This window comes from Pseudorca crassidens, chromosome 15 (assembly GCF_039906515.1).
Source record: "Pseudorca crassidens isolate mPseCra1 chromosome 15, mPseCra1.hap1, whole genome shotgun sequence".
Lineage (NCBI taxonomy): Eukaryota > Metazoa > Chordata > Mammalia > Artiodactyla > Delphinidae > Pseudorca > Pseudorca crassidens.
This window is the reverse complement of record NC_090310.1, coordinates 55,940,174-56,079,567: the sequence shown is the minus strand read 5'-3', so window position 1 is coordinate 56,079,567 and position 139,394 is coordinate 55,940,174. Positions and strand designations below refer to the sequence as shown.

The window sequence follows — 139,394 nt, the reverse complement described above, 5'->3', positions numbered from 1 at the left end:
AGCAACCTGAAAATTAATTAATGCCAAGTTTAAAAAATGGTACAGAATAGCATGTGTGCTATGAATACAATTACGTACAAAAATATGTTCCAGTGACAAAAACTGGAATCAAATACGAAACATGTGGGATTGTGTTAAGGGAAAGGGCTGAGGGTAATTTTTCTTTTTTTTTTTCAGCTGCACTGCGCAGCTTGCAGAATCTTAGTTTCCCAACCAGGGATTGAACCTAGGACCTTGGCAGTGAAAGCACTGAGTCCTAATCACTGGACTGCCAGGGAATTCCCTGAGGGTAATTATTTTTATGCATAATTTTTTAATGTTACATTATTCTTCAATAACAATTTAAAAGCAAAAGGGAAAAAGAAGAAAGAAAATTAAACATTGAAATTTAAAAATCTGGCTCACCCAAGAAGGAGCCGTGGCCTGCCTTGATGCTGCCTCTTATGTGTCTCAAGACCCAGGATTCACTAAGTTTGGCCTCTAAGTTCACTGGAGCAACTTTAGCATGGTGACGGGCAGACTCTGGCCACGTGGAGGTTTTCTGAGTCCTTCTGTAGGAAACCATGCCAAAAAGTAAACACAAGAAAGCTTTGACTCATTCATGCTCTTGTTCCTCCATTTTAGGGGGTTTGACTGGCCTACATTTGGGCTGCACAAAGCCAGCAGACCTTGACCTTCTGTGGTCTGTGTTGGGACCATCTACATGCCCAGAATAGCCCTTGGACCACCCATCCTTGTGGACCTTTGTGATACTTTCAAGGGCAGCTTAACCTCTCCCAAGGCCCAGGAATCAGGGTCAGGGATGTCAATAATAGGGATGCCCACAGAGACAGAGCTGTGAATGGAGCTGAGGCTAAGAAACAGTGGGAGAAACAGTACCTAGACGTGCCGAACTGCAGACCTGGGGTCACCTTAATTCCAGAAGATAGAAGCTTATCGTCTGAGGACATTCTTAAGGGGCTGTGGCTCTACCCGCTGAATTGCACTGCCTTGTCTTCAAGGTCCCTCCTAACCTGCCAAATCTGCTAGAGGGTACAGAGAAACATTTGGGCCTGGTACCATGTGAACTTGGTTGGCTACAAAAGTGACTTTCATTTACTTTGTACATCCTCTTCCCATCTCCAGTTTGTCACACCTACTACCATGAAATAATCTTGCTAAAATACAAATATACTTATATCACTTCCCTGATCAAAAACCTTCAAGGACTCCTCAGTGCCTGCTGGATAGTCTAATTATTTTCCTAGTCTGTCATCATCTGACACTAACCAACTCTGCATGTACTTGACTTCAGTTAAATCAATCTGGTCAGCACCCCATTGAGGTAGATGCCCTTTCCTCCCTACCTTTGGGACTGTGTGCACAGATCTCTCCACCTCTCCAAAGCTGACCCAGTTTGGGGCCTACACAAAAGTTTTAGTAGAAACAAACTGAAAAGTGACCATACGTATAGTAGTTATCTTTGTTAATGTAGGAGTTACAATGGAAAAATGTCAATTAGAGAGCCGGAGAAAAAGATGACCCTTTTTGAAGATAATATTTTCCAACTGGTTTCCTGAAAACACTCCTCATGGAGATGTCAGTAAGTGTGAATGCAATCTGTGTCCTCCCGGGTGTGTCATAGTGTCCATGAGGGCATCACAGAAGTCATGTGATTAAAACAACAACAACAAGAAGAACCCCTAGCATTTAGCCCATCATTTCCCAAATGAATTTGATCATGGAACTCTGATTCCCTGTCACACCTATTAGCATGCCTTAGAAGAAGCATTTTGTAAGATGTGACTGAGAAATATTACTTTAAGTTGGTCCTTTTTCACTGTGGCTTATCAACCAATTTTTTTGAATCCCAGTAGTCTTTTCCCTAAATGCCCATAAATATAATATTTGGAAATAGTCTTGGAGACGAGTTGTCTCCCAATATTTCTTCCCTCTTCCTTCCAGAATAACAATTTTTAGTTGGGCACATGGCTGCCAAGAATAAAGTCAGCTCTGCCCAGCTTCCTTTGCAGCTAGATGGGGCCATGGGACTCAGTGCTGGATTGTGCTCATAAAGAGGAGTATACTCTCCCCCTCTTCTTTCCCCCTTCCTCCACTACAGTGATGGAATGCAGAGGGCTGGGGAGCCATATTGAATCATGTGGTCAAAAGCAACACAGAGCAGGAAGGGCAGAGCAAGAAGTGAGAAGGAGCCAGAGCTTCTGGCAACATGATAGAGCTGAGATGTTATACCATCTTGGACCTTTTCATGAGAGAAAAAAAACCATTTCTATCTGTTTAAGGTGGTATTATTTTTGGTCTCTGTCACTTGCAGCCAAGCCTATATTCTCACAGGTGCAGTTACCATTTATTGTTTTGTCTGGCCAGAACAGCTCCACTGTCATTTAGGAAATGCTTCCCTACTTTCTAACTATGTAGTTCTTGGGGAGTTTGCAAAACCCCATTTTCCTGTCCATGGTGATGGTTGCAGGGATGGAGACATGATCCACAGTGGCCAAGCAGAACACTCTCTGGGATTTTTCTACCTGAAGCTGGCAGGGAAGAGCCTTTTACTTTTCTGGTCATGAGGCTGTACGAGCATGAGCTGGAGCTTCCTAAAGATCTAGCTCTGAAACAGGAGCGAAGAGGGCAGGGAACAACTTTTAAAAGAATGACATAGCCTTGGGACATGACATAAATGTTTAGAACCAACTAGGTCCAAGATGGCGGACGAGACTTCCACTAGAACTTAAGCCTCAGTAAACACTCCTTGTAACACATCAGCATGCTAAATGACACACCCACAGGCGCCATGACTGTTCCAAGGCCGACCATAAGATGTCAACAAATGGGCGGAGGCCCAATTTCTGGAAATCCCCATCCCTTCCCCAAAATAGCTGGAATACTCCTCCCACTCATTAGCCTATGAAATTACCCACCGCTATAAAAACTGACAACCCCATACCCTAGTGCCTCTCTCGCTTTCTGAGATGGCCCACACTCTATGGAGTGTGTTTCTCTCTAAATAAATCCACTTCTTACCTATCATTTTGTCTCTCACTGAATTCTTTCTGTAACTAGACATCAAGAACCTGAGCTTCATTAAGTCCTGAGACCAGGTGTGTGGTCTCAATCAAAAGACCATGGGTTCAAGCCCCAATCTGAGTTGCACAGTTCCAGCCTCCTTGTGGGGTTGATGCACCAAGGTGAGGGAAACTGGAAAAGGGCTCCCTCGTCCCCCTTGCTCTTGACTGTCCCTCTCGACACCACATTTTGCTCTTCTCTGTTCCACAACTACATTCTTTTTAAAAAATATTTATTTATTTATTTTTGGCTGAGTTGGGTCTTCCTTGCTGCGCGGGCTTTCTCAAGTTGCGGTGAGCAGGGGCTGCTCTTCGTTGCAGTGCGTGGGCTTCTCATTGCGGTGGCTTCTCTTGTTGCAGAGCGTGGGCTCTAGGCACATGGGCTTCAGAAGTTGTGGCACATGGGCTCAGTAGTTGTGGCTCCCGGGCTCTAGAGCACAGGCTCAGTAGTTGTGGTGCCCAGGCTTAGTTGCTCCACAGCATGTGGGATCTTCCCAGACCAGGGATCAAACCCGTGTCCCCTGCATTGGCAGGCGGATTCTTAACCATTGTGCCACCAGGGAAGTCCCCAAGTCCTTGGAATTTTTAATTTCAAATGTCTACCAGATTTAGAAAAGCATATGTGGAGGTGACCAAGCCTTTGAATCAAGTTACTGATTGTGGCCTCTGGACCATGGCTGGTCCATGAGTTGTTTGTCACTGGCCCATGATGAGTTAAGTACAGATATCAAGAGCAAGCATTTATAACCCTTTACAGCAATTTGTTGCTGCCACAACATCCAAATGCATGATTGGCAGACTCATCTCATTGAACAGTGGTATAAACCAAAATTATTAACTCACGACAATTGGAAGTTAAACTAAAGGTTACTCACTACAAATTATTTGATGTTTAGATGAATGTGCTTTAGTTTAGTGTTTCTTTAGATTAAATAAAAGGCTCTGGATTCAGAGAAAAGAGAAGAGTTAGAGGGAAGCAACTGGGTTCAAAACTTCAATGTGTCCCTGCATCCATCCTGTCCCCCTCTCCCAGAAGCCCAAGCATTGACATAAATGGAGGGCGGGGGGTGGAAGGGAAGAGCTGCCAGCAGGAGAACAAGAGGTATCCTTGATAGACTGGGAAATTGGAATCAGAAGGGATCCATGCCCTTTCTCTAGGTAGAGCCTGGAAAGCAGCATATCTGTATCATTTCTTTGAGAAATGAAAAGGCTATGGGCAGAGCTGGGCAACTGGACTGGAGAAAGCCCACACAATTCCCATGCACCCCAGCATGGGGGTTGGAGCAGCAGAATAATTTGACGTGTGTCCAGAAGGAGCCCAAAGGCAGTGACGAACCTGAGACACTCCCACAATGGAGGCACAAGGGTCACCTAACGTTCTCAGGTGCCCAAATGGGGTGCAGAAGGAGCTGAGAGACAGAACTTAAGAAACTGTGCAGCTGAGAACAAGCAACAACACCACAGCTACATGTATGGACCAACATCTGAGGTTTAGACAAAACAAAGTTCATCACAGCAAATGCCACTGTGGATACACATGGGCCAGATGCTTCCTTTCCCTGGTATTGGATACCTCCCCACTCCAACTGAGATGGCAAATCTGGCAGGAAGGGGAACTCTCATAATGACCAAGAGTAAATTTCGATCATCTGGTATATATAACAGTGACTCATGATTGAAATTCAATGAAATTATTTAAAAAGCAGAAAAAAAAAACTGGAACACCTAACTTCTTGCATACTTGAGTCTATGAGCTGAGATTTATGCCTGCTTTTGCTTTAACCAGAATAACAGGTGTTAGTGAGCACCTTGACCTTATTTCTGATTTTAATTAGAATGCACCTGGTATTTTACACTATAGCATTTGCTGTTGATTTTTCATATTCTTTATGATGCTAAGGTCTACCTCTTTGAAGCTGAGCAGAGAGTTTTAATTCCTTTTGTTACTAAATCAGGAATACATGTTGAATTTTATCTAATGCCTTTTGGCATCTATCAACAGGGTTATATGATTTTTTTCCTTTAATGTAATGAAGTACATCACAGATTTTTTAACATCTTTATTAGAGTATAACTGCTTTAAAATAGTGTGTTAGTTTCTGCTTTATAACAAAGTGAATCAGTTATACACATACATATGTTCCCATATCTCTTCCCCCTTATATCTCCCTCCCTCCCACCCTATCTATCCCACCCCTCTAGGTGGTCACAAACTACCCAGCTAATCTCCCTGTGCTATGCGGCTGCTTCCCACTAGCTAACTATTTTATATTTGGTAGTGTATATATGTCCTTGCTACTCTCGCACTTTGTCACAGCTTACCCTTACCCCTCCCCATATGAAGTCCCTTCCCTAGTAGGTCTGTGTCTTTATTCCTGGCTTGCCCCTAGGTTCTTCATGAACTTTATTTTTTTTCTTAGATTCCATATATATGTGTTAGCATACGGTATTTGTTTTTCTCTTTCTGACTTAATTCACTCTGTATGACAGATTCTAGGTCCATCCACCTCACTACAAAAAACTCAATTTTGTTTCTTTTTATGACTGAGTAATATTCCATTGTATATATGTGCCACATCTTCTTTATCCATTCATCTGTCGATGGACATTTAGGTTGTTTCCATCTCCTGGCTATTGTAAATAGAGCTGCAATGAACATTTTGGAATATAACTCTTTTTGAATTATGGTTTTCTCAGGGTATATGCCCAGTAGATGGATTGCTGGGTCATATGGTAGTTCTATTTGTAGTTTCTTAAGGAAACTCCATACTGTTCTCCATAGTGGCTGTATCAATTTACATTCCCACCAACAGTGCAAGAGTGTTCCCTTTTCACCACACCCTCTCCAGTAGTTATTGTTTCTAGATTTTTTGATGATGGCTGTTCTGACCGGTGTGAGATGATATCTCATTGTAGTTTTGATTTGCATTTCTCTAATGACTAATGATGCTGAGCATTTGTTCATGTGTTTGTTGGAAATCTGTATATCTTCTTTGGAGAAACGTCTATTTAGGTCTTCTGTCCAGTTTTGAATTGGGTTGTTTGTTTTTCCTGATACTGAGCTGCATGAGCCGCTTGTATATTTTGGAGATTAATCTTTTGTCAGTTGTTTCATTAGCAAATATTTTCTCCCATTCTAAGGGTTGTCTTTTGGTCTTGTTTATGGTTTCCTTTGCTGTGCAAAAGCTTTGAAGTTTCATTAGGTCCCATTTGTTTATTTTTGTTTTTATTTCCATTTCTCTAGGAGGTGGGTCAAAAAGGATCTTGCTGTGATTTATGTCATAGAGTGTTCTGCCTATGTTTTCCTCTAAGAGTTTGATAGTTTCTGGCCTTACATTTAGGTCTATATTCCATTTTGAGTTTATTTTTGTGTATGGTGTTAGGGAGTGTTCTAATTTCATACTTTTACATGTACCTGTCCAGTTTTCCCAGAACCACTTACTAAAGAGGCTATCTTTTCTCCACTGTATATTCTTGCCTCCTTTATCAAAGGTAAGGTGACCATATGTGCGTGGGTTTATCTCTGGGCTTTCTATCCTGTTCCATTGAGCTATCTTCTGTTTATGTGCCAGTACCATACTGACTTGATTACTGTAGCTTTGTAGTACAGTCTGAGTCAGGGAGCCTGATTCCTCCAGCTCCATTTTTCTTTCTCAAGATTGCTTTTGCTATTTGGGGTCTTTTGTGTTTTTATATAAATTGTGAAATTATTTTGTTCTACTTCTGTGAAAAATTCCAGTGGTAGTTTGATAGGGATTGCATTAAATCTGTAGATTCCTTTGGGTAGTAGAGTCATTTTCACAGTGTTGATTCTTCCAATCCAAGAACATGGTATATCTCTCCATCTATTTGTATCATCTTTAATTTTTTCATCAGTGTTTTATAATTTTCTGCATACAGGCCTTTTGACTCCTTAGGTAGGTTTATTCCTAGATATTTTATTCTTCTTGTTGCAGTGGTAAATGGGAGTGTTTTATAATTTCACTTTCAGATTTTTCATCATTAGTGTATAGGAATGCAAGAGATTTCTCTGCATTAATTTTGTATCCTGCTACTATACCAAATTCATTAATTAGCTCTAGTAGTTTTCTGGTAGCATCTTTAGGATTCTCTATGTATAGTATCATGTCATCTGCAAACAGTGACAAGTTTATTTCTTCTTTTGCAATTTGGATTCCTTTTATTTCTTTTTCTTCTCTGATTGCTGTGGCTAAAACTTCCAAAACTATGTTGAATAAGAGTGGTGAGAGTGGGCAACCTTGTCTTGTTCCTGATCTTAGTGTAAATGGTTTCAGTTTTTCATCATTGAGAACAATGTTGACTGTGGGTTTGTCGTATATGGCCTTTATTATGTTGGGAAAGTTCCCTCTATGCCTACTTTCTGGAGGGTTTTTATCATAAATGGGTGTTGAATTTGTGAAAAGCTTTCTCTGCCTCTATTCAGATGATTATATGGTTGTTCTCCTTCAATTTGTTTATATGGTGTATCACATTGATTGATTTGCATATATTGAAGACCCCTTGCATTCATGTAATAAACCCCACCTGATCATGGTGTATGATCATTTTAATGTGCTGTTGGATTCTGTTTGCTTTGGGGTTTTTTTGTTCTTCTTTCTCTAATTGCTTTAGGCGCAAGGTTAGGTTGTTCATTCGAGATGTTTCCTGTTTCTTAAGGTAGGATTGTGTTGCTATAAACTTTCCTCTTAGAACTGCTTTTGCTGCATTCCATAGGTTTTGGGTCGTTTTGTCTCCATTGTCATTTGTTTCTAGGTATTTGTTGATTTCTACTTTGATTTCTTCACTGATCACTTCGTTATTAAGTAGTGTATTGTTTAGCCTCCATGTGTTTGTATGTTTTACAGATCTTTTCCTGTAATTGATATCTAGTCTCATAGCGTTGTGGTCGGAAAAGATACTTGATACAACTTAAATTTTCTTAAATTTACCAAGGCTTCATTTGTGACCCAAGATATGATCTATCCTGGAGAATGTTCCATGAGTATTTGAGAAGAATGTGTATTCTGTTGTTTTTGGATGGAATGTCCTATAAATATCAATTAACTCCATCTTGTTGAATGTATCGTTTAAAGCTTTTGTTTCCTTATTTATTTTCGGTTTGGATGATCTGTCCATTGGTGAAAGTGGGGTGTTAAAGTCCCCTACTATGAATGTGTTACTGTCGATTTCCCCTTTTATGGCTGTTAGTATTTGCCTTATGTATTGAGGTGCTCCTATGTTGGGTGCATAAATATTTACAATTGTTGTATCTTCTTCTTGGATCGATCCCTTGATCATTATGTAGTGTCCTTCTTTGTCTCTTGTAATAGTCTTTATTTTAAAGTCTATTTTGTCTGATATGAGAATTGCTACTCCAGCTTTCTTCTGATTTCCATTTGCATGGAATATCTTTTTCCACCCCCTCACTTTCAGTCTGTATGTGTCCCTAGGTCTGAACTGGGTCTCTTGAAGACAGCATATATACGGGTCTTGTTTCTGTATCCATTCAGTGAGTCTGTGTCTTTTGGTGGGAGTATTTAATCCCTTTACATTTAAGGTAATTATTCATATGTATGTTCCTATTCCCATTTTCTTAATTGTTTTGGGTTTGTTATTGTAGGTCTTTTCCTTCTCTTGTGTTTCTTGCCTATAGAAGATCCTGTAGCATTTGTTGTAAAGCTGGTTTGGTGGTGCTGAACTCTCTCAGCTTTTGCTTGTCTGTAAAGATTTTAATTTCTCCATTAAATCTGAATGAGATCCTTGCTGGGTAATCTTCGTTGTAGTTTTTTCTCCTTCATCACTTTAAATATGTCCTGCCAGTCCCTTTTGGCTTGCAGAGTTTCTGCTGAAAGATCAGCTGTTAACCTTATGGGGATTCCATTGTGTGTTATTTGTTGTTTTTCCCTTGCTGCTTTTAATATGTTTTCTTTGTATTTAATATTTGATAGTTTGATTAGTATGTGTCTTGGTGTGTTTCTCTTTGGATTTACCCTGTATGGGACTGTTTGTGCTTCCTGGACTTGATTAACTATTTCCTTTCCCATATTAGGGAAGTTTTCAACTATAATCTCTTCAAATATTTTCTCAGTCCCTTTCTTTTTCTCTTTTTCTTCTGGGACCCCTATAATTCGAATGCTGGTGTGTTTAATGTTGTCCCAGAGGTCTCTGAGACTGTCCTCAGTTCTTTTCATTCATTTTCTTTATTCTGTTCTGCAGTAGTTATTTCCACTATTTTATCTTCCAGGTCACTTATCCGTTCTTCTGCCTCAGTTATTCTGCTGTTGATCCCTTCTATAGAATTTTTAATTTCATTTGTTTTGTTGTTCATCATTGATTGTTTGCTCTTTAGTTCTTCTAGGTCATTGTTCAACTTTTCCTGTATTTTCTCTATTTTATTTCCAAGATTTTGGATCATCTTTACTATCATTATTCTGAATTCTTTTTCAGGTAGACTGACTATTTCCTCTTCATTTATTAGGTCTGGTGAGTTTTTACCTTGCTCCTTCATCTGTTGTGTGTTTTTCTGTCTTTCATTTTGCTTAACTCACTGTTTGGGGTATCCTTTTCGCAGGCTGCAGGGTTGCAGTTCCCATTGTTTTTGGTGTCTGTCCCCAGTGTCTAAGGTTGGTTCAGTGGGTTGTGTAGGCTTGCTGGTGGAGGGGACTACTGCCTGTATTCTGGTGGATAAGCCTGAATCTTGTCCTTCTGTTGGGCAGGTTCATGTCTGGTTGTGTGTTTTGGGGTGTCTGTGGCCTTATTATTACTTTAGGCAGCCTCTGTGCTAATGGATGGGGTTATGTTCCTGTCTTGCTAGTTGTTTGGCATATGGTGTCCTGCACTGTAGCTTGCTGGTCATTGAGTGGAGCTGGGTCTGGGCATTGAGATGGAGATCTCTGGGCGATTTTCGCCGTTTGTTATGACATGGAGTTGGGAGGTCTCTTGTGGACCAGTGTCCTGAACTTGGCTCTCCCACCTCAGTGGCACAGCCCTGACGCCTGGCTAGAGCACCAAGAGCCTGTCCTCCACATGGCTCAGAATAAAAGAGAGGAAAAAACAGAAAGAAGAAGGTAAAATAAAATAATATAAAGTAAAGTAAAATAGTTATTAAAATAAAAATTAAAAAATTATTAAGAAAAAACATTTTAAGTAATAAAAAAAAACGGACAGATGGAACCCTAGGATAAATGGTAAAAGCAAAGCTATACAGACAAAATCACACACAGAAGCATACACATACACACTCACAAAAAGAGAAAAAGGGGAAAAAATATATATATCTTTGCTCCCAAAGTTCACCTCCTCGATTTGGGATGATTTGTCTTCTATTCAGGTATTCCAAAGATGCAGGGTACATCAAGTTGATTGTGGAGATTTAATCCGCTGCTCCTGAGGCTGCTGGGAGAAATTTCCCTTTCTCTTCTTTATTCGCACAGCTTCCAGGGTTCAGCTTTAGATTTGGACCCGCCTCTGCATGTAGGTCGCCTGAGGGCCTCTGTTCTTCACTCAGATAGGACGGGTTTAAAGGAGCAGCTGATCTGGGGTCTCTGGCTCACTCAATCCACGGGGAGGGAGGGGTATGGAAGCAGGGCGAGCCTGTGGCTGCAGAGGCCGGCATGACGTTGCACCAGCCTGAAGAGCACCATGCGTTCTCCTGGGAAAGTTGTCCCTGAATCACTGGACCCTGGCAGTGGCGAGCTGCACAGGCTCCCGGGAGGGGAGATGTGGATAGTGACCTGTGCTTGCATACAGGCTTATTGGTGGCGGCAGCAGCAGCCTTAGCGTCTCATGCCTGTCTCTGGGGTCCACGCTGATAGCCGCGGCTTGCGCCCGTCTCTGGAGCTCCTTCAAGCAGCGCTCTTAATCCCCTCTCCTCACGCACCAGGAAACAAAGAGGGAAGAAAAAGTCCCTTGCCTCTTCGGCAGTTCCAGACCTTTTCCCGGACTCCCTCCCGGCTAGCTGTGGCGCACTAGCCTCCTTCAGGCTGTGTTCATGCCGCCAACCCCAGTCCTCTCCCTGGGATCCGACCGAAGCCCAAGCCTCAGCTCCCAGCCCCCCTCCGCCCTGGCGGGTGAGCAGACAAGCCTCTCGGGCTGGTGAGTGCTGCTCGTCACCGGTCCTCTGTGCGGGAATCTCACCGCTTTGCCCTCCGCACCCGTGTTGCTGCGCTCTCCTCCGCGGCTCTGCAGCTCCCCCCTCCACCACCCGCAGTCTCTGCCCACGAAGGGGCTTCCTAGTGTATGGAAACCTTTCCTCCTTCACAGCTGCCTCCCACTGGTGCAGGTCCCGTCCCTATTCTTTGTCTGTTTTTTCATTTTACTTTTGCCCTACCCAGGTACGTGGGGAGCTTCTTGCCTTTTGGGAGGTCTGAGGTCTTCTGCCAGTGTTCAGTGGGTGTTCTATAGGAGCATTTTCCACATGTAGATGTATTTCTGATGTATCTGTGGGGAGGAAGGTGATCTCCGCGTCTTACTCTTCCGCCATCTTGAAGCTGCCCCTCGGATTTTGTTAATATAAATTTGACTTTGCTTATTTGTTTTAATCCACAGCTGGATTTGGTCTTATAATTTATTTACAATTTAAAAATCAATATTCATAAGTGAGATTGATGTATACTTTTTAAAAATATTCATTTGGGGCTTCCCTGGTGGCGCAGTGGTTGAGAGTCCGCCTGCCGATGCAGGGGACATGGGTTTGTTCCCTGGTCTGGGAAGATCCCACGTGCCGCGGAGCGGCTAGGCCCGTGAGCCATGGCTGCTGAGCCTGCGAGTCCGGAGCCTGTGCTCCGCAACGGGAGAGGCCACAACAGTGAGAGGCCCACGTACCTCCAAAAAAAAAAAGAAAATTCATTTGGACAAGCTTTGATATTGGGGTTATACTAGGGTTATAAAATGAATAGTGATGCTTCTAAATTTTTCTCATGCTGTAGATTCTATAACGTAAAATTTATCTTTCTTGAGTGGATAGAGAAGATGCAGTACATGTATACAATGGAATACTACTCAGCCATAAAAAAGAATGAAATAACGCCATTTGTAGCAACGTGGGTGGACCTAGAGATTATCATATCAAGTGAAGTCAGTCAGAGAGACAAATACCATATGGTACCACTTATATGTGGAATCTAAAATATGACACAAGTGAACCTGTCCATGAAACAGAAACAGACTCATAGACATAGAGAACAGACTTGTGGTTGCCAAGGGGGAGTGGGGTGGGGGAAGGGATGGAGTGGGAGTTTGGGGTTTGCCGATGCAAACTAGTATATATAGAATGAGTAAACTATAAGGTCCTACTGATTAGCACAGGGAACTATATTCAGTATCCTGTGATAAACCATAATGAAAAAGAATATGAAAAAGAATGTATATATGTGTATAACTGAATCACTTTGCTGTACAGCAGAAATTAACACAACCTTGTAAATCAACTATATTTCAATAAAATAAATTTTTAAAAAAGAATGAGGAGGACTTCCCTGGTGGTCCAGTGATTAGGACTCTGCGCTTCCACTGCAGGGGCCATGGGTTCAATCCCTGGTCAGGGAACTAAGATCCCTCATGCCACATGGGGTGGCCAAAAAAAAAAAAGAATGAACAAGAAATCACTTTCATGACAAAAATTGTAACTAAAAGGGAAAAAATAATAAAATATGCCTGGGGAAAAATTTTTTTTAATTACCTTTCTTGAAGATTTTGCCAAAAATTTTCCATACTATTGTCCAACCTGAAAATTTGGGCAGCTAAAACCTTTGAGGACCCTTTTCCTATCCTCTAGAGTTAGTGGGTCTATTCAGATTTTCTATTTCTTCCTGAGTCAATTTTAGTAATTTATATTTTTAATAATACATTTCATTTCCATTTATAAACTCTCACATAAAATCGTACCTAATATTCTCTTCTCTGAGTGTCTACCTCTGAATCCTGAGATTCACCTGAAAGTACAATTATGAATCTTCCTTTTGTACAAGTTTCCCCTGTTACTGGAAGCCTCTCTCCTCCACTTCTGATCCATTTTCTTTTGTGTTCTTGAATCTTTTCATGAGCCAAGTGCCTCTTCTCATCTTTTACCCAAAGGAGTCTGTTTTTGTCCAGTGTCAGAGGAGTTTGATGAGCTTGATCAAAAAATGAGGTTTCCTGTTCTAATCTTCTAGTCTCAGACACAGAAGAAAAGTCATACTTTCTCTAGTATGACCTGAGAGTGAAGAGAAGGGCTGGATCCCCAGCTGGGATAGGGGACAGTAAGCTAGACTCTCTCCCATGGCACAGAGAGCTCTCCAAGATCTCACCTGCCTGAATCCTCTCCCAAGGCCTCTCCTATTACAACCTACCAGCCATAAAGAAGCCTGGTAGTTCTCAGGCCATGACTGCTTTGTTGCTTCTTACCATGCTGCCTGTGCTGGTCCATCTCTCTGGGATGCCCATGTCGTGCTTCTTGACCTGGAAGGTACTTCCTCGAGTTTTCACTTTTATGATAAAAATTTAAGCCATACATTTATGTTTTGTGCACTTTTCTTTTTTAAAATTTAATTTAATTATCATTATTTTTTAACATCTTTATTGGAGTATAATTGCTTTACAGTGGTGTATTAAGTTTCTGCTGTATAACAAAGTTAATCAGATATACATATACATATATCCCCATATGGCCTCCCTCTTGCATCTCTCTCCCACCCCACTTTTCTGTATATGTATTATATTTCACAATGAAAAGAGTTTAAAAAGTATCTGTATATAGTTTTATATTTGAATTTTTTTGGAAGAATACAAGGGCATACTGTTTATAAAGGAGGTCTTTACTCTTTTATTTAATATAATTCCACATTTAAATAAATTATTAATTTTCAAAGCCTGAAAATTGGCCAGGTAGTAGGAAAACCCTGGGCTGAACCCTGGTGACCAGAAATACTACCACAGTCTTGGCTGTGTCCAGAGAGATTTTAACATGGAGCTGGTTCCTTCAAGATTTTGCTCAAATTGCATATTCTCAGTAAGACCTTCCCTGGCCTCTCTGTTTAATACTGCAGCCTACTCACATTTCCATCACATCCATCCCTAGCATCAGCATTCCTCATCTCCCTTCTGCTCAACTCTTCTTCCGTAGCAATTGTCACTTTCTAACTCACTGTCACTTTTTTCTGCATTCTAGGCAGAAGGAACCGCTAAAGCCAAGGCTCTAAGTTGGGAGCAGGCTCAGAGAAGTCAAGGAGCACTGAGAAGGCTGGTGTGGCTGAAGCAGAGTGAACAAGAGGTAGAGCAGCCGATGACAGGGAGGTGAGGGGGAGACCGTGTTGGGCCCCATCGCATTGCAGGGATGCAGGCTTTTCCTGTGAGTCAGATGTGGAGCTGCTGTGGAATTTTAAGAGAAATGACATGATGTGACATATTTTAAAAGGGTCACTCTGACTACTGTGCTGATAAGTGAAGACTTTATGTTGATAGGAGAACATATTGAGATAAGAAAAGATGTTACAGCCACAAAATAAAAATTGCTTGCTACAAAAATAACACCCAGAATGTAAAAGAGTCCTTAGACCTCAAAACCATGATAGCAAAAAAATAAAAAGTATAGCAGAAGAGCTGGAACATAAAGCTGAGGAAATCTTCCATAAAGGAGATCAAAAAGATAAAATATGGAAAAAAGACAAAAATATGGAAAATAGGAGAGAAAAAATAAAGACTAACTTTTAAGGAAACAATTCCAGAAATAGGAAACAGAGACATCTGAGTGAATGAAATTATAGGATGAATTGATTTCAGAAAACTCCTTTACACTGAAAGACAGGAGTTCCTAGACTGAAAGTATCTGGAACACCTGGTGTAATGGATAATGGGTGCTGGATAAAAAATGGACCAACAATAAGACACATCATCGTGAGATTTCAGTACAGTGAAAACAATCCTATAAGCATCTAGAAAGAAAAATAATAGCAAAATAAAGAACCTAGAATCAGAGTGTTACCAGACATCTCCACATATGTCACACAGGACGCCCAAAGGAACTGCAGTCACATCCTCACCTGTGAAGTAGCATGAGCAGGTGGAGAACAGGGCAGCAGGCTCTGGACAGAGCTCTTCAAGATGAAATAGACGAAATACTAGGAGATATATACAAATGGTAACAATTTGAATTAGTGATAGATACATAGAAAATTATGCAAACAAACAAAGCAAGATTGTTAATTCCAGGAAAAACTAAAGTTGTGTCAGAAAGGAGAAGTAAGTCATAAGTATCTGTCCTAGCTTAGTTGCAAATAAGGTCTATGTATTCTTGGTAATATCAACATTTAATATTGATCCAACCAAAATGACACAATTATATGGAGAAAATGGAGGGCCTGGAAGTATGTGAGTATCATGGGAGACGATGAGGGAACAGAGCAAAATCTCCACCTCCCACTGGATAAAATCAATTGATTAGGCCTAATACTGAAATATTGTTAAGTGGTAATATATTTCATGTGGAGATAGTGAAGTCAATACAAAAAGTTTCAGCTGGAAGAATTGAAGGTGATTATTTCTTGGGGAGCAAGGGAAGAGGGGTTGCAGAGTACTACTGATTTTCATGACAAGCCTGGTGGAATCATTTGACTTTTTAAAGTATGTGCATTGATAATTTTGAGAAAAATAAAACGAAATTTAAAAAGAAAGCTATCAAAGTTCCTCATTCCTTAGCTGGTCACAACCTAGTTCTGTGTCACTCTGGCAACCTTAATCCCCAGCTCTCCCAATGCCCAGCCTGGGCACCCAGACCACAGTACCCATTACCAGTTTGGGACCAGGCCAAGTTTCCCTCCCACCTGCCTGTGGTCTAGCTTGAGCCTTGTCTCAGCCAGATGCTTTTCAGAGCCTGCTAAGCCTCCTTTCCTCTCCAATCCACTTAGCAGAGAAAAAACTTTCTAAATTACTCATTTATTAATATTACTTATTGCATTTGTTTAGCTAGTTCACGTATGGACCTCTTTCTCTCTAAGTATGTTGCGAACTTCTGGAGGAAGTGGACATTCCTTTTTGAGGCCTAGCAAATGTTCATAGTGGGTGCCCCAAATATTTCATGGATAAACTTAAAAGTAGAATTCAAGGTGAATTAATAGGCAAATTTAAATCAAAGTCTGGAGATAAAACAAAGGTTAAAGCTGTGACCAATAAGACACATGGAAGATCTAACTGTATCAAGATAGACTTGGGAATACCCTGGCGGTCCAGTGGTTAGGCCTTGGCACTTTCACTGCTGTGGCCCAGGTTCAATCCCTGGTTGGGGAACTAAGATCCTACAAGCCGCGTGGTACAATCAAAAACAAACAAACAAACAAACAAAAAGATAGACTTGTTTTCAAAGCTTGTGGTCTACTTTTTTGGTTAATGTTTGAGATGTTTTAATAAAGAGATATTTTGCCCCCAAAGTCCTCTCAAGGTTCAAGTTTTGGTGACTGAGGCTTGGTAGGTAAATGTGGATCCACTCTGCCAACACTGCACGTGACTTCATAGACTTTGTGCCTACCTTGCTTTTCTAGACTGCAAAATCTGAATCTTTGCAACTTGAGAAGTTAACTTCTTTTACTTCCATTAATATGAAATGAGACTGGAGGAGAGAGAAGACTCCCTGGCTCCTTCCTGGAGGCAGGATGCAAACAGCTGAGAGAGCAACACAATGGAATGCCACCTTGAGTCAATGCTCAGAATGAGCAGGAGTCCTTGATCTGGGGCCAGCATCATTCCATGGCTCTTTTGGTCTCACTGTGGTTTCAGACTCCATTAAATGGGGAAAAGACTTGGCAATACCTGACATCCCCAAGAAGCAGAAACTTAGAGCTCTCAGCAAGTCTCCTGTCAGTAACCTCTTAAGTTAAAATGTTCAGATCACAGTCCAGGGGCAGGAGCCGGGAGCTATGTCCACAAAGATCTGACTTTCCCCAGCTCCTCAAGGTCATTCCTCCCACCTGCGACAAGTCATCTTCTTAACTCTGCCAGGCCACAAACCCTCCGAGGCTGTGTTGGTGATTCTGCTGCTGCCATCTTTTTAGTTGTAGGGGGATAGTGGTCCTGTGGGTGGTGATCTCAGAGCAAACTCGGCAGCCATCAATCCGAGAGAAAACCCTTTCAAAGGATTAGCATCTTGGCCAAGAACCTTTATCTCCCAGACTGGAGCATTTTCTAGTGGCTCTTCCCAAGTTAGTGAGAGGAATGAAATACTGGAGGCATTAGAGACCCATGGAGACAGGGAGGAAAGCCAGCACTTCAGTGTTCAGGGTAAATTCCTGAGCCACCAGGTCTGCCTCCCCCAGAAACCGAGACAAAACATCCTGTCTCTCATTGGGTCATAAAGTACACTTTGTCCCTTCCCCTGGCCTTCAGAGCACCAAAGCATGCTTCCACTCCTGCCACAGACCTTCCCCATCTGTGGGACTTCTCTTTTGATTTCTCACTGCTCACAAAAATGGATCTTCACAAAGCTTTCCTGCATTGTTTCTGTGCCATTTCTATGAAGCTTCCCCAAGACACTGGTGGTTACTGTTTTAGCTGGAGAATAATGGTGGATGGAGGAGGAGGGACTAACCTTCTAGGTGCCCCTACTCCTAGCCATTGGCACTACCAGAGGAGGTCCAGTCCTAAAGGGAGGGAATGGACTGAGGCACGGGATACCCCAGATCAGTGCTTCTCAGACACTGACAGGTAATGGTCCCCCAGAGGTCTTGTTGGAATGCAGGTTCTGGTTTAGCAGTCTGGGGCAGGCCCAAGATTCTGCCTACCCAACGAGCTCCAGGATGCTGTTGATGCTGCTGGTCCGCAGACCACACTTTGTATAGCAAGGGGCAAGACTGAGAAGGGGAAGTGCAGGAAGAGAAGAGGTGCAAACAGGGTCCATGGGAGAAAGGGGAGGGAAGAACAAGCTCCAGGGAGAGGTGGTCTGACCATACTCCAGCTGCATCATCTCATCTGCACAGCCTTCCCTGCAGGGCCTCTGGTGGCCCACGTGTTGGCTACAGTGGGATGCTTTGGTCCTCCCCTTCCTCTCTTGTTCAACCAGAGAAGGACTGGAGAAGCTGCATGCTGGAGAAGGGCAGGGTCTAGAGACCTCCTCACCCCCTCCCACAGGCAGCTGTCAGGGAAGGGAGCCCTGCCTTGGTGGGACTGACTGCTGTGCTGGCTCTGGCCCCTGGCTTCGGGGTCGCTCCGCCATGGAACAGCAGGTTCTTCAGGTTGGCATCAGGGATAACAGATGGGCTCTCTCCTCCCCTCCTCAGCTTCACCCCAGGCACTACTCCCTGAAGCCAAAGGAGTGAACGTCTTCACTCTCAAACAGCAGCTTCCACTTACTGAGTGCTAGGCTCTGTGCAAAGCACCTTCCCACGTTGTTTTATTTACTCCTCACAATTACCCTACGGGGTAGGAACTGGTTTATCCCCACATTACAAGGTAACTGAGGCTCCAGAAGTAATTTGTGCAATACCTTGTGGCAAATAAGACTCAGTCTATGCCCTTCCCACCCTGGCACTAAGCCATAACTGACCACACATGTGAGGCCAGGAGCCTCGGGATGGGAAATTAGATGACAGAGCAAGGCAAATAAGGTGAGTTGATTTGGTTTATGGCCCTTTGAAGCTCAGCAGAAAATCAAGGCTGTTCTTGTCCCTTTACCAGCTTCCCTCACTGCACCAGTAACGGATGCTCCTCTGTGCCAGCCAGCAGGGACACTGCATGACCCTGGAGGAGGGGACTTGCAGGTGGTTGTGAACTGGGCTCAATGGCCTGAGCAGAGGGTGCCATGAAGAGAGTTGTCTCACCAGGGAGCACCAAATCTGTCTACAGAGTAGCTGCCCTCCCAGGCAGCTGACATAGGGTCATTTAGGAAAGTCTGAATCAAATGGTACCAGCCCATCTGTCGGTACCTCAAAGGAACACTGTGTCCTGGGACAGAAACACACTCTTGACTTTGATTCTTCATTCAATAAACCTAAATCCCCACAAGCACTGTGCTAGACTTTGTGGGACTGTAAGACCCACTCTTTGCCCTTAATGAAGAAAACTAGAAGGTTTGGTACAAAAGTAACCAAGCAGTGGTGGGGCCTGCAGTGAACTAGAGAACTCTGCTCAAAGCTGCTTCACTACTACTTTGCTCCAGTTGGTTGCCTCTCAGCAAGAAAAATCTATTGATTTTCCAGAAAAAGCCCCAAATCAAGATCAGGTGAACTTTACCATTTTTAAAACAATTCTGGCCAACATCTGTGGCCACTAGTTTGCAACCTCTGCTCCTCACCGACCAAGTCTTATCCTTTCCTATTGTACCCTCAGCACCTAAAATTCTGGGCAGAAAGGAAGCAATCAATATGCTTCTGGCACACTGACCAGGTGAATCTTATCCAGAAGAAATGGGTCTGAAACTGCCATCATATGTAGAATAGCTGATGCAACTGGGGAGGACTTAGCTTTGGAAATGACTAATGAGAGACATAATTATTGTTGCAAATAAGAAAATCCTTATATTGGACTTCCCTGGTGGCACAGTGATTAAGAATCAATGCAGGGGACACGGGTTTGAGCCTTGGTCCAGGAAGATCCCACATGCTGCAGAGCAACTGAACCCATACGCCACAACTACTGAGTCTGTGCTCTAGAGCCCGCGAGCCACAACTGCTGAGCCCCCGTGCCACAACTACTGAAGCCCGTGTGCCTAGAGCCCATGCTCTGCAATGAAGAGAAGCCACCACAATGAGAAGCCCATGCACCGCAATGGAGAGTAGCCCCTGCTCAACATAACTAAAGAAAGCCCGCGCACAGCAACGAAGACCCAGTGCAGCCAATAAATAAATAGAAAATCTTTATAAAGCTAGGGCACATGGTTTGGCCAACGCTTTAGAAGGAGCAGGAAGGCTGCTTTTAGATAAAATATACATTTGACAATTGACCTTGGTTCCCGTTGATCCTACCCATCCCTCTGCCCTCCATTCCTTTACTTGTCCAGTCCCTAAAGGTATTTGGCTTTCATACTTGGTAAGGGAAACTCAGGCTTTGCTTAAATGTGAGTCCCAAATATCAACTTACTACCTAAGAATCTTACCCAACTCAGGGCTTTTCCAAGTATTAAAATCAAATAGAGGGACATCCCTGGTGGTCCAGTGGGTAAGACTCTGCATTCCCAAGGCAGGGGGCCTGGGTTCAATCCCTGGTCGGGGAACTAAGATCCCACAAGCCACATGATGCAGCCAAAAAAAAAAAAAAAAAAGATATGGCTGACCTCTGTGGATATGGCAAGATACACAAAATAGAGTAAGTGGGAAACAATGGAGCTATACAATGGGAGTCCGAGTTTTTGTTTTTGTTTTATGAAAGAAGGATATGTGCTTAGAACATTTCTAGAAGGGTATACAAGAAGCTTAATTAGACAACCTTGGGAATGGACTGTTTACCGCCCCCCCCACCGTTCCATTTTGATTTTTTCTCCCCTTTACTAGCAGCATCATTACCCTTATAAAAAGGACCAAATAGCGGCTTCCCTAGTGGCGCAGTGGTTGAGAGTCCACCTGCCGATGCAGGGGACACGGCTTCGTGTCCCGGTCCGGGAAGATCCCACATGCCGCGAAGCGGCTAGGCACGTGAGCTATGGCCGCTGAGCCTGCACGTCCGGAGCCTGGGCTCCGTAACGTGAGAGGCCACAACAGTGAGAGGCGCGCGTACCGCAAAAAAAAAAAAAAAAAAAAAAAAAGGACCAAATAATTTAGTTTGGCCAAAACCTTCTGGTCTTAGCTTTGCTTTGCAAACACTGGCCAGGATAAAGCTTTATATATTTCCTCACATCTTCACTGTCAAGGCCCAAGAACTTTAATTAGACTACCGGACTCCCCAGCCAACCCTCCCATTACCAAATGTACCTATCCTTGAAGGCTGCTTCCGATCACCCTCTCTTTGTCTCTCACTTCCTGAGTCCTAGCCTAGCTTTTTTTCCCATTTGTACTCACTCCGTGGGTAATCTCATCCAGCCCCACAGCCCTTAGATATTGCCCCAACACTGACTCCCAAATTTCTAACTATAGCATAGACTCCCTTCCTGAACTCCAAACTGCACATTGCAATTGCCTACTCAACATCTCCACTTGGATGTCAAGTAGACATCTAAATTTAATACATCCAAAGTTGAAGTCATCTTCCCCAATAACCTTGCTCTACCCACGGCCCTCCAAATCTCAGCTAATGGCACTTGCAGGCTTCTAATCAACCAAGTCCATAACTTCAGAGTAAAAGAATGACTGGAAAACAGTCTAATGCACAATGCCAGTTATCTAAAAATGAAGGTAGTCCTAGGTATTGGGATCAAAGATATCATATAATCACTAAAATGTTTTCTAAAATAGGTTTAAAGTTATCTTTTAAGTCTAGGATTTAGATTTTGACATTTTAATTTCTTTTGAATACAAGCCACTTTTTGCAAGCTAGGAAACAGAATCAAACTAAGGCAGTCTTGTCCTCTACAGATCCAGGCCAGTTCTTACAATCTTCAGCAGAATGACATCATAATACGAGGTGCTAACAACAGGGTTAAAAACTATAAATAATAACCACTTATCTACATTTTTTCCTTAGGAAACAGCCAAAAGTCTCGTCCTTAAAGGTATGATATACAGAACATCTAGATTTACAAAGGACAGAATGATCCAAATTATATGCTGGCCAACCTGTCAGTGAACCAGATCAGAGCTGGCCAAGGACTGGTGAACAGAGAATGTGTTTACAGTTTGAAAATTTGCTGAGGTTTAAAAAATTCCTAGTTGCTGTTAATAAGAAAGCAAGTAAAAAATATTAGAGATGCACCACACTGATACTTGATTTTACCACGGTTTTACACTAGAACACAAAGTTAGAGTATGGGGATAAGACACTTACGTATTTTCAAAATAAATTACTTAGTAATAAGAAATCTGACATACTGCGTTCTTCCATTTGCCACAAGAACATATTAACAATGAGGACTATTTAAAAGAATGCTCAACTCTAAAAAGGGTGGTGGCAGCAACACATTCCACTACAGAATAACCTCCCACTTTCCCATACAATTAACATTGCTACTTTTCATGATACATATTCATGTGGAAAAACTTGTCAGGAGCTTTTGCCAGGGCCAGGAGATGAAAAATAGAGACTGTCCTGATGACATGGATAGCTATAAGCTCAGTTAACATCTTTAGGATGGACCCATAAAATCTGGCCACTGTTTTGTTAAACATCTGCAAATCGCAGAAGTCCTTAGCCCTTAGCCATAGTATCTGCTCAATGTCTTAAAGCTGGGCTCAGTCCCATCTATCACTCTTTTCTTCAGGGCTGAGGTGTGTGCTAGTCATCAAAGTCTGGAATGTCATCGTAGGAGTATCCCCGGTAGCCTTTGGATGCGTAGTAGGCGATGCGCAGGTGGTAAAATCCTGGCAGGAACACCAGGATGCCAATGATCAGGACGGGAACGGCCCGGTCTGCCCCCTGGTGGCAGAAGGAGGCAAACACATCAGTACCATGCAAGTTATAAATTTTAAAATAAAATAAAGCCATGGGTCCAATCCATGGATCAGTTATCATATACTTTTCAGAGCACTTTATTTTGGTAATACACTACCAAGGCAAAAGATTTACATCTCTTTGCCTCCTTATCAATTGCAGAAAAACTACAAAGTACTAAAAATTATAAAGAAATTATCCATGTTCAACCATAGATATCTACTTCCCATAAAGAAACCAGAGCTCCTTAGAGAAATTGCTGTTTATGAGTTGAGGGGGCAGGGAATGTACAGATGGGCCTGGGATAACTTGCTGAGCCAGAAAACAAGAAAGCTATCAAAGGCTCACCCAGGTCAGCTTTAAAAGACAGGAGTAGGGGGCTTCCCTGGTGGCAGAGTGGTTAACACTCCACGCTCCTAATGCAGGGGACCTGGGTTTGATCCCTGGTCAGGGAACTAGATCCCACATGCATGATGCAATGAACTGCCACAACTAAGGAGCCCACCTGCCACAACTAAGACCCAGCACAACCAAATAAAGAAAGAAAGAAAGATTTTTTTAAAAAAAAGGAAAAAAGACAGGAGTAACCTGCAGAGGCTCCTATTGACCAAATATGGGACAATTTATATGTTAAAAAGAATATAGACTACAGTTGACTGAAGCACAAATATGTAAAAAGATGATACGCTTACAGTGATACTAACAATTCTTTGGTTACCTTTTGAGGTTGCTAGGTGTATTTTTATAAAAATTTGATAATTAAAGAGAAATAATCAAACATTTTTCCTACCTTCACTATACTATTGTATTTCAGGGTAACCAAATAATGGTTTTGAGAAAGTTCCAGAAGAATTTTCGCTGACAAACGTGGAAAATGATACAGCTGGATTCCTTAGTGAAAAGGGTAATTCATTTTATAATAAATGAATTAGGCTGAAGACACTTGAACCCAGTAATCAATCTTAATATCAACTAAAAATTAGGACAACCATTTTGTGCCTCCTAATGTAATGCTACAGCAATGGTTCTCAAAATGTGGCCATGGAACACCAGCATCACCGGGGAACTTGTTAGAAATGCAAATTCTCACACCTCACCCTAGACCTACAAAACTGGAATCTCTGGGAGCAGGGTCAAGGAACCTGTGTGTTAACAAGTCTGCCAAGTGATTCTGATAGATGCTGAAGTTTGAGAACCCATGTGCAATAGCAAATACACAACACCCCTATGAAATATTCTTTCTGAAACAAAGCTAAAGTAGAACTAAATCTAAGCAAGTCCCTAAATCTAACAGCATGCAAGAAATATGAGGAATAGAAAAACAGGTAAATGGTATCAAGACAACACCCCTAGATTAATGTAAAAACTGTTAGAGATGCACACTTACAGATTTACAAGCAAATGTAAATCTGGTATTTGCTTTAGTATACAGGAAAAAAAGTTGGGGATAGATGAAACAAAACATTCATAAATGTTGATGCCTAGTTGTGGATACACGGTGGGGGTTCATATTATTCCATCTACTTCTGTTTTGTTTGAAATGTCTGCAATAATAGTGAAAAAAACCCCAAACTAAAAACCAAAACAATCTATGGGTGATTTTCTTAATTAACACCTTTATCCTTATTTATAAAGTAGTCTTTTACAAACCACACAAGGTGAAGTGATATTTGTTGCATGTGGATCTCACCTCCACTCTAAATTTTCACATCATTAATAGAACCTTGACTATACCCCTGGGATTAACAATGCATGCTGCAATGAAAGTTAACTGAAGGCACAGTCCTGAAGTTAGATGTTCAAATTTAGATGGCACCAAGTATGCCTCTGGTGGCCACATAATAGTTTAGGACTTGAGGCAACTTGGATACAGGTCTCAAAAGCCAAATGTAGCCATTTTATTGTGACAGTGTTTAATATTCCCAGTTCCAAGGATAATGCCCAGAGTTTTAGCTCTTGGCTTTGTTCCTTCTGTAGACCAATGTGACCATCATCCCCTGGCCTGGTGTGTGTTGAAGAACAGATGTGAACTATGGTCAGTATTACTTTAGAACAATTTAGACGCTGTGTATAAGCATCTGTATACAATCCAAAAGAAAGAACCACCAAAAACTACTTTAGGTTACTAAGGTATCACACTGAAGCTCAATAGGAACTCCAACCAAATCCAATTTAAGAAAGATCTGATCCATGAGCCAAAAGTCCTGGCTTGGTCAGTGGCCCCAGACCTATATAAGCCTCACTGCTTCTCCCCAAACACTAAGTACAGCAGTATAACTGCAAAGTCATAATAACAGCATTCTACTCCAGTTATAGCCTTTATCAGTCAGAAATCCTCAACGCTAGGCTCAGTTTTGCTGTTCCAAACTAAGATGGTGGGAAAACTGCCCAACATCTCAGAGGGAAAATTTGCCTACCTGCTACACCCACCTCATAGGAACTGTGGGAGAAGTTTGTTTGAAGCTCAAAGGAAGAAATAAGTCTTGTTATCTGAGAACAAAATCTAAAAAAAGAAACCCTTTTCTCCTTTCTGCTGGAATATACTGAATATAAAAATGTGAGTCCTGGCTCACATTTTAAACATCTCATGGCAATCCCACAAGCCCCTCAGCTTACCCCTTTGCTGATATAGCCTGCCAGCAGGAGGGAGCCTATGATAATGAGGAAGGCGCCAATCAAAAACAGCACCGTAGCAAGCGCAATGGCCTTATATGGAATCTTAGGAGGGCTTTTCTTAAACTGAAAGAGAAACAAAAACAGACAAGGAAGAGCATTATGAATACACCAGGGCTCAGACACTTTAAAGCAGAGAGGATAAGAGGAAGCAATCTTGGTGTGTCCTGAAGTAAGTCCTACTACCCAATGCAGCTCTGGGAGAGAAAGGAAAAAGGACTGGCAGGAGATGAAGGTCTAGTTATTGCTCTAACAGTAAGTTGAGGGAGGGAGTCCCAGAATGTTATTCTTTCTCGTTTTAGTCTCATTCCACAGACCATTCACTGTACCGTAAAAAAATTATTTTCTTACAAAAACAAAAGATACTTTACGGTCATTCATTGATTAGACATGTTTTTAATAAACATGTCTTGGCACATGGAAGGCTGTACTAATCTACAGGGATTAAGAGTGTACATCATGCTCTGGAAAATAAGAAAGAAAATAAGTGATTTCTGGCATTCAAAGTTAAGCTGGCATATAGTCAAAGGTTTAAAAAAAAACTTTTTCGGGCTTCCCTGGTGGTGCCGTGGTTGAGAGTCCGCCTACCAATGCAGGGGACACGGGTTCGTGCCCCGGTCTGGTAAGATCCCACATGCCGCAGAGCTGCTGGGCCCGTGAGCCATGGCCGCTGAGCCTGCGCGTCCAGAGCCTGTGCTCCGCGACAGGAGAGGCCACAACAGTGAGAGGCCCGCGTACCGCAAAAAATTAAAAAAAAAAAAAAAAAAACAACTATTCCTAAAGCATTAGTTGCCTGCCCCACAAGGCAAATAACCTGCCTTATTAACAAGTTCAATTCAAGGTTAAGATTCAGAAACAAATTCCTAAGGTTTGGCTCATGGTTGTGTCTGACCTAACCGACTGGAAGCTTTCCAGACGCACTTAAAAACAAAACAAAAAAACCCCCAAAACTCTCTCCTTCAAGTGTGGGTCCAAAAAGTACAAAGAATAATTGATTTGTTTATATTTAAAAGGATGGGTTCCTGCCACTTCCTCTTCGGTCCTGGTTCCACCTAAAGGGAGGTGGGTAAAAGGAGATGCTACACCATTAACTATTTTATAAACAATGATCAGGGTAGGACACAAACTTAATAAATATTCTCTGTTTTACTTATTGTTTGTCACAAAGAATATCTTTAATAAATTGGATCTCATGACATCAGGAAAGAAGGAAGATTCCCACAATCTGTTGGCTTTAGCAGTTAGTTTCTCCCTTAAAAGATGAACTGGTCTTGGGCTTCCCTGGTGGCGCAGTGGTTGAGAGTCCGCCTGCCGATGCAGGGGACAGGAGTTCGTGCCCCGGTCCGGGAGGATCCCACGTGCCGCGGAGCGGCTGGGCCCGTGAGCCATGGCCGCTGGGCCTGTGCGTCCGGAGCCTGTGCTCCGCAACGGGAGAGGCCACAGCAGTGAGAGGCCCGCGTACCACAAAAAAAAAAAAAAAAAAAAAAAAAAAGATGAACTGGTCTTGACTGAAGTGTAAACAAACTGATTCTACTTAACAAAAGACAATCTGATTATTTCCAGATTAACTAAATAGAATTTGCAACTACTGAACTCTGGCATTACAACTAAAATTTCTTAGACAATATTTATATTGGTTCGAAACTGCTCTGCCAAGGTCCTTCCTTCTGCAGGCTATGGCTGAAAATCTCAGAGCAGAGTTTCTTTCCTGCTGCTCCCTCTAATATCTAGGGACAGTGAGCAAAACCTCTACCTGGAAGGTTTCCCTGCTAACTCAGCAGAAACAGAGCCAGCCAATCTCATCAGGTCCCTTCTGCATTTACCTGAAGGTCTATGTAGCCATCGTCTGTACTGGAGAGCCTTGAGTATTTCACTTTACTACTGGGGATTCCAGTAGCCAGGTTGGTACGAGACGGCATCATAACACGCTGACACAGCTACAGTCTGAAAACAAAGAAAAGTATTATTGTCTGCAGGCTACAACAATGTGTTTGTTATACGTATTGGAGTTCTGGGCTGCAATGTCATACTAGCAACTGGCAATTTAGGCTCCATTGCTCTTAGAACCTGATATTCCTTTGACAAGTGAAAGCATTCTCATTATGCATCTACTATGGTTTGTCCTGGTAGAATAAGAATCAAGACATTTGCCAAGAACCAGACCTCATGTTTATGTTGCCACCAATGTTTCTCTGCCTCCTAATTTTTCCAAAGTCACACGGCGAGTAGGTGAAAGGGTGGTGACTTAAATCCAAGTCCATCTGACATTTCAACCATTCTGCTATAGTATAGTATTGCCTGTCCTCCGTCCCTGCTTCCAGAAAAAGCAAGAGGAGCATATACTCAAGGATTCTCTTATTTGTCAGGGAGAGAGGAGAGAGGGTGGGAAATGGAATACATTCACATCAGCATTTTGCCTATTTCCCTCTGATAGATATCATCCTTTTAATACAAAAGATCTGTAAAACTTCTTGTTGTAAATTTGGATAAGCTACTGGCTACCAGTGTTGTACCAGTGTCCTCTGATTTGCCTGCCTCTCTGCTCCACCCCAAGCACTGAAAGCAGCGATTGCACTTTCCAGGTTACTTCTACAGCTACATTAAAAACAAATTTTAAAAAACCCTGAATAAATACCTGGTTTTTGTTCAAAATAGTCAAAGCTGACTATAGTAATGAGATCACGGTTATTATGTCACCAGTTTAAACACAGTAGATAAGATTTAAAAACAATGACATTTAAATTGAAAAAACATTTGTAATTTGTGTACTTTTCCTCCATAAAATCACAAAGTTATGCGAATGAAACAAGTAAATCTATTTTAATCATGAAACTATTTGATTTCTAAAAGTGAAACATATCTTTAAAAAAAGAAAATTAAGTATTTCAATAGGGCAACATAAAAAAAAAAAAAACATAAAGACCGGCCTTCCTCTGGTATGACATTTTGCAAATAATCATCATCATTATAATGGCAGTTAACAATTACCTAGTATTAAGTGACGGGTACTGTTTTAAGTGCTTTATATATACTTAATACTGAATATTAATGAGCTGTTTTAAGTGGCCCACAGTCAACCTAAACTAACTAGCATTATAAAGGAATTGGTGCTAAATGTTCATGTCCCTTTTTAGTAATTATATACTGGAGCAGAAATCAAGTATTAAAAAAATAAGAGTATGCTTACTTACATGCTTTTCTAAAAGGGTTAGATCAAATTCCGTCAAATACTATGTTTGTAGGTGTTGCGATCCCGACTACACGATAATCTAAATTTAATTCTATAAAACTTAAAGTCCAAACTACCAATAATGGGCGGTTTGAGAGCATTTAATCACCTCTGATTTGTATTAGTCTTAAAAAAATAGTTTACATACTCTGACATTAACTTCATACACCGCATCAAAACATAAAAAAGCGCACGGCGTGCAGGAGAGGGGAGACGAATGCTTATTGGTAGCAAAGAGCAATAATTCTAAAAGAGGGGAAAGGAAAAACGTAAATCAATGTTTTCCGGGTACCAGCCCAAGTTCCCAACAGGCTTTTTTACCAGCCTCACCGCAACCCCAAAATATCCTCAGCACTTGAATGTTGCAAGAATTTTGAAAGCATCAGCAAAGCACTTAGCACAGTGCCTTGCACTACGAGCCTCTACACACTACTTCCCTGCCCGCCTCCAGAGCGAGCCAACAAGAGAAATAAGGACCAACATGATTTTAGAAGGAAAACAAAGTCCAGTTTCTGGAGAAAGGCCAGCCGTGCCCCGGGAGGACGAACGCTCCACACCGAGGACTCGGGGCTTGATTTCGGCAGATAGCGCAGTCTGGGCCGCGCCGCGAACGTGAGTCGAGCTCTTCCGCTCCCGCCCCGCCGCACGAACGCCTTACCGGAGCCCGGGCCCGGCAGCCCTTGCGCAGACAGCTAGCTCACGGTTCGCAGCTGGTGAGCCAGAGACCTCACAGTACGCCCCACCACTGCGTCCCCGCCCCAGACCAGCTGGGAGCCGGAAATGGCGTGTCGCAAGGCAGCGCGCCGGACGTGGCGTCACCGGGAGCGACGCCTCCTCGTTCCACTCTCCGTCCGGTTTCGGGCGTGTGCCCGGTGTGCTAGGGCCCCGTGGGGTTTCGGGAGGCGCTGTGGGCTGGGCTGGCTGCCGACCACCTCCGCCGCGGCGGGCGAGTGCCTAGCTAACCGGGCTGCGTGGGTCACAGGTCCAGGGCTAGCCGGCTACGTGTTTCTTTCCGGCCCCTAGGGTAGTGTAGGGAGTTCAGTGGCGCCTCGAGAGGCGGAAGCCGAGCCGGCGAAGCTCCCTGAAGGTCGAGGCTGTCACGTCTCCCTATGCCCAGGGAAGGCTGCCTTCCCGGGCCGCGCCGCAGTCTCTGCCGCCCTGTACCCCACCCGCAACTCTCGAGTAGCCCCCCATTCTTGCGCTTCAGTTTCCCCGCTCCTCGTCTTCAGGCCTTACCCCGGCAAGAGGTCTGGCCACAAGGGACATTTTGCAACACGTGAAACTTTTTAAAATGTCGAGCTTTATTAAGTATAATTTACATATGATAAAGTACAATTGGATTAGTTTTGACAGATACATATAGTCTTGGAGCCATCATCACAATGTAGATAAAATATTTTCATCACTCCAGAAATTTCCATCAGGCCCCTTTGCAGCCAATATCCTTCCCCAACCCCAGGCACACAGAAAGGTAATGAATAGTGACCTACGGGATACAGTGAGTTCTACCGTCACTGCAAGTACGACAGAAATCTGTCATTTAATCCACCAAACACAAAATACACCGGAAAAAGAGGACTACAATAAAGGAATTCTCAATATGCAGCATGCCAACTTGTGACCTTGTAGCACAATTACTGCTGGGCCTTTTTCACTTTCTTGGTTGAATCCAACATCCATGGAATTAAGCCACCTTCATCCTTTAAGGGAATAAGTCCCCACAAAAGGCTACTTACGCTAGAGAAATTATTTTTGCACAAACATACTCCTTGGGACCTATCAGATCTACTAAAACTTCCAAGACTCCTGTACAAGGCTCCCTAGGCTAATGAAACACTGCCCTGTAACAATGCTAGTCTTATAAAGCTGACAGAACTCTGGGTACATTAAGCTTCTGTAAATGCAAGCAAAAATGACAAAATATTATATATTTGTTCTACTCTCCCCTTTTCATTTCTTGAGCTCAAGTCAGAATACCAAGTTTGGCAAATAAATCCCCCAAAATACTTTGTCACCTGCTGTATCTGGAATACTTTTTATCACTGTATCTAATGTCATATCAACCTGCTCTAGACTGAAACAATAAGCTCATTTACATGAGCTGCTTGAATTGTGAATTCTCTAGGATACTTGCAACCATCGTGGTCCAAATGAAGGCACTGTCCTGTGATGTTTGAAATTCAAATGACTTTTATTTAAATTGAAAACAATACTTAAAACTGCATTTAGAGTCAAAACCCTTTTGTTTATAAAAATTATAAGGAGTATTCCTAGGTAAGGCAAAGTTGTTACTCAGTTAACAAGACCAGATTTGACTTTGGACTTTACTTTTTGAACAAACTGTAGAGAATGGAGAAAAGAAAAAGTTATTTACAGAAAACAATATCTACATATGTACTCAGAGGTACAAAGACAAAACAGACTTAAGTATGTGCTAGCATCTCAGAAGCAGTTCTCAAAGAGCTTAGTTTTATTTCCTTGAATTTTAAGAATGTCTAAGATCCTTCTTCATCCTCGATCTTGGGAGCCAAATAGTACTTTAAATGTCCCATATCAGCAATTTTATACTCTACGACTGAAAGAAAACAGGAATATAATTAATTACTGAGAAGTACCACATACACTACCTACAAAACAAGATTCAACAAGTTTATTATCTTACCAAGGGGTACATCTGCAGACATACTGAGTGTTACTGTAGGAGAGAGTGGAGTGGCTTTTGTAAAGAAGTTCAGGTACCTCAGTGCAAAAGTTAGCTGAACTGGTTCATTCATGTCTATGGTAACCTTAGGGAGAAAACAAAAAGAGTCATCATACTGAAAAACATCAAGAAAGCTGCAACTCATTCATTTCTAATATACATTGACAAATGACTTAGTTTCTTCAACAAATAAAATTGTAATAGAGGGAAAACGAAATTGAAGAGAGAACCAATGGACTAAAAGAAATTTAAGGAGCGTATCTCAATGAACTGTAATGTACGGACCTTATTAAAATCTTGATTCAAACAAACTGAAATAACCAAGGAAGTAGGAACACTGAAAAATTCCTTAATATAATTTTCTTAGATGTCATAAAATGTTTACACTACGAATAAATTAAAATATTTATGAGTGAATTTTTTCTTTTTTTAAAAGTTTCTAGCTGCACGGCTTTAGGGATGTTAGTTCCCTGATGAGGGATCGAACCCACACCCTTGTCAGTGAAAGTGCGGAGTCCTAACCACTGGACCGCCAGAAAATTCCCTATGGGTTAAGTAACATTTGAGAGAAGAACAAAAATCAAGATTGGCAGGGGAGTGAAATGTAGTTTAGGAGAAAAGAATCAGCCCCTGGAGTTTTGTTACTAATATATATTTGTTACTAATATATGTATTTTTAAACTGTTTATTTAAAAGTTAATATAAGGATTACACAACAGCTAGATTTTACCCCCAACTAGATCCTACTGGGTTGCTCAATTATTTGGTAAAAACATAGTAAGTACCTCCAGAAAGCTAAAGCTAGCCTCCCAAGCCTATCCTTAAGAGTATGTGTGGGTTTGATACACAAACACATTGTTCTACAGTTTATAAAGGTTGCACTAAATTTGCATTCCCTTCTCACAAATTTAAGTTAGATGGCATCTATAAGATCACTTGCAGATTTCAAAAGTTTCAATTCTCACATATTAGTTACTTGGAAATGCAAATTCTGTCTGTTTTTCTTTAGAGCTTTCTTTAATTTTAGCAATTACCTTGCTAAAGACTGAATGTTTGTGGCCCCCCCACCACCCCAATTCACGTTAAAGCCAAATTCACAATATGGTGGTATTGGAGGTGGGGCCTTTGGGAGGTGCTTAGTGTTAGGAAGGCAGAGCCCTCATGAATGGGATTAATGCCCTTATAAAAGAGACCCCAGAGAACTCCCTTTCCCTTTCCACCAGGTAAGAAGGCTGCTGTCTGTGAACCAAGAAGCAGGCCCTCGTCAGACAACAAATCTGCCAGCTTCTGAGTCTCCAAAACTGTGAATAATAAACTTCCGTTGTTTAGAAGCCACTCAGTCTATGGTATTTTGTTATAGAAGCCTTAGCAGACTAAGATATAACCTAATATTCTTCTTCAAGGTATTTTGTTTACTTAAAAACTACTTACAGCCTCCTCTTCTTTATCAACATTACTCGTTTGTGACAACTTAATATTTCCATTTCCAAGTTCTCCACTTGCAGAAAATTTCACTCCATCTTTTGCACAGGAAATTACAACAGCATCTCCAATATGACTGAGATCTCGGCATATACGTGCAAATTCACCAGAAGGCATCTTTACTACACAGCTGTACTCTTGTTCCTGTAAAACAAAGAATTTTTTTTTTTTTTTTTTTGCGGTACGCGGGCCTCTCACTGCTGTGGCCCCTCCCGCTGCGGAGCACAGGCTCCAGATGTGCAGGCTCAGCGGCTGTGGCTCACAGGCCCAGCCGCTCCGCGGCATGCGGGATCCTCCCGGACCGGGGCACGAACCCACGTCCCCTGCATAGGCAGGCAGACTCTGAACCACTGCGCCACCAGGGAAGCCCCAAAACAGAGAAATTTAAATGTCATGGAAATAAAAGATTTGGCACCCTCACTTTCTGAAGACTCAGCATCTAAACAAGAACTCAGAATTCAAGATTTTCTGATTACTTTGAAATATCACTCATTGTGTAATTTCTTAACACTCTAACCACTCAAAAAATAAATGCAGATATAAAACAAGTATGCTGTAAGAATAACCATACTAAAAAAACAAATTAGAGCTTAAACTTTTAACAGTAAATGCACTATCCCGGGAACAAGAGCCTCCACCTAATCACCCTACAGTAGGGCTAAATCAAGAGGCCATTAGGGTATGGCATACAGTGATGATGGCGCAAACAGGTCTGCTTTCCAAAACAAGAGAATATGATGTTAGGCATTTTAAACATCCGAACACCTCCTCTCGCTTTTGATGTTGATAAACCTAACCATAATGAATTTCTGCTAAAATGGCTTTAAGATCTTCTCTCAATAAAAATCAAGCACTCGGGTTTCTCTGGTGGCACAGTGGTTAAGATCTGCCTGCCAATGCAGGGGACACAGGTTCAAGCCCTGGTCCGGGAAGATCCCACATGCCGTGGAGCAACTAAGCCCGTGCACCACAACTACTGAGCCTGCACTCTAGAGCCCATGAGCCACAACTACTGAACCCGAGTACCACAACTAGTGAAGCCTGCACACCTAGAGCCCATGCTCCACAAGAGAAGCCGCCTCAATGAGAAGCCTGCGCACCGCAATGAAGAGTAGCGCCCCCCTCCCCAGCTAGAGAAAAGCCCACATGCAGCAATGAAGACCCAACACAGCCAAAAATAAATTAAAAAAATAAAGATCTACAAAAAAACCAAAAAAAAATCAAGCACTCTAGGAATAATAATTTAAAAAAAGATGCAGAGGTTAATGTAAATATTCACTCGGCAGAAATAAATTCAAACCAATGAGCCACTGTAGAACTCCATAACTTAATAAAATGACAAATATGTCAGTCTTAAACACCCGACTCTGGAACATGCATGAGCAGATATACAGAAAAAGTTCTGTTAGGAAATAGGCTTTAAATTATTATATTAATATATCTTATGTAACTTTCAAGACTGTACAGTATGCTCAATCAGAAACTTTGATACTCACTGGAATTCCAAGTTGTTCAACATCTAAATCCATTAACTTCATTTCATAGTCTGAAACCTTTTCTTGATCTACCAAAAGAAACCAAATGTTGAAGAAGAACATGTAAGTTTACAGATGTCAGGTATATTTTACAGCCATCACAAACATTATCTTAAATTTCTCTCAGCCTTGGGAAATACTGACACTACATTTTAATTTCTTCTAGCATAAGTCAGTAGAAGGGTGCGACTTACTTGGAGCTTCAAATACAAGTGCCAAGGTGTCTGCATTATCTTCAGCCCTTAGTGTAATGATGTCTTCATTGCCAGCACATTTCAGTATTTTGGACATGCTAGAACACAGAAGAACAAAGCGTTTAAAATCAACAAATTAAAACCAGGAGGTACCACTTTTAACCATTAGACCATCTGCCGAATTGGTGAGTTAGGATGTGTAAGCCGGTCCAGCCATTTGGAATGCAATCTGGTAGTATTTATACTTAAACTAAACAGCCCCCCCCACCAAGAGCAATTTCACTTCTGGATATAAATAAAACAGCAGTATTTTATGAACTGCAAATCCCTTTGGTGGGTGAAGTTAATTATTGGGACAACGATCTTTAAAAACGATTTAATAAACCAGTTAAAACACGCTGTATGTAGTAGGGGTAAATATTTCTCACAAGCTTTAAGATTTAAACATGTGTATGTACTAGACAGGTAGTGGTCAAAAGTTGAAAGCATTGCCCTGGGATAAATTTTCCTCAAACCGGGATCTTGGGGTGCTCAGCGCAACTCTGTAGTAAAAGAAATACTCTTGTCGCTCGTTAGGGCGAATGAACTAGGACACATTATAAAGCAGTTAAAGTCAATCAGGACCAAGGTTTCTCATCCAAGGCCGCCTGCCCTTAATGACCAAAGAGCTCTGCAACAGTCTTTTCCTGGCACCGCAAAGAAGTCCGTCATTTTCCCGCCACCACCCGCTTTGTGACTTTGGCGCGGAAAGAGCCGGTTCGCGCTGCAGCTAGCGCGGGCTTTCCGAACCGCGCGTTTCGCTTGGGTCCCGCCCCACTAGTGCCGCAGGCCAATAGAAGGCGCAGATGGCCCACTCCAGCCAATGAGGGCCCGGCCCGGAGGCGCTCCCGCCAAGAGCCAGAGGAGGTGGATCAGGGCCCGGCTATCCGCTGCTTAGGGGCTCACCTAGTGAGGTTCACGCCCATGGCCAAGTTGCGGTCGCAGCGGTACGTGTCGAAGCCCTCGGAGCGCAGGGTGAGCTGCACCAAAGAGACATGGGACGAGTCCATGCTCTGCAGGTTCACGCCGCTCGAGCTGATGTCCCAGCAGGCCTCGTTGATGAGGTCCTTAAGCGCCTCAAGCACCTTCTTCAAGATGGAGCCCTGGACCAGGCGCGCCTCGAACATGGTGGCGGAGTCGCAACGACACGGCTGCTGGCGGAAGAAAGGAGGAAGGTATAGCCGGCTTAGGCTTCAGAAGATGAGAGCGAGCGACGGAAACAACTCACGAACGGTTGAGACGGAGGAAGCCCACAACCAGCCCGCCGCGCCTGCAGCAGTTTAATACTGCCGCGTCTGCGAGCGCGCGCTACGACCCCGCGCCCCTCGCGGAGACGTCACCACGCTGCCCCGCCTGCTGCCTGGGCGGAGAGACTACAGAGCCAATCGTGTACCCGCTCCGCACGAAGTCCGCCCCACCCCTAACATCTATTGGAGGGTGCGGACTGGGGACGGGGCGTGAGCGCTGCGCCTTCTGAGGGCCGGCTGATAGGCGACCGGCGGGAATCCCCGCCTTTTTGTCACGTTCCGGAACCGGACGTTAGAAAAGTCCGGCCGACTGTGAAGGTCAGGCCTATAGTGGGGGTGGGGGGGGTCGTTGAACTGCGTCTTTGTGGTGCTTCATCTCCCTCTTGAGGGGTAGGGAATTTCCGGCCTCGAAAGTGAAACGCAAATCCAGCCTGCTAGGAGAAAGAGCCACCTTGTACCCTAAAGAGTTGTCTTGACCACCAGCTCTTAAACCTCCTCCGCCACATACACACCAAACTCGTATCATTTACCGTATGCAACTTTCTAAGCTTTTTTATTTTCTCTACAAATATACTTTTTTTAAAAAAACAAATGACTTTATACCGTAGACCCTTTTGCAAAGTACTTAATAAAGCATGTGTAATTTTATGCCAGGTACATGTTTTCTATATCAGCACCTCTTAAAAAGATGGCATAATATCCTACGTATGTAACTAACTTAAAAAGTGCTTGTAATTTGGGCAACTCCTTGAAGTATTGCTGGATCGAAGAGCATACACATTAAAATTTTGATTAATGTTACTAAATTGACTTCTAAAAGATTGCAATTTACATTTCAGCCAAAACTACGAGCATGCTCATTTCGCCTAATTTTTCTTTCTATAGATATTAGCAATCTCGTTTTTAAATCTGTGCTCATATGGAAATTTCAGTTTGTGTATTAAAAGATTGGCGCAAGTTGGATATCGTTCATATAGTTCTTGACCACTGTCTTATTGATTAAAGGAGCACTTCATATATTAATAATCTTATTATTATAAATATCCCTCCTTTGTTTCTTTTTTGCTTTGTTTACAGCATTTCTCTTTAGTTGCTTCTAATATTTTACCTTGGTCTGTAGAATTCTTTAGTTTTTCTACCGTGTATCTTGGTGTGGATTTAGTTTTATTTTTCCTGTTCAGGAAATTTTGTATTCCTCAATCAGAAGATTCATGTATTTCATCAAGTCTAGAATATTGTCAACCATTATGGCTTCAAAAATTGCCTTTCTCTACTCTATTCTCTCCCTCTAGAACTTTCTTTTTTTTTTTTAATTTTATTTTTTTGCAGTACGCGGGCCTCTCACCGTTGTGGCCTCTCCCTTTGCGGAGCACAGGCTCTGGACACGCAGGCCCAGCAGCCATGGCTCACGGGCCTAGCCGCTCCGCGGCATGTGGGATCTTCCTGGATCCGGGCACGAACCCGTGTTTCCTGCATCGGTAGGCGGACTCTCAACCACTGCGCTACCAGGGAAGCCCCTCCCTCTAGCCCTTTTATTAGGTGTATCTATGCACTGAATTTAAGGTACCTTCAATTGTAAGATGCCCCATTTTATGTAGCACAAGAAAATAAAATGTCAAACTATCATATGATTTATCATTTAGAATGTCTATTTTGTAATTATCAAAAGAACTTTTAGACTTTTAAAAACATTTGTATCATATATCATTCATGTGCGTAATATGTACACACTATATATATATTGGTTAAAGCACTTGTAATATATCTTCACATTCAGTTTCTCACTCAGTTACTGATACTGCTGTTTTTCCATATATCATACTCTGTCGTCAAGGGTGTGGATGATGCAGCATTCTTAAGGGTGCTCCTCTATTGTCTCTGGAATTTCTTCCAAGTCTCTGCCACCCATTCGTAAATTTTGATACTAGCACTTCCTTTATGTATAATCAACTATCCTTTTGCATACATCTTTATATCAAAACACAACGGTTTCATCTATTTGTAGGTATTTTCCTTTCCAGGTCCTTTTATTTATTTTAAAAAATATTTATTTATTTATTCATTTATTTATGGCTGCGTTGGGTCTTCGTTGCCGCTCATGGGCTTTCTCTAGTTGTGGTGAGCTGGACTACTCTTCATTGCGGTGCTCAGGCTTCTCATTGCAGTGGCTTCTCTTGTTGCAGAGCATGGACTCTAGGCATGCGGGCTTCAGTAGTTGTGACGCACAGGCTCAGTAGTTGTGGCACACGGGCTTAGCTGCTCTGCAGCATGTGGGATCATCCCAGACCAGGGGTCGAACCCATGTCCCCTGCATTGGCAGGCAGATTCTTAACCACTGCACCACCAGGGAAGTCCCTCCAGGTCCTTTTAGTGTCTCAGTTCCTTTGCAAAATGTGGAATGTATTCATTCCTCCAGTGAGAAACATTTGCTTCACTAATAACGAATGTATACTCTACTACTCTGTTTCTGTGCTTTCTGCTTACATAATAACATTTTGGTTTAATGCCAAATCGAAGTGTTGATTTGAAGGTATTTTAAATGGCAATTAAACTCCACCCATGACTTAAGAATGGCTATGACCTGTCGTCAGGGAAGGCCTTCTGCGGAGGTAGCAGGTTACCAGAGAAACTCGCTGTTTGGAGAGTGGGAGAAAGTATTCTAGGCTGAAAGAATAACATGTTTTAAAAGGACAGCATGCTTAGAAAGTGTTCAGATAGTAGTTTGTTTTAAAATTCAAAGCTTTTTTTATAAGTATTTTTCCCCAGTTTTATTGAGATGTAATTGACATACAATAGGACTCAAAGACTGATGTGTCCAGAACACACTGAACAATGGGGAGAGTGGTGCAAGGTGAGGTTGCAAAGAGAGTCAGGGCTGAGATCTTATAGCCCTTTACAAACCCTCTATAAGTGAAAAGGAAAGTTATCAAAGGGTCTTTGGCATGAGACAATTTCTGTTTTGTTTTTTTAAAAATTAATTAATTAATTAATTTATTTATGGCTGTGTTGGGTCTTTGTTGCTGCTCACGGACTTTCTCTAGTTGCGGAGAGTGGGGGCTACTCTTCATTGCCGTGCGCGGGCTGCTCATCACAGTGGCTTCTCTTGTTGCGGAGCACGGGCTCTAGGCGAGCAGACTTCAGTAGTTGTGGCATGCAGGCTCAGTAGTTGTGGCGTGCGGGCTTAGTTGCTCCGCGGCATGTGAGATCTTCCCCCGCCAGGGATCGAACCCGTGTCCCCTGCATTGGCAGGTGGATTCTTAACCACTGCGCCACTAGGGAAGTCCCCAATTTCGGTTTTAAGAGGATTACTCTAACAACTAGTAAAGGTGCTATTTCAATCAGTGAGAAAAAGAATGAATTAAATTATGACCAAACAATTCGTTAAACTTCTAGGAAAAAGTAAAGCTATAGACTCTTCCTAATAACTGTTTACTGAAATAATTTCCAGATAGATTAAATAATTAAAATTCAAATAAATGTAAACCCAATAAGAAATGGAAAAATATTTTGGTAAATATTTAAGAGATCTTGCTGTGGGCTTCTAAACATAAAAGGAAAAAAACCCCATAAAACATAGGAATGACTACATAAGTTTTAAAACTTCAGTGTGCCTAAAAACTTGTGTTGGTTAATATACTTTGTTTCCACAACAGAGAACCCAATTCAAACTGAATAAAAGGGCACTTTATGTATCTAAACAAAATCCAGAGGTCCCTGGCTTCTAGTGCCTAAGGTCCAGTCTTAGTAAATGTATGAAAAATGGTTAGCATATTAATAAGCAAAGAAACATAAATTGAAGGGAGATAAAATTTTAATCTACCAAATTAATAAAAATTGTGTTAACACCCATTTCTTAGGAAGGATATAAGGAAGTGAGTACTTTCATGACTTGAAGATGAGAGTATAAATTGGTATAATTTTTCCAGTGGGAATTTGGAAATATGTATGAAAATCCTTGGAATTTTTTATTTAGTCTTTGACACAGAAATTCAATCTATAGGATTTTTTTTTCCCAAAGAAGTAATCAGAGTTACTTACCACGATGAGGCATGTTTAAGAATGTTTCTTATAGAATTATTAACAATTCCCCTGAAATTGGAAATAATCTTGAGGTCTAACAATATGGTCTTTGTTAGGTAAATTATGGTAAATCTGTAAGATGGAATACTATAAAGCTTTTCAAGTACCATTCTCGGGCTTCCCTGGTGGCGCAGTGGTTGAGACTCCGCCTGCTGATGCAGGGGACACGGGTGCCCCGGTCCGGGAAGATCCCACATGCCGTGGAGCGGCTAGACCCGTTAGCGATGGGCGCTGAGCCTGCGCGTCCAGAGCCTGTGCTCCACAACGGGAGAGGCCAGAACAGTGAGAGGCCCGCGTACCGCAAAAAAAAAAAAAAAAAAAAAAAAGTACCGTTCTCAAAGGGCATTTGATGTTAAAACGTCGAGTTATGAAACAGTATAAACAATAGTATTCCAACTTTCTAAAATTATTATATCTGAGTGTAAGTGCACAGAAAATAGAATAAAAAGGCAATAATATGGATGTTAACAGTAATTATCTATGGCTGATGCTACCACAAATGATCTTAATATTTTTTGTTATGCTTTTCTGCATTTCCCACAATTTCTTCATCAAACATATATTGTTGGTCTGAAAATGTTAATGCATGCTGGGAGAGAAAAATGCTGTGAACTATTTAATATAATTTCTGGCAAATTTCTTTACAAGGTGATATCACATATTAAACTGAGTCTCATTCCTGGCTGCACATTAGACTCATCTGGAGAGCTTAACAAAATGAAAGAAACAAGCCTATTTCCTCTAGGTTCCATCTCTAGAGATTCTTATTTAGTTGGTCTAGGATGGGCCATCCATTGGCAGTTTTAGAAGCTCCCCAGGTAATTCTAATAAATAATTAGGACTGAAAAGTACTGTTTCAGCATGTGTGATCAATTGATGAATATTTATGCTTAAAGCCATCTGCACCTCCATATAGACTGTTGGTTTGAAAAAGTAAGACCTATGCTTTGTCAGAGAGAAGACTGAAATTATAGTTTAAATGGACTGTGTAATAATCTAATAGGTCTACAAGTTTGTGGGAATGCAGGATTTGTATTTTTGAAACTTTAAGATGTTATACAGTTCTGCCTAGCCCATTCTCAATTCCATTTTGCATGTCATCTCATTAAACTGAATAAGAAGTTTTAGCTTTCTGAGAACACTTGTCAAGATAAGATCTAGAAAGGCAATATGAAGGACAAGAAAAAGAGCAGATCAAGTCTGTTTTTGTTTATGGACAATTTTTTTAAAAATGTATTGTTTAAATAATTCATTTATTGACAGTTCTTCCCCTCTAAGAGAGGAAAAACACTATTCGGGGAACTGAAGAATTTTCTTGTCACTTGTACCAATGCAGTTTTCAAATTATCAAGAAGGTGGGAGGTGTTTTTATTATAGAATGATAATAATTATAGCAATACCTGCCCACTTATGCTGAGCTTGCAGTCAGCCTGCACACTCTGGGGGACTAAAAATCTCATGCTAGTTACCTATACTAATCCTATACATATACTAAGTATATGTATAGGAGTGCAATAGAAGGAGTACAATGAAAAGAATCACCATATACAAGATATGTCACAAGCCTGGAAGAAATGACCCTAGAGGAAAGAGCTATTATGAGGTATTTCTATTGAAGGGCAAAATCAGGGGTAGAGGAGGAGGTGTAACGTAATGTAATAGAACAAAATTCTTCTTTGGGCTGGAGGTGAGGGAAATTTTTTACTTTTAATTTCTTCCTACAGTTGAGGGAGAGGCTCTAAAGCTTGCCTAAATACCTGTTAACATGACTTCCAGAGGTCTGAATATCTGATCCCTGTTTACCACAGTACCGACTTCAGAATTGTACCTGGTCTGAGCTCCATTAGCTTGGGAGGGCTGAGTATGACAGATAAGAAGTTTGTTCGGGCCAAACTGTAGGGAGTTATCTACCCTAGTAATTATACTGTGCGTTCTGAAACTCTGATCTACGTGCACTGGTTCTCCAGTTAGGCTGTGTTTCAAAGCAAACAGCTGAGGTTCCAGGAGGACTGATGTGATGCTTACTCGGATGTGACCTTTCACAAATATGTTCCATAAAGGTGAGAATCTGGTTACTAACACTTCCACCTGTCTTAAAGTTGTTGACATCCTTCTAGATCCTTTAGATAATAAACCTTGCTTAATTTACCCAAGAAGTGTCTGGTCTTTATTTCAAGAAGTGATCACTGACATTAGTCAAAATGGTGGTCACACAGTCTCCAACAGATTAAAAGAGTTTTAAAATTACCATCAGCATGTTATTTACTTTTTAAAAATAAGTTATTTTTTACTTTTAAAAAATATTTATTTATTTATTTTGGCTGTGCCGGGTCTTAGTTGCGGCACGCGGGATCTTCATTGTAGCATGCAGGCTCATAGTTGCAGCGTGTGGACTTCTTAGTTGCGGCATGCATGCGGGATCTAGTTCCCCACCAGGGATGGAACCCAGGTCCCCTGCATTGGGAGCTGGAGTCTTAACCACTGGACCACCAGGGAAGTCCCATGTTATTTACTTTTATAAATAAGATTAAAACAAAAGACAAATAAAAGAGCACAGCTTTCTCTAAATAAATTATGGCCTAAAGGGGGTGGTCTGTTTCTCTAAAAAAAACAAGTATTTGTGCGTTAATAGGGAACAAAGCATACCCTGAGTTCAGTGTTCCTCTATACCTATTTTATTGTCACTTTGAAGGAGTGTTATAGGCACTTGGGAATATACTTTTATAGAAATCAAGAAAATATAACACCCTTTTCAGAATTCCCACTACTTTCCCCAAACCTTACAGTTCAGGTCAAAATTGCTAACACAAAATTGCAGCTCCTATGTGTGCAAATTTCTCTCCTTGTTAAATTACAATATGCTTAAGGGAAGGGGCCCTGTCTTATACTTGTTTTACATCACTTAAAGGCAGTGAACAGGAACTGTTGAAGGCAATGCTGAGCAACACAGGTATTAACAATGAATTTAGGAAGGCCAGGAGTATGTTAAAGAGTGCGTTGGTAACAGATCTGTGTTCGTATTCTTAGTGGGCACTTTCTAGCCGTGAGACCTTGGTTAAATCATTTTCTTTCAGGAGAAACTTTAAATCTATTAAATAGGTACTTGGGATGCGTCAGGTACATAGGAGATTGGGCTGTGAACAAAGCAGGCAGCATTCCTGTCCAAAAATGTCCTTCAATAGTCCAGAAGAGAGAAAAGAAAGCTGAATAACCGTGGAAGACCCTAGCTGTAAAATAAAAATCATATCCATTTCCAAGCGTTGTACAGATTAAATGAGATGCATTAAAGAGACTACATAGTTCAGTGCCCAGCACATAATTAACGCTCACTAAATAGAAGATAACTTGGCAAAGCAACGCAGACTTAAGTTTGGCTTTCACTTCCTTATCACGTAATCTCCTCCTTTTACACAGGTGCGTTCCCCAGGCCTTTCCGCTCAGGGCCTAACAAGCGTCTACTTATCAGTGAGAGGGAAGAGCCCTGGCTATTGAACACAAAAAGCCGAAGGCAGCAAGCAGTAGGCCGGCTGGAGGCTCGGGGCTGCAGCCCATGGCCCCCAGCAACCTGTTATCTCTAAGACCACGGGCTCCAGTTCCCGAGCTCCCATCGAGTAGTCCCCCTCAGAAAAGCACGCCTTTTCCAGCCCTCTTAGGCTGCTATCCAATGCACGCCTCTCCGATCCTCTCCGCTTGCCCCGCCCCCGCCCCCGCCCCGCCTCCCTGACGGATTCGCGCCATTGGTGTAGTTCCGGGGCTGTGATGGCAGCGGTGCGCGTGCGCGCTTGTTCGGGGCCCTCCCGAGAAAAGGAGTTGGTGGGGCAGGGCTGGAGGAGGTTGGTCGCGCTCTGCCCGGGTGAAAGGGCGGTGGCTGCACCGGGCGGGGCCAAGTTTCAGGGCTGGCGGCCGGGCTGCGGTGGCGTCGGGAGCCGCTGCGAAGCTGCGCGCTGCTTAGGCGACGGGGGGCTGGCCGAGCAGAGTCCGCGCGCGCCCGCGCTGAGCTGCCGGCCTCGGCGGCTGCGCCACTCGGCCGCAGCGACGAAGCGCTGGTGTTTCCAGCATGACGGAGCTAAGGCAGAGGATGGCCCGCGAGCCGGACGCACCGCCCGAGGAAAAGGTAGCGGCAGCATCGGTTGGGCGCGGCCGGGGCAGCGGAGTCCCCCGGAGGTCCGTGCGGGGCGCGCGCAGAGGGGTCGTCTTGCCATCTTCTGCGCGGCCGTCGGCGGCCCCGGGCCTGGTCTGCGGGAAGGGTCCTCGGGTGCTGGGCCCCGCGGAGCTCGCGGCAGGGTTCAGGAGGTCGGGGTCCCGGGGACATGGCTCTGGGGTCCAGTTGGGGGTGGTATCTCCGGGGCCCAGGAAGGAGAGCGCGGGGGTTGCGCACGTCCGCAGCCCTCGCAGGGCTGGTTGCGGGGTCCTACGCCAATCCACTTCCCCGAGGCCTTCCTGGGTGTGAAGACGTCGAGACCCCGGAAAGACTCCTCAGAGCGTGACTTAGCCTCTCTGAACTTCTTTAAAATGTTATTTGGGGGCTGGGGGTGTAACAAGACAAGGCCATGTGATTTGCCTGTTAGGAGATTTAAACTCCTTCTCGAAAGTTAAATCTGTTGGCTTTAAGCAGAGAAGTCTCTTAATTCATGTAGTCAGCAGGTGTTGGAAGGTATATTCCCCAAAGATGGGCTTGTTTACTGCTTCAGATGTGGGCGTTGATGGGGTAGAGGAGGAGGGTAGAACAGAGGCCATCTTGGCAGGGACGTAGCTGGTTGGGGTTGAGATATGAGGGCAGCAGACTTAATTGGTTGAAGTGAAAGGTTGTGTAAGGGAGTTGAGGAAGGTGAGGAGTCATTATGTTACTGTGGACGTTGAATGACAGCATAAACTTAGTGGTAGTATTTCGAGCCTGGAGTTAGTGGTCAGGAGCAGTGTTATTTGGTAAATTGATCTGACAGTGATGTGTAGACTGGACTGAGGGAGCATGGACCAGAATGAAACAGATTGGCTGACTCGCGGGTTGCCAACAGGTGACCTGCAGTTGTTTTCTTTGGTCCCTGTGTTGCTTTAAAAACCAGAATATTTCTCCCAACAGTCTGAGTTTATTGCCTATTTTGGATCATTGGAAGATCTGCCATCACATTCCCACCTGATTAACGTTTGGCTGGAACTGAGGAACAGCTGTTCCCACCAATCCCTGTTGCTCTACACCAGGTCCACAGCACCCATTTATGTAGCTTTCCATTTTTGGTAACTGGAGGAAAGGAACATTAGGGAGATATCAGGAAGGAGGAAGGCACAAGATTAGGTGTCAGGGTGTCAACAGCAGTTATACTGGAAGGAATGTTTTGGGTATGGGATGTAATGGGATTTTAAACAATTTTTTTGGTTATGACAGTGGATCACCCAAGGAGAACTCTCCATACTGATGTTTACAATATGTTTTGGAGAAAATTTAGGGCTTGGGTGCAAGTTTAGGAGTCGCTTACAGAGACAAGTTACTTTGAAGTTTCTACTCTTCCCATTAAATACCCTAGCTGGGCCTGGGGGAGTTTACAGATATTTGGAGGCTGTGTAGCCCTGTTTAAGGGTGAGAAATCAGACTTGATGTTAATGGGACTTTGTTGTTTTAGAAGGTGTGAGAAGAGGTAGAAAAAAAGAAGGCATTATACCTAATGGGCTGTACTTTTGAAAAGCTATTTGTAATAATTAGACTTACTTAGTGGTAAAAACAAGCAAAGCCACATACCCAAAAACCATGAGATTATGAGGTGAAACAGTTTCTACCCTCCCCACCTAACTACTTGGATCCATCTCCCAGACAAAAGTGCCAGTTGATTCTTTTTTTTTTTTTTACTTCTTTATTAGAGTATAATTGCTTTACAATGGTGTGTTAGTTTCTGCTTTATAACAAAGTGAATCAGTTATACATATACATATGTTCCCATATCTCTTCCCTCTTGCGTCTCCCTCCCTCCCACCCTCCCTATCCCACCCCTCCAGGCGGTCACAAAGCACCAAGTTGATCTCCCTGTGCTACGCAGCTGCTTCCCACTAGCTATCTACCTTACATTTGGTAGTGTATATATATCCATGCCTCTCTTTCGCTTTGTCACAGCTTACCCTTCCCCCTCCCCATATCCTCAAGTCCATTCTCTAGTAGGTCTGTGTCTTTATTCCTGTCTTACCCCTAGGTTCTTCATGACATTTTTTCCCCTTAAATTCCATATATATGTGTTAGCATACGGTATTTGTCTTTCTCTTTCTGACTTACTTCACTCTGCATGACAGACTCTAGGTCTATCCACCTCATTACAAATAGCTCAATTCCGTTTCTTTTTATGGCTGAGTAATATTCCATTGCATATATGTGCCACATCTTCTTTATCCGTTCATCTGATGATGGGCACTTAGGTTGTTTCCATCTTCGGGCTATTGTAAATAGAGCTGCAATGAACATTTTGGTACATGATTCTTTTTGAATTATGGTTTTCTCAGGGTATATGCCCAGTAGTGGGATTGCTGGGTTGTATGGTAGTTCTATTTGTAGGTTTTTAAGGAACCTCCATACTGTTCTCCATAGTGGCTGTACCAATTCACATTCCCACCAGCAGTGCAAGAGTGTTCCCTTTTCTCCACACTCTCTCCAGCATTTATTGTTTCTAGATTTTTTGATGATGGCCATTCTGACTGGTGTGAGATGATATCTCATTGTAGTTTTGATTTCCATTTCTCTAATGACTAATGATGTTGAGCATTCTTTCATGTGTTTGTTGGCAGTCTGTATATCTTCTTTGGAGAAATGTCTATTTAGGTCTTCTGCCCATTTTTGGATTGGGTTGTTTGTTTTTTTGTTATTGAGCTGCATGAGCTGCTTGTAAATTTAGGAGATTAATCCTTTGTCAGTTGCTTCATTCGCAAATATTTTCTCCCATTCTGAGGGTTGTCTTTTGGTCTTGTTTATGGTCTCCTTTGCTGTGCAAAAGCTTTGAAGTTTCATTAGGTCCCATTTGTTTATTTTTGGTTTTATTTCTATTTCTCTGGGAGGTGGGTCAAAAAGGATCTTGCTGTGATTTATGTCATAGAGTGTCCTGCCTATGTTTTCCGCTAAGAGTTTGATAGTTTCTGGCCTTACATTTAGGTCTTTAATCCATTTTCAGCTTATTTTTGTGTATGGTGTTAGGGAGTGATCTAATCTCATACTTTTACATGACCTATCCAGTTTTCCCAGCACCACTTATTGAAGAGGCTGTACATTCCTGCCTCCTTTATAAAAGATAAGGTGACCATATGTGCATGGGTTTATCTCTGGGCTTTCTATCCTGTTCCATTGATCTATCTTTCTGTTTTTGTGCCAGTACCATACTGTCTTGATTACTGTAGCTTTGTAGTATAGTCTGAAGTCAGGGAGCCTGATTCCTCCAGATCCTTTTTTCGTTCTCAAGATTGCTTTGGTTATTCGGGGTCTTTTGTGTTTCCATACAAATTGTGAAATTTTTTGTTGTAGTTCTCTGAAAAATGCCATTGGTAGTTTGACAGGGATTGCATTGAATCTGTAGATTGCTTTGGGTAGTAGAGTCATTTTCACAATGTTGATTCTTCCAATCCAAGAACATGGTATATCTCTCCATCTATTTGTATCATCTTTAATTTCTTTCATCAGTGTCTTATAATTTTCTGCATACAGGTCTTTTGACTCCTTAGGTAGGTTTATTCCTAGATATTTTATTCTTTTTGTTGCAATGGTAAATGGGAGTGTTTTCCTGATTTCACTTTCAGATTTTTCATCATTAGTGTATAGGAATGCCAGAGATTTCTGTGCATTAATTTTGTATCCTGCTACTTTACCAAATTCATTGATTAGCTCTAGTAGTTTTCTGGTAGCATCTTAAGGATTCTCTATGTATAGTATCATGTCATCTGCAAAGAGTGACAGCTTTACTTCTTCTTTTCCGATTTGGATTCCTTTTATTTCCTTTTATTCTGTGATTGCTGTGGCTAAAACTTCCAAAACTATGTTGAATAAGAGTGGTGAGACTGGGCAACCTTGTCTTCTTCCTGATCTTAGTGGATCTTAGTTTTTCACCATTGAGGATGATGTTGGCTGTGGGTTTGTCGTATATGGCCTTTATTATGTTGAGGAAAGTTCCCTCTATGCCTACTTTCTGCAGGGCTTTTCTCATAAATGGGTGTTGAATTTTGTTGAAAGCTTTCTCTGCATCTGTTGAGGTGATCATATGGTTTTTCTCCTTCAATTTGTTAGTATGGTGTATCACATTAATTGTTTTCCGTATATTGAAGAATCCTTGCATTCCTGGAATAAACCCCACTTGATCATGGTGTATGATCCTTTTAATGTGCTGTTGGATTCTGTTTGCTAGTATTTTGTTGAGGATTTTTGCATCTATGTTCATCAGTGATATAGGCCTGTAGTTTTCTTTCTTTGTGACATCCTTGTCTGGTTTTGGTATCAAGGTGATGGTGGCCTCGTAGAATGAGTTTGGGAGTGTTCCTCCCTCTGCTATATTTTGGAAGAGTTTGAGAAGGATAGGTGTTAGCTCTTCTCTAAATGTTTGATAGAATTTGCCTGTGTAGCCATCTGGTCTTGGGTGGTTGATTCTTAAGTACTTTCCCATCCGTTGTTGTAGGTAGGGAGGATATGAGGAACTATCCAGCTAAAGTTACCTTAATTTTTTACAACTGCACTTAAACTGCTTCTATGATGACAGAATGCCTGGGGCTTAGAGGTTCACTAAGTGCTTGTTGCTCTGCTCCACAAACACAGCACCTACTTGCCTTCTGTTAAAAGCCTAATGTAGTCCATTAGCCCAGAACAAGACAGTTGCTCCATTGCTCAATATTTCTGATTATCATGCATGGGATTTCAAACTTCCATGATTCTGGCTTTGCTGATATTCTTAGGTTAAAATTTAAGAAAATTAGAAATAATAAAACAAGGATATCTTTTTAGGGAAATAAATGGTGAAATGGGAACTTTCTTATTTTATAGTAGAAGAATTCAGAAAACAGTATTAGGTCAATTCATTAAAAGAACTGGAACAAATTTGAAAGATTTAAAAAAATGTTTCAGTTGCTTAACTGTTGTGGCAAAGTGTCTTACAAATAAGCAGACAAAATAATCTGGGGAATGTGTTTATTATAAAAGTCAGAAGGTATTTTGTTACATTTAGCATCCTAGAATGGAATTGTCAAAGCCAGTTGCTAATAAAGGAAACGTTTTCCTCTGGGAACCGTGCTTATAATTTTAAATTCCAAAAGCACAGTGTTGTTGCCAAACTAAGAAACTTGGAATTTAAGCTTTGGAAGTGGTCTTCCTGCCACCGATCCATGTTTTTCCAGTGGTGCTTAGGAAAGACAAGAATGAAATGTGGGCCAAAAGATTGCCATCATAAAATTTATGATTGGGTTGGCATTTCAGGAGACTTTGAATGCATCTAGGAAACTTTTGAAATGACTCTCCTAACTAATTTCACAGTACAAATAATCACCCTTTAAGCTGTTTGAAAAAAATGTGCATCACTATTTCTGATTTGTGCACTCTGCTGTCTTTCCCGGGATCCACACAGGTGAAGTGTATTGAATTCGTTAGTTTTGCAGAGAGCTTGCTGAGTAATTCTGCTGCACACAGCTTCTTAACCTGCTCCCTGTGCTGTGACAGCCTTCCCAGCCTTCCTGACTGGTGCTAGAGGCTGCTGGGGGTGACAGAGCACAGCCTTTCACTTACAGACTGCCTCTGGTTTGGAAAAGAGACTCCTGACTGTTAATTTTGCCAGGCTCTCCTTGGAAGAATACTGATTTGTTCCTGGGGTTGGGCTGAGTTCCTGCCTTCCATGCCTTGCCACGCAGTGGTTGCTTGGTTGGGGCAGTGATGTGGTGCCAACCAGGGCAGACCTGGTCCCCATTAGGCAGCTTGCCCTGCCAGTCCATGATCTTTGTTCTTGTGCTGTTTGCCTCATCAGTGGGGATGGCATAGGGCCCACTCAGTTGAGTGACCTTTTAAAGAAAGTTAAACTTTATGTTATCTTGACTAGACAGTGCGTGCGTGGTTCAGAATTTGAAAGGTGCAGAGCGTACACTGTGAACGTCTCCTTGATGCCTCCCTGGTTCTCCTCCCCAGCAGCAGCACACCCCTGCCAGGGTGCTCACAAGCATCTGCTGCTGGTGTGAAAGGACCTGAACTGTCCTTTGGATTTGTTGCCCTTTGGCAGCAGCTCTTTTATATTAGAGTCACCACAGGGCCAGCCTGGGGCTTCTCTGTGAAGACTTTGCTGCGTTTTTGAAAGAGCTCTTGAGACCTGGGATTTACTGGCAACATTCTCTGCCCTTGCGTAAGATTTTGAGAGGATATCTCTCACTGACCTGGATCCCTCAGTGGACGACTCTCAGAGCCTTGTCCCCACAGTCTGTGTCCTGCTAGTCCTGTGGTTTCGGTGATCTGCAGGAAATTCCTAGGTATACGTCCCTCAGTCAACGCAAACTTAGTTTGTCTCAAATTTGACTTTTCTCGTTTTAGACGTTGACCTTCCTCCTCCCGTCTGCTCTGCTCCAGCTTGAAATCCGTTAGTCCCTGTGTCTCTGCTCCCTCATCCAGTCCAGGTCACAGGTTCTCATCAGATAACACCTGGATTCCTTATCTGTTGCTTTGGCGTATTTCAGATAGTTCAGGACTTGATGCCTGAACTGTTATAAAATCCTTCTAATTGAGCTCCCTCCCTTCAGGATTTGTTCTCAACCCCTTCTAGTCCACCTGACCTTTCTTTGTACAATTCTGAAACTTCCCTATGAGTTACAGAAGGGAAAAAAATTTTTAGCCCCTGTTTCAGATCTCTTAAATTTGGTCCTTTATGGCCTTGTTTCTTAACCAGCCCCTTTTCCTGCTTGGAGCCTCTGTGACTTGGATCTTGGCTCTTGCTATTTCCAACCGTAGGAAATGTGCTCATTTTCTGTCACTCCTCTTTCCACCTCTACCTATTTAAGTCCTATTTTCTCAAAGTCCATTTTAGATCTTCCCCATTTCAATACTTCATCAGGCATGTATGTATTGTAGAAATCACAGGAATGTGTGCAAATGAGAATGAAATCCACCTACAATCCCATCATTCAGAGAAACAACCATTGTTCAAATGCATATCCCTCCTGTGCAGATTGCTACGTGGCTGTAATGCTACCATGCATGGTCTGATAGCTTGCCTTTTTTTCTTTATTAATTGAAATATAGTTGATTTACAATGTTCTGTTAGTTTCAGGTATACAGCAAAGTGATTCATAAATCTATACTGTTTTTTTTAAATTAATTTTTATTATTTGGGTGCGTTGGGTCTTTGTTGCTGCATGTGGGCTTTCTCTAGTTGTGATGAGCGGGGGCTACTCTTTGTTGCGGTGCGTGGGCTTCCAATTGCGGTGGCTTCTTGTTGCGGAGCATGGGCTCTAGGTACACGGGCTTCAGTAGCTGTAGCGCACAGGCTCAGTAGTTGTGGTTTGTGGGCTCTAGAGTGCAGGCTCAGTAGTTGTGGCACATGGGCTTAGTTGCTCCGCGGCATGTGGGATCTTCCCGGACCAGGGCTCGAACCCGTGTCACCTGCATTGGCAGGCGGATTCTTAGCCACTGCGCCACCAGGGAAGTCCGTATGAATTTTTTACATTCCTTTCCATTATAGGTTATTAGAAAATGTGAAATAGAGTTCCCTGTGCTATACAGTAGGTCCTTGTTGTTTATTTTATATATGGTAGTGTGTATCTGTTAATCCCAAACTCCTAATTTATCCCTCCTCTCCTCCCTTCCCCTTTGGTAACCATAAGTTTGTTTTCTGTATCTGTGAGTCAGTTTCTGCTTTGTAAATAAGTTCATTAATATTATTTATATTATTTTTTTAGATTCCACATATAAGTGATATATGATATTTGTCTTTCTTTTTCTGACTTATTTCACTTAGTATGATAATCTCTCGGTCCATCCACGTTGCTGAAAATGGCATTATTTCATTCTTTTTTATGGCTGATTAATATTCCATTGTATATACGTAACACATCTTCTTTATCCATTCATCTGCCAACGGACATTTAGGTTGCTTCCACGTCTTGGCTATTGTAAAGCTGCAGTGAACATTGGGGTGCATGCATCTTTTTGAGTTAGAGTTTTTGTCTTTTCCAGATAAAGCCCAGGAGTGGGATTGCTGGATAATATGGTAACTCTGTTTTTAGTTTTTTAAGGAACCTCTATACTGTTCTCCATAGTGGCTGCACCAGTTTACATTCCCACCAACAGTGTAGGAAGGTTCCCTTTTCTCCATACCCTCTCCAGCATTTATTATTTTTAGACTTTTTGATGATCGCCATTCTGAATGGTGTGAGGTGATACCTCATTGTAGTTTTGATTTGCATTTCTCTAATAATTAGCAATGTTGAGCATCTTTTCATGTGCCTGTTGGCCATCTGTATGTGTTTTTTGGAGAAATGTCTATTTAGGTCTTCTGCCCATTTTTTGATTGGGTTTTTTTTTGATATTGAGCTGTTTGTATATTTTGGAAATGAAGCCCTTGTCAGTTGCATGGTTTGCAAATATTTGCAAATATTTTCTCTCATTCTGTAGGTTGTTTTTTCATTTTGTTTATGGGTTCCTTTGCTGTGCAAGAGCTTATACCTTTGACTAAGTTCCATTTGTTTATTTTTGCATTTATTTCTTGCCTTGAGAGACTGATCGAAGAAAGTATTGCTGGGATTTATGTCAGAATTTTTGCCTTTGGTCTCTATCAAATTACCCATGACATTTTTTTTTGAATTTTATTTTATTTATTTATTTTACAGCAGGTTCTTATTATCTATTTTATTTTTTATTTTTTATTATTTTGCGGTACACGGGCCTCCTCTCACTGTTGTGGCCTCTCCCGTTGCAGAGCACAGGCTCCAGACGCACAGGCTCAGTGGCCATGGCTCACGGGCCTAGCGGCTCCGCGGCATGTGGAATCTTCCCAGACCGGGGCACGAACCTGTGTCTCCTGCATCGGCAGGCGGACTCTCAACCACTGCGCCACCAGGGAAGCCCTAGTTATCTATTTTATACATATTAGTGTATACATGTCAATCAAAGTCATCACACCACCCCCACACACACCCCCCGGCACTTCCCCCCTTGGTGTCCATACGTTTGTTCTCTATATCTGTGTCTCTATTCCTGCCCTGCAAACCGGTTCATCTGTACCATTTTTCAAGGTTCCACGTATATGCATTAATATACGATATTTGTTTTTCTCTTTCTGACTTACTTTGTATGACAGTCTCTAGATCCATCCACATCTCTACAAATGACCCAGTTTCGTTCCTTTTTATGGCTGAGTAATATTCCATTGTATATACGTACCACATCTTTATCCATTTGTCTGTCGATGGTATTGCTTCCATGACCTGGCTATTGTAAATACTGCTGCAGTGAACATTGGGGTGCATGTGTCTTTTTGAATTATGGTGTTCTCTGGGTATATGCCCAGTAGTGGGATTGCTGGGTCATATGGTAATTCCATTTTTAGTTTTTTAAGGAACCTCCATACTGTTCTCCATAGTGACTGTATCAATTTACTTTCCCACCAACAGTGCAGGAGGATTCCCTTTTCTCCACACTCTCTCCAGCATTTGTTGTTTGTAGATTTTCTGATGATGCCCATTCTAATTGCTGTAAAGTGATACCTCATTGTAGTTTTGATTTGCATTTCTCTAATAATTAGTGACGTTGAGCAGCTTTTCATGTGCTTCTTGGCCATCTGTATGTCTTCTTTGGAGAAATGTGTATTTAGGTCTTCTGCCCATTTTTTGATTGGGTTGTTTATTTAATATTGAGCTGTATGAGCTGTTTATATATTTTGGAGATTAATCCTTTGTCCGTTGATTCATTTGCAAATATTTTCTCCCATTCTGAGGGTTGTATTTTAATCTTGTTTGTAGTTTCCTTTGCTTTGCAAAAGCTTTTAAGTTTCATTAGGTCCCATTTGTTTATTTTTGTTTTTATTTCCATCACTCTAGGAAGTGGATCAAAAAAGATCTTGCTGTGATTTATGTCAAAGAGTGTTCTTCCTATGTTTTCATGCAAGAGTTTTATAGTGTCCAGTTTTACATTTAGGTCTTTAAACCATTTTGAGTTTATTTTTGTGTATGGTGTTAGGGAGTGTTCTAATTTCATTCTTTTACATGTAGTTGTCCAGTTTTCCCAGCACCACTTATTGAAGAAACTGTCTTTTCTCTGTTGTATATCCTTGCCTCTTTTGTCATAGATTAGTTGACCATAGGTGCGTGGGTTTATCTCTGGGCTTTCTGTCCTCTTCTGTTGATCTATATTTCTGTTTTTGTGCCAGTACCATATTGTCTTGATTACTGTAGCTTTGTAGTATAGTTTGAAGTCAGGGAGTTTGATTCCTCCAACTCCGTATTTTTTTCCTCAAGACCACTTTGACTATTTGGGGTCTTTTGTGTCTCCATACAACTTTTAAGATTTTTTGTTCTACTTCTGTAAAAAAACAAAAATGCCACTGGTAATTTGATAGGGATTGCATTGAATCTGTAGGTTGCTTTGTGTAGTATAGTCATTTTCACCATATTGATTCTTCCAGTCCAAGAACATGGTATGTCTGTCCATAGGTTTGTGTCATCTTTGATTTCTTTCATCAGTGTCTTACAGTTTTCTGAGTACAGGTCTTTTAACTCCTTAGGTAGTTTTTTTTCCTAGGTATTTTATTCTTTTTGTTGAAATGGTGAATGGGATTGTTTCCTTAATTTCTCTTTCTGATCATTCGTTGTTAGTGTATAGGAATGCAAGAGATTTCTGTGCATTAATTTTGTACCCTGCAACTTTACCAAATTCATTGATTACCTCTAGTAGTCTTCTGGTAGCATCTTTAGGATTCTCTATGTATAGTATCATGTCATCTGCAAACAGTGACAGCTTTACTTCTTCTTTTCCAATTTGTATTCCTTTTATTTCGTTTTCTTCTCTGATTGCTGTGGCTAGGACTTCCAAAATTATGTTGAATAATAGTGGTGAGAGTGGACATCTTTGTCTTGTTTCTGATCTGAGCGGAAATGCTTTCAGTTTTTCACCGTTGAGAATGAGGTTTGCTGTGGGTTTGTCATATATGGTCTATGTTGAGGTAGGTTCCCTCTGTGCCCACTTTCTGGTGAGTTTTTATCATAAATGGGTGTTGAATTTTGTCAAAAGCTTTTTCTGCATGTATTGAGATGACCATATCCTTTTTATTCATTTCGTTAATATGGTGTATCACATTGATTTATTTGCATATATTGAAGAATCCTTGTATCCCTGGGATAAATCCCACTTGATCATGAAGTATGATCCTTTTAATGTGTTGTTGGATTCTGTTTGCTAGTATTTTGTTGAGGATTTTTCATCTGTATTCATCAGTGATATTGGTCTGTAATTTCCTTTTTCTGTAGTGTATTTGTCTGATTTTGGTATCAGGGTGATGGTGGCCTCATAGAATGAGTTTGGGAGTGTTCCTCCCTCTGCAATTTTTTGAAGAGTTTGAGAAGGATGGGTGTTAGCTCTTTTCTGAATGTGTGATAGAATTCACCTGTGAAGCCATCTGGTCCTGGACTTTTGTTTGTTGGAAGATTTTTAATCACAGTTTCAATTTCATTACTTGTGATTGGTCTGTTCACGTTTTCTATTTCTTCCTGGTTCAGTCTTGGCAGGTTATACCTTTCTAAGAATCTGTCCATTTCTTCCAGGTTGTCCATTTAATTGGCATAGAGTTTCTTGTAGTCGTCTCTTAGGTTGCTTTGTATTTCTGCGCTGTCTGTTGTAACTTCTCCTTTTTCATTTCTAATTTTATTGATTTGAGTCCTCTCCCTCTTTTTCTTGATGAGTTTGGCTAAAGGTTTATCAATTTTATCTACTCAGAGAACCAGTTTTTAGTTTTATTGATCTTTCCTGTTGTGTTCTCTGTTTCTGTTTCATTTATTTCTGCTTTGATCTTTATGATTTCTTTCCTTCTACTAACATTGGGTTTTTTTTGTTTTTCTTTCCCTAGTTACTTTAGGTGTAAGCTTAGATTGTTTATTTGAGATTTTTCTTGTTTCTTGAGGTAGGCTATAAACTTTCGCTATAAACTTCCTTCTTAGAACTGTCTTTGCTGCATCCCATAGGTTATGGATCGTCATGTTTTCATTGTAATTTGTCTCTAGGTATTTTTTGATTTGCTCTTTGATTTCTTCGGTGATTTCTTGGTTATTTAGTAACGTATTGTTTAGCCTCCATATGTTTGTGTTTTTTATGTTTTTTTCCCTGTAACTGATTTCTAATCTCATAGTGTTGTGGTTGGAAAAGATGCTCGTTACGATTTCAGTTTTCTTAAATGTACCGAGGCTTGATTTGTGACCCTAGATGTGATCTATCCTGCAGAAAGTTCTGTGTGCACTTGAGAAGAAAGTGTAATCTGCTGTTTTTGGATGGAATGTCTTAGAAATATCAAATAAATTTATCTGGTCTATTGTGTAATTAATTTTATTTAATTTTATTTAATTTTATTTATTTTTGGCTGCATTGGGTCTTTGTTGCTGCGCGCGAGCTTTTTCTAGTTGTGGCGAGGGGGGGCTACTCTTCGTTGTGGTGCGTGGGCTTCTCATTGAGGTGGCTTCTCTTGTTGCAGAGCATGGGCTCTAGATGCACGGGCTTCAGTAGTTGTGGCATGTGGCTCAGTAGTTGTGGCTCTCAGGCTCTAGAGCACAGGCTCAGTATTTGTGGCACACGAGCTTAGTTGCTCCGTGGCATGTGGGATCTTCCTGGACCAGGCCTCCAACCCGTGTTCCCTGCATTGGCAGGTGGATTCTTAACCACTGCACCACCAGGGAAGCCCTATTGTGTCATTTAAAGCTTGTGTTTACTTATTATTTTTCTGTCTGTATGACTTGTCCATTGGTGTAAGTGAGGTGTAAAGTCCCCCACTACTACTGTGTTACTGTTGATTTCCTCTTTTATAGCTGTTAGCAGTTGTCTTATTTATTGAGGTGCTTCTATGTTGGGTGCATATATATTTATAATTGTTATATTTTTTTTCTTGGATTGATCCCTTGATCATTATGTAGTGTGCTTCCTTGTCTCTTATAACATTCTTTATTTTAAAGTCTATTTTATCTCATATGAGTATTGCTACTCTTGCTTCCTTTTAATTTCCATTTGCATGGAATATCTTCTTCCATTCCCTCACTTTCAGTATGTATGTGTCGCTAAGGTCTGAAGTGGGTCTGTTGTAGACAGCATATAGATGGGTCTTGTTTTTGTATTCATTCATCAATCCTGTGTCTTTTGGTTGGAGCATTTAATCCATTCACGTTAAAGGTAATTATCGATATGTATTTTCCTCTGACCATTTTCTTAATTGTTTTGAGTTTGTTTTTGTAGGTCCTTTTCTTCTCTTGTGTTTCCCACTTAGAGAAGTTCCTTTAGCATTTGTTGTAGAGCTGGTTTGGTGGTGCTGAATTTTCTTAGCTTTTGCTTCTCTGTAAAGCTTTTGATTTCTCCATCGAATCTGAATGAGATCCTTGCTGGGTAGAGTAATCTTGGTTGTAGGTTCTTCCCTTTCATCACTTGAAGTATATCATGCCACTCCCTTCTGGCTTGTAGTTTCTGCTGAGAAATCAGCTGTTAACTTAACTTTATGGGAGTTCCCTTGTATGTTATTTGTCGTTTTTCCCTTGCTGCTTTTAATAATTTTTCTTTGTCTTTAATTTTTGCCAGTTTGATTACTATGTGTTTTGGAGTGTTTCTCCTTGGGTTTATCCTGTATGGGACTCGCTGAGCTTCCTGGACTTGGGTGGCTGCTTTCTTTCCCATGTTAGGGAAGTTTTCGACTATAATCTCTTCAGATATTTTCTCTGGTCCTTCTTCTCTCTCTTCTCCTTCTGGGACCCCTATAATGCAAATGTTGTTGCGTTTAATGTTGTCCCAGTGGTCTCTTAGGCTGTCTTCATTTCTTTTCATTCTTTTTTCTTTATTCTGTTCTGCAGCAGTGAATTCCACCATTCTGTCTTCCAGGTCACTTATCCATTCTTCTGCCTCAGTTATTCTGCTATTGATTCCTTCTAGTGTAGTTTTCAGTTATTGTATTGTTCATCTCTGTTTGTTTGTTCTTTAATTCTTCAAGGTCTTTATTAAACATTTCTTGCATCTTCTTGATCTTTGCCTCCATTCTTTTTCTGGGGTCCTGGATCATCTTCACTATCATTATTCTGAATTCTTTTTCTGGAAGGTTGCCTATCTCAACTTCATTTAGTGTTTTTTCTGGGGTTTTATCTTGTTCCTTCATTTGGTACATAGCCCTCTGCCTTTTCATCTTGTCTGTCTTTCTGTGAATGTGGTTTTTGTTCCACAGGCTGCAGGATTGTAGTTCTTCTTGCTTCTGCTGTCTCTGTGTTTGTTCTTTAATTCTTCTAGGTCTTTGTTAAACATTTCTTGCATCTTCTTGATCTTTGCCTCCATTCTTTTCCCAAGGTCCTGGATCATCTTCACTGTCATTATTCCGAATTCTTTTTCTGGAAGGTTGCCTATTTCCACTTCATTTAGTTGTTTTTCTGGGGGTTTATCTTGTTCCTTCATCTGGTACAAAATCTTCTGCATTTTCATTTTGTCTGTCTTTCTGTGAATATGGTTTTTCTTCCACAGGCTGCAGAATTGTAGTTCTTCTTGATTCTGTTGTCTGCTCTCTGGTGGATGAGGCTAACTAAGAGGCTGTGCAGGCTTCCTGATGGTAGGGACTGGTGGTGAGTAGAGCTGGGTGTTGCTCTGGTTCCCAGAGCTCAGTAAAACTTCAGTCTGCTTGTCTGCTGATGGTTGTTTGGCCTGAGGTGACCCAACACTGGAGCCTACTTGGCTCTTTGGTGGGACTACTGGGAGGGCTCATGTGAAGGAGTACTTCCCAGAACTTCTGCTTCCAATGTCCTTGTCCCCATGGTGAGCCACAGCCACCCCCTGCCTCTGCAGGAGACCCTCCAATACTAGCAGGTGGGTCTGGTTCTGTCTGCTGTGGGGTCACTGCTCCTTCTCTTGGGTCCCAGTGCGCACACTACTTTGTGTGTGCCTTCCAAGAGTGGAGTCTCTGTTTACCCCAGTCCTCTCGAAGTCCTGCAGTCAAATCCCACTAGCTTTCAAAGTCTGATTCTCTAGGAATTCCTCCTCCCATTGCTGGACTCCCAGGTTGGGTAGCCTGATGTGAAACTCAGAACCTTCACTCCAGTGGGTGGTCTTTTGTGGTGTAAGTGTTTTCCAGTTTGTGAGTCAGCCACCCAGCAGTTATAGGATTTGATTTTATTGTGATTGCCTCCCTCCTACCATCTCATTGTGGCTTCTCCTTCGTCTTTGGATGTGGGATATCTTTTTTGGTGAGTTCCAGTGTCTTCTTGTCTTTGATTGTTCAGCAGTTAGTTGTGATTCCGGTGCTGTCTCAAGAGGGAGTGATCCCATGACGTTTTTACGGAACTAGAACAGAATAATCCTAAAATTCGTATGGAACCGTACAGGACCCAGAATTGCCAAAGCAATCCTGGAGAAAAAGAACAAAGTTGGAGGCATAACCCTCCCAGACTTCAGACAATACTACAAAGCTACTGTAACCAAAACAGTGTGGTATTGGCACAAAAACAGATATATAGATCAATGGAACAGAATAGAGAGCCCAGAAATAAACCCACGCACCTACAGTCAATTAATCTTCAACAAAAGAGGCAAGTATATACAATGGAGAAAAGACAGTCTCTTCAAGTAGTGTTGGGAAACCTGGACAGCTATACGTAAATCAGTGAAATTAGAACACTCCCTCACACCATACACACGAATAAACTCAAAATTGCTTAAAGACTTAAATATAGGGACTTCCCTGGTGGTGCAGTGGTTAGGAATCTGCCTGCCAATGCAGGGGACGTGGGTTTGAGCCCTGGTCTGGGAAGATCCCACATGCTGTGGAGCACCTAAGCCCGTGAGCCACAAGTACTGAGCCTGCATGCCACAACTACTGAAGCCCGTGTGCCTAGATCCCATGCTCCCCAACAAAAGAAGCCATTACAATGAGAAGCCTGTGCACCGCAATGAAGAGTAGCCCCCACTTGCTGCAACTAGAGAAAGTTTGCACACAGCAACGAAGACCCAACGCAGCCAAAAAAAAAAAAAAAAAATTAAAAATCTGTTGGGGGAAAAAAGACTTAAATATAAGATATGACATCATAGAGCTCGTAGATGATAGCTTGCCTTTTTATGCTGTCAGGAACTTTTTCCCACATCGTTAAGGTTCATAAAGGTTCTTTTCAAACAGTATTTCAAACTTTTTTTTTTAATTATGAAAGGCATAGGTGAAAACAAAAGATAATCATTGTAAAAGCACAAAAAAGAAATCACCGTAATCCTGCCACTCAGAGATAACCACTGTTAATATTTATTTTTATACACACTGCGCATTCCTGCACTATGTGTACTATTGTAACTCACTTTTAACAGAAGAATATGCCCTAAATATAGTTCAGGTCTTTAAACATTTTGACCTGCTAACATTTTTAGTGGTTTTGTGTCATTTTGCTGAGGCTGTACCTTAACTTATTGAACCAATCAGGCGTTTAAGTTGTTCTAAGTTTTTTGCTGTTTTAAGCAAGGTGTAGCAAATACCCTCGATTTAACACACACACACACACACACACACACACACACACCTTTCTGCACATGCATATTCTTAGATAAGTTCTATGTTTAGAACTACCAACTCAAAAAGGATGTACATTATTTAAGCTTTTGTTACAAATAATATATTTTCTTCTGCAGTAAATTTGTAGTCACCGTAACTGCATGAGAGTATTTGACCTTGTGGTCTCCCCCCAGAAAGGAATACTGAGTATTCACTTGTTTCTTGATTTTAGGAGAGGAATTTTGGCCTAGTGGTTACAAGCACAAATCCTCAAGTTGGACTGCTTGGTTTATAACTTGACTCTACCACTAATGTGCTTAAGTTTTCTCATCTCAACAATAGGGCTTAGAGTGGGCTTGTTCTGAGGCATTATGCCTTTCTTGTATGAACTGTACCTTCGAGTAACCAAATAGTTGATTAAAAGTTTCTCTTTATAGAATAATTGGAAAAGGAGTAATAGAATATTAATATTTCCACACCCCATTGGATTAATTGAAATGAGGCAATAACCATCAGTGCTACTACCATCACGGACAACCAGTTATTGTGTATTTCCTGATGTAAGTATACGTACAATACTACTGATGGAGGAATCTTGTCAAAAAAATCATACCCCAAACTCTTCAAGACTCTAGTTCTAACTGCTAGTTTACAGGAGATTCAAGGAACGATGAGAAACAGCACTGGACAAATGACCTGGTAGCTGTAGAAAATAAATGGCAAGGAGACCCACCTCCCCCACTTAAAAAAAAAAGGGGGGGGAAGCAATAGATATAGATATATGGAGGATAAAACCTACAAATTAGAAGACTTAAGACAGATTAATGATTTCTGGACCTTATTTGGATCCTGATTCAATCAAACTGCTATAAAGAGAAAAAATGAAATTATTGGGTAAATTCAAATATTGGATACTTAATATAAAGGAATTGTTAACTTTTCAGATGTGATATAATGGTATTGTGATGTTAAGTCCCTATGAAAAAGCACTAACTATAAAGGAAACAATTGAGAATTCGAGCTACATTAAAATTAAGAAATTCTATTTACTGTGCTATTAAGAGAGTGAAAAGGAAGGCCACAGACAATATTTATAAAAAAAAATCTGACACAGGACTCATATCCAGAATCTATAAATAATTCCTACAAAATGAATTTAAAAAAGGAAACTCAGTAGAAAAATGGGTACTTCAAATGGTCAGTAAATATATCCAATGTCATTAGTCATCAGGAAAATCAAAGCAAAACTCACAATAAGATACCACTACACACCCACCAGAATGGCTAAAATTAAAAAGACTGAAAATACTAAGGTTTGACATACTTACTAAGGGGGTAGTGCGCCACGGCTAGCCGGAAGGGAGTCCGGGAAAAAGTCTGGACCTGCTGAAGAGGCAAGAGACTTTTTCTTCCCTCTTTGTTTCCTGGTGGGCGAGGAGAGGGGATTAAGAGCGCTGCTTAAAGGAGCTCCAGAGACGGGCGCGAGCCGCGGCTAAAAGCGTGGACCCCAGAGACGGGCATGAGATGCTAAGGCTGCTGCTGCTGCCACCAAGAAGCCTGTGTGCGAGCACAGGTTACTATCCACATGCCCCTTCTGGGGAGCCTGTCCAGCCCGCCACTGCCAGGGTCCCAGGATCCAGGGACAACTTCCCCTGGAGAACGCACGGCGTGCCTCAGGCAAGACAGAAAAACACACAGCAGATGAAGGAGCAGGATAAAAGCCCACCAGATCTAACAAATGAAGAGGAAATAGGCAGTCTACCTGAAAAAGAATTCAGAATAATGATAGTAAAGGTGATCCAAAATCTTGGAAATAGAATGGACAGAATGCAAGAAACATTTAACAAGGACCTAGAAGAACTAAAAATGAAACAAACAATGATGAACAACACAATAAATGAAATTAAAAATACTCTAGGGCTTCCCTGGTGGTGCAGTGGTTGAGAGTCCACCTGCTGATGCAGGGGACACGGGTTCGTGTCCCGGTCCAGGAAGATCCCATATGCCGCGGAGTGGCTAGGCCCGTGAGCCATGGCTGCTGAGCCTGCGCGTCCGGAGCCTGTGCTCTGCAATGGGAGAGGCCACAGCAGTGAGAGGCCCAGGTACCGCAAAAAAAAAAAAAAAAACTCTAGATGGGATCAATAGCAGAATAACTGAGGCAGAAGAACGGATAATTGACCTGGAAGATAAAATAGTGGAAATAACTACTGCAGAGCAAAATAAAGAAAAAAGAATGAAAAGAAGTGAGGACAGTCTCTGAGACCTCTGGGACAACATTAAATGCACCAACATTGAATTATAGGGGTTCCAGAAGAAAAAGAGAAAAAGAAAGGGACTGAGAAAATATTTGAAGAGATTATAGTTGAAAACTTCCCTAATATGGGAAAGGAAATAGTTAATCAAGTCCAGGAAGCACAGAGAGTCCCATACATTATAAATCCAAAGAGAAAAACGCCAAGACACATTTATCAAACTGTCAAAAATTAAATACAAAGAAAACATATTAAAAGCAGCAAGGGAAAAACAACAAATAACATGCAAGAGAATCCCCATAAGTTTAATAGCTGATCTTTCAGCAGAAACTCTGCAAGCCAAAAGGGACTGGCAGGACATATTTAAAGTGTTGAAGGAGAAAAATCTACAACCAAGATTACTCTATGCAGCAAGGATCTCATTCAGATTTAATGGAGAAATTAAAACCTTTACAGTCAAGCAAAAGCTGAAAGAGTTCAGCACCAGCAAACCAGCTTTACAACAAATGCTAAAGGATCTTCTCTAGGCAAGAAACACAAGAGAAGGAAAAGACCTACAATAACGAACCCAAAACAATTAAGAAAATGGGAATAGGAACACACATATCGATAATTACCTTAAATGTAAGTGGACTAAATGCTCCCACCAAAAGACACAGATTGGCTGAATGGATACAAAAACAAGACCCATATATTTGCTGTGTACAAGAGACCCACTTCAGACCTAGAGACACATACGGACTGAAAGTAAGGGGATGGAAAAAGATATTTCATGCAAATGGAAACCAAAAGAAAACTGGAGTAGCAATTCTCATACCAGACAAAATCGACTTTAAAATAAAGACTATTAGAAGACAAAGAAGGACACTACATAATGATCAAGGGATCGATCCAAGAAGAAGATACAACAATTGTAAATATTTATGCACCCAACATAGGAGCACCTCAATACATAAGGCAAATACTGACAGTCATAAAAGGGGAAATCTACACTAACACATTCATAGTAGGGAACTTTAACACCCTACTTTCACCAATGGATAGATCATCCAAAATGAAAATAAATAAGGAAACACAAGCTTTAAATGATACATGAAACAAGATGGACTTAATTGATATTTATAGGACATTCCATCCAAGAACAACAGAATACACATTTTTCTCAAGTGCTCATGGAACATTCTCCAGGATAGACCATATCTTGGGTCACAAGTCAAGCCTTGGTAAATATAAGAAAATTGAAATATTTTCAAGTATCTTTTCCGACCACAATGCTATGAGACTAGATATCAATTACAGATAAAGATCTGTAAAAAATACAAACACATGGAGGCTAAACAATACACTACTTAATAACGAAGTGATCACTGAAGAAATCAAAGAGGAAATAAAAAAAATACCTAGAAACAAATGACAATGGACACACAACGACCTAAAATCTATGGGATGCAGCAAAAGCAGTTCTAAGATGGAAGTTTATAGCAATACAATCCTACCTTAAGAAACAGGAAACATCTCGAATAAACAACCTAACCTTGCACCTAAAGCAATTAGAGAAAGAAGAACAAAAAACCCCAAAGTTAGCAGAAGGAAAGAAATCATAAAGATCAGATCAGAAATAAATGAAAAAGAAATGAAGGAAACGATAGCAAAGATCAATAAAACTAAAAGCTGGCTCTTTGAGAAGATAAACAAAATTGATAAATCATTAGCCACACTCATCAAGAAAAAAAGGGAGAAGACCCATCAATAGAATTAGAAATGAAAAAGGAGAAATAACAACTGATACTGCAGAAATACAAAAGATCATGAGAGAATACTACAAGCAACTCTATGCCAATAAAATGGACAACCTGGAAGAAATGGACAAATTCTTAGAAATGCACAACCTACCAAGACTGAATCAGGAAGAAATAGAAAATATGAACAGACCAATCACAGGCACTGAAATTGAAACTGTGATTAAAAATCTCCCAACAAACAAAAGGCCAGGACCAGATGGCTTCACAGGCGAATTCTATCAAACATTTAGAGAAGAGCTAACACCTATCCTTCTCACACTCTTCCAAATATAGCAGAGGGAGGAACACTCCCAAACTCATTCTACGAGGCCACCATCACCTTGATACCAAAACCAGACAAGGATGTCACAAAGAAAGAAAATTACAGGCCAATATCACTGATGAACATAGATGCAAAAATCCTCAGCAGAATACTAGCAAACAGAATCCAACAGCACATTAAAAGGATCATACACCATGATCAAGTGGGGTTTATTCCAGGAATGCAAGCATTCTTCAATATACGGCAAACAATCAATGTAATAAACCATATTAACAAATTGAAGGAGAAAAACCATATGATCATCTCAATAGATGCAGAGAAAGCTTTTGACAAAATTCAACACCCATTTATGATAAAAGCCCTGCATAAAGTAGGCATAGAGGGAACTTTCCTCAACATAATAAAGGCCACATATGACAAAACCACAGCCAACATCGTCTTCAATGGTGAAAAACTGAAAGCATTTCCACTAAGATCAGGAACAAGACAAGGTTGCCCACTCTCACCACTCTTATTCAACATAGTTTTGGAAGTTTTAGCCACAGCAATCACAGAAGAAAAGGAAATAAAAGGAATCCAAATCGGAAAAGAAGAAGTAAAGCTGTCACTGTTTGCAGATGACATGATACAATACATACAGAATCCTAAAGATGCTACCAGAAAACTACTAGAGCTAATCAATGAATTTGGTAAAGTAGCAGGATACAAAATTAATGCACAGAAATCTCTGGCATTCCTATACACTAATGATGAAAAATCTGAAAGTGAAATCAAGAAAACACTCCCATTTACCATTGCAACAAAAAGAATAAAATATATAGGAATAAACCTACCTAAGGAGTCAAAAGACCTGTATGCAGAAAATTATGACACTGATGAAAGAGATTAAAGATGATAGAAATAGATAGAGAGATATACCATGTTCTTAGATTGGAAAATCAACATTGTGAAAATGACTCTACTACCCAAAGCAATCTACAGATTCAATGCAATCGCTATCAAACTACCACTGATAGTTTTCACAGAACGAGAACAAAAAATTTCACAATTTGTATGGAAATACAAAAGACCCCGAATAGCCAAAGCAATCTTGAGAACGAAAAACAGAGCTGGAGGAACCAGGCTCCCTGATTTTAGATTATACTACAAAGTTATAATAATCAAGACACTATGGTACTGGCACAAAAACAGAAAGATAGATCAATGGAACAGGATAGAAAGCCCAGAGATAAACCCACGCACATATGTTCACCTTATCTTTTATAAAGGAGGCAGGAATGTACAGTGGAGAGAGGACAGCCTGTTCAATAAGTGGCGCTGGGAAAACTGGACAGGTACACGGAAAAGTATGAGATTAGATCACTGCCTTACACCATACACAAAAATAAGCTCAAAATGGATTAAAGACCTAAATGTAAGGCCAGAAACTATCAAACTCTTAGAGGAAAACATAGGCAGAACACTGTATGACATAAATCACAGCAAGATCCTTTTTGACCCAACTCCCAGATAAATGGAAATAAAAACAAAAATAAACAAATGGGACCTAATGAAACATAAAAGCTTTTGCACAGCAAAGGAAACCATAAACAAGACCAAAAGACAACCCTCAGAATGGGAGAAAATATTTGCGAATGAAGCAACTGACAAAGGATTAATCTCCCAAATTTATAAGCAGCTCAATAACAAAAAACAAACAACCCAATCCAAAAATGGGCAGAAGACCTAAATAGACATTTCTCCAAAGAAGATATACAGACTGCCAACAAACACATGAAAGAATGCTCAACATCATTAATCATTAGAGAAATGCAAATCAAATCTACAATGAGATATTATCTCACACCAGTCAGAATGGCCATCATCAAAAAATCTAGAAACAATAAATGCTGGAGAGGGTGTGAGAAAAGGGAACGCTCTTGCACTGTTGGTGGGAATGTAAATTGATACAGCCACTGTGGAGAACAGTATGGAGGTTCCTTAAAAAACTATAAATAGAATTACCATATGATCCAGCAATCCCACTACTGGGCATATACCGTGAGAAAACCATAATTCAAAAAGAGTCATGTACCAAAATGTTCATTGCAGCTCTATTTACAATAACCCGGAGATGGAAACAACCTAAGTGCCCATCATCGGATGAATGGATAAAGAAGATGTGGCACATATATGCAATGGAATATTACTCAGCCATAAAAAGAAACGAAATTGAGCTATTTTTAATGAAGTGGATAGACCTAGAGTCTGTCATACAGATTGAAGTAAGTCAGAAAGAGAAAAACAAATACTGTATGCTAACACATATATATGGAATTTAAGGAAAAAAATGTCATGAAGAACCTAGGGGTAAGATAGGAATAAAGACACAGACCTATTAGAGAATGGACTTGAGGATATGGGGAGGGGGAAGGGTAAGCTGTGACAAAGCAAGAGAGAGGCATGGACATATATACACTACCAAATGTAAGGTAGATAGCTAGTGGGAAGCAGCTGCGTAGCACAGGGAGATCAACTTGGTGCTTTGTGACCGCCTGGAGGGGTGGGATAGGGAGGGTGGGAGGGAGGGAGACGCAAGAGGGAAGAGATATGGGAACATATGTATATGTATAACTGATTCACTTTGTTATAAAGCAGAAACTAACACACCATTGTAAAGCAATAAAAAAAATCATTAATAAGAAAATAAAAAAATAAAAGGAGGCTTCTCATCGGATCTTCACAAGGCATGTGTTGCCAATATGACTCTCAAAATATCAGTACCTTTGGAGATCACACATCTCTTGAAATTTAATATACTATTCAAAATGTGTATTGATTCTGATGTTCTCCCAGTGTTGTTTGAAACGTAACTAAAAAATTTCCCCAATGCATTCTTCTGTTAAAATGCTGAATGGATCTTCGGGACCTTAATAGACATTTTTTTCCCTCTGTAAACACTGACTGAAAACATCATGTTGAGGGTCATGTGCAGTCTATGAAGTGTATATTAATCCATGTATGTCTTCCCAGGAAAACATTAGCTGGGGAGGGTTTGCAGGGTGTGCTTGCTTGATCCAGTCTTCTCTTCTGGCTTGCAGAATTCAATTACTTCCTCTCAAAGCCGGCAGCACAAAGCTCCGTTCAGTTACTAGTCATTGTGTTTGGCTCATAGTTCGCATGCAGTTTGATATCCGGCAGTCTCCTCATTGGGTCTGGTGACTGTACATGAAAGGGTTATTATCTATCTGTCATCTCTTGCCCCTTCAAGTAGAGTTGTGGAAGAGGGACAGGATGAAGGTGGGCAGGACAACCCCATTCAGACATGGAGAGAATGGAAGAGACACAGCAGTGTCTTGACTCACCTGTGTCCTGAATGGGAATTGCCTGACCTCTGTGTGCTTAAATGGGGTCTGTTGCCTGATAGGCTTCATTTTAGGTTGAGTGGGTGGGGAGCAGAGCCCCCTAAATCTCATCCGCCATCTTATCTGTCAGACCTCAGTCCAGAGCTCCTCCAGGATTTCAGAGGGCAGAGGGTTCCTACTTTGCCTGGAGCCTTTCTTCCATATAATCTCTTGGCTGCATTTTTTTTTTTCTTTCTGTTTTATTCCATCCATCTTAGCTCTTCAGTCTACTTTGTCATCCAGAAATTTGTTGAAATCTCATCCATTGATGATCTCTGTCCCCTAATATTTCGTCTAAGGCCATGGTTTTATTACGTACTGTACCCATTGACATTGATTTCAGTTGGATGTTGAGGTCAAAGGGCATGGGCTCTGTCTGCCCTCTTCAACAGGGAGTTTTGAGTTTTGAGAGACCAAGTTCATCTTACAACATTAGAAGCAGTTAGTTGCAACACTGTTTTTGTTGTTGTTTTATGTGTGTGGCGAAAATAAAATTGGTTCCTCTTGATTGGTGAACACTGAATTCTGGGCTTCTGCTTCTGACAAGCAAGAAAGGCAAAAGAGCTGATAACTGACCCTGGGAAGTGCCTGTGTTTGGTTGGAGTTGTTTGATGGAGGAGAGGAGACGAGACAGGGTAGGAGGCCAATGAAGGAGAGTGTGGTGTGCTACCAAAGCCTGAGAGAACAAGTGCCATGGAGATGTCAAGTAGAATAAGGAGTAAATGTGGTTTATCCTCTGCCTCTATATTTTCTCTCAGTGACCCAAAAATCATTTTATGGAAGATGGTATCTCACAAGGTTATGGGACCTAAGTTTTTTGAACAGTAAATCTTTATACATACATTTGCCATTTTATGGATTTTGCTAAGCTCTTTTTAATGATATTTTTTAGTCTCTATGTAGCTTTTCGAAATGACTAGCACTGTGTGTTTATAACTTATTTCTTTAAACATTCTAGCAAAATCTCAGGCTTCTTGCCCTGTTTAACTCCAAGTGACTGAAAACCAGAAATGATAGAGGATTAAACAAGATGGAAGTGTATTTCTCTCACAAAAAAAAGAAGTCTAGAGGTCAGCATTCCAGCAGCTTCATAGTGTCAAGGATTCAGGTTTCTTCTTTTGCTGTTCCACCACCCTGAGTATGTGACTTTTGCCTCTAGTACAGTATGGCTGCTGCAGTTCTAGCCATCACATCCATGTTTCAGAAAGCAGGAAGAAGGGCAGGAGAAGAAGAGGCCTGCTCCTTTCCTGTAAGGATATTTCCTAGAAAATGCACTCACTGTTTCTGCTTATAGCTTATTGGCCACACTCTGTCACTTGTCCTCGCCTGGTTGCAAGGGAAGCTGGGAAATGGTCATGCACTTGGCTAAGCATTGGGGTTCTATTACAATGGGAAAAAAGGGAGAATGGATGTTGGGGCAACCAGTGACCTCTGAGCACTTCCAAAGGCCTGAAGATGCCTATCAAAAATTGGCAGCAGATCTCCTAAGCAATGAAAAAGAAAAGCTGGGGAAAATGAGGGCAGAGAGGAGAAGAGAACAGTGGTGGCTGAGGGTCTTCTCCAGTGGTGGCAGGCAGCTGATTCATGGGAAGTGAGGAAACAAGAAAAGGGGGACTGTTTTGCAGGTTTGGGGATAGGAAGGAAGGGACTGAGGGTCAAGCACAGGCAGCTGCCTGCTCCTCAGTGGGAGAGCCCTCAAGGCATAGGCATCTTTTGGACGGTGTTACTTGAATGTTTGGTAAACAAAGGAGTAATATGTAGAAAAGTCACTGCATACTAGTATCTCCCAAGATGGATGTCCAGCACCACTTTTCTAAAACTAGAGGAAGAACCAGGCCCTCGGTTTCCTGTCTATCATCATCTAATTTATATCTTTTGATCTCTCTGTAGGATGGAGCAATAATTGTTGTTCAAAATGATGATCTTGAATTCTTACAAAATTGTGTGAGAATAGCCAGAAATGGTGTGGCTTTAACAAGATGCCTTTGGATAAAAGTTATCATTGCACATGCACCCCCTTCCCACTATTGCATCAGAAATGTATGTTTCCTGTGTGTTGGAGCAGTAACTTGCTGGAGGTGGCAGGGCTGGCATTGAAACCTGAGAGAGCCTAAGGAGGATGTGCAATGTGGCAGTTATCTTTGGAGAAACAAATCAGTTATTAATAACTGGATTCTTCAAAATAAGAGGTCCTTGGTGGAAAAATAACTAAAGGATAAGATTGAGAAATAGTCTCATTATGTTACATGTGGAGACTGGCTGGCTGGAGTTCTTATTGCCTCTGGCCATTTTTTTTTGCCATGGGCTTAACTCCAAAGGTATAAATCTTCTCTGTTCCCTTCCATTGTGGTTTATAGTGTCTCATCCTGTGCTCAGTGTGAAGGTGTTTGTAGAAGCCCCTTCATTGCTGATCTTTGGCTACTTTGAATAGAATCTCCCACTAGGTTCCTGTCTGTGCTATGTTTGGGTTGATGTCTTTCCCCTCCTGTAGTTTTGGGAGACCAAGGGCCACACGAGCTTTGTTTTCTTACAGGGATGTCAGCCAAACACCCAGTCTTCTCTTGAACAGTTGCCATTTCTATCTCATGTTTGTTCCACAGAATTCTCTGTACAGACACTTTTCACTTCGCACATAGTGGTCTATCGAAAAGGTGCCCCTGGGGAGTAGTTTTTTGAGAACTTCTGACAAAGAAACCATTTCTTCTGTAGATGTAGCCTCTCCTAGGGACTTTCCATCGGACAAGTGACATCTCATCATTCTGTAGGGTCCTGCTGAGTCCTGGGAGATTTGGTTAGACATCTTGTTTCCTAGATCTCAGGGAAGAGTTATTCTGATTATTCAGTTTGGTGTTCTAACATGACTCTTACATTTCTCATTGGTCTTAATATATCCAAAACACTAGAATGAACCATCATTTGAAATTGAAGAAACAAAGATTTTTAGTGTCCTGGGGATCCAAAAGGGGATAGAATGGTTTGAGATTGGATGGTTTGGGATTTTTCAGGGTCCTTCCTTTTCAGGGAAACTGGCTCAGGATTTCCAGACTTTGTTGTCCACTAATCTCTCTTGGCTTTGATGAGTTCACCACAGGTAATGTGGTTGTGGAAGCTGATCTTAGGGCTGGTTTTTCTGGTTGCTTCGAAGAATCTCATATTGCCTCGTGTGTTCATCTGTGTGTGACTCCAGGGCTCACTCACTCATCATTCTGAGGTGTTTAGCACCGCTTGGGCAGGGGGAGAGGAAAGGGCTTGGTACAGGGGTGGTGACATTGAGTTGCAGGAGCAGGAATCTGCTGGGAAGGATGGACAGAGAATGAGTCAAGGGTCCCAAAGTACAATGGGGAAGCCTTGAGTGCCCTGCCACAGAGTTTAGGGGAAGCCAGTAAAGGTGTCAGCACAGAGGGGTGAGAGGCTTAGATATATCCATTTTGTACTTTTTAAATTATGGAAGCAATACTTGTTTTGTGGAAAATGTGGAGGTGACAGGAAAGTATAAATGAATATAAACTACATTAATTTCACTACCCAGAATATAACTGCTGTTAACATTTTCATCATGTCCTGCTAATCTTTTTCCTGTGGTTTTAAAATGGCTGCTTGGCATTCCTCCCTATCTTTGTTGAATAGATCATGGCAGAATCTTCTATTGTTGGACATATAGCTTGTTTCTTCCTATAAATAATGCTGTGATGAACATTCTCATAAATTGTGTTTCTCTAGACATTCACTTAGGGTAGTGTCTCAGTATGGAATGACTAGATCAGAGGAGATGTGAACCATTTAAAGGCTCTTTGTACCTATTTCCAAATTGCCTTTCGGAAAGGTGGTCCTAATTTACATTTCCATGAGTGCACTGGTTTTTGCCCCACCCCCACCCCCACCCCCACCCCCGGCCCCCGGTCCACAGTGAATATTCTTTTTATTCTTTCAATCTGATGTGAGGAAAATCGTTTCTCGTGGCCATTTTTTTTACATCATTTACAAATATTTGTAAATATTTATTTGTATTTGGCAAATTGTCTTTCTCTTTTGCTTAATTTTCTATTGGTATGTTCACATTTTTCTTACTAATTATAAGGTTTGTTTTTTTTTAGTAAAGAAGTTGAAAGATCTAAACTGGTATTGTTCTTAAAGGATTTTTGGAAATGATTATCCATTTTTCACAGACATGCCACTGTGACAGCCTAGCAGGAATTTGGGCAGTGGGGTGCTCAGTAGGCCTGTGACATTATTACAAGGCCTGACCATGCAGTGACCAGCCGGCCACTTGTATACATGTCTAGAAGTGGGCTTGCTGCATTATCAGAAGCTTTGGGCTTTCTGCATTATCAGAAGCTCCTATTTTATAGGGATGAGCAAAAAGGCTTGAAATTCAAGCTATATTCTGAACCCAGGTGGGCTGAATCTGAGTTCCATGCTCTTTGCCTTAGCCTTTTGCCTCCTTGGCCTCCTCGTTTCCTCAGTCACGGTGTGGCCAGAGAGTCCCTAACACAGGAGGACCTATGAATGTCTCAGGGTTAGCCAACAGGGCTGTTGGGAGGGCAGTGGGGAAGCCTTTACCTCACTCTGCACCAGTCTGTGAGAAAGGAGCTGGTGACAGTGGCCACTGAGTTCCTTGGGGCCTGCAAACTGGAATCAGGGACATCTCAGCCAGCGCAGGCCCTGCAGGCTGCAAGCAGGCTGGAAGCTACACTGGTATGAGGCCTGTGTGGCATGGATGCCTTGTCCCCTGAGGCTCGGCTCAGCCCCAGCCTGCTCTGTGGAGCCCTCTTGACTCCTGCACCCCATTTCTTCATCCTCCTCCCTTCTCCATGCTTCTGTGGAAATTGACTGTTCAAATCCTGGTTGCTATCTCCTCAGCAGATGAAGTCCCTGGAGTTGGGCTCCTTGTCTTGAATTTCTGTAGTTCCCATGAGCTGCAGGCAGGTTGATCCGTCATGGGGGTTCCTGGCAGGCTGGCAAAACTGGGGTAACAAAGCAAGCAGAGCCCAAAGGCACAGCTTTCCTTTATGACCTCTTGGTCATATAAACTCCCAGTTGCTGTCAGACTTGGCTGTTCCTAGACGTAAAGTGGTCGGGAGGTTGAGTGGTGTTAAGTCAGCTGTGAAGATTAGCAACTGGCTGGGTGGTCTGAACCAGGCCTCTGGTTTCAGGAGGAATTTGTTGAGCTTAGTGACTAGAGTAGTGGAGCAAAAAGAAAACATTGGCAGGTCAGTGTTTATTTTTAGTATTGAAGTACTATGCTGCATTAATACATGATGTGCTTAGTATCAATCCCAACATTTGTTGAAAAGTGTTTAGAGTTTATGAAAATAAAAAGACAGTAAAACTAAATGGTTCAGATGCACAAAATTTGGACACACTACAGAATATCAGGTAAAAATTTAAATGCATAAAAAGGCTAAACTAAAAATTACTGTTGTCGGTGAGGAGGAAATTTCCCCCTCTACCCCCCTTAAGTTCTGTGGCTGGACTAATAATAAAATTGACACAAGACAGATTAACAGGAGAAAAAGAAATTTTAATTCATGCGCATGGAGGTCCCATAGGAATGGGACCTAAGAAGTGGCCACAGCAGGCAGCTTTTATACTTTTTAGACGGTTTGTGAAGAATTGACAGGATGAAGAAGCTTAGGTTTTCGGTGCCCAATTAGTGAAGAACGTAAACAGCGTTTGGGCTTGGGGTAGTAAATTAAAGAAGTTAACAAGGTTTGTTTATATAGGCTTCTTGGCTGAATTCCCTATCACTTGGCTATAAGGGTGTCCTCCTAAAGCTCCAGATGCAGGGAGTGCACCTTACACATGAGAGATTTCCTGCTTTCAGGGGACAGCAAGGAGGGTCAAAGTGTCCTTCTTGCATTGGCTGTTTCTTAAATAACTAATTCAAAATAATCAATATACCATTGTGACATATTTTGGGGTGGCCTGCCCTGAGTCTCAATGATGGCATGCAGGTGTGACAAGCAACTTGGACTGCATGAACACAGCTTCCACTCTCACCGTGCAGCAGAGCACTGTGGTGACTTGGATTTCCCTCCCTGCCTGTGGAAGCCTATGGGTAGATTTCTTCCTGCCCTGTGTCCTTCTCAGGTTCACCTACCTGTAAGGCCTAAGTACTGAGCTGTCCTTAAGCCTTTCTGGTTAAGAGATTGTTGCTCCCAGCCAGGACCTCTCGGAGTAAATGCTCTGAGAACAGCTGGGGCTGATATCCACAGTCTATGCCCAGAAATCCTTGACTGGGCACTGAGCCTGAGCACTCTCTCAGGCTGTGAACAGTTCACTGGCGCTGTCCATTCTTAGCTCAGGCCTAGTTCTCAGAGCCTTGGATAGAGGCTCTACCCCTGATAGAGTTCTCTGGGAGAGAGGCAGCTTGGAAGTGCTCTCAAGGCAAATATGTCAGTAGCCTGATACTGAGGGAGGATAAACTCTAGGATTCAAACCTGAGCACTAAAGCACAGGGTCTGTATTACTGGGGAAGACAGCCTCTTCATTCATTAGCTCCTGAGATCTGCACAGGTGGAAGAGCAATGGGAATTCAGGGTGTTAAAAACAAGACAATAGGCCCAAAATGGAGTCACTTATGCTAAGCTCCACATCACCAAAGAGACCTAGGTACTGTTTTGACTCTCCCAGAAATGGAACCTTAGACCAGTCACTCAGGAGTTACCTAATCAGCACTATTTAGGGTAATCTCCTGATAGACCCCTGCCATTCCCTGAAGGAAAGTAATATTGCAATAACCAATCTACCTTTTTTTTTTGGCCTCACTGCGCACAGCATTTGGGATCTTATTTCCCTGACGAGGGATTGAACCCCTCCCCCTGCAGTGGAAGCGCAGAGTCCTAACCACTGGACTGCCAGGGAATTCCCCCAATCTACTTTTTTGCTAGTATAGTTTCCTTGTTCACACTCCCTTCTTCCTATAAAAGCCTTTCATTTTGTGCAGCTCCTGGGAGCTTATTTCTTTCTGCTGAGTTGGATGCTGCCTGATCATGATTGAATACAACCAAAAAGATCTTTAAAATATACTTTGTTGAATTTTATTTTTTAACAAAGGAAACGTAGAATAATAGGTTAAGCATCCTTTTTGCAGAGGTGGTTAATCATTTTTGGGTAGAAGATTTGCTTTTAAATAGCTTCAAAAGAAAACCATTTTTTATTGATGAAGCAGGTACGTTTTGGTTATCTAGAAATTTCACTATGGATTAGCAGGTTTTTCCTTAATACTAGATAACAGAGATGTTAGAGTTTATTCTGTTCATCAAACCTTCAACCCTCAGCTGAGATCGAGTTGGGTAGAGGTGACAGCCTGCCGGTTCCGTGTGAAGAATAAGTGGCTGCCAGTCACTGTTGCCTATGTTATTAAGGTGGCGAGTAATTTCTTTTTTGGTTGATGCATCTGTCTGTCTGTGCTTGGAGCAGAAACTAGCTTGGTGGAGAACTCAGCTTCTGGAAGCCCAAGCTGCAGGAGGCATGTATTCCTTTTTTGCACGAATGCATGGAGGGAAAGGCAGTCAGCAGCTGCTTGAGATTGTCTTCTCAGTTCTGCTACCCACCTCTCTTCTCCTGTTTGATGGCTCATCCTTATGACATTCTTAAGACTTTCACATTCCTTCCACATAGAACCTGCAGACATGAGATGGAGACATTTTGTGCAAAGTGGTTGGCTATTGTGGTGTGATATTTATGCCTGCCATTTTAACCTACAGACTCAGAAGTGGATAACTCCTTAGTCATTCCTTAAGCTGTCTTCTTTCTTCCCTTCCTCCCTTTGTACAGAGACATTTATTGAGGACCTTCTATGTACCAGGCAGTGTTGTAGGCCATGGGGATATAGCAGTAAATAAAAGTCCCTTCCACATGGAGTTTATGTTCTAGTGGAGGAGACAGAAAAATGTGTAATAATTTCAGGTAGTAATGATCTTACAAAGAAGAATAAAGCAAGTGTTTCTTAATATGAAGGTAGCATTTCAAAGTGTGAGCATTGGAAGGGACCTTCCAGCATGCAGTCCAGTTGGCTTAAAGGACAGATGTGTTCTGATTCTGCCTGGAGTATTTCCCATTATTCAAGGGAAATGAGTGTACCTATATGTTCTTGCAGCATTGAACCATTTTGGGCTTAAAAGGTTTCACTCTGCCAACTTATTCTTTATTCCTGACAACACATTAGTTGCTGTCCAGAAATACAGCTCATTATCACCTGGGTTTTATGGGTGTCCCTCCCCAAATAATTTTAATCTTCGGGAAGGGCTGAAAATTTAGTCCTTTTAGTCATTAGTTGTAATTGTGTAACTGTAGCTCTAAAGTTGTTTTTCCTACCCAAATGGTGGCAGCCATTATTCTAGGTTTTGTAGATAAAGGTTGATGAATTTGATTAAAATTCAGTGAGTTTAAAAAAACACTCATTGAGCTTTAACCAGCTTCTAGGCCAGGAGCACTCAAGGTAAAGAAAGATGAATAGGGCAGTCCTTACTTTTTTTTTTTTTTTTTTTTTTGCGGTACGCGGGCCTCTCACTGCTGTGGCCTCTCCCGTTGCGGAGCACAGGCTCCAGACGCGCAGGCTCAGTGGCCATGGCTCACGGGCCCAGCCACTCCGCGGCATGTGGGATCTTCCCAGACCGGGGCACGAACCCGCGTCCCCTGCATCGGCAGGTGGATTCTCAACCACTGCGCCACCAGGGAAGCCCAGTCCTTACTTTTGATGAGCTTGAAATCTAAATTAGATTATGTTAAGATTATGCCCTCTGAACATGACTACAAAGTGCAAAAATTAGTGGGAGGAAGGACACATAATATGCTGTGGGAACTTTATTGAAAGAGGAAACTTGTGAGCAGGGTCGGGTATTAGTTTCCTGGAGCTGTTCTAACAAATTGCCACAAACCCGGTGGCTTAAAACAACAGGAAATTATTCTCTCACAATTTTTGGAGGCTGGAAGCCTGAAATCAAAGTATTGGCAGGACCATACTCCTTTCAGAGGCTCTAGGGGCGAATCCATGCCAGGCCCCTTTCCAGCTTCTGGTGACATCTTGGCATCCCTTGGCTTGTGGCCACATCTCTCTCTCTCTCACTCTCTCTTTCTGGTCTTTCTTCACATTGTCTTCTCCTTTGTTTCTGCATCAGATCTCCCTCTGCCTCTCTCCTATAAGGACACATGTGATTCCATTTAGGGCCCAACTGGATAATCAGGATAAGCACCTCTGTTCAAGATCCTTAACTTAATTAACACACCTTTTGCCATATAAGGTAATATTTACTCTTTTGCCATGTAATGTAATATTCACAGATTTCTAGGAAGTCAATTTATTTTGGGGAGGGGTGTTTTTTTTTTTTCCTGTTTGCTGCAGGTGGAAATCAGGGAAGACGTTCTCTGAGGAGTCTTAGTGCTCCTAAGATGGGATCTGAAGGATGAGCAAGGAGGAAAAAAGGCTGGGAACAAAGCTGGAGAAGAGAACAGGGTGGGAGGTAATCAGGGCCAATGAGTAGCTGTGCTTGGTTGGAGCATGTGGCTTGTGCTGGGTGTAGTGGACGGATCTTGGAGGACCTGAGGTGAGAGGCCATTTGTCATTAGTTCACTAGGCAAAAATGAGTGGATGAGGCGTGTAATCAGAGCTGTGCTTTATGAAGATTAATTTGGGAGTGTGTGGGGAATAAGTTAGAGAAGGGAGGAATTAGTGGAGAAATCAATTGGGAGGCCAGTGTAGTAGAGAAGGGCTGACATGCAAACTTTAGCAAGCATACTAGGGGTGAGAGTGGGAATAAAGAGAAACCCTGGAGTGTTAGGATCACACAGTTTGAGGACAGATGGGGTGTAGGGAGGGGGATTTGGAGATGGTGATGAGGTCACTGTTCCCTATGGAGCACATCTCAGGTAGATTCGATTCTGATAGAAACAGGAGGAAGAGCTAGTGTGGGTGGTAAAGGAGGTGGTTCGTTTTGGACCTGTTGAGTTTTGAGGTGCTGGTTGGACATAGAGGTGTCTTGTTGACGGGTTGAAATGTAGTGCTGTAGCTTGGGAGAGAGGATATATCTAGTGTTACGGAAGGTAGGTCCATAGAAGAGAGACTGATGGTACTAAGGGTGCAGTACACTGCACTACAGAAATACAAGCTTGGGGAACACTGGCATTTAGGAAGTGTGGGGAAGAAGAACAGAAGTGTGAGGAGAGGAATAAAATAAGACTTTCAGTTATAAATGCAAGAAGCTTCTCAAACTTGATTAAAAGGGAAAAAGGACTCTATTAGCTCATGTAATTTAAAGACCAAGGAGGTTCTAGCCTCAGGCCTAGTTTAATCTAGTGCCTCAATGTCATCAAGCCCCAGTCTCCCTCCATCTCTTGGTTCTCTTTCACGTTGGCTTCATTTCTAGGTTTCACATGGTTACAGGATTTTCCAGCAGGTGGAAGGTCCCATTGACAAGGTTATGCCTTCTTCTTCGGGGCTCCAGAAGTACAAGGAATTGCTATGATTGGATCATGTGTTTACCTCTCACCCAGTGGTTGTGGTCTAGGGAGCACAGTGCTCTAATTAGTTATAAATTACCTGCCTACACTGGGTGGGAGTGGAGAGAGGATTACCCCAAAACAAAATTAAAGAACTGTTATCACAAAAGGGAGAACCAAAGCTGGGTATTAAAACACTACATGTGCAGTATACCAGGATTGATCCAAGCCCAGCAGTATCACCAAAGATCCAGTCGGAGAGGCAATAGATTGATAACTGATACATATGTCAACTGTTTTCAAGCTTTATGTAGTTAAAACCCCATATAGACATAATTTTGCATTCTGCCTTTTTCGTGTTGCTGCATGGTGTTTATAGTTGTATTGTTAATAGCTGCACAGAAAGTTGGTTTACCATAATTTACCTAGTAATTTTCCTTGGCTAGGGACATAAAACCTGTTTCTGCTTTTTTATCAATACAGTGATGCCATGTTCATTTCTCAGTGGTCCCCAGGCTCAGCCTCTCTGGTTTCTTCATCTATTTCTATTACAGTCTTGTTTCTTTTGTATCTCCTTACTGTTTTAACCTTTGTACTGGACATATTTGCCCCTAGGTAAGGTCTCACCAACGCTAAGTAGAGCAGGACCATGCCTGTGTTAATACAACCTAAGGTGTTTTTTTTTTTCTTTCGGTACGCGGGCCTCTCACTGTTGTGGCCTCTCCCGTTGCGGAGCACAGGCTCCGGACGCGCAGGCTCAGCGGCCATGGCTCACGGGCCCAGCCGCTCCGTGGCATGTGGGATCCTCCCAGACCGGGGCACGAACCCGTGTCCCCTGCATCGATAGGTGGACTCTCAACCACTGCACCACCAGGGAAGCCCAGCTTTGTTTTTTTAAAATAAAAAAGTTCAACTGAGTAAAATTTGAAGATATTATTGGCTTCATTCAATGATCATGAATCAGGCAGTATCCACTGTAGCAGACAGAAATGAGCTCCCAGAGCAGTACAGAATGAAAGACTTTTATAGGCAGGAGAGAGTGGGAACAAGGGACTTAACACTAGGCAAAAAAGTAGATTAGTTACTGCAAAGTTACTTTTCTTTAGGATATGGTAGGGGTCTGTCAGGCACATTACCCAAAATAGTGCTGATTAGGTAACTCCTGACTGACTGGTTTAAGATTCCATTTCTAGGAGAGCCAAAGCTGTAGGTTGTCTCGGTTTGGTGATGGGAACTTAACATAAGTGACTCCATTTTGGGCCTGTTGTCTTGTTTTGAACCGATTGGATCAGTTTTTGTTTTTGTTATTCAAACTAATCTGTGATTGTCAAAGTCCTTAAGTCTTCGGGTGTATATGTTACTGTTAAGCTATATCGCCCTCATTTTATGCTTCTGAACTGGTGGTTGAAGTCTTCTGTTAATTGCAGTCTAATTTTATATTTGTATAATTGGCCCGTCTTTCTAGCACATTGATATTTTTAAGTGTTTGTCTATCTTTCTGAGCTTTGTGTTGCCTGCATGTTTTATCAGTCTGCCGTCAGTGGTTTCACCTAAGTCATTGATGACAGAGGTGACTAGGAAGCAAAACAGGACTTGGGTGTGCAGTGTGATTACAGCTGTTGTCCCCCCAAAAACATGTATACGTAGAAAAAGACTAGCATGAAATACATCAGAACGTTAATTATTTTGGATAATTTGGAGGTTCTAAAGATGCATATCCCAGTTATCTTTAAGGAATATGTATTACTTTAAGAAAAATGTTTATCAAGACCAGATAAGGGTTGAAGCGGTATGCATTCCCTAGTGCCTTCAAATTTATTGATAATAAATTTCAGGCATTAGTAAGTGCTATAAAGAAAAGAAAGCATTGTAAGGAGATAGAGAATGATGGAGGTGGAGTTGAGCCATTCTTTTATGAGTAGGGTGGTTAGAAAAGCCCTCTTTGAGGAGGGACTGTCTGAATGGAGACTGAGTGAGGTGGCTGATTGAGCAGTGAGAACATTCCAGAGTCGGGGTGAAGGCTCTGAGTCAGGAGTTAGGTCAGTGTATTGAGAGACAGCAGAAAGGCCACTGTGGCTGTGGGTCCATCCTCCCTGGAGATCACTGGTGCAGTGAAGGGCTAGGAGAGGTAGGTTGGGATCTGGTAAGTTAAGTTAAGATAGTGAGAGGTCATTAAAGGGGTTTTAAATGGGGGAGACGCATGCACTGGTAGGTATTTTAGGAAGATCATTGGCTATTTGTGAGGAGAGTGGAGGGTGGAAGGAGCAATTAGGAGACTGTTGCAGATGAGAGATAATGGGGGCTGGGATGAGCCTAGTGACCGAGGAGATAGAAAGGATATGTTCAATATATATTTTGGCTGTAGAACCAACAGAACTTGAATTGTTTTTCAGTTGCAGATAATCATGCAGATCATGCAATTCATTGGCTTAAGCCATTCTTGGTCCTCACTCCACTGTGGCTTTCAGGTGTTGGCATCATCTGAAGACTCCCATGAAGATGCAGGCTAGTGCTGGTAGCACCTGGGACTCTGCCTCTCCACCTGTTCCCCTTTTCCTCAGGCTGGTGGGGGAAAGAGAGCTCAAGTGTCTCTCCCCACAGTCATCTAACTGATTCTAGAGTTCTAATTTGATTATACTATCTTAGGCCAAGTGCCTACTCCAGAACAGTCATGTTCCCCATTGGGTTATGCTGGGGTTAAATGCCTGTTCGTGAACCTGTCGCTGTGGAAAAGAGCATGGGATTAAAATGATTATTTTGCACAGGCTACTACACACCATGCAAGGGGAGTAGAATGGATTTTAGGAGGGAGTCAGCTGCAGTGTCCAGTACCTGGGGAAAGATGAGGAGAGAGGAATTAAGCATGACTCCCGGGTTTCTGGCTTAGGCAGGATATAGATTGTGGCGCCATCAACTGGCTAGCTAGGCACTTGAGGATCAACAGTTTCGTGGGTAATGTCAGCAGTTTTTTTCAGATATGTTTGAGATGCCTGTGAGAACTTTCTAGTGGAGATGTCAGTAAGTAGTTGGAAATATAGCAGTTGGGTCTGGCGCTGGAGGAGAGGTTGGGGTTGGTGATACAAACATCAGAGTTGTTGGTGTGGTATTGGTAATTAAAGGCAAGGGGCTGGATGGTAATACTTAAGGGAGAGAGTGTAGTGGGTCCAGAATTGAGCCCAGGGCCAGATCAACATTTAGAGGACAGGTAGAGGGAAAAATAGCACAGGAGACTGAGAGCAGCCAGTCAGGTAGAATGAGAACCTGGAAAGTATGTATCGTGGAAGCTGAGAGAAGAATATTGAAGTGGTCAGCTAGATCTAATATTGCCAAGAGGTGAAGAAGACCTGCATAAGATGAAGACTGGAATGTCCATTCGATTTGGCATCTTTGAGGTTGTTTTATTTACTTCATGTGTTAGAAATTTTAGACTCATTTTAGTCCCCAGAGTCTGGGACATCACACTTGAGGGCACATTGGTTTTTCTCTGCTGAGGTACTGGATATCTGAAAGTCATATGCAGTTGAGCTGACCAGGCACTCTTTTTTTTAACCTTTGTATTAAAGGAACTTTTCAAAGACAAAAGAGAATAGTTTAATCAATTTCTTTGTACCCATTGTACAGAAGGGGTGCGATAAACATACTTTTCCTTTTAATGATTGGTTTTCAAAAGATGATCTGGTGTCCCAGCAACCTTCAAAGGTGGTCTCTGTGGCTTTGCACAGTTATCATTATGAGCTCAGATTTTCATATTTTTGTGTTTATATCACTTTTGGTTTATTATTTATTTTAATGCTCAAATTGTCTCATCTTTGATCATTAGGAGTATTATATTTCTTAAATGGCTTTCTCATTTTCCTATTTCACCTTTTCCCAGGGATCTTAGTCATTTATCAAAAACTATTTTGCATTGGTGCTCTCATAATTTCTTCTACAACTAATATGGAAATTTTGGGATGAGAACATCGTTAATTTTTTGTCCTCAGTATATTTGATTGGCACTTGTTTCTATGACTGTTGGCTATGAATCAGGAATAGTGACACTAAAATAAAGTGACACTATACTATTCTAATACTGTAAACAGCTCAGGGTGCTTACCTACCCACAGGGGCAGGGGAGCTTGAGGCATGAGATACTGGGGACATTAGCTCTCATGTCCACTTACCTTGTCTAGTAATCTTTGTAGTAAGAACTGTTGGAGATGCATGACACTGAGGCGTGTACTGGATGTCGGTTTATAGTTTAGGGGTTCATCAGATGTGGAATCCAGCAGCTGGTCCTGGTTTCATTTTCTGGCTGAGGTCTAGGGAATACACTTGAGCCCAATTTTGAGATTGCAAATATATTTTTCTTTACCATCTTATTAGATCTTTTGGTAATATTTGATAAACTTTCTTCTTTGCAAGAGCCTTATTCTAATAAAGAGGAAACTTAAAAAAAATTACTTTCTCCCCCAGGATGGACTCATTTTTTCTTAAATACTAATAGAGATGCCTGACTAGGTAACTGATGATAAGAGGACCTATTGGACTCCAGCGGGGCTTCTAATTTTTGGTGTCTTGCTTTGACTCTGGAGGACAGTGGAAAACAAGTGGTATCATTAGAACAGAACTGTGGGCAGAGCCTCCCAGGAGACAGAGGTGATTTTTCCAGCTCTGGTAGTCTCTATCCTGAATTAAGTAATATCTTTTGATGATGATTGGTACTAGGTTAGAGTTGTATGCTTGTTCTTTTAGTAAACAAATACATTTACTCCAGAGGGAGGCTTTAATGGGGGGAGGTAGGAGAGTGTTGGGAGAAAGAACAAACAGGAATTATCCTGTGTCATCCAAACTCTTGGTTTAATGTATGAGAGAGCAGTTTTGAGGAGGTTGGGACCTAATCCAGCAGTGTCTGTCTGAATTAGAAAACCTTGTATTCAAGCAGGCTGCATCTTCCTTTTCTGAACTCCTTCTCAGACATACCTCTATCACAAATCCTGTGCTTCTTTTAGTCCCCTCTATCACTTACATATTTGGCCACAAATGACAGAAAACTCAGAATATCACTAGCTTACCAAGATAGAAATGCCCTTCTTTCTCATGTAATAAGCAGTCCAGGACCCATACCATTTTTGTCGTGCTACATAGTTGTCCTTGATGGTCTCCTCCTTTTATCTTGTTGCTTAGTCATTGGTAATAGGTGGCTTTCACATCATGGGCCAAGATGGTTGCCGGAGCTCCAACTAGCCTTTCCACATTGCAGTCAGCATAAAGGAAAAGTGGTAGAATTGCACACAGTGCTTCTGCTAACATCTCATTGACCAGAACTGGAAAATGCAGTCTTGGTTCTAAGCCCAGCTAAAAATCAGGGCTTCTGTTCTAAGAAAGAAGAGGAGATGAACAGTGGGACAATGGGTTGCAGCCCTATAATGCCTCATATAGTGCTTTTAAGAGCGTGGAAAATGTTGAATTGCTGTATGTCGCTTGGCTATCTGCCAATCTAGTAAACCCTGGGTCCTCTCCAAATGATTGTCTGTGGCTGCTTAGGCAGATGTGGTGAGACTTACTGTCTTCTCTGTAGGCACCATGCCAGATGTAGGGGATACTGTGGTGAGGAAGTCAATATTTCCCCCTTGCCCCCACCCAGATTGTGGTCTACAGGAGGAGACCATACAGTGTGGGGTGCATTCTTGAGGGAGGATGGGGGCCACTGGGACACATGGCAGAAGGTTTGGAGAGAAAGGTATCTCTTAGCTGAGATCTGAAGTAAATAATAGTTGGCCAGAAGAGAGATGAGTTTCTGAAGAGGGTGATTTGCAGAGACTGTTCTAGGTAGGGACAGAATGAGCAAAAGGCCTAAGGTAAGAAAGTACAGCCTGTTCTAGGAACTGACTGTAGTTCAGAATGGCTGAGAGAGACGAGGCTGGAAGGGTATACAAGACCATGATCCCAAAGGGGCTTGTAGACCATTAAAAAAAAGTTTAGATCTGTCCTGTAGTTTAGTCTATCCTTTAGAGGTGGAAAAATCACCTCAGTTTAGCCCAGAGAGCTCCAGTATTGCACAGGGAGTTGACATGGTCAGATTTTCTTTTTGGAAGGTCCTTCTTGGTGCAGTGTGAAGAGTAGAGTGGAAGTAGGAATAGACTAAGGCCAGAGATGAGGTGGCTGGTTGGGCTGTCACAGTTATCCAGGGGGGACAATGTTGGCTTGAGTTAAGGGGGGTCTAGAGGCAAGGGGAATGAATAGATGGAGCTAAAAGCTGTTTTGGAGGTAGTGATCCCAGACCTGGTGATAGGAGCCAAGGCAGGAAGCACCAAGGATGATGGCCACCTTTCTCAATTGCCAATTCAGGGGAAAGGGAATGAATTTGGTTTTGAACACACAGAAAATTTTAGGTGTCTTTGGGACATCCAAGGTGGGAACATCCAGTATGTTTGGATATGTGGGTCTGAAGCTCAAGAAGAGGCAGTTAGAGGCATCAGAGTGAATGAGATTACTCAGGGAGAGTGGGCAGTAGAACAGGAGGAGTGCCCAGCACAGAACCTCGTGGAGTCCCTCAGTTAAGGGACAGGCTGAAGAAGAGGAAGCTGCCAAGGAGGAGCTGGCTAAAGAAGGCCTGGCTAGAGAGGCAGGTGGGAAACCAGGAGGATGTGCTGCTTGGAAGCCAAAGGAAGAGTGTGTCTCGATAATAGCATCAGAAGCCGCTGCAAGGCTGTGCCGGTCGTGGAGGTCTGGGAATGCCCGGGGATGAAGGTGGCTTGGTGTGGCTTGAGGAATGAAGGTCGGTTGAGGGAGGAATGAAAGCCCATCAAGGGTGAAGGTCAGTCAAGGGAGGGGTTGGGGTGTTCAAAGCTCTTCCCAAAGGTTCATCCTTCCCCAAAGGGGAAGAGGGTGCTTTCCTTGGATGAGCCTGTTTGAATGGTGTAAATGAGGGCCAGGGGTGAGGGGGAGGCGGGAGGACAGAGGGGAGGGAGGGGAGATCAGTGGAGCAAGGTCTCCGAGGAGGGGGAGGAAAGGGGATGGCAGCACGTGGGAGGCTCCAGTGCTGGTGTCCTGGGAACAGTTGTCCTCCCACAGGAGCCCTATCTGGGCCCAAGGCTGGCAGTGGTGTGTTCTCTGTAAAGACCCCTGTGGCTCATTGTAAGTAGTATTGTCTGGGGGTGAAACGGTTCAGAGCCAGTTAGGTTTCAAAAGCTGAACCTCCCGCACGTGTGTCTTTCCGTGCCCTCTGGAGAGCTCTTTGGTGTGGAGGTACTTTAAGGAAGCAGTCCATCTGGAGTAGTTGAATGCATTTTCTGTGGATCACGTTACTGATATGAGGCTTTTGAAGGCAGGATATGGCCATGCCAGGGATGATTCTAAACTTTCAGAGCCAGGCTCTTCCCCTTTGATTCTTTGTTCAGACAATTGAACTTGTCAAATGAGGTTAGCGTTAGAAAAAGCTAGAAATATTTTCTTTGCTGTTCCAAACACTAAACACACACACACACACACACACACTTTTTTTTCCCCCAATAGGAACTCAGATGAAAGTCTACTTGGCTTTTTCAGTAAGGACACATAGGTCCCTTACACTCATACTAAGGATAAACCTGTCTCTGGTAATTTCTTTCCTTACAAGTGGGGGAGTCGATTTTCCTGGCAACTGGCCACAGGGCTTGTTTAAGAAGATGGCAGGCATGATACTTAGTGGAAAGGTTAGGCTCAGCCTGAATGACTTTCCTCCAGGACAAGGTTTGTAATTTGCATCTAAAGCAGTACAAAAAATAGTTTGTGTAAGTTGTGAAGTCACTCATTAAATGAAACTTACGAGTTTTAATGCAGCTAAGTATTCTCTAAACTGCTTGCGTTCTCTCTAGGGTTTTCTAAGTAGATTATAACAGTGAAAATGAGTCCTACGGATGCTGTTCCGGACCAAGCCAGGTCCCTTCTCAGGCCAGGAAGCCAGACCTTGACCACAGGGACCTCCCCTCTCCCCACCATTACAGCTCCTTCTGGCCCTGCCTCGCTGCCTTCTCTTGCTTGTGTTGAAGGAAGCCTTCTGTGCTGTTTTGAGCCCTAGTTCATTGGTGTCTGGGCAGCTGTAGGAGGTTGAGGAACCCTGGTAGGCTGGTAGGGGAAGCCTTTCAGGCATGAGTTTCTCTAAGAATGTTGACAGGTCTGAGCCCTTGGTACCCAAGACTCTCCATGTGTCCCTCACCTGAAGTGCTTCTGCCTTTCCCTATAGAGTCTTAGTGAACCAGAAGGAAGGAGGCCTTAGAGATAACTTTTTTTTTCCTTTTAAAGCAATGCTCTTGTTTCCTGTTTACACCAGCACCACAACCCCCTTGAGAAATGGCTGCTGGACTGTGGAAGGATGGGCGGTGACTGAGAGAGAATCTGAGAGACAAGGGTCTGCCCTACTCAGCCTCTGATCTGGGCCCTTGGGTTGAAAAGAAAGAAAGGAAGGAGAAGGGGATGCCTGGGAGCCGTGCTGAGACAGCTTGAAGCAGCAAGGCAGCCTTTCCCCGCCACTGTGTTCTGGCCCCAGAGCTACTGAGCTGAGTCCTCAGACCCACCAGTCAGCAGGGAGAGGGGATGAGAGTGGGCACTAGTCTGGCTCTGCTGCAAGGGCCACACGAGCTGGAAATCCAAGTGGGTTCTGTCATATGCTCAGTGCAAACAGACACTTTGGTCCATGGTAGGTTAAGTAGAATTAATTAGCTCATTAGTCCAACAAATCTTTGGGCACCTGCTACGTTCCAGGCACTGCTCAGTGCAGTGGGAATCAAGAAGACCACAGTCACTGACACACCACCGTGTCCAACATATATGTGATGCTTTTACCATGTGCCCCAGCTTGCACAGACTCACTCAGTTATATATCTGTGCTGATAGGTCCCTTATAAAGCATGCACAAGAAAGGAAAGCTGAATGAGCTAAATAGAAATAAGTCCTAATATTTCCTCCCACACCTCAGTGGACTGTGCTATACACATCCCACATCAGGGAGCACGGCCATGTACTGCTGCCTGTGTCTCAGACCTCCACCTTTCATGGGAGCTTTGAGAAGTGGATCATTTTTGAGTTGGGGCCGCCTGTTGGATGAATGGAAAACAGGAAAGAGGAAGCAAGGCAGGCAGATGCTGAGCTCACAGAATTGATTAGCCCAGGGCCCCAGCAAAGCCTGATAACCACCATTCTTTCACCACTCTACCCTCCTTGGGAAGGGTGCCCAGGTTGCCTGGGGTAGGTGTTTAGGGTTCTTGGGCTCCTGTCGTGTGTGCCATGGTCAGCCTACTGCGGGGGGGGTGGGTGTGGGTGTGGGTGCAGCAGGTGCCTGTTGCTATTCAGTCCCTTTATAGTTTTAATAGACTTTCACTGATGTTGCATTTGATCATCCCAACAACCGTCTGAGGTGGGGGGGGGTCCTTTCCCCAGTGGTAAGACCAGAGACTGGAGGCCTGTGCTGAGTGTCATGAGCACCAGGGCTGGGATTTGACTGGCTGCCGCCGCCACCTCCTGCAGAAAGTCTTCTGTGGCGTCTGCCTGTCTCACCATCCGCTGGAGGAGCAAACCAGTGAAGCGCTTGACATCTCTGACTCTTGGTCCTGCGTGTGCCACTTTCTGCTGGGTGAAAACTTGGGCTCCAGGTTTCTGCCTCCTTCTGGGCCCACTATGGTAGCTGCCGCCAGCATTCGCCTCCTCACTCGGGCATGAGCAGCCCAAGTGGAAGGCCCTGTCCGTGCATGGGGAGGAGCCAGAACGCCGCAGGATTCCAGGTTCTCCAAGGTTTCTGTTCCTTGCCCTGCTTTCTCGACATCTCCACCTGGAGCCCAGAGAGCTGGCTGATTTGCCCCACCCTGATCCATGTCTTCCCAGGCTGTGCTCTTTCCTCCTGCACAGGAATTTGCCCTTCTGCCTTTTTTGGCTCTGTTTCAGCTTGTGGGAGAGTGGCTGCCTGTGTAGGTGTTTGTCTCCTGCTCTGAGGAGACCTCCAGTTAAGGGCTCTGAGGATGCTTATTCAGGAGCCTGGAGTGAGTTACTTGCTTACAGGCAGGTGACACCTGGAAAGTTAATCTCCTTCAGGCTTGTTTCTTTAGGGCATTTACTTCATTTCTTAGTTGTTCATCCCAGGCCCCCTGATGTCTTGACAGTAACAACAGTCACAGCATCTTTGTAACATTTCTCTCTATCCTTTTACTACTTTCTGCTTCAGGATACCTCTCTTCACTGCACTTCCTCCTAGCAAGGAAGGAGAGGAGTCGGATATGGCGATATCTGGGCTAACGTTCGTAAAAGGGCCTGCAAAGTCCAGAGACTTAGTACCGAGCCGGAGGTCCCTGCCCCTCCCCTGCAGGGGCTCTGCCTGGGTTCCTTCCTGCCCTTCCTAGCCTGGGGAACCAGCAGCCTTTGTGAGTTTCCTTGACAACAGGATGGATAAGTTAAAAATAAACTGTGCTAGGGCTTGTGTGTGTGCATGCACGCATGCCTGTGTCCTCTCGTCTGCTGTGCTCACCTCAGCCCCTGTGGCTTCTAGATACTCCTGGAGAACATCTGTGGGAAGCCTTGGTGGGGCTCTGGTACTTGCATTTTGAAGCCCCTTGGTTGAGGGGTCAGATCTAGATAATCCCACAACATCGTTACCTCATATTCCTGATGGTAGCTGATGGGGAGAGGATGATAATGTTAACATGAAGAATGGAAAGCTGTTCCAAATGCCTCAGTCTTCAGGCAGTCTCATCAGAGAGGGATAATCCCACATTATCCATGCATTTCAGAACCTTGTGGGGCAGTGGAATAGGCACAGCTCTGGGAGGGGGTTTGGTTAAATCTTTCTAGGGAACCCCTACCAGATAAGGAGGGTCCTTTCTGGGCTTCTTTTATTAGGTGAGGAAGCACAGTACAAGTCACTTGGGTGACTTGTCCAGAGCCACTGGCTAAGCATGGCGGAGGAAGGAGCACTGACCCCCATCATCGGAAGTTGTGGCTTTTCCCCTCAGGTCCTACGGATGAGGCCACCTCCATAAGTTCTTTCTTTTTTTAAATTGAAGTATAGTTGATTTACAATGTTGTGTTAATTTCTGCTGTACAGCAAAGTGCCTCCATAAGTTCTTTACCAAAGCCTGCTGTCTCTGTATCAGCAGTTCTGCACTAAAGCCTCTGTTTTGTGGTGTTATCACAGTTGTGAGTTAATTTAGAAACAGCTGTCTCTATGAGGGCAGGGGCAGCTTTACCACACCTGGAATTAATTCCTCTCTTCCTCCCACCATCCTTACATATATTTGTAAGTATTTTATGTAAGTATCTTTGTGCCGGGCATGAGGATATCCTGAGAAAAAGTTGTTATAATCCTTGTCTTTAGGGACCTTATGGTCAGTTGGGGCAGAAGACAGTTATAAAATCTCCCACCAAGTCCCTGTTGTGGCCAGTGCTGAGCCGGAGGGAGAAGGTCTGATTGTAGGAAAGGGAAGGACTGAGGTGGGGCGTGGGGGTTAGAGAAGGCTGGAGGAACAGGTTAGTGACACAAAGTACTTAAATCTGGAACATATTAAAAAAAACTCCTACAAATCAATAAAAAGGAAAGCAAGAAAACTCAGTAGAAAACTGGCCAATGACTTGACAGACACTTCACAGAAGACGATATCCAAATGGCCAAGAAACATGTGAAGGGATCCTCAGTTTCATATATTTATTAGTCATCAGGGAAATTCAAATTGTCCAATTTGAAGAAAGATATAACTGTCTTTTTGTTTGCACATGTATGTAATGAAATCTTTGACACTTTGGTGAAACCTCCTTTTGCCATTTTCAGTTTACTTTATTCTGAATCTCTTACTGAAGAATAAAATGGATTCCGAGATGCTTACATAAAAGGAAATCTAGTGGGATGAACACACTGAAGTCAGAGACCTGGTTAGTAGGAGATTTGGGGCCAGCCATCGAATTTCTCAGAGCCCCTGTTTCTTCATTTGTAAACAGGGATCTTTCCGTCTTCCTTCCCTTCCTCCCAGAGCTGCTCAGATGTTCACAGGTGTGGGAGATGCTCTCAAAACTGTGAAGGGCTATTCAAATACTGTGTAGTATTGTTACTCTGATTCCAAGTGATTTGATTTCTCCTGCACCTCTTCTCACAGCAGCTATTCTAAATTCTCCTAAGAAATAAAAGCTCTGAGTAGAAGGATGGTCCCTAGGATGTAGAGCAGCCTGCTCCATGGTACTCTGGTTGGAGAACCTGTTGTTGGCATGGCTCTGGTCCCTTCACACAGGCTGGGGAGCAGGGTGAGTTCCTGTGAGCATTTCCTTATATGGCTGGGGTCTGGTGGCAACTCTGTGAGTGACATCAAAGTGTCTGCTGATGCCCAGGCCTGGTGGCTGGGAGAGGGCAGTGGTACACACACCAGTCCTGGTGAAGCAGTGACTCGAGTTAGTGGTCCCATAGGGCTTTCACACTGAGTGGGGCTGGCCTCCTTATGGGGTGTTCTTGTGAAGTCTGGAAGTAACACCATGGACTTTGGGGAGCCCTGTTGCAGGGGCAATAGCCTGAACACCCAGCTTTCCCCGAGAGAGCCCGGGCTGTCTTGGTGGTTCTGAGCATCCATAGCTTGTGGCAGAGCAGGGGCTGCTCCCTGTGTGACTTAGGTGTTGATGGAGAGGGATTCTCAAAGGTGGATGGGTCTTTTTGGATGTCTACACCCAGTATCCTACTCAGCGCTTGTGACCTTTTCCTCTTCTGTTTTTCTGCTACGTAGGAGTCGGAGGCAGAAGCAAAGGCAGATGGAGAGACTGCATCGGACAGTGAGAGCCGAGTGGAAGCTGTCACCCTACCAACCTCTGTAGACGATACCCCAGAGGTCCTCAACAGGGCCCTTTCCAACTTGTCTTCAAGGTAGCTTGGCTTAATGATGCAAGTGCTTGCTGGGGTCTTGCACTGTCTCCAAGTGCCATGGAAAACCCGAAGCCCTTAGAGAGCCCACAATCTTGTAGCAGGAGCCCACATCTGTTAGAATGTGAGGTGCAGGCCTGCCCGCTTTCATTGGCCACAGTCTCCCCTGCCTTTGCCTAGGGCTCCATTGAGTATCATCTAGTGTTTAACAGTGACTACGAGCGCCGCCTGGGTGGATCTGGCCTTGAAGGGTGCTCTAGGCTGTCTGGGAGGTGCTGTCTAAGGAGGAGGAACGAGTGGACATGGGGGTGGTCACTGACACAGCACATGAAGATGAATGATCCTTGGGGTTTGTGACTAATGGGCAGGTTGCTTTACACTGAGGAGCCCAAGTTTCTAGTTAGGAGTTCAGTTTTCCCTCTCTCACACACATACATTGTGGACATTCCTTGAATTTTCCTATAAGAATTGAGAAACATCTCAACTTGGGTGAATTCAGGGTTAAAATTTTGATCCCTTGAGATTCTAGTCCTTCCGATACCAGCTGCGTGGGCAGATTAAAAAGGCAAACTATAAGACCCCAAAACATTATCTAAGAGTGTTCCTGGGCATGCCTCCCACACATTTGTCCCTTTGAAAGGCTGTATTGTGCAGTGGTTAAGGACATGGGTTCTGGAGCCAGACTCCCAGGATTCAAATCTCAGCTTAAGCACTTCACAGGTGTATGAACTGTGCATCCCTTTCTTCATCTGTTGTAAAAGCTAGTAGTGTTGAGGGTTGAATCAATTAATACATGTAAAGTCCTTATAGAAGTGCCAGGTACATACATATGATAGCTATTATTACCACTGTGTTTGATACTGTTATCGCCATAGCAATGCAGGGTCAGAGCAATGTAGGATTCTGCTGCAGGAAAAATGTTTTTTTCCTCAGATAGAGAAGCCCATAGAAGCCGTCCAAGTAGATACAGAAGTAGAGGGCATTGTTCCCTCGGGTCTTTTGCCTGATTCCTTCGTTAAGACACAAGCTGGGTGTGTTTTTCTGTGGACCTTGGAGGACTTGCTGAGTTTAGCATGGATGATGTGATGGCTCTGGTGGCTCTGCACCTCCCAGCATGTGGCTACTGGGCTACTGCCTCTGTCAAGGTGAAGGACATACTCCTGGAAAGGATTGACCTCAGGGCCCTCTCAACCCAGGAAGAACCATCCCCCTTGGGTTTGTACCTCAGTTCTTTCTGGGCCCCTGACATGTTTTCTCCTTCCCCTCCTCTCTAACTTAGATGGAAGAACTGGTGGGTGAGAGGCATCTTGACTTTGGCCATGATTGCATTTTTCTTCATCATCATTTACCTGGGACCAATGGTTTTAATGATGATTGTAAGTGCCATTTATATGCTGTTTTATAGTTTTGCCTTCACTTTTCCCTACAGGACTGGTCATTTTAAGTGCCAGGTGTTGGGTTGGTTCTGGGAATCACTTGGGGTCCAGGCTCTTCAGACCACATCTGCCTTAGAATAGCTGCGATTTCTCACCTTCCAGCAGCCAACTGGAGGGCTATTTGTGTGTGAATTAAGGATCACTTTAAAATTTGATTTTATTACTTCAGCTCTTTGATCAAACTGGGACCCTGGCTACGATTCTGTGTGACTCTTGGTTTTGTTTCTTGTTTTCCTGGAGTCTCCCTCCTAGGTTTTAGGACTTTTTTGTTAAGAAATCCCAGTCCACAGTACTTTGCTGTTAGTCTTCCCACTGTCATGGACAGGGTCAAATGACTAACAGATGAGTGCTGAGCAGAGCAGTTGGGACTTTTCAAGTATGTATTTCTATTCGAAGTCAAGAATGGAAGATATTGAGTCCCGAGGTGGGGGGGGGTGTTCTACAATAAAAAGTTAATTGAACTTTCAGAAGCATATATTTATTGTGAGAAATTGCATCTACTCTGTGTGACTTAAAGGGCCTCACTACCCTGTGGGGTGGTGTGAGAGAGAAAGGAGGAGAGTGGAATCACTGAAGGACCGACATTGTTCTTAAATATAGTGGTTTTTCTTGAAGGCCCATGACCTGTTGGTTTCTGTTTCTAAAGATCATAAGAATTGGGGAGTTGACAAGTGTTCTAATTCTTTTGTGTCCTGCAGGTGATGTGTGTTCAGATTAAGTGTTTCCATGAGATTATCACTATTGGCTACAATGTCTACCACTCCTATGACCTGCCCTGGTTCAGAACCCTCAGCTGGTAAGCTCTTTAGCCCCACAGAAACCCTTAACAGATTTGGACAAGTGTTTTGTGGTAGGTATTTACAATCATGGTGGGAGGGAGGCTGTGATGGCCATGGACCTTCACAGCACCTTTGAGACCCAAGTATTGCATAGGCCGGACTGTATGGTTGGCCTGTGAGGAGCGTTTGAGTAGTTACCCAGAGTCTGGACTCTTCCTCAGAAGAAACCAGACCAGCTGCATCTGTGACTGTGTTTGCATCAGTATTTGGATTCCTTAGACTCTGCACAATGGCCCCCCTTTTCTATATCAGTACATTTTTCATGCTCTAGTATCTCAGCATCCCACAAGAATTATCTGGGAGTTGTCAGTGCTGGTGTTGCTATCTCTGGAACTTGACTTCCTCATCCTTAAAACAGATGGTTGAGACCTAGTCAGTGCTTTTCAAACTGTGGTTTTGGAGCCCTAGTTCCTCGGAGGCTCCTTGGGTGCCAGTGAGCAGGAGTGAGACTGAGTGCAGGGGATCGGGGCTCCTCAGAGGAACTCTGTTTTCTCCTCCTAGGAAGGGGCTTGGCTTTTTTTTTTTTCTGGCCACGCCACGCTACATGCAAGATCTTAGTTCCCTGACCAGGGATTGAACCTGGGCCCTCGGAAGTAAGAGCGCAGAGTCCTAACCGCTGGACCACCAGGGAATTCCGGGCTTGGCTATCTTGAAGCAAAAACAGGGTCAAAACCTATAGTGCAGATGATGTCCGAGACCCCTTCCTGATCTGAAACTCGCTGCTGTATTGACCACACTCTTCTCAGGTGGTGACATGTGAGCAGAGTACTGTGTAGTCCTGAGAAGACTTCGGGCAAATACAGATTCTTCTCACCCTGCTGTGCTGGGTCTCGGGCATTGATTTCATTACTTACCAGGCCAGAGAGTAGTGTTTTGGGCCCCAGCAACTTGGTTATGGCCAAGGGAGTTGATGTGCTCGGACTCGGCCTGGACACATCCTCTGAGAGATGCTTCCTCGTCATCCAGCAGCACAAGCTGCCTCGCAGTCTCCACAGGGCCTGTGCTTGCCACCTGGGTTAAGATGTAGGTCTCTCTTGTGGGTCTTCTATAGCTGGAAAGCAATGTTATGAATTTTGTTAACATACTCAGGATGTCTGACCCCTGACTGTGGTCACTGTACAAAGGAAGTGTTTTTCACATAACAGAAAACAAACCCAGTATGGGAGTTCTTGAACTTCCACAATTAAAAAAAAAAAAAAGAAAAAATGGAAGAGAGAAGCTCTCCCTTCTCTTCTTTGTCTGGATCCTTGTTGAGTGTTTAGAGTGGGGCTGCTGGTTCCCATACTCAGAAACACCAGTGAGGCCGCAAAGGTATATGAGCCATGTCTTCTCCCTCCTCAGAGCTCCTTCCAGTAGAGGAGAGAGGTTATAAACAGATGAAGAGTTAGTGCTAGTGAAAGGTTTGTGTGTCAAAGCCAGGCATCAGAGAGGAAGACAGTCTGAAGCATAATTAATTGCTTAGTGGAAGGAGCAAATACTTTGTACTATAGAAATAAATGCAGGGGAGGCAGATATCATGTTAGGTCATGCAAGGTTTTTATGAAGAAAATGGTATTTGAGCAACGAGTGATAAACTGGGTAAGTGAAGAGGATGTTCCAGGCAGGGAAAAGAAGGGAACCAAGCAGACAGGTGGCAAAGCCAGAGAAGTCCATTTTGATAGATGTGCAAGGTTTGTGTCAGGAAGAGTGGATGTAAGGCTGCGGAGGCAGGATGAGGTGCCTTTCAGAGGGTTGTCTTACAGTTTGAGTGTTAAGTTAGGCCTGGTAATGCTACAGAAGGGGCAAAAACTTGAGTCCCAAGTTTATGATAAATGGAGAGTGAATGAAAGCCACAAATTTCTAGATAAACGTCTCACCTTCAGTGTCACCAGAGAACAGGGAATGGTGATCTGCTTGTCCTGTGTGAGCTGCCCCCGGGGGTCTTGGGGGTCAGGTGGACCTCTGGTCCTCGAAGCTTTCTAACAGCCTCGCTTTAAAGGAGAGGCCACATGTGCTCGCCTTGGCAGTGACCTGTATTCTCTTACAGGTACTTTCTACTGTGTGTAAATTATTTCTTCTATGGCGAAACAGTGACAGATTACTTCTTCACTCTGGTCCAGAGAGAGGAACCTTTGCGGATTCTCAGTAAATACCACCGATTCATTTCCTTTACTCTCTATCTAACAGGTATGAGTCAAGCAGCTCACCAGTTGTGTATGTCTTGCTTTTGCATGTCTGCTGAGTTGGGGCATTTCTTGGTCAATGTAAGGTTTTGATGACATTAACTCTGACCACTTAGGGGAGCAGAGCTAAGGATTCTGCCTTACGTGAGCTGTAGCAGCTCTTTACTAAGAGAAATGAGACCAAGGGGCTTGTGTGGTTGTGGAGGCTGAGTTTGTGCCACCTGTCCTTGTGTTCCAGCCTCTGTTGGAGGACTGCATAGCATGGTCTTGTCCTGACTGTCCTCTTGGCAGAGATTCTGCAGCGTGGCTGAAACAAAAACCACCCAGGAACTTGTATATAAAAAGGGACATTGCATTGACATATACACTACTATATATAAAATAGATAACTAACAAGAACCTGCTGTATATATAGCACAGGGAACTCTATTCAGTTCTCTGTAATGACCTATATGGGAATAGCATCTAAAAAAGAGTGGATATATATATATATGTATAACTGATTCACTTTGCTGTACAGCAGAAACTAACACACATTGTAAATCAACTATACTCCAATAAAAATTAATTTAAAAAAAAGGGACATTGCAGTATATTAGAAATTTTATTGATTTGGGTTTAAAAAGACCTGTGACTTCTAAGGAGCCAGGAGCTTACTCTTTGAATCTCAGTTAGCTCTTCTGTAATCTAAAGCTAAAACAGGAGCATTACTGTGAGGATTTGAACAGATACATTGCAACTTGACAAACAGTAAAGTGCTCTGTCAATCTAAACTCAGTTAAGACTGTACAGTAATGCTAGTAATGTGTTCTTCATAGTTACCCTAAAAGCCAGTTTGAGGCATATGAGAAATTTGTTCTGACCTAATAAGTTTCAGTCTTACCTGTTGTTCATCAGCTTGATGGCAATACTCGGCTCCGTGAAAGACACCTGGCTATTAAAATATGAAGTCCCCTTCTGAGAGGTTTGCTGTGTTGAGGATAGAGAGCATGCCTCAGAGCCTGGGAGCAGCCCCACAAAGGGAGGCCAGGGGTCTTGAATAGTGATGTGCTCTCTTCTGGGCAGGGCTACTTTTGAGGGACTCAGCACACTTATGGGTAAAATCCCTTTTCTTCCTGGAGAGTTCGGTCATATGGGTCAGTAGGAGAGAGATGCAAGGATGGCCTTGGCCCCATACCAGGTAGATCCTCCTTCTGCCTGTTCTTTAGGACAGAGGTTGGCAAACTTTTTCTTAAAAGGTCCAGATAATAAATATTATAGGCTTTGGGGGCTATAGGGTCTCTGTTGCAGCTCCTCATTTCTGCCATTGTAGCACAAAAGGAACCCTGGACAATATGTAAACAAATAGGTATGGTTGTGTTCTAATAAAAGTTTGTTTATAAAAACAGGCGGCTGGCCTGACTGTTGTCGGCCCGTGCTCTAGGATCAAAACATTTCTATCTGGTGAACAGTGTCCTAAGTTGAGTGTAGTCTGCAAGATTTTAAAATATTGCCTTCCTTTAATTGTCTTGAAGGAGTCGTTTTTTCCTTCTGACTGCTTATCTGGTTTTATTCCCTTGGGCTATGAATTTGTGCCCTGGTTGGTTAACTGCTGCCAGGAAATTAGCAAAGGACTGCTTAACACAGCTAAAGGAAATGACTAGGACAAAGATAAATGCAGAATGTGATTCATTTTGCCCTTTCTCCTCCTCTTCCTCAAACTAGGATTCTGCATGTTTGTGCTGAGTCTGGTCAAGAAGCATTATCGACTGCAGTTCTACATGGTAAGGGAAATATGCGCATCGGTGTCAAAATTCTTGGCATAAGTGAAATTCTGTGGAAACTCCACAGGTCTCTCATCCTTTCAGTGATAAATCAAAACCCTGCAGTCTGTTTTTATTCATCTGGAACCTAGAGGATGAAGGAGGCATCCCTCGTGAAGTTTGGTGGCTCTTTATCCACCTAGACCCAATCGCTGTTATGTAATTTACACCCTAAGTAGTCTTTGCCCTCTGGACCTGAGGGTGGCCTCCAGGTAAGGCTCAAGGTGAAGCTTTAGGCATTGCCCATAGATATCCTGCCTGCTATATCACTCCCTCAACCTAAAAACATCCCCTCTCTGAGTGTCCTAAGCACTCAATAAATACTTACTAAGAAAATGAGAAGTACCCAGGCTTTTGGAGCATAGAAGGACTAACTAATGGGCCATATGGGCCCTCCTTTTGATGGCAACTGTAGCTGGGGAACATAGTTCTTCCCAGAGGCCTGTTCTATACCTTTTTCACTTCCTGTAAGGCAGGTACAGAAGCAGATATCTTTCCTACCTGTTTCTAAGCAATTTTCTATTTGGTATTAACGGTTATTTGAAGTTCCTTTCAAGCTAAACTGTTAGGTAAAGTTTATCCTTTATCTTCTTTTGCAGTTTGGCTGGACCCATGTAACATTACTGATTGTTGTAACCCAGTCACATCTTGTTATCCACAACCTGTTTGAAGGAATGATCTGGTGAGTGATGTTGGGGGGGGTTCCTTTTATTTTGTGGGTGTTTTCATATAGGTGGGCTGAGAAACTCTGATGAACTGTCTAAACCAGAGATTCTCACCTGAGCTACATCAGAATCCCTTGCAGGCCTAGTTGCAGCACAGGTTGCTGGGCACCCCCACTCCTGAGTTTCTGCTTCAGTAGCTATGGGGTGGGGCCTGAGAACTTGAATTTCTGATACATTCCCAGGTGATGCTGATGCTGCTGGTTGGGACCTACACTTTGAGAACCACTGTTCTAGACTAACAGGTGTAGGGATATTTAAAGAATCAAAGGCAATGTAACTATATGGCAACAAATTTGAAAATCTAGAAGAGAAAATCATGATTTCCTAACAAGAGGTCACCGAGTAAAAATCACAAAGAAGAAAACTTGAATAGATCAGTAACTATAAAAGAACTTTGAAAATTGCATAAGAATTCACACCTGGAAAAAATGACCAATGATAGCAGCTGAGTTTTATCCACCCCTTAATATTAAAGCTGATAAAACCATAGGGAGGGAGAAACAAGAATGATAAACTGATTTCTTTTATGATTATAGATATACTATTCTAAATAAACTATTAGCGAATGGAATCTGGCAATGTGTCAAAAGAATGATATACTTAGTAGATTTTATTCCACATATGCAATGGTTTCAGCAGGAAATCTATCACCATTGACAGAAATCAGTAGGCTGACTGAAGAAGCTATGCTTTTAGTGAAAATGTGAAGGCATATCCTCGTGTATATGAGGAGCTAAAGTACTGTGATTAAGATCCCAAACTGTGCCTCTGTTTCCTGTTCTCAGGGTGAAGGTACAGTAATACCCACTGCCTGAGGAATAAATTAGTAAAAATATGTAAAGTGCTTAGAACAGAGACTAGCTCATCTAAATGTTCGCCTTATGGCATTATTATGTTTAAAATAATGATAATGGCCTGAGGAGATGTACTCTCCCTCTCTTTCAGAGTGTTGTTAAGTAATTCTAAAGAGGGGCTCATGCTAAGTTCTCATCTTCAGGGCTAGACATACCACTTGGCTCTAGAGTGAATCATATTAAAATCTCTAGTTATTGGTTTTTAGACTGAACCTTCAAGACTTAATTATAGTTGTAGAGCAGAGAATGTTGCTAGAAGCCTCAACAAAGTAAATACTATGGGTTGTTGGGTGGATACAGGTGCTCTAAATCCCTACCTTAACAAGCAGGAAGTCAGAAAATATTGCCTGTAGTTGAAGGGCTAGGATTCTTATATGTTATGTTAAACTGTAATAGAGAAAATTTGAAAAAAGTGACTGTCAGAGAGCAGAAAGTGAGAAGAGAGAGATGGTACAAGTTTGGAAACTGTCCCTTTTTTTTCATGGTGGGGATGACCAGACCAGCAGAGGGAGGCAGAGAAGAAATCTGGCTATATGTACTTGATCTTGCTCTCAGTGTAGTCCTGGGGAAAAGTTGGGCTCACTGGAGCTAGTAGAGCTAGTAAAAAAAAAAAAAAGGTAAATTATGAAATAGATAATAAATGTATTACTTAGGATTATGGAAGTAACTACTAGAAGAAGAAAAGTCAGAAATGTTTAAAAGTAGTTATTTTGGAGAATGGAGATAGGGATAGGGGAAACAAGGTAACTTTTTATTTTTTCTTTTCTTTACACTTTAAATTTTTATATTACTTTATAATGAAAAAAGAACAAATGACATTTTATAGGGTACCACCTCCATTTATTCAGTAGTCATTCAGTAAACATTTGAATGCTGCTATGTGCTGGGTACTAGGTATGGCTTATGTGGCATTTTATTTCTTTTAAACTTATTCCTTAATGGTTAATAAGTACTATATGGGTTATTCTGGTACTGAAATTTATGAATGGCATTGTTTTGTGGACTTTTGAGGTATTATCATCTTGGTAGTGTTGATTCTTACTTTGGTTTATTTCCTAGGTTCATTGTCCCCATTTCTTGTGTGATCTGTAATGACATCATGGCCTATATGTTTGGCTTCTTCTTTGGTCGAACCCCACTCATCAAGGTAAGTGGATCACCCTAACATGGACCATCACCGTGAGGGGAGGGTGGTGCTTTCAATATGAGTAGATCAGCTTGGGAGACAGAAGAGATCTAGCTGGTGTGTACATCTTTATGTCATCCTGATGAAAGGCTAGTAATAAATTAGCTTCAAGAGAAAAGCCAGAGGAAGACTTGACAACTACTCATAGGAAAAAAAAGAGCTAATAGGGAAAATATTTTTATAGACGGTGTAGGCACACTTTTGTGGCTTTGATCTGAATTTGAGTGTTATCATTTAAATAGTTTGCTGTTTTATAATATAATTAAATTATTTGGCCAATTGAAACAGAAAGGAAACTGAGGGCTATCAGACAGGGAACAAGGAAACCAAGTATGGGGTACTTTAGAAGGTGAGGTGGTTTAATTGAATGAGTTTTTTTAATAGTAGAAAGACCTTTAACAGTTAATCATTATTCCCAAAGCTAGAGTTATCAAAATGCCTTTTTTTAAGAACTTGCTCTCTGTCCACAGCTGTCCCCGAAGAAGACCTGGGAAGGCTTCATCGGGGGCTGCTTTGCTACTGTGGTATTTGGCCTTCTGGTAGGTGGTGCTCCCAGTTGGGTGGGGGATGGGCAGAGGCCTCCCACCCACCTTCAAAGCCCATCCATGGCTAGTGAGCATGTCCCCCGAGGCCAAGGACTCTGTCCTGCGGAATGGCAACCTTGCCCTATAGCGGGGCATGAACATGGCATGGGCAATGCCAGCTGTCCTTTATCTGCCAGTCTTTAAGCAGTAGAGGAGTGGGGGCCGTGCACACCTTGTACTCCTCTCAGTCTGAGGCCTGGCAACACTCAGGAGATGGCATTCTTGTCCAGGCAATTGATATTTTGCCTGAGAGTAAGAGGTGAGGTGGGGTATGCCATTCTAACCCAGATTTTCTCCTGTGCGTGTCTTTCCTGGAGAGGAATGATCTCCCAGCCCTTTCTAGAGCACCATTCGCTGCTTTTGACCCTCAGGCCTGTCTCTCCCCTTTTCAAAGTTGTCCAGCTGCCCTTCAGGGCTGACCCCCTACTTACTGCTCTTCAGCCTTCTCTCCTCCTGGTTGTCTCCCTCTCACTATACCACTCCCCTCACCACCTGCCATTTTGAATTAAGGGATCCTGAGAAAAATGGACCGTTGCTCCTCCAAATGGGTGAAACTTCTTGTAGTTCTTTGCCCAAATTCCCTCAGGTCTTTCCTGGATTTATTCAGGGCCTGGTTATTGGAGCAAGTACATTGAAGCCTCAGTGGGCCATCAGCCTCTTTTCCATTTTTTTTTTCCAGATACAGGTAAAATACACATATGGTGAAATATGAACCTCTGATTTAGTGCATAGCTTGCACTTAGGGTGCTAGGCACTGTGAGGGACTTGGCTGAACCAGGCACGTGCTGCCCAGGCAAGATGGCTGGAACTTGTCTCCTTAGTCTGTCTGTTCTCATCCTCAGCTGTCCTATGTGATGTCCGGGTACAGATGCTTTGTCTGCCCCGTGGAGTACAACAATGATACCAACAGCTTCACTGTGGACTGTGAGCCCTCGGACCTGTTTCGTCTGCAGGAGTACAACATTCCTGGGGTGATCCAGTCGGTCATTGGCTGGGTATGTGCCACTCACATGGGGCGAATGATCCTTGGCTGGATAGTGACTACACAGAGAGAGCCCTCTCTCCACCACTGCCTTCCCTCAAAAACAACTAGCTTCCTCCCTCCCCAAAGCTTGTAAGCCCCAGGTTGGAGAATTGCTCAAGTCAGCTCAGGGTGAGGACAGGAGGAGACATTTTCTCCCGCTTCAAATCATTAAGACCAGGATTCTTAAAGTGTGCTTTTGGATCCTGGGGCACCCTGAGGTCCTCTCAGGGGGTCTGTACTTTCTTCATAACATAATGAAGAAAGTTTCACTTTTTCACTTTGTCAACATTTGCCATGATGGTGCAAAAGCAGTGCTGGCACCTTAGCATGAGTGAAGGCAGTGGCACTAAACTGGACTGTCATTGAATTCATTATGCCACATACTCACAGGAAGACTCAGCCAGCTCACTTTAAGAATGTCTTTGATGAGATAGTAAAATTATTAAATTTATTAAATCTTGACCCTTGAATACACACCTTTCTAATGCTCTGGTACCAAAATGGAAATTATACACAAAATGCTCCTGCTAAATGCTGCAGGACAGTGCTTACCTAAAGGAAGACTGCGTGTGCACCTGCTTGAGTTACGAGCTGAACTAGCGGCTTTTTTATGGGGACATAATTTTTACTTGAAAAGAACCGGCAAACTATAATTTTTCAGATTTGGATTTTTGGCAGACATTTTTCTTGAAAAGAAACAAAGTGAGTCTGTCACTTCAAGAAAACAACTGACAGTAGTTGTTACCAATGATAAAATTTGGCTTTCAAGTACAAATTAGAGTTTTGGAAAGTGTATACCTGCCACTGTAAGTTTGACAGCTTCTTAATACTTAAAGGCTTTTCTGAGGGATCTGTGGTGATTTTAACATATGACGTTTTGACATTGTATGGCAAAATTTGTCTACATTTGAAAGATCTGTGTAACTCAGTGAACCAGTATTTTTGAAATGGCCAGTGCATGGTGTTACACAGTCATGCACGGGTAAACGATCCATTCAAATGGTCATTGATAGGCTTTCAGATTCCACATTGCACCAAATTTTTAGAAAACTACGGCTCAAGTTCTGGTGTAGTATCAGAGAAGAATACCCATAATTATCTGAAAAGACGGTGCTAAAATACGCTTCCTTTTTTCAACAATGTGTCCTTGTAGGGCTAGATTTTCTTCATACACTTCAACCAAAACATCATATTGCTGTAGACTGAATGCGTAGTACCTTAATGTCCTCTATTAAGCCATATATTAGAGATTTACCAAAAACAAACAAAAACCCGCAAACCAGTCTTTTTCCTAAATTATTTTGGGGTGGGGGGAGAGAAATAGTTTCATAAAGAGGTGGTTTTGTTGTTGTTTGTTTGTTTTTTAATGTTAACAAGTAATAAGCCTGGGCTTGCAGGCATCTCAACTGACTTCATTTATTCTTTTCAGAAAACAGTCCGGATGTACCCCTTCCAGATTCACAGCATTGCCCTCTCCACTTTTGCTTCACTCATTGGCCCCTTTGGAGGGTTCTTCGCTAGTGGATTCAAGCGAGCCTTTAAAATCAAAGTAGGAAAACCCTTTTCTTTTCCCCTCATTGTCTCCAAGCTGGGCCCCTTTTCACCCGTCTTCTGCCTTCCTCCTCCTGTCCCACTTCATCAGCCACCACCCCCTTCAAAATACCAAGCCATGAACTCTGATTATTAATGTGTGCTCTTCTTCACCCATGCATGGAATTTAAGTAGGTTAAAGGAAGATACATTGTTTCTAAGAAAATTCAGTGGTTGGATTTTCAGTATATTTGTTAATATATTCTTTCTTCAAAAGAAACATTTTGTAATTTAATAAGATTGTGTCCTATTATAGCTTCAGCATTTGAATCAATACTTACTTTTCACTTTCTGTTGCCCTCAGCTATTCAGTACAGTAGCTGGACATTGAGGTGGGACCATAAACCAGGCTTTGACTTGGCTGAGGCCAGGCTCATCAATCCTTCCCCTCCTCTAACAGGACTTTGCCAATACCATTCCTGGCCATGGAGGCATCATGGATCGCTTTGACTGCCAGTATCTGATGGCCACCTTTGTCAATGTGTATATTGCCAGTTTTATCAGGTATAGTACCTTTCCATCTGAACCAAGTTAGTGGATTTTTAAGTGGTGAAATTCTAGAATTCTAGCTACTTCTCAGTTTGAGTGAAAAAAACCAAGTGTGAATGCAGTTTTCAGTTGCTATTAGTTATGGATTCCCTGAGGACCCTTACCCTCCATTAGTAGAGAATCCAGAGAGGGAGCAGCTACTTAAATAATCAGGCCCTCGAAGTTGCTTGGCCCCTGCTTTGCTCAGTGCTGTTTCTTCATCCTCTTCTAGGGGCCCTAACCCGAGTAAGCTGGTTCAGCAGTTCCTGACCTTGAGGCCAGATCAGCAGCTCCACATCTTCAACATGCTCAAATCTCACCTGACTGACAAGGGGATGCTGACAGCTGCCACGGAGGACGAATAGGGACCACCAAGGGCCAGAAGAGCAGGAACAGGGCTGAGTGAGGGGCAGGGCTCCAGGGCAAGCCCAGCTGGACAAAGACAAGACTTCAACTCACTGTCTTTTTTTTTTTTTTTTTACAGTGTTTTTTATTTGTGGATTTTAAAAAAAAAATCTGTGTGTACAGTCTATGTGCTTATGATTTGGGTTGTAAGTAACCTACAGCTTTGAGTTGGAAAGAAGTCATGGTGGTAAAACCATTTGGGTTTTTAAAACCGAAGTTTTTAACAACCTGGAAGACAGTGTTGCCCAGCTCTGAAGCACCTGCTTGGTGCTTCTAGCTCCCAAGCTGGAGCTTCCATATCTGGGCTTGGTCAGAGTGGTCATTCATCTGTGTTCGTCCAGTTTAGCCACCCCGCCACCCCGCCACCCCAAGCTCTCTTTGTAGCTGACCCCCAGCAGGGAAGAGATGCACAGCTTGGATGTCTTTACTACTGGAGCGCTTTCCCTGGGCTTCTCAGTAATCCCTGCCTTGGAGCTACAGGAGTGCTGCCTCCTGAGGCTGGAGGGATGAAGACTTGTTAATCAGATAGGCATTCTGTTCACAAATCCTGTGGAGTATGAGCTCTGCTTTATGATATGGGTTCACCTCGCTTCATCACAGACTGAAAGAAGGTTTCAGTTTTTATTTTTTTCAGAAAGCATGAAAAATTATAATAGTCTGGAGAAAAGCTACACTGTACTATTTCAAGTGTATGCAGTAGGATATACTGTAGTTGGGCCTTTTCCTACAGGGTTTAGGCTCAAGTGGCTCCTATAGGGCAGTCGGTTAACTGGGTCTTTTCAGGGATGATGTCGTTCACGTTTGTGCTGTAGACTTGTTGCTGCTGAATCCCTTCTGGGGGCTTCCCGATTTGACAGGGAGCAGAGGGCTTCTCTTTCACATGCCCATGCCCTTGGCCTTGCTGACCACCCACGTAGCTGCTGTGTTGTGTGTGTGTATATTATATATATAATATATATATGTATAACTCTTAAGGCAAGTGTGTATCTGTGTGTGTGTTAAAAATCACTTATTTCTTACAGTGATTTCAATTGTACCATGACTTCTTCACTGAAACCACAAAGTCCTGCTTACAACTCTGCATAACCCAACCCAATTAGAGGTTTGAAGCTTCTGAAGATTAAATGCACACTTGTTGTATAATGTGACCAGTTTAAATGTAGTTTATATTTTACAGGGGGACCGTTTTTCTTTTCAACTGTGACTTATTTATTGTTTCCTTTTAAGTAGAGGAGTGAGGTTGACTTTTGGAATATACGTTCTTTGTCAGGACAATAAGCAAGGGGAGAGCTTGGTGGCCAAGTGTGTTCCATTATTCTGTGCCGTATTGGTTCTCACTGCCAAATGGGGGTGTAGCAGCTTGCTTCAGCACCTTGGGCTGGTGCTGCTTTGCTTTATTTCTGTTTATCTCAGCCTCACTGCATCCGTGGATGCTCACAGCCAGCCCAGATCACTAAAGCGTCCAGCACGGACCAGACCCCTCTTGATGTCTCAGCTCACAGTCGCTGTGTGACCTTCCACGTGCAACAGCTTCTTTCTTCTGAACTTTTATTTCCAGTTCATTACATGGCTTTTCTTTTTCAGGTCCAAGGCCCCCTTAAAAACAAAATGTGTTTTTGCATGGGGTTTTAGTGCTGGCTGTGACTCTAGGTAGGACAGACACATCACTCTGTGGGTCCTCATTTTCTGAGGTGTCTTGTAATTCCCATATTCCATGATTCTGGCTGAACAAGTACATGTACCAGAGGCTGCTGCAGGTATTGAGTCATGTCCTGGGCACCCAAAAAGCAAGTACTTACAGGCCTTTTCTAAATACTTGTCCTTAAAATGCTTGTCCTCAGCAATAAATCTTAAAAAGTGGAGGTGATGAGTAACGAATCTAGTTTTCTGATTGCAGAATGAACTTGGTTCCCCAAACCAGAGATGGAATGGTGCCACATTTGTCTCGTGGTGCCCTACTGTGGGCAGATGGTGGATCCTTGGGTGCAGGGAGTCTCAGCTGGGACTCGGCAGCAGAGAGCCACCTTTGAATAGGTCTTCCTTTGGGATCAGGGAGCCTGGCACATTCCTGTGGACATGGCTGCTGATGGGGGTCCTGGGAAACGGCAGCTGGAAGCTCAACAGAGCTGCCATCAAGAAAGCCCGAGGGTCAGCTGGGATTTTGTTTTCTTTTGATTCCCTTCCTGCTTTCTGGTGAAATAGGGGAATTTCATAGTCAGTAGCCAGGAGACTGATGCCACCTTGTGTCTATATAGCACATTGTTTTTCTTTCTCCCATTTATTGAAAATCTTTCACCAAATAGACAAGTTTCCAGAGACTTGTAACACACAGCTGTGCAGATATTAATGAGTGGCATAACTTGCTTCAGATCCATTTTTTTTTTGTGAGAAATAAAATGTGACAAATTGTGTGCCCTCCCTTGTTGTGGATTTAGTTTCTAACTCCCATGCATGGTTTTATGTTTCCCATTTGATTTTGTGTTCATACATATTGTGCAGTCCTGTTTTAGAGATTTTTTTTGTTTGTTTTCCAATTTGAATCCTATACATTCTCACAGCAGCCTTCTGAGGTACCTCAGGTCAGAGGCATGAGCCCTTTGCTGATGAGGAAGCCGAGGGCCGGGGGGCACTTCCCCAGGGTCACGTGGTGGTTGTGCTCACCAGCAGGACAAGGACTTCTCATCCCCGGGCCTCCTCACCTTTGGGAAAGCGCAATATTCCTTCTGGCAAGCTCAGGAGGCCTGACCTGTGTGCCATGTTTAGAGTTTAAGTTGCTGTTAGCTCCTACCTGGTGACATAAGGAGCTGATGGAAAAAGAAACCAGGGAGCATCTGCAGGGGCTGGGCCTGGGCGTCCTCCCTGGCGAGTTCTCGTGACTGCTCGCAGGACACCCACGCCTTTTCCCTTTGCGTGCATGTGCCACCCTCTCAGTTGCTCTCAGCATCGAAAAAGTACACATTTATGTTTTGCTTCTGAAAGTGAAACCCTCTAAGGCAGCCTGGGCCTTATTTATGTTTATTACTTCTTGCCTGTTTCATATTCTGAGCATTTTAGTAGGTATAGTTTAACTGTATTTAAGATGTATCTCCTTCTAGTGTTGTACAATTCTGTAATGTATGTTTGAAACTAATGTCTCTTTCAGAAGGGGCAAAATGTAACTTAGCCTTACACAGGTAGACTCTGAAATCATTTTATGGTATTTATTTTTTCCCCGCTGTGCTTTTTATCCTGTAACTTATATTGTATAAGAAGATTCCAAAAATATATTTTAACGGAGACTAAACGGGCCCTTTGATTTGAATGAGCTAGTTGCCGAGTTAGCTGGAGGCTGATTCGAATGGATCCTTAAGTTCACATCTTCAGACTGTCAGTGAGCCCCTGGCAGGCTCAGGAGCATCCCTGACATTGCCAGGGGCAGGGGTGTGTGTGACTGACTCAGGGCAAAGAGCATCATTGCTTGGAAAACTGGACAGCAGTGGCCTTGCTCCGTAAGAAGCCTGCCCAAGGTCAGTTTCCAAGGAAGTAGATTTGCATTACTGTACTAGATGTGGCACCTCTGAAACAACTTCTTGTGTCACTGATATCTTAGGCACCATCGCCTTTTGTCTTTGGGAGTAACTCTCATCTGTGCCCACCTTTCTTGTGCGTTGTGATTATGTGCTGAGGAAGGGGTGGAGTGGGGAGGGAGCAGTTTCCCTTAGGCCCAGGGTTCCTGTTCTTCCACAGTCAGGGTGGGAAGTTTCCCTTAGGCCCAAGGTGCTGTCCTTCCACAGAAGGATGTCCAGGTGACTGTCACACACACATTGCAAGACAACAAACCATGGGCCGACTCTCACTGTGCTTGTCAGCAGGGGCTCCGAAAGAGTGGCTGGAACAAACCATCAGCTTCCTGAAGAGAGGGTCTGGTTCTTGGGCAGAGCCTCGTTATTCTGTCCTTGTCTTGGGGAAACGAACTTCCTTTTCCCTTGATCACCTTCCATGCTCGCAATTACCCAGCTTTCACTTTTTAAAGAGATTACCCGCTCCCACTTCCTAACTTGTTTTCCCTTGTTGGGTGGGGGCCCTTGTGGCACGACCTACATAGGGTGCTAGGCTTGGACCAAGTGGTGATGAAAGAGGCTAATTTAAGGGCTCTTCTAGGCCTACCTCCTCTTGGTCCTGAACTCTGTTCACCCACATTCCCTGCAGAAGGTGGGCCCGTTCTCAGTGAGGAATGGAGTCCCAGCTGCTGACTGCCTATTTCCATTTGAAGGTGGCCCCGTCTTTCTGTTCCTCCCATCACTGCATACCCCCCCCCCCTTTCAGGTTGACCGGCAGTAACCTTATTCACCTGGCCTCTCAGGTGGGTAGAGGCTGCTGTTCTTACGTGGGGCTGCCTCTTGATAGAGTAAGGCTTTCACCTGTCCGTATGTATGGCATGTTTTCAAAGACAAAGAGATCTCAGCTGGGAGGCTGGTTTGGGAGGTATACTTTGGGTGCTGAAGTGTTGGGATTTTAGAACATGTAGATGATTTATGAGAACAGAATGCCAGAATATCTGAAGTCTAGGATTTTATGGCCAGTGGCTTTCAAATCCATTGGCTCTTTGAAAACCCTGCCCCCCTTCCCCTCTTCTACCAAATGCCTATCTGATGAGGCTCCTTTTTATTCTCGAGTCATTAAGTTACCAGCAGTGTGTTTATTAATAATAATTGCAATAATAGTGCTTAATATGTGCCAGGCACAGTGCTAAGGATGCATTATCCCTTTTAATCCAGAAAACAACCTTTGATCAGGTATTATCTCCATTTTATACATGAGGAAAATGAGGTACCATGACAGGCAAAGTGCAGTGGTTAAGATAGACTTTGGGCTCAAATAGCCCTAGGTTTGGGCAGGTTACTAGGTACAATTCCAACCCAGCTGGCTCTGATAATAGCAGCTCCCTTACGGGATTGTTGTGAGGATTTTATGAGGTAATGCATGTAAATATTTGTCAGTGCCTGGCACATAGTAAGCTCAATAAATGGTAGTTGTTTTTATTGAACCCAGCTGGTAATTTGAACCCAGGGTTGTGTGATGCTGGAGACTGTTTCTCAGCCACTACACTGCCCCTTCCCTGCACACAGCCTGGGTGTTCAAAGTCTAGAAAGTGACCACACTCTCCTTCTGAGAGAATCAGTCCAGACCTTACCCATCTACAGTGACTGGGTACTTCCCACTTCATTTAGAAAGCCAGCCTGACGAAAGGAAAGAGGATGTGGACAAGTTCCAGAATTCTCCATTCCTGGTAGGAATGGTTTGCCTGAGATTTTGCTCACGTCCTGCTGCCCCTGGTCTGGACTTGCCACGGGGAAGGAGGCCCTTTCCTCTTGCCTGGTGGTGCCTCCACTTCCTGGGCAGTAAGGGCTGATCTGTGAATTGCTGTGGACCCCATGTCCCCCTCTGCCAAGAACTGTGCTCTGTGCACACAGCTCAGGGACCTGCAGCAGTCCTCCGTGTGAGCGGACACCGCGGGGCCCAAGAGGAGTGGGAGAGAGAGGAAGCTGCTCTGTAGTAGATGATAGTACAGAGGGAAGGCCTAAAGCTCTCGCTCATGTCCTTACACATAACAAGTCAGGGGCTTTGTGTTTCTTGCTTTCTTAAAAGTGTTAACAGGGTAGACGCAGGTGACCACTTGGGGATAGATAGAGGGTGTTTCTCTTGGATTCTAGGTTAGCAGAGGATCTCAGCGGTGATTCATGAATGAAAGGAGAGTAGGCACCGGATTAATGAAAAATGAAAACTATTTCTTTTAGTTTTCCGAATGCAGACAGAGGAGTTGGGGAGGGTGTGTTTGAGGTGGCTCATTCTTCACTTGAAAGGAATGGTGTTGACGGGGTATCCCGGAAGTTCTCAAGCCAATAGAATAATAATGACCTAGGACCACTGGCTTGACTGTGGGCTGTTTCCTGAGTGAGGGGAATGAAGACTAGACCCAAGGCCCATGTGTTTAAATGGTAGTCTCTCCCCTTCAGTTAGTTGCTTATGACAGGAGCCAGGAGCACAGTTGTGGGGGTTTAGTGAGCAGCTGCTGTGATGGACTGATCCTAGGCCTGCCTCCCACTCCTCTGGACCCATGCTTGCCAGGCCGGGCACTTCCTCCCTCATTGTTGCATCTAATGGACCCAGGCAGCTTTTTATCTGTAGAGAAAACAGCTCCAAACCAGGGGCAAGGGCCCTCTGCACCTTGGGCTGAAGATGCTGCTGCAGTGGTCTCCCAGGTCTCGGGAGACCCTTATGTAGTGCTCAGAGTCTCTAGTTGGGTTTAGCCACCTGGTGACTGTCCTAGGTGAGATTCTCTGCCGACGTCATCCATAGCGCAGTCCCTGTCCTTGGCTGCTGGAGCACCCATTTCTTACCTTTGTTAGTTTCATGTGCTCGTTTTGCTGGCTTTGTGCCAGGGAATGCCAGACTAGAAAGGGGGTTGAGAATGTACCTACCTGTTTTTATAAGGATGTCCTTTGTGTTCTGTTGCATTTGAATCCTCCATACACACAGCACCATGTGGCTGCCACACAGCACTGTGTTGCTGCCTTATGTCACACTGGCTGGGTGTCTGGGAGCTGATTACAAAGGGAAAGAGCTGAGCAGACATCAGGGCCAACATAACCAAAGGACTTGGAGCCAAGAGAACAAAAGGCAGTGTCAGGATACCCTGGTTTATTGTCGTCCGGCCAGTGGACTGTTGAGAAGCCATGGGGGCAGCAGCAGGAGGAGTGCAGGCAGAGGAGAGGCCAAGAGTCCTGCAGCTGGCGGAGGCCAGCCCTGAGTGTCTTGTGGGTGCAGGAACAGAAACTGGGCTCAGAAACCCATCCAGGTCTCCCTGGATTCAACGCTCATTCACTGTGGATTCTCTTCTGGAGTCGATGCTGATACCAAGTTTTAAGTTTTATTGGTGTTTAATACTTTCCAAAACAGGAGGGGAAGACCAAAGTGTTAGAGACAAGCGGCCCCTCTGTTGAAGATTGTTGGGAAGCCTGGTGGTGTTGGGTGAGTCAGGCACTTCCTCAGTTCTGTTCACTCTGAAGACCTGTTTAGTGAGAAAGTTCCCCAAAACATAGAAATGGCTTCCCTGGCCCCACTGGGGAGTGCCAGGTAGTCAAATGTAGCCCACTGCAGTGTCTGTGCTGCCAAGATTGGCCCCGAGTTTGTCCTGGCCCTGCCTCTGGCATTTCACTAAATCCATGTGTTTTTGCCCCAGCTGACCTTTCTCTGTGCACTGTCTGATCAGTATTGAACTGATTCTTTTTCAATGAAGTGTCAGATCATGATATACTGTACATTGGAAAGTATTCACCTTATTTATATACCTGAATCTTCCTACTACACAAATAAACATCTGTTAAATTCTGCATCGTTTGTGGTATCTGATGGAGGGTGTGCTGACTTGGTATGAGATGTGGGGGGGGGGGGGTTGTCTGTATGGAACCAGCATCACTTCCAGGGCGCTGCCGACCACTCCCTCCTGAGGCATCCTCTGCCCTTGGCCTTCACCTGCTCTCTGGCTTTCCACCTTTCCTCATTTTGCCTTGGCTGCTCCTTCTAAGTTGCCTTTCTGGGCATCTCTCCTCCTGCTGGCCCTGCCCTTAGCTGGCAGCATTCTGCTCGAGACACTTCTCCCCACTGAATGCCCTCCTGGGTGTTCTTGCCTACTCTCAGGGCTTCAGTCACCATAATCCTGCAGTTTCCAAGTCCACATTCCTAACCCTCATGGGCCTGTGAGGCCTCTTTGTGTGGACTTTGCATGGCCAGACCCAGGCCCTCCTCCAGTACCTGCCCCAATCCAGTGTTCTTTCACCACCATCAATTCTTCACTAGGAGTGATCTCATCAGTATCCAAGGCCTGCCCATTCTACTTTCTAAATATTCTTCAGATTCATCCTGACTGCCAGTTGGCTCCATGCAGCCTCGTTGCCTCCGCTCATTCATTCCTTACACAATAGCTGGGGTGAGATTTCTCTGCTTGGCGCCTTCCTGTGGCCTTAGTTGAGGCTTGTTGCTGAGACCTGACCCCACGCTCAGATCCTGCCCTCTCACAGCCACACTCCTGCTGTCCCCTCTTTGTCCCAGGCGCTCTCATCTCCTAGCCTTTGCACGTGCTGTTTCCTCTGCCTGATTCCTCCTCTCTCCCTCCCTGGCTCACCTCGGCTGCCTAACTCCTGCTCATCTTACTGTCCCACCGTCAGCAGCACCCGACCCGGGAGACCTATGTGCTCCCCACCCCAGGACTGCTTTCCTGGTAAGACTGTGGGCCCTGGTGGGAGGGTGGTGGCTGCCCTGGCTCTGAAGTCCGGGGGCTAATGCCTTGGGCCAGTGGGACCTCTAGATAGCTTGCCTTTTGGGTAGGAGCCTCTGCCTTTCTCACCTATAGGGACCCTAAATGGTGGGACTTCTGGAATGAATTGCTTCCCAACACTCAGTGTAAAAGATACTGCATTTACTTTCCTAAATCCAACAAAATGTGACTCCAAGCCACCCGTTTCCGCAATTGATGAGAACCCCAACTTTACTTGTCTTCCCTTACTGCCTTGCTCCCATGGGCTCGTGTGGTGCCAGAGACAAGGGGGTCCCATGTCTTCAGTCCATCTACTGAAGGCTTTCCTCATCCAGGCCTGTGAGGTCCATCCACTCACTCCCCAGTCAGTGTGTCAGCACCCACCTCCCTGGGCACCCCTGCAGCTGTCTGCATCTGACATTCTGCCACCTCAGGGCCCCCGCACTCAGGCCTTGACCCTCTCCGTGCATTCGACAAACACTCGTGGAGTGCCTGTCCTGTGCTAGGCCCTGGCTGGACACTGGCGATGCAGCAAAAAATAAAGCTGACACCGTCCCTGTTCTCAAGGTGCTCATTTTGGAGAGGGTGGCAAACATGTGAAAAAGCCATGTTAGATGGAGAAACTGTAGCCAGGAGAGGGGAACAGGGAATGCTGGTGAGGAGAGCTTGCAATTGTAAATAGGGCCCTCAAGGAGGGGCTTGCTACCACAGTGATGTTTGGGCAAATGGACACACACCTGAGGGAGGTGGGGGAGGGTGTTCCAGGCAGGTGCAGAGCAAGTGCAGACACCTGTGCCTTCGAGGAACAGCAGTCATGGATGAAGCAGGGTGAGTTGGGAGGGAGCCGTGGCAGGTAATGAGGTCCCAAAGAGACTAGGTAATTAAGCAGGGCCAAGGCCACTGGCTTTTACTATGAGCAACATGAGAAGTTGTTGGAGAGTTAAGAGCCAATGAGTGACTTGATCTGTTTGTTTTCAAAGGGTCACTTGGCTGCTGCACTCAGACTTGATTTCAGAGGGGGCAAGGGCGGGAGGAGGGTGCAGCGGCAATCTGGGCAAGAGAGGATGGTGGCTGAGCTCCGTTGATGCAGTGAGAAATGATCAGATCATCAGGATGTGTTGAAGGATTCTATGTGGCCTGGGAGAGAAGAGGAGTCAAGGATGGCTGTGACGTTGTTGGCCTTGGCAACTGCAAGAACGGCATTGCTGTTTTTCTGACCTGAAAAAGGCTGTGGTGGGAAGACAGAATTGGGGTGGGAGGTGGAACAGAGAAGGAAGACCAGGATTTTGATTTGGACGCAGTAGGTCTGACATGCCTGTGAAATATCCATTTGGGGATGTCCATTCCAGGGGGGTGGTCACAATGTGGATATTATTCTGCAAGATCCGGGATACTGGATGAGATCACTGATGAAGAGTTGAGGTCTAGGGACTTCCCTGATGGTCTAGTGATTAAGATTTTGCCTTCCAGTGCAGGGGGTGCAGGTTCAATCCCTGATCGGGGAGATAAGATCCCACATGCCTTGCAGCCAAAAAAACCAAAATATAAAACAGAAGCAATATTGTAACAAATTCAATAAGGACTTCAAAAAAAAAAAGGTCCAGATTAAAAAAAAAAAATCTTGGGCAGAAGAGTAAGACGCAGACATCACCTTCCTCCCCACAGATACATCAGAAATACATCTACAGGTGGAACAACTCCTACAGAACACCTACTGAACGCTGGCAGAAGACCTCAGACCTCCCAAAAGGCAAGGAACTCCCTACGTACCTGGGTAGGGTGAAAGAAAAAAGAATAAACGGAGACAAAAGAATGGGGATGGGACCTGCACCAGTGGGAGGGAGTCGTGAAGGAGGAAAGGTTTCCACACACTAGAAGCCCCTTCGCGGGCGGAGACTGCGGGTGGCGGAGGCGGGGGAGCTTCGGAGCCGCGGAGGAGAGCGCGGCCACAGGGGTGCGGAGGGCAAAGTAGAGAGATTCCCGCACAGAGGATCGTTGCCAACGAGCACTCACCAGCTCGAGAGGCTTGTCTGCTCACCCGCCGGGGCGGGCGGGGCCGGGAGCTGAGGCTCGGGCTTCGGTCGGAGCGCAGGGAGAGGACTGGGGTTGGCAACATGAACACAGCCTGCACGGAGTTAGTGCACCACGGCTAGCCGGGAGGGAGTCCGGGAGAAAGTCTGGATCTGACGAAGAGGCAAGAGACTTTTTCTTCCCTCTTCGTTTCCTGGTGCGCGAGGAGAGGGGATTAAGAGCGCTGCTTAAAGGAGCTCCAGAGACGGGCGCGAGCCGCGACTAACAGTGCGGATCCCAGAGATGAGCATGAGACGCTAAGGCTGCTGCTGACGCCACCAAGAAGCCTGTGTGCGAGCACAGGTCACTCTCCACACCTCCCTTCCGGGAAGCCTGTGCAGCCCGGCACTGCCAGGGTCCCAGGATCCAGGGACAACTTCCCCGGTGGAACGCACGGCGCGCCTCAGGCTGGTGCAACGTCACACTGGCCTCTGCCGCCACAGGCTCGCCCCGCACTCCGTCTCCCTCCCTCCCCCCAGCTTGAGTGAGCCAGAGCCCCCGAATCAGTGGCTCCTTTAACCCCGTCCTGTCTGAGCGAAGAACAGATGCCCTCCGGAGACCTACACGCAGAGGCGGGGCCAAATCCAAAGCTGAACTCCGGGAGCTGTGCGAATAAAGAAGAGAAAGGGAAATCTCTCCCAGCAGCCTCAGGAGCAGCGGATTAAATCTCCACAATCAACTTGATGTACCCTGCATCTGTGGAATACCTGAATAGACAACGAATCATCCCAAATTTGGAGGTGGACTTTGAGAGCAAGATTTATTATTTTCTCCGCTTCTCCTCTTTTTCTGAGTGTGTATGTGTATGCTTCTGTGTGAGATTTTGTCTGTATAACTTGGCTTTCAACACTTGTCCTAGGGTTCTACCCGTCCGTTTCTTCTTTTTTTTTTGTTTACATTTAAAAAAATATTTTTCTTAATAATTATTTTTTTATTTTAATAACTTTATTTTATTTTACCTTACTTTCTTTTCTTTTATCCTCTTTATTTCTTTCTACTTTTTCTCCCTTTTACTCTGAGCTGTGTGCATGAAAGGCTCTTGGTGCTGCAGCCAGGAATCAGTGCTGTGCCTCTGAGGTGGGAGAGCAAACTTCAGGACACTGGTCCACAAGAGACCTCCCAGCTCCACATAATATCAAACAGTGAAAATCTCCCAGAGATCTCTGTCTCAACACCAGCACCCAGCTTCACTCAACGACCAGCAAGCTACAGTGCAGTACATCCTATGCCAAACAACTAGCAAGACAGGAACACAACCCCACCCATTAGCAGAGAGGCTGCCCAAAATCATAATAAGTCTACAGACACCCCAAAACACACCACCAGACATGGACCTGCCCACCGGAAAGACAAGATCCAGCCTCATCCACCAGAACACAGGCACTAGTCCCCTCTACCAGGAAGACTACACAACCCATGGAACCAACCTTAGCCACTGGAGACAGACACCAAAAACAACGGGAACTACGAACCTGCAGCCTGCAAAAAGGAGACCCCAAACACAGTAAGATAAGCAAAATGAGAAGACAGAAAAACACACAGCAGATGAAGGAGCAAGATAAAAACCCACCAGACCTAACAGATGAAGAGGATATAGGCAGTCTACCTGAAAAAGAATTCAGAGTAATGATAGTAAAGATGATCCAAAATCTTGGAAATAGAATAGAGAAAATGCAAGAAACATTTAACAAGGACCTAGAAGAACTAAAGATGAAACAAACAATGATGAAAAACACAATAAATGAAATTAAAAATACTCTAGATGGGATCAATAGCAGAATAACTCAGGCAGAAGAACAGATAAGTGACCTGGAAGATAAAATAGTGGAAATAACTACTGCAGAGCAGAATAAAGAAAAAGGAATGAAAAGAACTGAGGACAGTCTCAGAGACCTCTGGGACAACATTAAACGCACCAACATTTGAATTATAGGGGTTCCAGAAGAAGAGAAAAAGAAAGGGACTGAGAAAATATTTGAAGAGATTATAGTTGAAAACTTCCCTAATATGGGAAAGGAAATAGTTAATCAAGTCCAGGAAGCACAGAGAGTCCCATACAGGATAAATTGAAGGAGAAACATGCCAAGACATATATTAATCAAACTGTTGAAACTTAAATACAAAGAAAACATATTAAAAGCAGCAAGGGAAAAACAACAAATAACATACAAGGGAATTCCCGTAAGGTTAACAGATAATCTTTCAGCAGAAACACTGCAAGCCAGAAGGGACTGGCAGGACATACTTAAAGTGATGAAGGAGAAAAGCCTACAACCAAGATTACTCTACCCAGCAAGGATCTCATTCAGATTTGATGGAGAAATTAAAACCTGTACAGATAAGCAAAAGCTGAGAGAGTTCGGCACCACCAAACTAGCTTTTCAACAAATGCTGAAGGAACTTCTCTAGGCAAGAAACACAAGAGAAGGAAAAGACCTACAATAACAAACCCAAGACAATTAAGAAAATGGGAATAGGAAAATACATATCGTTAATTACCTTAAATGTAAATGGATTAAATGTTCCCACCAAAAGACACAGACTGGCTGAATGGATACAAAAACAAGACCCATATATATGCTGTCTACAAGAGACCAATTTCAAACCTAGAGACACATACAGACTGAAAGTGAGGGGATGGGAAAAGATATTCCATGCAAATGGAAACCGAAAGAAAACTGGAGTAGCAATTCTCATATCAGACAAAATAGGCTTTAAAATAAAGACTATTAGAAGAGACAAAGAAGGAAACTACATAATGATCAAGGGATTGATCCAAGAAGAAAATATAACAATTGTAAATATTTATGCCCCCAACATAGGAGCACCTCAATACATAAGGCAAATACTGACAGCCATAAAAGGGGAAATCAACAATAACACATTCATAGTAGAGGACTTTAACATCCCACTTTCACCAATGGACAGGTCATCCAAAATGAAAATAAGTAAGGAAACACAAGCTTTAAATGATACATGAAACAAGATGGACTTAATTGATATTTATAGGACATTCCATCCAAAAACAACAGAAAACACATTTTTCTCAAGTGCTCATGGAACATTCTCCAAGATGGATCATATCTTGGGTCACAAAACAAGCCTTGGCAAATTTAAGAAAATTGAAATTGTATCAAGTATCTTTTCCGACCACAATGCTATGAGACTAGGCATCAATTACAGGAAAAGATCTGTAAGAAATACAAACACATGGAGGCTAAACAATACATTACTTAATAACGAAGTGATCACTGAAGAAATCAAAGAGGAAATCAAAAAACACCTAGAAACAAATGACAATGGAGAAACGATGACCCAAAACCTATGGAATGCAGCAAAAGCAGTTCTAAGAGGAAAGTTTATAGCAACACAATACTACCTTAAGAAACAGGAAACATCTCGAATAAACAACCTAAACTTGCACCTAAAGCAATTAGAGAAAGAAGAACAAAAAAACCCCAAAGTTAGCAGAAGGAAAGAAATCATAAAGATCAGATCAGAAATAAATGAAAAAGACATGAAGGAAACGATAGCAAAGATCAACAAAAGCAAAAGCTGGTCCTTTGAGAAGATAAACAAAATTGATACTGTTAACCAGACTCATCAAGAAAAAAAGGGAGAAGACTCAAATCAACAGAATTAGAAAACCATAATTCAAAAATAGTCATGTAACAAAATGTTAATTGCGGCTCTATTTAGAATACCCGGAGATGGAAACAACCTAAGTGTCCATCATCGGATGAATGGATAAAGAAGATGTGGCACATATATACAATGGAATATTACTCAGCCATAAAAAGAAATGAAATTGAGCTATTTGTAATGAGGTGGATAGACCTAGAGTCTTTCATACAGAGTGAAGTAAGTCATAAACAGAAAGACAAATACCGTATGCTAACACATATATATGGAATTTAAGAAAAAAAATGTCATGAAGAACCTAGGGGTAAGACAGGAATAAAGACACAGACCTACTAGAGAATGGACTTGAGGATATGGGGAGGGGGAAGGGTAAGCTGTGACAAAGCGAGAGAGAGGCATGGACATATAGACACTACCAAACGTACAGTAGTTAGCTAGTGGGAAGCAGCCGCATAGCACAGAGAGATCAGCTTGGTGCGTTGTGACCCCCTGGAGGAGTTGAATAGGGAGGGTGGGAGGGAGGGAGATGCAGGAGGGAAGAGATATGGGAACATATGTATATGTATAACTGATACGCTTTGTTATAAAGCAGAAACTAACACACTATTGTAAAGCAATTATATTCCAATAAAGATGTAAAAAAAATAGAATTAGAAATGAAAAAGAAGTAAAAACTGACACTGCAGAAATACAAAAGATCATGAGATTACTACAAGCAACTCTATGCCAATAAAATGGACAACCTGGAAAAAATGGACAAATTCTTAGAAATGCACAACATGCCAAGACTGAATCAGGAAGAAATAGAAAATATGAACAGACCAATCACAAGCACTGAAATTGAAACTGTGATTAAAAATCTTTGGACAAACAAAAGCCCAGATCTAGATAGCTTCACAGGCGAATTCTATCAAACATTTAGAGAAGAGCTAACACCTGTCCTTCTCAAACTCTTCCAAAATATAGCAGAGGGAGGAGCACTCCCAAACTCATTCTATGAGGCCACCATCACCTTGACACCAAAACCAGACAAGGATGTCACAAAGAAAGAAAACTACAGGCCTATATCACTGATGAACATAGATGCAAAAATCCTCAACAAAATACTTGCAAACAGAATCCAACAGCACATTAAAAGGATCATACACCATGATCAAGTGGGGTTTATTCCAGGAATGCAAGGATTCTTCAATATATGCAAATCAATCAACGTGATACACCATATTAACAAATTGAAGGAGAAAAACCATATGATCATCTCAATAGATGCAGAGAAAGCTTTCGACAAAATTCAACACCAATTTATGATAAAAACCCTCGAGAAAGTAGGCATAGAGGGAACTTTCTTCAACATAATAAAGACCATATATGACAAACCCACAGCCAACATCGTCCTCAGTGTTGAAAAACTGAAACCATTTCCACTAAGATCAGGAACAAGACAAGGTTGCCCACTCTCACCACTCTTATTCAACATAGTTTTGGAAGTTTTAGCCACTGCAATCAGAGAAGAAAAGGAAATAAAAGGAATCCAATTCAGAAAAGAAGTAAAGCTGTCACTGTTTGTAGATGACGTGATACTATACATAGAGAATCCTAAAGATGCTACCGGAAAAGAAGAAGAGTTAAGCAATGAATTTGGTAAAGTAGCAGGATACAAAATTAAAGCACAGAAATCTCTGGCATTCCTATACACTAATGATGAAGAATCTGAAAGTGAAATCAGGAAAACACTCCCATTTACCATTGCAACAAAAAGAATAAAATGTCTAGGAATAAACCTACCTAAGGAGACAAAAGACCTGTATGCAGAAAAGTATAAGACACTGATGAAAGAAATTAAGGATGATACAAATAGATGGAGAGATATACCATGTTCTTGGATTGGAAGAATCAACATTGTGAAAATGACTCTACTACCCAAAGCAATCTACAGATTCAATGCAATCCCTATCAAACTACCACTGGCAGTTTTCACAGAACTAGAACAAAAAATTTCACAATTTGGAAACAGAAAAGACCCTGAATAGCCAAAGCAATCTTGAGAACGAAAAACGGAGCTGGAGGAATCAGGCTCCCTGACCTCAGACTATACTACAAAGCTACAGTAATCAAGACGGTATGGTACTGGCACAAAAACAGACATATAGTTCAATGGAAGCTGATAGAAAACCCAGAGATAAACCCACACAATAAGGTCACCTTATCTTTGATAAAGGAGGCACGAATGTACAGTGGAGAATGGACAGCCTCTTCAATAAGTGGTGCTGGGAAAACTGGACAGGTACATGTAAAAGTATGAGATTAGATCACTCCCTAACACCATACACAAAAAGAAGCTCAAAATGGATTAAAGACCTAAATGTAAGGCCAGACACTATCACACTCTTAGAGGAAACCATAGGCAGAACACTCTATGACATAAATCACAGCAAGATCCTTTTTGACCCACCTCCTAGAGTAATGGAAATAAAACCAAAAATAAACAAATGGGACCTAATGAAACTTCAAAGCTTTTGCACAGCAAAAGCAACCATAAACAAGACCAAAAGCCAACCCTCAGAATGGGAGAAAATATTTGCGAATGAAGCAACTGACAAAGGATTAATCTCCTAAATTTATAAGCAGCTCATGCAGCTCAATAAGAAAAAAGCAAAAATCCCAATCCAAAGATGGGCAGAAGACCTAAATAGACATTTCTCCAAGGAAGATACACAGACTGCCAACAAACACATGAAAGAACGCTCAACATCATTAATCATTAGAGAAAAGCAAATCAAAATTACAATGAGATATCATCTCACACCAGTCAGAATGGCCATCATCAAAAAATCTAGAAGCAATAAATGCTGGAGAGGGTGTGGAGAGCAGGGAACACTCTTGCACTACTGGTGCGAATATGAATTGGTACAGCTACTATGGAGAACAGTATGGAGGTTCCTTAAAAAACTACAAATAGAACTACCATATGACGCAGCAATCCCACTACTGGGCATATACCCTGAGAAAACCATAATTCAAAAAGAGTCATGTACCAAAATGTTCATTGCAGTTCTATTTACCATAACCTGGAGATGGAAACAACCTAAGTGTCCATCATCGGATGAATGCATAAAGAAGATGTGGCACATATATACAATGGAATATTCCTCAGCCATAAAAAGAAACGAAATTGAGCTATTTGTAATGAGGTGGATGGACCTAGAGTCTGTCACACAGAGTGAAGTAAGTCAGAAAGAGAAAGACAAATACCGTATGCTAACACATATATACGGAATTTAAGGGAAAAAAATGTCATGAAGAACCTAGGGGTAAGACAGGAATAAAGACACAGACCTACTAGAGAATGGACTTGAGGATATGGGGAGGGGGAAGGGTAAGCTGTGACAAAACGAGAGAGAGGCATGGACATATAGACACTACCAAACGTAAAATAGATAGCTAGTTGAAGGAGCCGCATAGCACTTGGAGATCAGCTCGGTGCTTTGTGACCACCTAGATGGGTGGGATAGGGAGGGTGGGAGGGATGGAGACGCAAGAGGGAATAGATATGGGAACATATGTATATGTATAACTGATTAACTTTGTTATAAAGAAGAAACTAACACACCATTTTAAAGCAATTATACTCCAATAAAAATGTAAAAAAAAAATCTTAAAAAAAGAAAAAGGGACTTCCCTGGTGATGCAGTGGTTAAGAACCCTCCTGACAATTCAGGGGACACGGGTTCAAGCCCTGGTCCAGGATCATCCCACATACCACAGAGCAAGTAAGCTCGTGCGCCTAGAGCTCGTGCTCCGCAGTAAGAGAAACCACGCACACCGCAATGAAGAGTAGCCCCCGCTCACCGCAACTAGAGAAAGCCCGCGTGCAGCAGTGAAGACCCAGTGCAGCCAATAAATAAATAAATTATTTTTAAAAAAAGAGTTGAGGTCCACAGCTGAGCCCCCCATCCCCTGCCATTCTTTCTTGACTTGAGGGTCCAATTCCTTTCAGTGAGGGCCACTCCCTTCATCCCTTCAGGTAGACTTTCTTTCCTCAGGGAGCTTCAGACAATCTAGCTCTCAGGCCAGAAAAGGGCCTGGATGGATCTTGTCTTCAGGTGGCCCCACTCCTGTCTGAGAGCTGACCAGCTTCTTCCTGGGGAAGGAGGCTGCAGTTCTGGAGGAGGAAATGCACAATCACATTTTTGGTCTCTTGGGGGAAGATGGGGGTGGGAAACAAAGCAACAGTGACTTTTTTTTAACATCTTTATTGGAGTATAATTGCTTTACAATGGTGTGTTAGTTTCTGTTGTATAACAAAGTGAATCAGCTATACATATATATACATCCCCATATCTCCTCCTTCTTGCATCTCCCTCCCACCCTCCCTATCCCACCTCTATAGATGGACACAAGAGTGACATCTATATTTGGTTATTCAGGGGACAGGCAGTTGTATGGATAGCCCCAGATAATGGACTGATAGCCTAGCCATGACAAACTAAATCAAACCCATCACCTCCCCATATTTACCAAAGGACATTTCCAGTTTCAAAATCAACCAAAACACAGGGAGCCCTCAAATTAAGTAAAATTGGGTGGTGGGAGGGGCACACAACGAGGGGCATGCACGAGGATGCCTACCCGCCCCCCCCCGCTGACAACACCTTACATTGCATCACCACTGCCGACCCTCTCCCGTGCTCTCCACTGCCAGCAATGGTGGGTGTGGGCCCCAGGCTCCAGCACCAACTTTTCAGAGCTAGTTGATTTGGCAGCTGTGTGGCTGACAGGGTCTTGGTATTCTGGTCTAGTGTCAGGCCTGAACCTCTGAGGTGGGAGAGGCAAGTTCAGGACGTTGGACCACCAGAGACCTCCCAGCCCCAGGTAATATCAGTAAGCGAGAGCTCACCCAGAGATCTCCATCTCAATGCTAAGAACCAGCTCCATCCAATGGCTAGCAAACTCCAGTGCTGGATGGTCCATGCCAAACAACTAGCAGGACAGGAACAAAACTCCACCCATTAGCAGAGAGGCTTCCTAAAATCATACTAAGTTAACTGACACCACAAAACACACCACCAGATGCGGTCCCGCCCACCAGAAAGACAAGATCCAGCCTCACCCACCAGAACACAGGCACCAGTCCCCTCCACCAGGAAGCCTACACAACCCACTGAAACAACCTCACCCATTGGGTGAGGGAACTCCACCAAAAACAATGGGAACTATGACCCTGCAGCCTGCACAAAGGAGACCCCAAACACAGTAAGTTAAACAAAATGAGAAGACAGAGAAATATGCAGCTGATGAAGCAGTCAGGTAAAAACTGACCAGACCAAACAAATGAAGAGGAAATAGGCAATCTACCTGAAAAGGAATTCAGAGTAATGGTAGTTAAGATGATCCAAAATCTTGTAAATAGAATGGAGAAAATAGAAGCAATGTTTAACAAGGACTTAGAAGAACTAAAGAGCAAAGAAACAATGACGAACAACACAATAAATGAAATTAAAAATTCTCTAGAAGGAATCAATAGCAGAATAACTGAGGCAGAAGAACGGATAAGTGACCTGGAAGATAAAATAGTGGAAATAACTACCACAGAGCAGAATAAAGAAAAAAGAATGAAAAGAATTGAGAACCATCTTAGAGATGTCTGGGACAACAGTAAACACAACAACATTTGAATTATAGGGGTCCCAGAAGAAGAAGAGGAAAAGAAAGGGTCTGAGAAAATATTTGAAGAGATTATAGTTGAAAATTTCCCTAACATGGGAAAGGAAATAGTCAAGTCCAGGAAGCACAGAGAACCTCATACAGGATAAAGCTAGGAGAGACATGCCAAGACACAAAGTAATCAAACTATCAAACTTTAAAATAAGAGACAATATTAAAAGCAGCAAGGGAAAAGCAACAAATAACATACAAGGGAACCCCCATAAGATTATCAGATGATCTTTCAGCAGAAACTCTGCAAGCCAGAAGAGAGTGGCAGGACATGTTTAAAGTGATGAAAGGGAAAAACCTACAACCAAGATTACCCAGCAAGGATCTCATTCAGATTTGATGGAGAAATTAAAAACTTTACAAACAAGCAAAAGTTAAGAGAATTCAGCACCACCAAACCAGCTTTAGAACAAAAGCTAAAGGAACTTCTCTAGGCAGAAAACACAAGAGAAAGAAAAGACATACAAAAGCAAACCCAAACCCTAAACAATTAAAAAAATGGTAATAGGAACATACATAGGAATACATACATTCCTATGTATTAATAGGAACATACATTTACTTCCTTAAAAGTAAATGGATTAAATGCTCCAATCAAAAGACACAGACTGACTGAATGGATACAAAAACAAGATCTGTATATATGCTGTCTAAAAGAGATGCACTTCAGACCTAGGGACACATATAGACTGAAAGGGATGGGATGGAAAAAGATATTCCATGCAAATGGAAATCAAGAGAAAGCTGGAGTAGCAATACTCATATCAGACAAAATAGACTTTAAAATAAAGACTATTACAAGAGATAAAGAATGACACTACATAAAGATCAAGGGATAAATCCAAGAAGAAGATATAACAATTATAAATATATATGCACCCAACAGGAGCACCTCAATACATAAGGCGACTGATAATAGCCATAAAAGGGGAAATCGACAGTAACACAATTATAGTAGATGACTTTAAAACCCCACTTTCACGAGTGGACAGATCATCCAAAATGAAAATAAATAAGGAAACACAAGCTTTAATAGACACATTAAACAAGTTGAACTTAATTGATATTTATAGGATATTCCATCCAAAATCAACAGATTAGACTTTCTTCTCAAGTGCTCATGGAACATTCTCCAGAATAGATCATGTCTTGGGTCACAAATCAAGCCTTGGTAAATTTAAGAAAATTGAAATCATATCAAGTATCTTTTCTGACAATAACGCTATGAGACTAGATATGAATTACAGGAAAAAACCTGTAAAAATTACAAACACATGGAGGCTAAACAGTACACTACTAAATAACCAATAGATCACTGAGGAAATAAAAAAATACGTAGAAAAAAATGACAATGAAAAAACGACGACCCAAAACCTATGGGATGCAGCAAAAGAATTTCTAAGAGGGAAGTTTATCACAATACAATCCTACCTCAGGAAACAAGAAAAATCTCAAATAAATAACCTAACTTTACACCTAAAGCAATGAGAGAAAGAAGAACAAAAAACCCCCCAAAGTAAGCAGAAATCATAAAGATCAGGTGAGAAATCAATGAAAAAGAAATGAAGGAAATGATAGCAAAGATCAATAAAACTAAAATCAAATTCTTTGAGAAGATAAACAAAATTGATAAACCATTACCCAGACTCAGCTGGAAAAAGAGGGAGAAGACTCAAATCAAGGAGAAGTAACAATTGACATTGCAGAAATACAAAAGATCATGAGAAATTACTACAAGCAACTATATGCCAATAAAGGGGACAACCTGGAAGAAATAGACAAATTCTTAGAAAAGCACAACCTTCCGAGACTGAAACAGGAAGAAATAGAAAATATGAACAGACCAATCACAAGCACAGAAATTGAAACTGATTAAAAATCTTCCAACAAACAAAAGGCCAGAGCAGATGGCTTCACAGGCAAATTCTATTAAACATTTAGAGAAGAGATAACACCTATCCTTCTCAAACTCTTCCAAAATATAGCAGAGGGAGGAACACTCCCAAACTCCTTCTACGAGGCCACCATCACCTTGATACCAAAACCAGACAAGGATGTCACAAAGAAAGAAAACTACAGGCCAATATCACTGATGAACATAGATGCAAAAATCCTCAACAAAATACTAGCAAACAGAATCCAACAGCACATTAAGAGGATCATACACCATGATCAAGTGGGGTTTATTCCAGGAATGCAAGGATTCTTCAATATACGCAAATCTATCAATGTGATAAACCATATTAACAAATTGAAGGAGAAAAACCATATGATCATCTCAATAGATGCAGAGAAAGATTTTGACAAACTTCAACACCCATTTATGATAAAAACCCTGCAGAAAGTAGGCATAGAGGGAACTTTCCTCAACATAATAAAGACCATATATGACAAGCCCACAGCAAACATCATCCTCAATGGTGAAAAACTGAAAGCATTTCCACTAAGATCAGGAACAAGACAAGGTTGCCCACTCTCACCACTCTTATTCAACATAGTTTTGGAAGTTTTAGCCACAGCAATCAGAGAAGAAAAGGAAATAAAAGGAATCCAAATCGGAGAAGAAGTAAAGCTGTCACTGTTTGCAGATGCCATGATCCTATACATAGAGAATCCTAAAGGTGTTACCAGAAAACTACTAGAGCTAATCAATGAATTTGGTAAAGTGGCAGGATACAAAATTAATGCACAGAAATCTCTGGCATTCCTATACACTAAGGATGAAAAATCTGAAAGTGAAATCAAGAAAACACTCCCATTTACCATTGCAACAAAAAGAATAAAATATCTAGGAAAAAACCTACCTAAGGAGACAAAAGGCCTGTATGCAGAAAATTATAAGACACTGATGAAAGAAATTAAAGATGATACAAATAGATGGAGAGATATACCAAGTTCTTGGATTGGAAGAATCAACATTGTGAAAATGACTCTACTACCCAAAGCAATCTATAGATTCAATGCAATCCCTATCAAACTACCACTGGCATTTTTCACAGAACTAGAACAAAAAATTTCGCTATTTGTATGGAAACACAAAAGACCCCGAATAGCCAAAGCAATCTTGAGAACGAAAAAAGGAACTGGAGGAATCAGGCTCCCTGACCTCAGACTATACTACAAAGCTACAGTAATCAAGACGGTATGGTACTGGCACAAAAACAGAAAGATAGATCAATGGAACAAGATAGAAAACCCAGAGATAAACCCACGCACATATGGACACCTTATCTTTGATAAAGGTGGCAGGAATGTACAGTGGAGAAAGGACAGCCTCTTCAATAAGTGGTACTGGGAAAACTGGACAGGTACATGTAAAAGTATGAGATTAGATCACTCCCTAACACCATACACAAAAATAAGCTCAAAATGGATTAAAGACCTAAATGTAAGGCCAGAAACTATCAAACTCTTAGAGGAAAACATATGCAGAACACTCTATGACATAAATCGCAGCAAGATCCTTTCTGACCCACCTCCTAGAGTAATGGAAATAAAAACAAAAATAAACAAATGAGACCCAATGAAACTTCAAAGCTTTTGCACAGCAAAGGAAACCATAAACAAGACCAAAAGACAACCCTCAGAATGGGAGAAAATATTTGCAAATGAAGCAACCGACAAAGGATTAATCTCCAAAATTTACAAGCAGCTCATGCAGCTCAATAACAAAAAAACAAACAACCCAATCGAAAAATGGGCAGAAGATCTAAATAGACATTTCTCCAAAGAAGATATGCAGACTGCCAACAAACACATGAAAGAATGCTCAACATCATTAATCATTAGAGAAATGCAAATCAAAACTACAATGAGATATCATCTCACAGCAGTCAGAATGGCCATCATCCAAGAATCTAGAAACAATAAATGCTGGAGATGGTGTGGAGAAAAGGGAACACTCTTGCACTGCTGGTGGGAATGTGAATTGGTTCAGCCACTATGGAGAACAGTATGGAGGTTCCTTAAAAAACTACAAATAGAACTACCATATGACCCAGCAATCCCACTACTGGGCATATACCCTGAGAAAACCATAATTCAAAAAGAGTCATGTACCAAAATGTTCATTGCAGCTCTATTTACAATAGCCTGGAGATGGAAACAACCTAAGTGCCCATCATCAGGTGAATGGATAAAGAAGATGTAGCACATATATACAATGGAATATTACTCAGCCATAAAAAGAAACGAAATTGAGCTATTTGTAATGAGGTGTATAGACCTAGAGTCTGTCATACAGAGTGAAGTAAGTCAGAAAGAAAAAGACAAATACCATATGCTAACACATATATATGGAATTTAAGAAAAAAAAATGTCATGAAGAACCTAGGGGTAAGGCAGGAATAAAGACGCAGACCTACTAGAGAATGGACTTGAGGATATGGGGAGGGGGAAGGGTGAGCTGTGACAGGGCGAGAGAGAGTCATGGACATATACACACTAACAAACGTAGTAAGGTACATAGCTAGTGGGAAGCAGCCGCATGGCACAGGGATATTGGCTCGGTGCTTTGTGACAGCCTGGAAGGGTGGATAGGGAGGATGGGAGGGAGGGAGACGCAAGAGGGAAGAGATATGGGAACATATGTATATGTATAAGTGATTCACTTTGTTATAAAGCAGAAACTAACACACCATTGTAAAGCAATTATACCCCAATAAAGATGTTAAAAAAAAAAAGATAAAGAAAAAGAAAAGCAGTCCGTTATCTCTTTAAATATTTTTTTTTTTTTTTTTTTTTTTTTTGCGGTACACGGGCCTCTCACTGCTGTGGCCTCTCCCGTTGCGGAGCGCAGGCTCCGGACGCGCCAAGCTCAGCAGCCGTGGCTCACGGGCCTAGCCGCTCCGTGGCATGTGGGATCTTCCCGGATCGGGGCACGAACCCGTGTCCCCTGCATCGGCAGACAGACTCTCAACCACTGCGCCACCAGGGAAGCCCCTCTTTAAAATTTTTTAAAATCTTTGTATTTAATTTCTTTAAACTGATATGTAATTTTACGTAAATGCACAGGGTTTATTTCAAATGTAGTATTGTTTTTCTTCTTACCTGTCCCTTTCCTTTCTTCTCATATCTTTACCCACATTACCCCTCCACATTTAGCTGTTATTAACAGCCTTCTATGGAGAAAAAGAACCATAGACAATGTTAGTAGATAAATGATAGATTGAGAAAAATATCAGTAATGCAGATGACAGAGTTAATATCACTAATATTCAAAGAGGTCTTACAAATTCACAAGAAAAAGATCAACCACCCATCAGAAAAGAAATGGGCAAAGATTCGAAGAGATGATTAATGGAGAAGCAAATTCATAGTTAAACCATAAGTGACAAGAGGTTCAAACTCACTAGCAGCCAGGGAAACGCAAAAAAGTAACAATGAATATTGCTTTACATCTGTCAGATTAGAAAAAAAAATCACTGGCAGGGATGTGAGGGCAAAAGGCACTTTCACTCTTTGCTGTGGAAGTGTGAATTATACACACAATCTGGCAACATCTATCACAATTTAAAAATATATATATATACCCTTTAAAATTTTACAAAGCCATTCACTTAAGAACTGTGTATTTTACTGTACATAAATTACACCTGAGTGAAAATAAACAAAATTTAAAAAATACATTTACCTTTGCCCCCTTGTAACTCCTTCCTGGAAATCTATCTCATGAACTAGAACCACCAGTCTATACAAAAGGAAATTGGTACAGAAACGTTTATTATAATATTGTTGTGCCAGAAGAAAGTAGGAATAAAAATGCCCACAAATGGAGGCATGCTTGAATGTGGCATAACACTACAGAATATTGTGCAGTAATTAAAAGGAGTACATCAGATTACGCAGATGACCTGGAGGTATATTTATACATATAGTACATTATATATTTAATTTATATTACATATTTATATAAATAGTATATTTTAATATATTTATATATTTGTATATCTTATATATATTTATATATCAGATATATATGTGTTTGTCCCCTCTGAGTTACTTTCTTCTAAGTATTATTTTTGTCTCTATCCTTGGATTTCCTCAGATGTTTGCTTGTCTGCTCGTGTTGAAGTGCAGGTCACTAATATTGATGGGAAGTTCTGTGCTTGTGGGTGACCTTGTTGACCTGTGGGTCTCATAGAATGACCTGGTTGGGCCATTTTTTTAGGGAAATTCCATGTCATTATCTCTACGTCTTTCCCCTTTGGGCTAGGCCAATCTCCAGAGAAGAAAACTCCAATACCGCCCAGTTCCAGTGGTATTACCTGTGCTGCCAGAATTCAGCGAACAAGAGGAGGAATAGGGTTGTAGTGTCAACATTCAGTATGTAGACAGATTTTTGCCTATTTTCCAGTTTTTGATAAGATACTTCCTGCCCACAGCTGTACCTGGTGTCTGCCCTGTGTTCTCTCTAGGAAGAACAGTCCTTCAGTCTTTGGATGGTACTGAAGAGGAGAATCTGGACATCTGTTTGCTTACGACTAGGCTCTCAACCTCATTCTGTTTTCAGCATCACCCTCAGTCCTGAAACTTTTGGGGTTTCTGCTGAGTAAAGTAGGTTGCATTTTGGGTTTTCCCACTGTTGACTTTGGATTCCACTTTCTCATGTCTACCAACTCAGTTACCATACATCCTACTGTGCTCCAGCTTCCAAAATATGGTGGCTGTCATTTCCTCTCCTGCTGTCTTCATTTTTTTGGTTTATGCCTTTTAAAAAGTCTTTTTGAGATCTATGGATGAATAAAAGATTTACACAGAAAATAGCACACGTATAATTCTATTTGTTTGAAGTTTAAGAAAGGTAATAATAATCTGTGGTGATATATATTAAAATAATGGTACCCTTGGGCAGGGGAAGAGAGTCCTGGTAAATGGCACATGAGAGCTTTCTGAGATGCTGGAAATATTTTGCATCTTGACAGGTGATAGTTACACCAAAGCATCATATGTAAAAATCAATCTCAGTAAATTAAGATTCATGCATTTTACTGTGTAGTATTGAAGGATATTTTAAAAGAAATAAATAGAAATAATTTGTTTTGTGCACAAAAAAGTCTTTTTGTATTTATTTTTTGGGTAGAGTTTGGGGACGGTTAGGAGATAATTTGAGTGTTCAGTCCATTATTTTAAGTTATAAAACCCCAACTTTACTTCTTACCAAATATCTCTTAAAGTTGTCCAGTCTGTGTGTTGGCAATGGCCGTAGTGTGTCTCCCCACCCCACAGAGCACTGGTTCTCCGTCCTGGTTGGCTCTTCAGAATCACCTTGGAGCTTATTGAAACATGTAGACACCTGGGCCCCACTCCCAGAAGTTCTGATTTCAAGCTTGGAGTGGGGACCAGGAATTTGTATTTTAACATGTTCCACTAATGCTGATTGAAGACCATTGCAGTAGAGAAACTTCCTGTACAACTCCTCTTTGGTTGGTCAATTAGATCTTAGTTTACATTTTCATTGGCAGTCTGTGCAAGTAATTAAATGATCCTGAATATTAGGAAGTGAGTTAATATATATAACTCCAATCTGTGTTCTGGGGAACCTTCTGTTATTGTTTGTAGTTCTGCTTTTTGAGATTACACCCCTCATGTGTGGTTACTATTCATATGACTAGCCTTCAAACATTGAAGGCAGCTGCTATTTTTACTTCTCCTTCCGGCCTTCTCTTTTCTTGGGTGAATTCTTCTGTTCCTTCTACCTAGAGCATGGTTTTCAGGCCATTCACAATCCTGTGCAGCTACTTCTGACAACCAATGCCAGTTTGTCAACATCCTTCATGGAGACGTGGTGTTCCAAATGGACCCCTCTATTATGCGGGTATGAGTTTCAGAGCGCCGGGTGGTTCTTATGTCCCTAGAGTCAGACTTTACATTAATGTGGCCATGGATTATCCTGTTTTGTTTCATTTTTGTTTTTAAAGTCCTTTATTACTGGTTCAGTTTGATCTTGGATCCAGACACCCTCTCCCAGTGAGATATTCCGTCTAGATTCCTTAAGTCAGGTCTCTCACTGCTACACTCAGTAATGGACTCTCTAACAATGTGTTGAATGAATAAATAGATGGATGAGTGAATGAATAAAGTAACTTTAACAGGAAGTTGAAGGGACTTTTCTGGATGCCATGGAATTTTGGCAAAACCCTAAGGATGAGGATATTAAGTGAAAGTTACCTTCACTTCTCAAAGAGAGGTACTAGAATAGATGATGCAACATGTGTTTATCCACATTACAAAGATAGATGCTAGACATACCTATGCCAGACTTACTAGAAAATATTAGAACAAGTTCAGTGGCCATCAACTCCTTCTCCTACCTTCAGACTTTATGACTATCTATTTGAAATGATTATCGGGGAGTCATTGGGAAAGGAGAGTTCAGCCTAATGGGAGATGGTATGGTGTTTTCTCGCTTCTCTCTGTGGTTATTCCACACTCCACCACTTGGCTTCTTACTTTCTTACTGGTGGCTTGCTGAGATGCAGCATCCTGTGGCTCCATCTTGGTGTAGCCACAGGGAAGGAGAGAGGTGAGAGTTCTTGGGGGAACTGGGACCTGGGAGACTTACATGAAACATACTGAAGTCCATGTCTTACCAGGTCATGCTAAAGGTGGAATGTTAGTTGGCAGACTGTGATGGCAGGTCTAGGAGTAAATGTGTCAACAAGCAGATAGCACTCTCTGCATTTGGAGAAGCAAGGACGGGTAAATGGATACTATGAACAGTCACCAGGGTTAAGCAGTCTTGATAGGAGGTCACCCAAGAGATGAGGGGACTAAAACAGGAAGAGGGTTTGAGATAAACTGGTTGGGCATGAATTAGAAAGGAGGAGGCATGCAAGTTATGCAGAGAGTACATTGCCCACATCAGAGAACCATACAGTATGGAGGCTTGTGTAGGGATACTTCCAAAGGACCTGCCAATGCTCCCGACCAGGTGCAAGGTAGGGAGCCTGACATGTGGAGAAGATCTCTATAGCCAAGGGGCAATCACAAACAGTACTAGCTAAGTAAATTGATGCTTCCCTATTTTCTCTAATCCCTCCTTCTCCTACTTTGTCACATTGAAGGGATGAAGCAAAGGAAGGGTGGAACAGCTCACAGCCCCCTTCCTCATTGCAAGGCCTCAAGCTACAGTTTTGGTGGAAACTGCAAGGATAATTGATACTTGGAATTGCATACGAGATTGGGGTTGTGACTTGGAGTAGATTGAACTTGACTTTTCAATAGCTAAACAATGAGTCATTATCAAAATGAGATTGTTCTTATTATTGAAAGTGTTTGATCTGCCTGAGAGTTTTCTAGGGGTAGGGGCCAAGCAATTTTGAAGGAAAGTAGAAAAATGAAGTTCTTTCATATTTGGACCTCAAAAGCTCAGCATATTTAATATTAAATGAATGAATGGATTCAGGATTAGTGGTAATGGATTCCTATCATTGCACACTCCAAATCCCAGTTTCTCAGACTCCTGAGGTCCTTGTGGTCAGAAATGCCATTCATTCATTCATTCATTCTCTTATTCATTCAACTTTTAATTGGCTTCTCAGCTTGTGCCTAGCATTGACAAAGGCCCTGGGGGGTCCTAAATGAGTGAGCTGGACCTCTGACACCCAGGAGCTTGCCTTGCCATTGAAGGAGGAATTTTGAAAGATTGAGCTCTGAAGAGCTCATTGAGCTCTGAAAGATGCCTCACACCTGAGTTGGGAGAGGACTGGGGTGTCAGCTCAAGATGGGAGTGCTATCATTCAGAGATCAGGTTTCCTGACTCTCTGCTCTGGCCCTGGCTTGCTCATTCATTCATTCATTCAAGAAATCTGTGTGAAGCACCTCCCTACTTTTAGGGTAATCTGATTGGCATCCTCCTTAGAGGGGCATCCCTGATGGGTAGATCTTCCAGCGTGACAAGCCTATTTCTCACTCTCTGAGAAATTCAGATAACAAAGAGATAGAGGTGTGGGTTAAATGTTTTGGAATCTGTATTTTCTATTAACTCTCCAACTTTTCCAGTTGCTCCCTGGTGCCGTGTTTACCTCAGACCAGAACTAATTCTCGAAAACAAGGCAGATTCCACTTGCTGGAGTCAGAACACTGAGGGCCTGAACATCTGCAGGGAAATGAGGAAGGCTCTGTGACAGTTATGGTGTTCCCCCCCAACCATCGGAAACCAATGTTTATCAGATAAACCAAACCATTGTTTATCTGAAATTCAAGTTTAACTGGGCAGCCTGTATGTTAATTTGTAAATCTGACATCCTTACCTAGGAAGGGTTCTCTTTGACCTAAGAAAGACCATGAGACTCATCTCTCGGGTTTTCAAGAACCTCTTCCCCTACAAATATTCTCTTCACCCCAGTAGGTGGGGCCCAGCTGGACCCTGCTGATGACCTTTCACAGCAAGCCTTTGTGGATGGTGCAGTGTGAAGACCTTACCCAGGGACCAGGAGACCTGGGTTCTAGACCATAGTCTGCCACCAACAGTTCTGTGACTCTGCACAGGACAGTTTGCCTTTCTGGACATTTCCCTATTTAGAAATTCAAAAGTCACAGGTGGATTTAGCTTCAGAGTGCAATCAGGGCTGGAGCATTTGGCATTTGTCTACTCTGTACCCAGTTAGGGCTGTATCTGTGTGTGTGTGTGTGTGTGTGTGTGTGTGTGTATGCACGTGCTCGCACGTGCATGTGTGTGTTGAGGGATGCATGAGATCCCAAAATGCCCCAGATAATGCAGGACTTAAAAAGCCATGCTTTTTTGATTTTGTAGTTTGGAAATGACTCCTGTACTGACAGACAGTGGGGGGATGAGGAGCAGTTAGAGGCCCTGTCCTATTCTGTCTTAGTTTACCTCTCTCAGAATGACCCCACCCTCATACCTCCTGGCTCCTTGGAGAAAACAAAAGGTCTTTTCTATGTTCTTAGAATACAGCAGGCTCGCAAAAAATAACAAAAGCACAATGGCAGACTGTTGAGCTGAGATTGAAAAGGTTCAGCCATGGCGGCCCAGTGTCCACCCAGCTGCCTGGGGATCAGGTCGTCCCGTCTGGGAGGCTGCTCCCAACAGCCCTGTCTATTCATCCATTCAGTCTTGTTCTGAAGCATAAAGGAAAGACGAGGGGCAGCTCTATACAGAATTCGAAGGGAAGCCAGAGAAATGACTGCAACAAGAGGAGAGAAAAGTGCTTCCTTTCAAGTGCTGCTTTTATCCCTCACTCTCAGGTCACGGACATTCAGCAGGACAGAGAGAGAACTGAGATAAGCTGGACAAAGGCTGTGCCAGGGCTGGAAAACCAGCCAGCGCATCCTCAGAACTGCCTGGGGGGACAGAGTGACAGCATCAGGAGGGTCGAGATGTCTTTCACACCGAAGGAGAACAGTAATGGCTCTTGGTTCTAGGAGAGAAACTGGTGTGTGTTGTGGACATTGTTGTTGTGTGGCCCTGAGATCCCTCTGGCCAGCTCTCCATGTGCACCCTCAGCTGCTGTGGGTTTTGCTGCAAACACTGGCACCTGTGCCCTTTGTATATTGTCTTGGGAGGTGGAGTTGACTTGCCCAAAAGAGCTAGAGGGGCCTGGGAGTTCTATGCCCTTCCCCCAAACTCTTCCCTTCCTTGCTAAGGACAGGTGTGGGAGTACAGAGCCTCAGCTCCCCAAGGTGGACAAGGGCTCCCCATGATATCAGGCTGAGACTGGGGCCCCACTGAGATGTCCCTTACTTGGCTTCTTCCCCCTCAATATCCTGCTTCCCCCACTCTCTTACTGGTTTCCTCTTAATTAATGAATTATATAATTTATTAAGGAACTTATTATCTCTTAATCAACCATTTATATCTGAACTCTGGTCTCAGGGTCAGATTCTGATCTGATTACAATAGTGGGGCAACTCAGAGTTTGAACCCCAGGAGGACATTCCAGTTAACACTCCAGGTTCTCAGGCAGGAAGAGGATCAGAGGAGCATCAGCTTCAACCAGAAATAGAATTATCAAAATAGAATTATCATTTATTTATTTATTTATTTGTTTGTTTGTTTTTGCGGTATGCAGGCCTCTCATTGTTGTGGCCTCTCCCGTTGTGGAGCACAGGCTCCGGACGCGCAGGCTCAGCGGCCATGGCTCACGGGCCCAGCTGCTCCACGGCATGTGGGATCTTCCCGGACCGGGGCACAAACCTGTGTCCCCTACATTGGCAGGCGGACTCTCAACCACTGTGCCACCAGGGAAGCACTTATCCTTTATTTTGAAATGTATTGTTCTGGGTATTAACATTTACAGGTGTTATAATATTATTAGAACATGTTTTTATCCATATAAATTATACTCTTTTTTTTTGTATATAATGCTTTTTGTCTTGAATTCTACTTTGTCTATAACTCCCAGGTGGTGGTTGTACTGGCTAGAACTATCATTTAGAAGACCCCAGACGTCTCATGGAGGAAGAGGGGTGGATGCTAGGAGCAGGGGCTCCTAGAGGTCTGCATCACAATCTCTCACATTTGTGTCTTCACTTGGGGATCTTTGAAGTAATTTATACAGGAGACTCTTAATTTACTGGTTAAGAGCACATGTTTTAGATTCAGACAGACCTGTGTTTCTGTCTCACTTCTGATTCTCACTAGCAGTGTGACCCAGGGCAAGTTACTCAAACTGTCTGAGCCTTAGTTACCTCATCTATAAAATGCGACTAATGGTGGTTCATACTTCAGAGGGTAGTTGAAGGGTTAAATGAGCTCATGTGTGTACCTGCCTGCTGGTGGTGAGTGTGTTGTTTCTGGTCCCTGATTCTCAGTGTAAACATAAAATAGAAGCCCACAGTCTCTGTTTTAACCAGGATGTCGTTCCAAGGGGGGATATGCCAACTGCTAAATAATGCAGCCAGCCCATAATTTTTTCAAGAGTCGTTATGGCAACCATATTTTTTAAAGTCACTAAAAGTTGGCAAAGAACATGAAATTGTGACTGGGTGACAACCAAAAACGATGGGATGACATAAATAAACCTGGGAAGAAAGGAGAGGAAGGAACTAAGAATACGAGATGCAGGTAGGGAAACACGTCCTCAGGTCAGGATAATTATATGTGTTTGAGCTGGGGTTGGGAATCTGTCCCTGGTTTGAACAGAATGAAGGATGTGAATTTGGAATGGGCATTGTTACATGGTCTGCAGCCCTCCCTATCAAGGCTGCCTGAGCCATTCTTCCACTTGCTGGACACCCCTGGAAGGAGAGGAGGGATTATCGCCCACCAACTGGAACAAAGGGTCCTGGCTTGAGCTTCTTAGTCCTGTGGCCCTCCTTCCTTTTGCTTCTGTCCCACCTGCCTGTGTCTCCACTGGGAGCTCCCTTGTGGGAGACATGCCTTCCTTGTCCTCTCTCCATAAATTCCCAATTAACTCCTAGCATTAGAGAAGTACTAGGTATCCACTGCCCAGGAGTGGGTCTCACTCAGGCCAGGAGAGCTCATGTCTGAAGCTGTCATGGTTGCAGGAGAAATGAAAGGTCTGACAAGAGAAACGAAGGGTCTGCTTGTACTCTTTGCCCACCCCAGGTTCATTTTCTGCCCTTCTCTGCCCTGCTCTGTGCTTGGAGACTGACTCTATAGATGACATTTTTTTTTGGCTTACGTGCCAGCTGGATTCTGGTTGGGTTTGACCAATGGAAGGCACCTGAGACTGGAGGGCAGCAGGAGAGAGAGGTCAGGGTATACTACTCCCTGCTCTGAGAGTGGCTCCATCCCTCCAGTAGTGTCCCCACCCCAGTGGCTCCAGCTCTTACTGGGCTCCTGTGTCACCATTTCCTTCTCTTGCTTTCCAGTCCTAAGGGTGATAAAGCTGCCCTTTGCTGCAGGTCTCTGGGAGACCAATCACCCCTTGTTGGTTCCCTTATCCCCACCTACACCTCTGTAAATATGCTCGTCATTAAAGTCTTTTCATTTGAACCAGCTGAGTTGAATTCAATTCCTACTGATTCCAACTGGCACATGGAGAAAGAGTAAAGGCATCTAGGATATTAATTTAGTTTCTGAGGCAGCAGGGGTGCAGGTTAGAGGGGGGAAGGAGGTATAACAAACCTGGGAGATATGGGAGAAGGACCCAGGAATCAAGCCCAATAGCAGAGCTCGGTCACATGTGTCTAAATTACAGGTCATTGTTATTGGTCTGTGCTGGTGCTGAAACATGGGAGATATCCTCTGGGGAAGGAGGAGGCAGGGGTCTTTGCACAGTAGAAATACCCACACTGGGAGCAAAGTTGCATCTTCACTCTGGGGAATCTTTCTGCATCCAGCAGGGCTCAGTCCCAATGGGGTGGGAAACCCAGAGCTGTGCATGAGACCAGAACCAGCCAATAGGCTGAGAGTCATGAGAGCGAGCTAGTTCTGCCAGAAAAACTGGAGCAGGTAATATGGATGAAGGCAGGGAGGTTTAGGGTTACTCTCATGGTCTTAGTGAGGCCTGAGTAGGGATGAGATCTGGGGTAGGCAGGAATAGACACAAATCAACTGGTGATAAATGTATGATGGCAGAATCATAGCTCATGAGTTATGCAGCTTTAGCTGGCTCTTTAGTGCTTGTAGGGGACGGAAAGGATTATTGTGATAAAGATGAGTAAAGAAAAAAAAAAGATGGGTAAAGACACTTGAAAGCAGTGTCTCTGGCACAGAAAGCACAATTGCAGAATATATTTAGGAAGTAAGTTGTCAGCGTGTTATGCTGGTACTATACATTTCACTGGATTTGGGTAAAGTCATCCTTGGGCCAGGCTCCCAGCTTCCTAGTCTTGTGTCAGAGGAGTTTCTTTTAAGTCTTTTATGAGATATCCAACTGGCAGTAGCCAGGGCATCATGGCTCTCATCTACACCTCTGTTCCCTTTGTTGCTGATGACACAGGAATGCCTGGACACCACTCTCCCCCCACCCATTAGATGTTGCTGTCTCTCTCTTTGCATTAGCAAAGGCTGAAGGGGGGCAGAGCCACATTTTCCTGTTCTGTCCTGTCCCTTAATCCCTTTCAGCACCTCCACAATAAAGTATAAGGGTAGGTAGGAGGTGTAAATTTTCAGTAAAAAAAGTCAAGTGTTTAAAATCTCACTTTATTTCCCTATTACTGAGATTAAATTAGCTCTTGAGCCTTGATTTCCACATTTTGGAGAAAACTTGATTTTGCCAATTCCCTA

At 42.7% G+C, this 139,394-nt stretch overlaps 3 protein-coding genes and 1 non-coding gene across 4 annotated transcripts; 1 reads left to right on the top strand and 3 right to left on the bottom strand.

Annotated features, from left to right (window-relative positions):
• Positions 1 to 21,436: 21,436 nt before the first annotated feature.
• On the bottom strand, positions 21,437 to 29,258 carry TMEM230 (transmembrane protein 230). Its single transcript, XM_067707545.1, has 4 exons — positions 29,102 to 29,258; positions 27,038 to 27,158; positions 25,158 to 25,280; positions 21,437 to 22,526 (listed from the first exon to the last, which is right to left on the bottom strand). Exons 2-4 carry the CDS (start codon positions 27,134 to 27,136, stop codon positions 22,386 to 22,388), a joined length of 363 nt encoding a protein of 120 aa, XP_067563646.1. The 5' UTR covers positions 27,137 to 27,158; positions 29,102 to 29,258; the 3' UTR covers positions 21,437 to 22,385.
• A 465-nt stretch (positions 29,259 to 29,723) lies between these two features.
• On the bottom strand, positions 29,724 to 35,746 carry PCNA (proliferating cell nuclear antigen). The gene is made up of 6 exons (XM_067707544.1): positions 35,301 to 35,746; positions 34,356 to 34,453; positions 34,123 to 34,190; positions 32,576 to 32,770; positions 31,106 to 31,229; positions 29,724 to 31,018 (listed from the first exon to the last, which is right to left on the bottom strand). The coding sequence occupies exons 1-6, from the start codon at positions 35,519 to 35,521 to the stop codon at positions 30,939 to 30,941; spliced, it is 786 nt and encodes a 261-aa protein (XP_067563645.1). The 5' UTR covers positions 35,522 to 35,746; the 3' UTR covers positions 29,724 to 30,938.
• Positions 35,747 to 43,517: 7,771 nt separating this feature from the next.
• On the top strand, positions 43,518 to 111,887 carry CDS2 (CDP-diacylglycerol synthase 2). The gene is made up of 13 exons (XM_067707543.1): positions 43,518 to 43,835; positions 91,246 to 91,382; positions 92,659 to 92,755; positions 93,514 to 93,611; positions 95,681 to 95,820; positions 97,521 to 97,579; positions 98,218 to 98,300; positions 100,257 to 100,344; positions 100,854 to 100,922; positions 101,810 to 101,962; positions 103,421 to 103,540; positions 103,982 to 104,085; positions 104,342 to 111,887. Exons 1-13 carry the CDS (start codon positions 43,779 to 43,781, stop codon positions 104,472 to 104,474), a joined length of 1,338 nt encoding a protein of 445 aa, XP_067563644.1. The 5' UTR covers positions 43,518 to 43,778; the 3' UTR covers positions 104,475 to 111,887.
• On the bottom strand, positions 94,213 to 94,285 carry TRNAK-CUU (transfer RNA lysine (anticodon CUU)). The gene has a single exon. It is a non-coding gene; the product is annotated as a tRNA-Lys (tRNA).
• Positions 111,888 to 139,394: the final 27,507 nt, after the last annotated feature.

Coding starts and splice junctions, on each gene's coding strand:
- PCNA (XM_067707544.1), bottom strand. CDS start 35,521: ATGTTCGAGGCGCGCCTGGTCCAGGGCTCCATCTTGAAGAAGGTGCTT. Junction 32,771..34,122: donor TTGAACAACTTGGAATTCCA/GTGAGTATCAAA, acceptor TTTGTTTTACAG/GAACAAGAGTACAGCTGTGT. Junction 31,230..32,575: donor TTGATAAAGAAGAGGAGGCT/GTAAGTAGTTTT, acceptor TTTCTCCCTAAG/GTTACCATAGACATGAATGA.
- TMEM230 (XM_067707545.1), bottom strand. CDS start 27,136: ATGATGCCGTCTCGTACCAACCTGGCTACTGGAATCCCCAGTAGTAAA. Junction 25,281..27,037: donor ATGGCTACATAGACCTTCAG/GTAAATGCAGAA, acceptor TTTCTCTTTCAG/TTTAAGAAAAGCCCTCCTAA. Junction 22,527..25,157: donor CAGGCTATATCAGCAAAGGG/GTAAGCTGAGGG, acceptor TTCTGCCACCAG/GGGGCAGACCGGGCCGTTCC.
- CDS2 (XM_067707543.1), top strand. CDS start 43,779: ATGACGGAGCTAAGGCAGAGGATGGCCCGCGAGCCGGACGCACCGCCC. Junction 101,963..103,420: donor TCCAGTCGGTCATTGGCTGG/GTATGTGCCACT, acceptor TATTCTTTTCAG/AAAACAGTCCGGATGTACCC. Junction 104,086..104,341: donor TATATTGCCAGTTTTATCAG/GTATAGTACCTT, acceptor ATCCTCTTCTAG/GGGCCCTAACCCGAGTAAGC.